Consider the following 104,610-nt stretch of genomic DNA (forward strand, 5'->3'; position numbering starts at 1 on the left):
GCTAAGACTTGGCATATTAGTTGAGAACGGTAGGGTATGATTGTTGTGCATTCCATCAGTTTCTGTAAGTACTATTTGCCTAAATATCTGCTATGTTGGTATAAATCTTTAAGTGCAGTCTCCTTTCTAACTCACCTCTTTGCTACTAGGTCCTGCCTTCAGCCTCCTGCCTTCTCACTGTCCTCCTGCCTGCTGATTGTCATTCTGACCTCCCTCTGCTTCCTTAATACAACAGCACATACATGTAAAACTCACCATCATCCATACTACCCTGCTCAGTATTAAGCCTGTATGACAACCACAAAAATACAGGCTGCATTACCATCTCTAAGTCCTAAAGGCCGATTTTTCACGGATACAGGGAACGCACTCTCCGACGTGGAACGCCCTCTCCGAGCCCCTCGGAGAGCTCTGCGTGCACCTCCTGATTTTCCTGACTATCCGTCCGTCATTTTACGGATACCCCTTGGCTGTGATTGGTCCGTATTAAGAACCGCTTGCGTCAGGGGCGGGGTTGCGTGACCAACAAGATTAATAGAATCCTGACCACCATTGCTGTAAGTTTTTACAATTCATATTTCAGCTTAACAGTACATGTAAATCAGCATCTGAATTCAAATGTGACGAGAAATGGGCATTGTAGTTGCTGAAAATGTGCTTATTTTATTGATGAAACGGCTAATTTGTAAATTTGCTCAGACTTTTCGATAACCTAGCTAGCATCGCAGTGCAGCGCCACCTACTCTTCTGGCGGTGAATTGTTTTCAGTGATCAAAATTACACGTACACCCCCCCTCTCCGGGACGCAATCAGGACGCGCGATATGCACCTGTTTCGACCATAAATGACCATTGCAAAGTCTTGCCCTCGCTCTAAATACAAAGTCCCTGAATTTTGGGAAATTGTATAGCATTTGCGGGCGTCCGGGAGCCGCTATTGAAATGCGGGAGACTCCCGGAACTTCCGTGAGACTTGGGATGTCTGTAATTAAACGCCGCCCTCGAATAAACGCTGCCCCTCGAATAAATACTGCCCTCGAATAAATGCTGATCTAAAAATTATCATTGTGTAAGAAACGCTGCAGCGCTTATTCGAAGAAATACGGTAATCTTTAAATTCAGTCCCGTCACATTGAGGACCGTGACCATTGCCTGAAACCTCTTCTGGACAAACGCCTGGTATCATAGTATGATACCACTAGGGTTTCCACCTTCAATACAGAAACATAAGGGACGCCTGCCGCAGCGGGGGCCACACTCCTCGGGGCCACACGATGACCACAGGCCTGATGACGTGCCAGTGGTGGTACATCACAATTAAAAAAATGTTTTCATAAAAATATTAAGATTGATACATGGACATTATAAAAAGATATCTGCTATTGAAATCAGTGTGAACAGATGCCCTCAGTCTATCTCTATATCACAACTCAAGTGGTCATTTTGTCAGCTATGACGATAATAAACATAGGCCAACAAAGTTTGACATTGAGACCACAAAAAATTGCCCTTTGGAGTAACTTGTGAGAACCATATTATATTAACTTATCTTAACAGAGCCATAACTTATTAACTTTAAATTAAACAAATGCTTTGATACTCTATTGGAAAAAATAGATATAGTGCAGGAGACTTGCAAATGATCTTCCATGAACATCACGAACATGATAACATCAGTGGACCAGAAGCAGTAGTGTGCAGTATTGGGGCATGTAGAGCCTACTTCCTTTTATAAGTGTACTGCTTATTACGTGGGGGGTATCTGGACCTGCCTCCGCCATTCTTTCAAATAGACTCTACGCTAAGAGACCCACCTTCCTCTGCCTCTGATTGGCCGTGAACCTGACCAAACCAACAATGGCAGCGAGTATTACCCAATCAGGGGCAGAATTGGACGAGTCTTCACAGAATGCGGGTGGGATGATTTGCATGGGATGCTACATTGAAGACAACTCGGAAAATACGGGACAAACCCCGTCTCGTATTGATTCAAAACGGGACGCGCTATTTTATTCTCAAATACGGGACTATTCTGTATTTTAACGGACGGGTGGCAACCCTAGATACCACACACATATACCGTATGTGTGTGACAAAAGGTCAATGAATTGACATTGAAAAGTTCAGGGGGAGAAGGCTCCAGAAGATCCAGGAAGACAACTTTGAATGGATCTTTAAAGTTTATGGAGCAATAACCCAAGTGGTTGGTATGGAGTCCTGCCAAGTTGATCTCAGTGATGCATACCTGGAGAAGTGTCAGAGAGGTTGAGAAGATGCACATGGCCTGTACTGAAAGGATTGAACCACTTGAGGTGTGTAGTTCAACATCAAAATCAAACCCTCTCAGGAAGAGAAGTCCACCATCCAACACTTTGTAAGTAATCAGTACGGAGACTGTACATATTCATTTATTCAGCTATTGTTTGATTCAAGGTATAGAATGGCACTATCCTGATTACGTTTGTTGATTATAATCCTAAAGAGCCATCGAAAGACCCCAGGGTCCACATGCCAAAAGGTTATGTCTTCAGTGATTCTTCCATGTAAGCATGTGTTCTGCTTTCAGGGTATCGCAATAAGTAGCTAAGGTTTGTCCATAATGTCGCTAGATTTGTCGCTAGGTGCTTTTTTGAATAAAAGTTGCTAAATAGGTCTGAAAATGTTTCTAAATCTAGCGACAAAGTCACTAGTACAAGCACTTAATTGCTACCATCCATAGATGCACCTTTACTTTAGGCTTTGTGTAAATATTAAATCCTCAAAACCACCATTGCTGTCTGAATACATATGTGAAACTGCTTAAAGTTTATTTAAATGTGTTGTTAAAATGTTATCACTATGCAGCCATTTATTTTCAGTCTATCTCTATGCTTTCAAATGTTTTCAGTATACTTCATTGGACAATTGGTTTATTTTAATCTAAGCAAGGAGTCACGTTAATAGCCCACTGGGAAAATCTTGAATCCTTCTATTTATTGGCAGTATGAAAGTACACAAAAAAATCTGCAACAAAACTGCTGAGCTTGAATTAAGCTATATGGATATAGGGCTCTCACAAAATGTCCCCACATTTTGGTGAGGGGCACAATTTTTTTTCTTTAACCGTTATTGATGACAAATCCAGTTAGAAACGAACCTTCGCTCTCCACGGTCACAGAACTGATATAGATGACCCAACTAATATGACAGCAGAACACTTGAGGAAGGTCTTCCTACATGGAATACAAAAATAACAAACACAAAATCAGTCACCTTAAGCTGTTAGAGGCTATGGCAAGTAATGTGAGGGGACTGATCTCTTAAAGATCCTGTAAAGTGGAATTAAAAACGAGTTTCAAGTTCACCACCACAGAATAATGTGTTATTAACTACCCATCCAAATTCGAATGAAAAAAAACACAGACAAGTATGTTAAATTAGGCTTTGAAATCGTAAGAAAATCAGCACTCTTCTCTGTTCGAGACTGGGGGGGGGGGGGGGGGGGGGCGTGTCGCTTGAAAGAGCTGAGAAGAAGCTCGGCCCCCTCGCTGGAAGGCGCCACCTCTTAAGTAAGCTACCTACGACCCAGATAATGGACGCTATGTCAAGCCGAACTAACATGCACTAACTCATAGCAGAGATACCTCTGGAGAAGTTATCTAGTATAATTATAACAAGCACACAGAACTGAGTGACGAACTGCTGGCGGTGGTGGATGGTCCAGGTGCAAACCGGAGGATGAACGGCCGGGGGGGCGATGCTCGGTACCGCTCCGTGCTGCAAGAGAAGCCATGTGTTGGTGAACCCCGTCTGTCTCTGGTCCATGTTAAAACTGTCCGCCGTGAAATGGTCAGTGCAGGCGGCTGTTATCCAAAGCTTTCCATGAGCGTGGCTCTTCACCAAATCTATCCACCTATTTTTCCTTTCATTATCAATAGGGAACTTAAATGGCGTTGCAGCGCAGCTGGAGTTCTTGCATCAGGGAAGATGCAGTTGCAGGTGGTGGGAGACATCCTGTAGCTAGCTAGCTAGCTGATGTAAGCTATAATAACAGTACAGCAGGAGGAGCCATTCAGTGATCTGACGTAGATAGGTTGAAATGACGTAGATAGGTAGTTTTTTTGCTCCGCCCATTCAAACCTGATCTGAAAACGGAAGAGAAACTTTTCTTTGGTCTAACTCCACATTTCAGTGCGACAAAGTTTTAGCACTTTGCACATGCTTTCAGGAAATCATTTCACACGTATATAATGTACTTAGAAGCAAAACATGGAATTTACTTTACAGGATCTTTAAGTAATCCCCAGGTCAGGTCAAACACAGCCGTTATAGCACACATCGGCTTTCTGTCTTTTCCGACCTGCCTTGGACTTTGTAGTGAGGCGAAAGTCATTATCAAACCAATCTTCACCAAGTTCATTGATCAATTCATCAAGCTCAGCCCTCATTTTCTTGACTGTCGACGGGTCACTTGGGCATATGTCTTCTTTAGCCTCGCTGTCAACCAGTGTTGATGGGACAGGGTGAATACTGTTGAATGTTTCTTCAAAGACTACCTGTACCTGCTTCATGTCCTCATCTCCCTCTAAACTCTCCTCCTCCACTGCCTTCTCCTTCTACTCTGACTCATTACTCTCCTCGCTGACATCCATCACCTCCTCTACCAGCACAGTCTCTTTCCTTTGCCTCTAACAGCTCTTCCAACACTGTGTCCTTCTCAAGTATCTCTTCTGGATAATCTGTTTTCTTCAGAAGTCCATATGACAGCAGAACACTTTGAGTGAGGTCTTGCTACATTAAATGTCACGAGGTCTTGCTACACGAGTGTCACAAGAACCCTCAAGAGTCCTCATCAGAATCCTCTGAGGTCTCCTCAGAGCTCTCTAACTGAGCTTCTCTCCCTTTGTCCTCCTGCGCAATTGCTTTGTTCTCTGCCTCGTCGTTCTCCACCTTAACAATCTCCTCCTCAATTTGCTTCTTTATCTCCTTCTCAATTTCTCCTCAATTTCTCCCTCCACTTCAGACTGAGCCCCCAACTCAACATTGGTGTTGTTCTCTTTCAGCTCACAGGGGCCTGGGACACCCTGCTCTGTCACATGGAACATCTCCTCATCTTTGGAGTGCCTCATGTTTGCCGGGGTCCCAATGCACGTCTTTATGATGGGATCGGGAAATGTGGTCTGGCTGGTAAGTGGGTCTGGTGGAGAGCTGGAGAGGCTGTAATATACAATTATATGGAATGTTAATTCTCCCAAATAACAGATTTATTTTCATAGTTTAAGTTATGTAGCACCCGTTAGTGCAGAATTTATATTAAACACATGATATCAACTTACTGTTTGTGTAGGAGTGATGGTGAGACTAGTGGAGTGATGCAGCTGGTGGAGCAATGGAGAGGCTGGTGGTGCTTGCCATTCCTGTAAGCGGCGGAGTGATGACGGAGCTGGTTAGTGGGGATATTGACGGTGAGGCTGTAAGATTAGGATAGAATGACGTCTGATATTAGTATGTAAATTGCCAGTTACCACAAACAAACATAACTTTGCATTTTCTGAAGTAGATGAAGCAGATATGTTGACCCTGGTCCTGGGGATCCACATACCTATAGAAGCTGAAGTCAATGTAGGTTGTGGGACATTTGTTGGTGCAAAAGTCAGACCGAGCACCTCCATGGCAACGATCAAAGTGTTTGATGGTGGCCTGGTTGTTGTAGGCCTAGATGTTGCTTGGCTTAGCTGGTTCTTCTTTGCTCTTTTTGTCTGGCTTTTACTTCCAAGATGCCCATCTTTTAAGAGCCCTTTTTTTCTTTAAGCCCTGGGGTGCTTTGCTGCGATTCTCAACCTCAGCTTGATGTATCTGTTGGTAAGTTTTTTTGTGTACATCATGACATGAGGGAAGCCTGCAGTCGATCACCAAAGCTTCTCTCCCCAGCACATCCATGGCATTTTGGAGATGCATGAGGGAGGCACTGGTCCTGGTTCGGAACAGCTCCTCGATTTGCTGGACTAAGTCAATGGCCTCTTGCGATGGCCGACAAAGCGCACCAGGCTTGAATTCCTTCAGCTTCAGTAAAGTACTGTGCTCTCCTTCAGGTTTGTAAGCAGTGTGGTTAATGGCATTTTTGCATTCATTACAAATGTTGTAGTGTTTGTTCACTTGATTTACAATGTATCCTGTCAGATGGTAGAGAGCGCAGGTCTCTGTTTTAGTGAGGTCAGGTGCAGGACTGCGCTCCATCAGCTCCTCCACACGCAGGGCAGGACTGGGTAAGGTCTCCTTTGCATCCAGAAAGTCAGACAAAAGGCTGTTCTCATCTTCTTGATAGTTTCTTGATTTCATTGTTGTTAAAAACTGCCCAACAGCGCCTGGAGGTGCCCGTTAGGGGGGGGGGGGGGTACTGTCCCTGGGTTGAACCTGTCCTTTTCGTTCTCTACCTGTCTGTTCTTTGTCTGTCGGTCCCTTTATTTTCAATTACAGCCTCCTGCATTCCTGTCCACATGCTCCATGTTAACGACGCACATCTGCGGATCATTTACTCATCACCATCTGCAGCCCGGGTGGGTGCGATGGAAGTCCCGGATGAGAGAGGGGTCAAATATACGGGAACGGGGCACCCAGCATCGCTCCTCTGGACCATAACCAGTGTTGCCACAGTTACTTTGAAAAACACGTTACGTTACAGATTACTTGATTTTAAAAGTAACTTAGTTACTTTACAAGTGACTTGATTTTAAAAGTAACTAACTTAGATTACAAGTTACTTTATTAGTTACATTCAGCAGCTGCCGACAACACCCCCGCCGCCGCAACATAAAAATAGGTGCGTTCGACTTCATGCAGCGCCGGCGTCGCCTGCAATATTACAATGCAATATTATATTACAATATTACAGTTATTTATAGTTATTTACAGAATTACAGTACATAATTCAAATACAGGAGTTTTCTTTTAGTACAGAATACTGTCTGATAGGTATGGTCCACTCTGACACCTTCTTTCCCAGCACATCTATGTTTATCTATATTTGTAGAAAATACAAATGTATTTATTATGTGTTCTTTATCAGGCCAGGACCTTGACTCTGCCTGTGTGTGTCTGGACCAATTTAATAAGACAACATTCGAAGACACAGTCTTATAGGAGTTAAACAAGTTGAATACTTTCATCATGAAAAATGTGCTTGTTGCCAATATCATATGTATGATTAGTAAACTTGTTGGCAATGAAAAATCACCTCCAGATCTCAGGGGAATTACTTTTGGTCCAGTGGTATGTATCCAGGTGGCTTAAATAACATATTAAACCCACCTTTTGCGTCAGTGCTCTAACTGAAGCGATTTAGTATACATATATAGCTTATATGGTATATAGCTCTACAGTAGGCTTGCCTAAGAAAGGTACACACGGAAGAGATCTATCGTTCTCACGACATGGAGGCCATGCCTTATCTCGGGGTCAACTAAGTTTAGCCCTGTGTCGTGCTGGCCAGCATGGTAAGTGAGACCGTGGAGCTGGTGATGGGGCGGGGGGGTGGTAGACGGACTCTGTTTTCCGTGACCAACCAACTGTCAAACAGATTATCTGTGCCTTTCTGCCCTCCCACCCCCAACACACCCACCCATGCACAACCCCACACAAACAAACCGACACACACACTCCATGTGGTGGAGGTGAGATCATGCTATGGAGCCAGCACCACCGGTCTCGGGTGCCTGCCAGGAAGTATCTCATTAACACATGAACACACTCAAACACACTCCGTTGGCAAATGTAAGCAGTTACACCATACAGTCCAGTTTGAACCTCTTACAGTGAATGGTAGCTGCACTACAGACCTATGGCCACAAGATGGAGGGCTCACCTTGTTTGGCCACAGTGCATTGGGTGCGCTTTTGTTGTTTATTAAACCTACGTAACGAAAAAGAAATGTCCTGATGTCTCCTATCTTCACCCCCTTAATCTTACAGCTGTCTGCACCTCCCTACCTCTCTCCCGTGACAATAGTAGTGTCCAGGACATGACCTCAGACCTTTGTGTTTGTTGATAACACCATGGTACTCTATTAGTGTGTGTGCATTTGTGTGTGTGTATGTTTACATTTGCATGTGTGCGTGTGTTTGTGTGCGTTTGCTTTTGTGTGTGTGCATGCGTGTCTGTTTGCATGTGAGCGTGTGCGCTTATGCGTGTGCCTTTGCGTGTGTTTGTGCATGCTTGTGCTTGTGTGTGTCTGTGCGGGTGTGTTTGTGTGACTGTGAAAGAGGCTCATTGGTGACATGAAAAATGTGATCTATCCAGGGCACAGCTGTCCCTTCGAGGCTGGGAGGCAAGGGCTGTACCCTCACCTAGCAGGGAGTTGGCAGAGAGGAGAAGAGGACGGGAGAGGTGGGAGGCATGAGAACTGAGGGGAGTAAAGGACAGAGCAGGGGGAGGGAGGGCTGAAGGGAGAGAGAGGTGACAAAACTTGTGAAGAGAAAAAAGGTGCATCAGAGCCAACAGACAACAATAGGCAGTCGGGGTGGTGGCATTGAAGCCTTCACAGGTCACAGAATGAAAGAGACCGGTACTTTTACTTGTCTCTTTCTCTCTCTTCCTCTCTCTCGTCCACCCCCCTTCTCTCTCCGACATCTTTATACAATGTCTCTCTCCCACTCCCACCGCCCTTCACTTCTCTCTCTGACACTCTCTCTTTGCTCCTGCCCCCACCCTCCTCCCCCCACCCCTCGGCCCCCACCCCTCTCCCAGGGAGGGTGTAAGCTGACCCCAGACCCCGGAGCCCTTCAAAGGGGTCGGAGCTCAGGCTGCTAATGCCACATGATCCAGACAGGACTCGCACTCGGCTGTCCTGCCCGTCTGAGGACGCCATACACACCGCTCGCCCTAATTGATTTGAGATGAAACTTTTGGCTCTCCAGATCTCGTGTTACTTTGACTGGATTTTGTGAGGATGTGACAAGAGATTCCATCAATGGCACTGTCACCAAGGTAAGCCAAGTCATTAAGTTGATCAAATTCTATTTTCTTTGTTTTACATAAGAGTTATTTCATGGTTATTGTATAACAATTTAATAGAATTAACTTAGTAACATGTATAAGGTGCTTATGTTATTGTAAATGTCGCCTCATTACAGTTGGTGATTGAATAGAGTAAGACAAACTGTAAAACAGCTGGGTTTCTGTGATTACACTTTAAATGCTTATGCTACATGGTAGCTACATGGTAACTACACAGTAATTACATAGTTGTAACAATGATGGTATTTAACATGTAATTCATCATTTAACATAACATGACATAATGAAGATCACAAGTTGTGATCGTTCAAAATCCATAAGAATTTTAGTTCCCCAACTTACAAACTACAACCTTCAGTCTACAGTCTGAATGTGTACCAGAATGGAGAGCTCAATGTTGCCGTTGGTGATGGATCTGGAGCTTCCGGAAGCCCTGGAGGATTCCGACAAGACCCTCAAAAAGCAGGAGCCCTGAGGGTGTCAGAGGTTCTCAGTCACTACAGGACGGTCTTCTCCAGACCTCTGACCCACCAGAACACCTCCACACCCCGAACCAACTTGCCAACTTGCCTGCTTGCACCATGGACATATCCCAAGTCTCAAACACTAAAAAAATGGCCGACATCAGTGGAGCTCACAACGGCCCCTCCAACATCCCCTCTAAACGGGCAAAAGTCGCCAACTTGGACCGGGTGGAAGCGGACCCCGGGACAAAGGAAGACACCCCCCCCCCTGATGCGGCCCTTCCGGTCTTCCTTCGTAAACTCCGCAAGGCAGCTGTAGGCACGGGATGTGACATCAGGCTGAGGGTGTCGGTGGGGGGACACCCGCGCCCCACCCTGTGTTGGTACCATAACGAGGAGGAGCTGCGAGCCCCCTCAGGCGAAGGGGATGCGGGGGGGCTGTGGATCAGGGACTGCAAGCCTGGCGACGCTGGCCTCTACACGTGCGTGGCCACCAACAGTCTGGGGGAGGCCAGGAGCAGTGCTCTGCTGGCCGTGATGGACCTGGGAGAAGGTGAGGGGGGGGGGGGGGTTGAGGATGAGGAAAGGGCCGTAATAGGTCAATGGAACGGCCGGAGATGTTGAAGGAATGACCGAATGAATGAACAAATGAAGCAATCTGTGAGAAGTTGCGTGGTATGTGGTTAATGGTGTCACTTCTGTGGTGGTGGAACGTGGCCTTGCAGCCTTCACTATGACCTTGCACCAGTAGGAGATTTACGTTTTGGTGATGTTGAGGAAGGTTATGGTCTCTCAAATTTGCGGTGGGTCTAAACAGAGATACTGCTTAGGGTGGGTTTACTCACACACACAGTGCACACACACAAACACACGCACAAACACACACATGCACACAGATGGAGAGCAGAGCCATAATTATCCTGCTGGTATAAAAAGCAGATATATATTTAGGATGGGTTCTCACTGTGACCCCCATCGTCTGTCTCTGCCTTCCTTTGGCCTGGCAGGTGAACCTCCCACTGCTCCTCAGGGCAGCAGGGGGGACAAGCTGCTGCTGATGATGTTCACTTAAAAGGGGAATGTTCAAAGGTCACCAGGAGTGAGGACTGGCACAACCATGCGTGCATGTTAGATAGAGAGAAGAGAGAGAGAGAAAGCGAGAGAGAGAGAGAAAGAAAGAGAAAGAGAGAGACACACAGAAAGCAAGTGTGTACACGGTCCTACACATAATCTCTGGCAGAATAGAGTGGATACAGAATAGCTGAGGTCAGATGAAGAACCACACACCCCTGCTGTACTTCTTAACTCCTTTCAGAAGCAGCCCACCACTCAGCCACAGCCATGAAGTGAAGCCTTTTGTCGCCTTGAATAAGCTGCAGGCCAAAAGTACTGGCCAGGCCAGTTTCATACCAGCCCTCTCTGTTATCAGCCAGGGAGAGAGTCTGGAGATGGGCTTCTGACAGCAGGAATCTGACAGACAGATAGCCTTAGGGTTCTTCTGAAAGGCCGGTCCTCTCCTCTCTGCCTCCAGTTAGACGTGATGATGTCAACCAAATGTCACGCTCACTGTACCCCCCACCACCTCTCTGTTGTAGCTTTCCCTCAACCCCCCTGTCCCCCTCGTTCTCCCTGACAACCTCCCTCCCAACTGCCTCTGACGTCTTTGGCTTCTGTCTGAGTCTCTCAGCTTATCACACGTCTCCCACACCATTCCTGACAATCTCTCTCTCTCTGTCCCTCACACACACACCATCTAGCTGGCTCTCCCTGCCTCCCCTTTCTCTCGGTGACGTGACAGTGACTGTGCCCCCCCCATTCCCCTCCTTGTGCCCACCCTCTCTGATGAAAGTGGAGTCCAAATGTCGCCTTCTCCTCCTCCCAGACCACGCAGGCAGGGCCCAGTTGTCCTATCACTCAGCACCTTCTCTCTCTCTCTCCTCCCCTCTTTCTCTCACTCTTGCTATCTCTTACTATCTCCTGGTCTCTCTCTCTCTCCTACTCCTCTCTTTCTCTCTCTCGCTCTTTCTCTGTCTCTCTCTCTTTCCCTCTCCCTGTCTACAGTATCTCTCTCTCCCCCCAGGGTGTATTTATAGTGTGGTATGTGCCAGCAGCCTGGTATGAGAGGGCTGTGTGAATGCATGTGGTGTGTCCTGTTACACAGGCACACGTTGCCGATAAGTATAGCCCCTGACACTGAAGGCTTGGGGGCATGCTAGCCACAGGCCAATGCTTGCTTCATCAGAGTGACGGAGTGTGTGTGTATATGTTTGCATTTGTTTGAGAGAGAAAGAGAGAGAGAGCGATACAGACAGTCAAGGAGAAATAAAGAGAGAGATAGGGAGATTGGGGGAAAAGAAGAGAGAGACAGATTGGATGAAAGTGTGATGACAGACAGGTTGACAAACAGGCAGGCAGAAAGACAGACAGACAGCTAGTAAGACAGATAGATAGAATGAGAGAGAGAGTCAGACACCTCTGTCCCTTTAAGATATCAGCAGCTGGGATCCTACCAATCACACGGCTGACTGGGTTTCAGGTCTATGATCTTAATGTCATCTATTGCTCAGGATTGCTGGCCTTACTGACTCACCTAGTGAGGCATTAGCATCTGGTGTTTACATGTCTGACCCAGCACAAGGATAGAGGATCCCTCCGACTTACTTGGACAGTGTGTGTCTTTATTTGTCAAGGGAGAGAGACCAAGAGATAGAGATGATGAGAAAGGGTGTAACAGAAGGGATATAAAAAATCAAATAGAGACTGAACCATTTTGAGTCGCTGCAACATAATACATTGGTTAGCCTTTGCTCAAAGTCACAGATCTAACCCGATAAAACTTGTCTATCTTGCTTTTTGGCGCTGTGTTTAAATGTCAGATACAATTCAAACATACAGTAATATTAGAATGAACTCGACCCCTTCCCTAGTACCAAAGTTGTGCCCCATCTCACCCCACCCTTCCCAGAACTTCCTCCTCAGTCTGCAGTTTCAAACATAGTAACTTATGACTTCATGTGAATCTGCTGTAGCTCAGTGATGCTACGTGTGGAGCACAGTCACATTCAGTTGGAGTCAGGAATCCACCCCTAAGAATACATTTACTGTAGTTTTATGTCTTGGATGTAAAATTAACTAGATAAACATGTCTAAAAATGTATTACAACTTAGAAATGTTTTTGTCCCTGAGGGTAAGATTTGATATCCTCATCAAACGGGTGTCCATTTTAGTCCCAGAGAATATAACCTCTCAAATTTAGATGAGTCGTAAATACTATAAAAAAATAAAAAAACTAACAGCTTTGGATGCCACAACAAAGTCAATGTCAACTTTTATAAAGGCTTTGTGAAGTTACAAGCTTGTTACGGTACTAGATTCATAGTAAAGTTTGTTTGGGTTTGAAGCCCATTGAAGCTTTTACTTTTAGGAAATCTGCAAGAAGCAAGTGTCTGTTTTCCTGTCAGTCAACTTCCTTCTTGCAAATGGATTCAAAGTGACTGGACACCATAGCTGACAGGACAGTGGAGGTCATCCTGCCTTAGTGTTTGTGTGTGTCTGTGTGTGTGTGTGTGTGTGAGTGAGTGAGTGAGTGAGTGAGAGAAAAAGACAGTATAGAATGTTTTTCTGTCTGTGTGTGTATGATAGAAATAGAGTTAGCGTGTCCTGTTTGTGTGTGTTCTCATATGTGTGTGTGTGTTTGTGCATGTAATCCCCGGCTCATGAGTACAGAGAGGGGGAGCAGGGTCTATCCTGTACACAGCTTTGGACTGGGAGGTGGGGTGAGGGGTTTGGGGTGGGGGGGGGGGGGGGGGGGGGGCGACAACCCCACTCAAAATAGAAGACTTGTCCTGTAGGGTGTCGGAGTAAGGGGGAGCAGTGTGGAGAGAAAGATGGGAACCGGAGAAAGAACCCTGGGAGAGAAGGTGAACCGAGGGACCTACTAAGAGCAGCGGCCATCTTAGGATCTTCGCCCTCATCCTGGCCACGACTTGTGCAGAAGCCATTTTATGGAGCACCAGTTCACCTTAGTAGGAGCTGGGAAATAACCTGCATTGCAACAGGGAGAGGGGGGCCATCTTGATGAGGTCAATCTTGCCCCCGTGGGTTTCCCCCTGAGTCAGCACTGGGAGAAGAGAGGAAAAGAGAATAGAAGAAAGGAGAAGAGAGGGATACTGTCCTCAAGGGGGATCTGAGAGTGGACTGTGACAAGGAAGAAAAGAAGAAAACATCCCTTTTTTAAGACAGCGTAGAGGAAGTAAGAAAGAAAAAGAAAGAAAGGAAGGAAGGAAGGCAGACAGGCAGGACATTGGATGCAACTGGAAAAATGATCAGAAAGGAGTTGCTTGATGCTCGGAAGGCCTTGAGAAGTGTGAAAGACAGTGTGAGTGGTCCCAGGAGGAAGAAACTGAAGGGTGAGTCTGAGTTGAGGTTGGACGTACACACACACGCATGCATGTGGCTGTGAATGTATTGTTTAAATGCACTGGGAAATTCAACGCACTGGACAAGTTTAACAGCCCTCTCTGTTGAATCTTCTCCTACAGAATTATATTGTGAAAGAGCACAACAATACCATCAAAGAGACTAGTCACTTCACTCTCTTCACCTATAATGGCTGCCACTGAAAGTAATGTAGCTTAGACCAGTGTTTCCCAACCTTTTTTCAGTCATGGCACCCTTAGAAAAGTTTCAAAATGTTGTGCCCCCCCCCCCCCCTTCACTCTACATATCCCGAATTCTCCTGATTGAGGAAGCGATGAGGGAGAGAATGTGACTAATATCTCCAATATTGGTTGGAGATATAGAAGGGGGCGCAACAAAAAACAGCCCAGCATTTCTTTTTTTTGCGCCCCCCTCTGAGTGGCGCCCTAGGCGACCGCCTATACCGCCTGTAGGAAAAAACGCCCCTGGTTTTGCGCTCTGACTCTGCTAATGAAGCCCTTCGTACTCCCCGTCATGGTAGCGGCCCCATCAGTACATAAACTGTGATAGTCCTTCCAATTCAACCCCCCTGTTCAAGATACTCTGTGGTCACACAATATATTTCTCCTCCCGTTGTTTTGTCAGACATTGATTTACAAAATAAAAGTTTCTCTAATGCTGTCGCCATCTACGAATCATTTGCCAGGAGCTGAGCGTGCGTGCCCACTAATGTCAGTCGACTCATCCAAGGAAAATTTGTTGAAGGCAGGGACGGACTGTGAGTAAAGGGTTAAAAGTCCCTGGCCTTTTATCCAGACTGGCCCACCAGAACCGGCCCCCGTATACGCCACTACAGCTACCCTGCCAATGCATCCACATTCTGTGTTTGATGTAATGCAAACTAGGGAGTTTCACAGTTCATGCGAGCGAAATTTTTGGGAGTTTATTTGAGCGCAAAATAGTTTTTTGAGCTTTATGTAAAATAAACATAACCGTTTTTCAATTGGTAAAACGTTGTCTAGTGAAGATTATGTCTTTTTTTCTCTTATTTTTCAGCCCCTTACGTTTCTTAGCCTGGTTTTCGATAGTTATATAGTCTCTACTAGCTAGCTTTCGATCTCAGTGTCACTGTTGAGTGTAAGCGACACAAGGGGGGCGGTGTAATGGCTGCACAGACGTTCATTTGGAATAGACCAACCGGCCTTGGGGAAATGGGGGACGGACAACCGTGTCGCTCAATCTTCTGCCGACATTTTATTAGTAGTTATAAGGCAAGCGGCCCTCCGGCCCAGACGTGTCTCGGCCCACCGGGAATTCTCCCGGCCAGTGGATGGCCAGTCCGCTACTGGTTGAAGGACTTTTACACGGCACCCCTGCTATCATCAGACGGCACCCCGGTTGGGAAACACTGGCTTAGACGACTACTTCCTAGAAAGCCCACTATCGCTCTCCCAGACCCTGTGTGGCGCAGGGTGGGAGTCAACAGGTGTCTGGCTAACTTAAGTTCTCTGGTACCCACCTTATGAGCTACTCAAAGTAGCCTGCCTGTCTGTTTTGAAGGTTCTAACGTTTTTAGCTTTTGTCTGTTTCTCTTTGTTTGTCTGTTAGCCTGTTTGTCTGCCTGCCTGTCTGATAAGCCTGACTATCTGTCAGTCAATCAGTCTGTCAGTCAGTCTGTCTGTTTCTTTCCATCGTGCTTTTATCCCCCCCAAAAAAACCTGGGACCTCTTATCTATCAAATGCTTTACCACTTTTATCACAGTAATATTCCACTTTACCATTGAGCTATACCCATCTGTCTGTCTGTCCATCCACTTGTCTGTGTTAATACAGTGCTTTATCAATATTTCTATGTGCCCATCAAGACAACATTGTTTTGTGTACGTGTGTTTGTGTGATGTGTTGGGGTGTGTGTGTGTGTGTAGGGGTTTTCCCTTTTTTACTGGTGCACAGTCAGACAGCACACACACACACACACAAACATTGGTATGGTCAGTCATGTGTCGAGGATTAAGTGGTAAGATCAGGTTGCAGACTGGCACTGCCAACTACGCCACTACAGCTGTTATGTGTCTGATAAACATATCTACCCACTGACACACACTTTCTCTCCATGTCAGGTTCCATTTAGAGAAACAGACAATGGTTTTAAGGAAGAGTTGTAGAGTTGGTAGGACTGTGCTCTCGCTTCCATAGTAACTTCAGTTTCTCACCCTTGCTGGACTGGACTGAGCTGGGCTAGACTGGGCTGGGCTAAGCTAGATTGGGCTGGGCAAGATCTGGGATTGATTGGGCTAGCTTGGACTGTGCTGAGATTGATTAGGCTGGACTGAATTGGACTACAATGGAATTGTCAGAGTCTATCTAGAACGTCTAGTAGCAGATAAATGCTGCTGAGAGAGTTGTATGCTTCCCAGAATTCACCAGGGTTACACTGCCGAGAGCTGTCCCAAAATCAATGTTGCCCCATGAAGTCAGCTGTCTTTCTCATTGTTTCAGAATAATTAAAGCAGATAGTGCAGCTCCAGCAGTCGTATTAATCGTTGTTGTTATCTGAATGACAAAGCTGTTTTGTCTGGCGCTGTTTGTGCTTATGCTTGAATGTATGATTAAATTAATGAACAAAATATTGTACTTGTGGTGTTCCGTGGCCTTGCTCTGCTATGTAAGAAAGAAACCAACTGGGGTTTGTACATTTTAGATTACATTCAATGCACTTTACAGCAATGTCAAATTACTTTCCTAAGGATGTCTGAATTAGCCTGGTCCTAACTATGGAGGACCAAACCTGCCATATTTACAATATTTGCATTTAGACAGAAATAAACAAATATATGTATTAATTAATGCACAATTGTCAATCAATAGTTACATATATTTTACATTTATGTATGTATTTATTTTTGTATTCATTTATTGATTGATTTATTGATTGATTCATTTATTTATATATTCATTCATTTATTCATTCATTCATTCATTGTTCCCAATATGATAATGAGAGGAGGCCAGTAGGCATGGAAACTGACGTTCAGACATTGCAAACATTTAAAATATTAAAAAATCCTGATTGTTGATTGTCAAATTGTCAAACCAACAAAAGCCAAACGTTGCCACGTTATGTTGGGAATGGGATGCTGTTGCGACAGTTGTTGGAGCAACAAGTTGCCTAATTAGCCTGTAGCCTATGCCATGTTTATGTACCATGTCAGCTTTACATGTATAAAAGGAAAGCTCAGAGAAGGTGAAAGGCTTGGTGACCGGCGTGGAGAAATGCGCGTCTAGTGTAAACAGCATCGCGTCATTCGTAGCAGATTGTGGCGCTTCAGGGCGCTTCGCAGCCAGTGTGTCCCAGCTAGCTAGATTGAATCTATGGCTCTGGATTGATTGCAATGTCTGAACGTCAGTTTCCACGCCTACTATACTGGCCTCCTCCCATTATCATATTGGGAACAATGAACGAATGAATAAATAAATGAATAAATCAATCAATAAATGAATAAATAAATAAATGAATACAAAAATAAATACATACATAAAAGTAAAATATATGTAACTATTGATTGACAATTGTGCATTAATTAATACATATATTCGTTTATTTCTGTCTAAATGCATGGATGTGGACATTTATTTATTCATTCATTCATTTGTAAATATGGCACATACCTAACTGGACGCTCGTACATTGCATTTGTACAGAGTCTGGGCTCGCTACATTGACAAGCGTTAACTTCCTTGAAGGCGGGTACTCTGTTGAAGTTTAAAACTATTGGGTCTACACAGAGCAACTCTGGATCTGCCATAACCAATTGCTAACGTTCGCCTTAGCCAACTCCTTCACCACTAACAGAGCTAGCTGGAAAATCAAATGATCCCCATGGGGATCAAAGATTGTTCTTACTCCGGCTTTAACTTCTGGATATTCGGCAGCGTTACCACAACGGACCGAATGGCTTCGCTCGCATCTTTCTCCGCCGCCATTACGGAACTACAACTCAAACTAGCGCACAACATCAACGTCATCGTTCTCAGCCACTCCCTCTGTTCTCTGATTGGACCGGTAAAACGTTTACCGGAGACATCTGACCAATATACCTCAAGCTCAGACGCAGTACAGAAGTAAAATGAAAATTGAGCGGAAGTACGTAGGAGGGCAGAGCCAGGCTATGTCTGAATCCCAATTGGTGTATTTGTTTAAAAACCATCCTTCGATTCCTGGGTTCTCATTGGATGTCAGTAATATGAGGCTGTGTCCTGATTGGCCTTCCAGCATATTGATCCCAGGGGGAGATGAGTGGACTGTGTCTGTAGTGGTGTGTATCTTCTGTCGGACAGAAAACGTTTTTATTGATCCCTCCTTCCTGGAGATGTGGGCCAGGAGGTTGGGCTGAGGTGGAGGAGAGGATGGAGTTGGGGTGGGGGGGAGAGAATAAAGTGAGATTGAGCGGTTGAAAAAAGAAAGGAATGTGGAGAGAAAGACAGAATGGAGACAGCAAAAGGGAACTTATTCAGCCTTGATCAGTGAGAAGCTACAAATGTGAGCCTGTCTATTTGATTTGACCCGTCTGTCTGTCGGGGTCCTGCCTGTCTGCCTGCCTGATTCTGTCTCAGTCTCCACAAGCAGTAGCAGGTCTTCCTAAGTAACGCAAAAAAGGATGTTGTTTACCAAAGCAATCAATGCCTTTCCCTGTGTATATGTAAGTGCATGTGTACGGACAGACTCTTGTACATGTGTACGTGTGTGCATGTACGTGTGTGTGGATGTGCAAACATGTGTGTGTGTCCCTGTGTGTGTGCATACATGTTAGAGTATGTGCATGTGTGTGAGCGTATGTGTTTGAGTATGTGTCTGCCTACTCAAATTCACTTAGGATGGTTGATTTCTCTTAAAAATATGGGTTGCTGACAGATTATATTTAGATGGCTGATGAATTGAGGTGTGGAGTACACAGACGTGCCCTGGTGTGTGTGTATGTGCAGGTGTTAAAAGACTAGTAAATAAGGCAGTCAAGTAATTACGTGTACGCGTATAATGTTTTGGGGTGTGCCTGTGTGTGTGTGTTTCACTTGATGACAGCCTATTAATTACAGAGGGGGTTGTGAGGTGTCAGGTGGGAACAAAGGAGGATGCTGTGCTCCTCTCATCCTTGTCTGCCCTTCAGCACACAAGCAAAACATACCTTCCAAGTTCAATATCTTTCTTATCTCTCTATTCAACTTTTTTATGTATCCATCCATCTCTCCTTTCATCCCTCTATTTGTTCAGCTCTCTTTTTGATCTTTTATCAATTTATTCTATATGTATCAGCTTCTTTTTACTACTGTTATAATAACTGTCCGTGTTAATATTCCCCCACGTACATAAAGAGACAATCAGCCTAGGTAAACAAACAAATAAATCGACAACATTGTCAACGTAAACAAGTAAATAATACAGATTTGTGGAAGAATCAATCTTCAAGCGATAATGATTCTGACCCAGTGACACACTGAACCTTACAGAGAAGCACAACAAAAATCTGCCTAATTACACACAGCACATCAACATTAACTGTACAATGTATTGATTAGGCTGTTTACTATACACTATGTCTAGATGTTGATCAGGGAAATGTTCCCAAAGATTTATTTATATCAGCACATCTTTCATTGTTCTGGGTTTACGTGTCGGGGGGAAGAGAGGCTGTTTATGTTGGTTCCCTGGTGCAAATGTCTGCCGGCTAAACGTCGTCGTAGCGACACGACCACAGACCCTCAGTTTAATTCACCGTCACAGACACACTGGCTCTGCATGTATAATAGATGATCTGCTGGAGGCTGCATTCTCCCCTTCTATTCCCCCCCCCCCCTCTCTCTCTCTCTCTCTCTCTCTCTGTCTCTCTCTCTCTCTCTCTGTGTGTTTTGCCTTGTGGAGAAGGCACTGGTGGGTGCTAGAAGGGAACAGTGCTAATGGAGGAAGAAAAGGAAAAGAAGGCGTTTTGGGTGAAGGATTTAGGGAGGGTGCAGTGGCGAGGAGGAGGAGGAAATCCCCCCCTCCACCCCCCAGAACAGGAGTGATTCTCCCTCTCTTGCTCTTTTACCCCTGGCTCTCCATCTCTCTTTTATTCAGCCATCATTCCTCTCTCATCCTGATACGCCTGCTATTTATTGAGTTCTTCTTCTCAAACTCATTCTCTTGGGCTTCTTTTCCTTTGTCTCTGTCTCTGTCCCTCTCTCCCCATCTCCACCCTCCTTCCCTCCTCGCCGTCTGTCTCTCCTCTCACTTGCTGTTGATGCTGCAGAGAGAGGAGGATGCTGTGTAGAGGCTGACTGTGTTGTTCTTCCCTCTTTCTCTCCTCCTCTTCTCGTCTCCACATCCCTCCATTCCTCCGTCCTTCCTTCCTTCCCCCGGTCTCTCCCCCGGCTGCCTGCTGTTAAGAGGGGCTTTAATAAAGGAGAAGGAGGGGGGGGGGGGGGGGGGCAGAGGTTTTAAGAGGCGGAGAATCGCCCCCTCCAGCAGAACACGTCAGAGAGGGGCTGCGGTGGCTAATCGCACAGAGGAAACACTCTCTGACACAAAGACACCTGCTCCTGCTTTCGCATCCTCCTCTCCTCTGCCTCTCCTCTTCTCTTCTCTCTCTGCTTCTCTTCGCGGCCAGGAGAATGTGCACACCCACACATCTTAAAGCTGAGTATCGCTGGGACAGATATTTTTTGGGCTGCCACACCCTAGTGGTTTGAAGGGAGGTTTCGGGGATGTTTTTGTGACCAACGCCACAGGTAAACTGCTACACAGAAGAACCTCAACACTACTTTCAAACATGAAGAAAATCTGGTCCAAGAAAAGATTTCAGGTGGGTTTTTTTCTTTTTGACACTTAATTAGCTCCATAGTAATGTATCCTTTGAAAGTCTCATCGTCAAGATATTATTTGGGCTTTGCATCTTGATTCATCTAAACAATTATCTAAATGCCACAGCATTAAAGTACAAATATCCATATTAAGGTTACTTGATATTTACTTCCTACCCTGTACATTCTAGTTATTGCTAGTAGAATGACTCTAGACTAGAAAGGGTCATGAAGGTTGTGAACACATGGAAAACATCTCACAGGGTGATGCTCCCCATATCCAGGGGCAAAGCTCCTCATCTCTGAGGACGACCCAGCTACCTGCTGTGACACGATGACAAAGAATCGCCCCTGGGTGGAGAAGGAAACATCAAAACAAATTTCAGGAAAACAGTCTTTTACAGACAAAGGCTTGCTAAGTGTTGTATTCCTCATCCTAGGGCAACAGACCAATATATTTAGCATGTGTAAAAAATTACAAAAATACTTTTAGCCCACTGCAAATCTGCGTGTGCAGTCTTGAAAGGATCATTGTTTTGCCTATGTCTTGGTCTGGGTAGCAATGTGTGTGTGTAGAGAGCAGGTAAGTGTGTCAGTGGGCCACAGCACAGATACCTGATACCTACCGTCAGAGAAGGAGGAGACAAGGATGCATATGGCTTTACTATCGCACTACTGTTGTTCTCTGTACCTCTACTGGCTCTCACTTTGTAAACGATCTGTGTAAAATTCCTCCACTTCTTGCAAGGGGAATCAATAGAGACGCAATTAAATTGTTTTCATTTCAAAACGGTTCGGTTTTAGCTCTTTATGAAGCTTTTGCGGGTTCTTTCAAAGCTCTTTGGCATCATTGCGCAGTAGCATCCAGTTGGACGTTGTTTGCGTGTCTGCTGTTTGCTGATATAATTGCCTGGAGATACTGTGTCATCAGAGTGAGGAGAGGACAATGGAAGATTTCAATGGCTGCTGTCACATCACAATAGACACCAGAAACACTCCATCCAACTGCTTGTGGCTGAGAGGGTACTTGGAGAGAGAGACAGAGTGAGGGGGGGGAGAGAGGGGAGAGAGAGAGAGAGAGGGGGGGAGAAAGAGAGCAGGAAAGAACTAGAAGAAGGAGAGGAGCAGAGGGTAAATGTATCCCAGGAATCATTACTTATAGGCCTTACAGCCACAAGGAAAACTTTATCACAGAAAAAGGCTGAAGGCTGAATCCACCATCCACCACTGGTCCTAGCACATCTACCAACAGCAGTTAGAATGCAGTAGAGTAATGTTTCTCATCTACAAGTTTCATATTATTCACACAAAGCCAAGGGGTGCTTAGCAAGCACAGGGACATCTATCAGATGAGTCATTACACTGCTGTTTCCCTCCAGCATTACTGACAGGCAGTCAGTTTTCCACAAAATATCCTGGTTTTGATATTGCTTTTAGGATTCTAGTGTATTTGTGTCTTATTCCGAGATTTTTTTGTTTTTGTGTTTCTAACAATGATCTTGTGTCTGTCTTGTTTCCAGAGGACTGGACACTCCACGAGGACCTTCGGCAGGTTAACTCATGGTGTGTGGTCAGGATGGCCTCTTATCTAAAACCCAGACAAACCCATATGCAGTCTTACTGTACCACAGGCAGACAGACTGCATGTCTGCTGTGCATGTGTAAACCCCCACTGTGTATACAAGTCAAGTTTAATCTGTTCCGATCATTTCATTCTTATATTAAAGTCCCAGTTGAAAATCTTTGGGTTGCTATCCATACATTTTTAATGCCTTAATCAGAGCTGGAGAAGATAGTGGGATTATTAAATATTCAGTGTGCGGAAGTAAGTCCAACCCCCACAAAGCAATTTTATTGTATTCCTATTGTTGCATCTCATCATGGCATAACATCCTCCAACAAAAAAAAATCAGAACCTCTTGGTTGATGGTGGTCATCTGTCTTCTCTACCAAAACAAATGTTTCCAAATCAGATTTCCTGTTTGCTGCAGATCAGATTCACTGGATTCATATACTTACACACAGTACACTGCAGCAAGACAAGGTGAACACACACAACCTCCTATACTCAACAATACTGTTGAGTTAATTTGTCGAACATGGTGTGTAAACTATTTAGCGTGCTGCTGTAGATTTGACACACTAGGGTGGTGGCTGCTGTACACACACACACACATCCACACACACAAACACATTCACATTGACACGCTTCCACAAACTCTGAAACACACACTTATGCACACAGAAAATGGTCTGTGAACATTCTCTTACAATTGTTATTGGTCCCTCCTCATTGACTACCCTCATTTTGTCGATTTAACCAACAAAATACGGTACAATACACTTCCTGTAGTCATCTAGCAGGAGAAGCTCATTTGACATTAGCTTAGTGCAATGAGGCGTAGCTTCATTTGCCTCTCTCTTTCCCTCTTTCTCTGTCTCTCTCTTCTCACTATCTCTCTTTCCCATCACCCCTCTCCCTCACTGTCTCTCTCTTTCTTTTTGTGGCCCATATGGGCTCTAACCAGTGATTGTATTTGTGTGTCAGGGGGGGTGTTTGGGTGGTTTTAGATTCTAATGGGCACGGACGAGAGGATTGGCCGTGTGGGTGAGAGAGAGGGTGGTTTCCATAGTAACGGTGCTCTCCTGTCTGCCCTCTCTTGCTGCCACTATGGAAGCGAAGTTTTCCGCTCCTGCCGAAAGCAAAGCTATGGTAAACCTGAATTATTGCTGTTGTTATCCTTCATATTCATCTCTATCTCTCTTTCTTAAACACTCTCCCTCCCTCTCTTTGTTATCTCTCTTTCTGTCCTTCACTCCCTTGTTTTCCATTAGTCAACCATCTATGATGTGACTTTTTGGTATGACTCAAGGCTACCAGTGTTTCATATTAAGCTATACTACCTTGGTCATTCATCAATGTATTGTATCTGTTTACCCCCCCCCCCCTAAAATAATTTAATTTAATCAAAAAAGCAGTTTCTGTACGTAAACACATGGGTGGAGTAAAAATACAAGTAGCCTTCTGCCTCCAATGAGAGCTGCCTATCCCAGCTAATGGCCTCAATTCTGTCTTCAACTAGACTGTCGTTGTCTACTTTTTCATGTCCTCGACACAAAAATCTTCCCTAGCCAGCTTCCTACATCCATATTGATCCCCATTAAAGGTCATGAAATCGAGTTTTCTGCTTTGAAACTCTTTGAATAAAGGCCTTGTATCAAAGGGCACAATTAAGTCATTATGTGAGCCAAGCCTCTAATATAACTAGAGTCTAGACATCATTACTGGGTCAAATTAAAGAGAAAAGCAGGAAACCATGTTGAGGGAGTGCCCTTTGACAGTCCTGCAAGCCATAAACTCAGAGAAGGTCAGATGGTAGATCTGATTCAGCACTTTCAGTTGCCAGCTCTACAGCCGTGCACTTTGAAAACCCATCAGCCCAGCCATCTAGACCTATAGGTGCTGTTAGGGTTGTCTAAGTCAGTCTAAAACAGTATTCACAATGGTTGACACAGGTACTGCCTTCTTAATGGTTGCTGTACCTGTCATATATTGGTAGCTATGCACTGCTGGTCTGATGGCATGATCGTGTAAGACTATTTCACTGGTAGACATATTTTATATCTTTGTCACAGATAACCTGTGGGAGTTTTAGGTGTGTGAGTGTATGTGCAAGAAAGAGAGAGCCCCAGCTGGCTGTGAGTCAGGGTTCAGTGGTGACCTCATTTACTCCTCCCCAGGAGGTTTCACACTGCTTCGCCGTATTACCCATCATCCTCTCTGCTGCTAAGTGAATTTGAAGTGTCATTTGTCTGTGTGACTCAGCTGTTGTTTTACGCCTCCTCTTCTCTTTGTCTCCCCCTCCTCCTTATTTCTTTGTCATCTTTCAATCGCCTGCTCTTCTCCTCCTCGTGACGTCTCCCTTTTCCCCTTCTCGCCTTCCCCTCCATCTCCTGTCTCGACCCTGTCTTTCTCACCGTCTACTCTCCTTCTCCTCTGCCTTTCCACTCCATCTGTTCATCTCCTCCTCTTCCTCCACTCATCCTCCTCTTCTTCTCACCCTCTAGACTCTGAGACAACTGAAGATGAAGCTACAGAGCCCCAGGTACCCATGGAAACCAAGGAAGGATCCGGGAGGCAGCATGATAAGTCTGGCCGGAGAGTGACTTCAGGTAAATCACAGCCTTCATTCCCAGCACGGTCTGGGACTCAAAAGTCCTTATCAATCAAGTCTGTTTTCCTTGGATTAGCAAAGCAACTCCTTCAAAGACTGTTCAATATGAACTGTTTCTTACTTATTTATTGGTGACGTATAAATAAATATAACTTATTCACTGTATTGACATTTGCGAGCGATATGGTTATCATTTTTGTGAAATTGTGTCAGTGCTAGCTTGCAAAAGCTGGCCTTGTGCTTGAGTTTGGTGCTATAATGAGATTTATCACTGGCCCTCTGCGAAGAGGCTTGTCGCTGTAAAGCAAACTGGCAGACAGCAGTTTAATGGGGTTGGATAGCAGGCAGGGCAGGCTGGCACGAGTCGCGAGGCACCGAGGTCAGGGTTGGCGACAACCAGGGGCCTTTTTTAATACCTTAAGTTGTGATGCAACCGTGTGACACACTGACCCAGTTTAGGCAGATAACCAGGCCTTCTCCATGCCTGTGGTGGGCCTGCATCTTCTGGCGGTGTGTCGTGCAAATGAATCAGACTGGGGCTGGATATGGTGACAGGCTATGGAGGTGTATATGTTGTTTCTTTTTTTGAAGATGTTGTGGCTTGGAAAAATAAAAACAATTTGAAAAGAAGAATGGCATCTTTAAATAAATGATCTGAAGATATGGCAGTGTTGTCCAATGTCATAGTCTTTTGATTTATTCAAACAGGCTCTTTAACCATGCATTTGCAAACTCCTTTGCAGCTCTTCTTTTGCTTGTTTTTGCTGTGGTGATAAATATGACATGCACAATGCGTCCTAGCATGGTCAGCAGGATTTCTAATTATAGACCACGGACATGGACACCCCCTTGTCGCTGTACAACTTAATTTGACATTCTGTCCCTTAAACAGTTTGTGCTCTTTCAGGTTTCACTCTGGCAGCCTGAGCGTTTCTGTCCACTGTGGTATGTGTAGAAAAAGAGTATTGAAGGAAGGGAGAGAGAAAAAGTAACATTTGACCAGGGGCTGGAGGAGTGAGTCCACGTCACCTTCATTATCAAACAAAATAAGGAAAAAAGAGTGCTGCCTTACTGGCCCTCGGAAGAGGACGCATCAAAACGAAACCTCTAAACTCAAACTCGAAAACTGAAACATGTCTGATTAAGATGTTTTCAAATGTATCTGGTTTCAATATTTTATTTTATTAAATGGTTCAAATGTTTACTTAAGTCATCGTTTAAATTGAAGTGAGTGTTGTTAAAATAACATTTACGTACCAGCAAAAAAAGTACAGAAAGTGACGAATATAGACTGTATATTCGTCACTTTCTGTACTTATTTTGCTAGTACGTACATGTGCAGTACTGTGGTAGAAAAAGGCAGAAAATATAGCAGCCAGTTTGAGTGTACCCAAGGCCCGTTAAATAAATGAAATTCTTTCCCACCCGGCGCTAACTTTCTTCCCACCAGTACGTCTTCAAATCTTAATTAGTCTGGTTCCAGTCCAACTGAGTCGTTTGTGATTGAAAAGGTGCATAAACCCAATTTGTGGTTGTCAGAATAGTGTTCCCCATTAACCACTAAACAAGTCTATAAAATTGAAATCCCCCTTTCACACCTGTGCCTACCCTCAGCCCCTCAGCAGAGAACAGGTGAGACAGTCAGAGGTTACTGCGTAGTGAAATTAAAAGCCTTTTAAGGATCAGAGCCACAAACATTTTGAAGGGTGTGATTTCTTTTCTCCCGTAATCTCTCTCTGCCAAGAATCCTCCTACTGGCTGGCTTGAGCTCCAGCTTCTGTGGAGCTGAGTCAGTTCTAGCTCCTCATGGCTGCTAGCTAGCAGTCTCCACACCCTCACCTCCCCCACTCCCTCCTCTCCCTAGGCAGATCCAGTAAATGGGTTTGGTCGTTAAGAGGAGATGCTGATGCTTCCAGTTCTTTTAGCTGCTAGTGCATTTCTGTCTTCCTTCTCTAATCACTCAAATGTCAATCATGGTGTGCTAAGTGTGGGAGGAGCCGTGGGAATGGAACTATGTTCATCCATTTCCCTTTTCCCCCATGAATCAATTTTCTGCTCAATCGTGATTCGCTCATGATGGGTCTACTTCTCTCTCTCTCTCCTTTCCATTTTACCTCCACTGACAATCTTTCATTTAAGAAACCTTCACATTTTCTCTGTCTTTCTTCCTTCCTCTCTCTCCGCCTCCCGCTCTCCCCCTTCTCTCCCTCTGTCCCCATCCTCAGGTGAGGGAGGCAGAGTGATGGACCTGGGCTCCGACGGTGTGGATCGCAGAGCTACCCTCCCAGGGGGACATGACCCCATCGTGGAGAGAGAGCTCATGGCTCTGGGCTCCAGGCCCCCGGGGCCCCATGACCCATCACACGCCGCCAGGCAAGCCTTTGGTGGGGTTCCCGCTGAAGGGGGCCCACCTGTCAGACACCTGGGTGTGGAGCCCTTGATACGGGCTTCCCATGCTAACCTGGCCAGACCTGTTCTGGGGTCAGAGGAAAGTGTGTCTGTGGGAAGCGACTACTATGGAAGCATGTTCAGTTTATACAGAGGGAGAACGTTTTCCATGCCTTTGTAGGAAAGGCTTCTCCATGACTCTACCAAGGAGCAAGATGGGCCACTAAACCAATTAGACCAAATTAAAAACTTTGACCTTACAACCGACTCATACATACATTATGTCCAGATAAACATATCTTTCAGAGCTTTCATGTTTTTCAAGCTCAGAATATCCTTTTTTTTATCTCGTGCTTTTTATACATTATCACATCATCTCTCATATACTCTTGGTTGGAGTTTTCAGATCATACTTTCCTCCTACTCTGCACTAATTAATTAACAGCTTTATAATCACCTGTCTTGATTGTATGTAGTGGGTTGGGACCCAAAGTACCCTGTGATGAGTTCTAACCTGAGAGTGGTTCTAATGTGTTCTAACGTTAGATCATCATGTCTGAAGTAGAGTCAAGAATTTCAGGATTGTAATTTTCATCCTTGCTTTGCATGTCATGGCCTTCTTGCACACTAATGTTTGCCTTGTGGATTAATGTTAGATAATCCCAGAAAGTCTCCATAGTCTTTCTGTGACAGGCATGCTGTGGATTGTTAGGTTGAGTCAAACACTGATAATGATGTGCTTGTAGCTAGAAGATGGTTTGAGACTAACTAAAATAGAATTTGTTTGTGTGCTTTTTAGAATATTTTTGGAAGTGTTTGGTTGTGTGCTTGATATTGATTCTTGAGGGGTCTGTCCTGGTTATAGTGGAAGAATTAGATTTAGAAGATGATAGGGAGCTACAAGAGCAGTTTTATTGACATTTTGTGTAATGACATGAAAGCAATTATTGATAAATCATGTTGTGGACACATAGATCATCTATCTTCTAAATTTCATTAAGTGTGAGTTGTGTAGGTAGCCAAATCACAAATCTGTGCTGAAACAAAATCTCTTTATTTCCAATCATTCCATCAGCTGTTTCCTGTAAATTTATTTATAAAACACACAGTCACACAAATGTATTGGAAACTAATTGCCAATGAACTCATTTTGCTTCCACAAACCTGGAACCCCCTTTGCCCTCGCCTCCTCTTCAGCCCAAGTTAAATTTCTGGTTTCCTAACCCTGCCCCTGCTGTTCCAGGACCCAAATTGCTGATTCCTCCCCATCTCCAGGCTGTATCTCCAGCCTTGCATCTCCCCAGTCCTCCTCCTTAGACCCCCCTCGCAAGAACGGGGTCGCCACACACACTAGCCAGGATCCAGCCCTAGCTGGAGCTGTCGCCAAAACCAGACTCCCAGGGACAACATTGGCGTCAGAAGACAGGAGCAACAAAAGGTCTTTAACCCAGACTAGTGGAGGAAGAGATCCATCTACCAGTGTAGAAAATGCTAGCAGTACTATCACCATGAAGCCTAAGCTTGCACGCACTGCTGGCACCAAGATCTTTGACAAGGTCCGGGTGTTTGAGGAGCGGCGAGGGAGCAGCGTGGAGCTCCCTGGTGGGCCGGGACCAGGGTCAGCATCGGGCCAGTCCTGGGCCAGGTTCGGCCGGAAGGCGTCCTGCGATTCAGACGACAGCGGCCAACAGATGGGGGGTTCGGTAAAGGAGGATGGGGCGCGACAGGAGGCTTCTCAGCGCCGCTCTGTGTTCAAGCAGCAGAGGGCATCATCTTTGGAGGACCAGAAATCCAGCTACGCCCAGAGGGTTCAGAGCTTCCAGAGCAAATTCACAGAGGAGCTCCAGAGGATCAAGAAGCTGGTGGGGAAACCCAACCTGAAGAAGGCCTTCTCCACAGAGCAACTGCCCCAAAAGGAGAGGCTTTCCATGGGCAAGCTGGAGCCTATCCCCCCCCAGGTGGTGAGGAAGCTGGAGGAGAGAGAGAGGGCCCTTGAGCAGAAGAGAGAAGGAAGGAGAGAGGACGAAAGAGTGTCTCCACAATCCAAAGAGAAGGTTCTAGATGATCAAATGGAATTTCCCAAACAGGAGAATGTACCAGAATCTCACAAAGAAACTGAGAGGGTGTCAGTGGTTAGTGGAACACCGCAAGCTGTGGGTAAAATCTCTGTTTCCATGGAGACTGCACCGGTTTACCAGTTGCCAGGGCAACCATCATTAGTAGAGGAGCAGAAAAGCCCAACCAGGTTGGTTTGGGAGATTCATTAACTGTGTGTGTGTCTCTCTTTCTCACTAGGTGTGTTAGTATTACATAATACTTGCAATGCTGTGTCTCCCACCTAGGGAAACCCTCCAGAGCTCATCAAGGGAGAGGACTCCTTTCACAGCCCAGAAGCCAGCATCTGTTACCCCGCTGCCCAGACCTCAGTCCCCTTCCAGTGACCTGGACCAAGCCCAAGCCAGAAGAGATCCCAGGATGGAGCACAGGTCCCCCAGCCCCACACCCCAGGGACGACCCCTCACCACTGTCAACCCCTCCAGGCCTCCAAGGCTCACCCCATCCCCTACCATTCCTGGCAGTCCTCTGGTGAAGCGGAGAAAGAGTGAGGCAGGCAGGGGCTCTCCTGCCCTGAAGCTGACCATCCCCACCATCCTGCTGGAAGACCAGCCGATGGAGGAGGAGGAAGAGGATGGAGGGAAGAAGGATGGATGGAGGAGGACGGAGACTGGGAAAAAGAAAAAGCGGTGCATCAAGAACAAAAGAAGGTCTCCAAGGTCTCCTGAAGAAGGTATGAGATGATAGACGGTTGAATTTATGAAAAAATGAATGAATGACTAGAAACCTTCTCTCTGTGTTCTAGGGGACTCAGACGACTCTTACATGTCAGCAGACGAGGGCCCCGTTGAAGCCCCAGAGTTTGAACGACCCCTGAAGGACATGACCGCCCAGGCAGGGTCAGAGGTCATCCTCAGATGTATCATCACTGGCAGCCCACTGCCCACAGGTATGGTATCTCCCAGATCCGACCGTCATTCCCCAAGAGCACATTCAAGCAGTAATAGAGATATCAGCACCGCTTCTGAATCATTTGGTGATTCGTTCCATATTTGTAAGCATGACGACATGTCAAGATTCTGTATGTGTGTGTGTCTCCAGTGACATGGAAGAAGAGCAACGTGGAGATAAGGAGCAGCATGTCGATGGTGGTGAGGGCAGAGGGGGAGGTCCACTCTCTGGTGATCAGGCAGATGCGTTCCGGCGATGCAGGGACCTATGGCGTCACAGCTGTCAACGCAGCTGGAAAGGCTTCCTGCAGCGCCACGCTATACATCAAATCAGGTAGGGTTTGGGAAAACCAACATGCTCATACACACACACACATGCTTCCACTGGGGTCCCAAATAATACTCTTCACACAGTTAGTTAGCCATTAAAATCAGCAACCCCCAAGATTGTTAAAGGCATTTGTATCACCATGCAACCCCCTCCCCACCCTCACAGACCAGACCACCATGAGGTCCATAGTCTTTTTTTGACCTTTCCAAGGGAAGAGTTCTATTATGATAGTCAGATGAGAGAAATCACTGAAGTCATGAAAATGGCTAAGCAGCGGGTTGACTACATATTTGAATAAATAGGTTCCTGTAACTCAGCAAAAAGGAAGGGTTGGTATTTTAGTTACATTACCCCAATTATTGTGTAGAGTTATTACTGTTGCTTCAGACTAGTATGCATACTTCACTGACAATCCAATTTAAAAATGCTTTTAAATAACCCTCCTCTCTGCCTTCTTCTCTCTCTTCCCTCTTTCTCTTTCTCTCTCCCCCCTCCTGTCTCTGTCTCTCTATTTCTCTCTCTCTTGAGACCAGTCCATTCCAGATAATTCGTGAAAGCTAAATTGTTAGCTGCAGCACCTGATAGAGTGCTCTCAGTGCTTTCAGAAAGTGGTGTTTGTGTGTGTGTTCGCCCTCCCTGTGCTAGCTAGCTCTGTGTTCCCATATTAGGACAGTGCAGACTAGCTCAGGTGGTATTTTTAGCCAGCTGTCTCTTGTACTGTTGTGGTAATTGCAGTCTGGCGTGTGTCTGAATGGACGAGATTAATGTTGCAATCTCAGGCAAAGATTCACTTTAGTCAGGCCAGGCGGGAAACAAGTCAAAGGTGGTCAGGGTCAGATTCTGGAAAGAGTATAACAGAGATGATGACTCAGTCTGGTTAGCTCTGAGCGAAATGTGTCACGTGTCTGCATGTGTTTGTATATGTGGAACTAAATCCAAGCTGTGATATGAGGTGTTGACATAGGCAAGAATAAATAAAAAAAAGGAGTCTATTCAAGTTTTCACAATTGTAAACAGGTACATTCCGCTATCACTACACAGTGACATAGCGAACTGTACATAGTACATAATTTGCACAGCAACTACAAGTAACCAATTGCTGTACCACAATATAGATTCCTGTGTAGTTAGTATGGTGTAAGAAACTTCTGATTCTTCTTTCACAGTGGACAGATAGAACCCGACAGAGACAGTTAGACCACCCACCACTTTAGCGAAGAGAAGCAAAGGTTAAATATTGGAAAAAATATAAAAAACTTGCACATAAACGGCATATACATGAACAAACACAGACATGGAATATTCAGAAATGTTTTAAAACATGCTGTGAAAGTTTTAATGCCACTGTGAAAGAAAAAAATCGACGTGAGGCAGCATGTGATATAAACATGCATGTGAGGAAAAAAGAAAGGAAGAGAAGGGAGAGATGGAAGCAGATTACTAATCTAGCTCGTTGGCTTCAAGCAGGCAGCATGAGAGGAAATGTTGGCAGGTTTACATAAGGGCTGGTCTCTGGTTTTGGAGCGAGGCAAGTTATCGGTACACAGACGCAGCACAGAGATGTGGCTCGGTATGTTACTCTGTTGAATACTAACACTTTTCCTCTGTAAGTGTTGAGACTTTTACGCTTTCATCTTTAAGAGACATCCGAACAGCTGTGAGTCAATTCTCACAATGTTTTTGTAGACACTTAAGATTTCTAAAATGATCATGCCTGCATATTTTTCCTTCTGGTCTCACAGAGTATGACCCTGCTAGGAGTAGCCTGTGTTGTGTCTGTCGCTGCATGTCTTTAAACACAAGTGTACACTTAAAGATGACAGTTCTGGGTTGTGCCTGTCCTCTGTTGGGTAATTTTCTGTCTCCTGAGAAAAATCTCTTCCTATTCTATTTACAGTTGCAATTTGTTCTTCTTTAATTGTTAGAACATTCTCTGCTTTCACTTTTGAATATAATTTCCAACCACACACCTGTAGCTCTAATATCAGTCCTTATTGTATTTATTTTGTAAATTAGTGGTGACTTTTGACAAGGTGGTATGTAAGCATGTCTAGGGCTGTGGTTTGGGACTGCTTTCTGCTCCGAGGTACGGTGTTCATTTTAGGACATCCTCAGAGCTCAGACTCAATTCTCATTCTCAAACGAAAAGGCGTCAGGTCTCAGACCAAAAGTCGTCAGACTCAGGCTGAATGACAGAGGTTTTTCTGACGCTGTGTGGTTTGACGTCGTTTTGACTGAGAATTACAGAGGTTTTTCTGATGCCCTTTGGTTTGACGGCGTTTTGTCTGAGAATGACAGAGGTTTTTCTGACGCTGTTTGGTTTGACGCCGTTTTGTCTGAGAATGACAAAGGTTTTTCTGAGACTGAAGCCGTTTCGCCTGAGTCTGACCACTTTTGGTCTGAGACCTGATGCCTTTTCGTTTGAGAATGAGAATTGAGTCTGAGCTCTGAGGATGTCCTAAAATGAACACCATAGAGAGGACATTTTCACGTATGTTACTCCAATTACACTCAGTGAATTAATGGTGGCTTTTGGGGCAGGCTTGGGGTTGGGGCTTGAAGGCTAGGACTGATTCTGCGGGGATAGAGGTAGGAGACAGTGTCTCTCTGGGAATAAGAGAATGATTGGGTCAGGGGCTCAGGGATTAATCCATTATCTGTCCAGCACTGGCCACCTCAAACTGCCTCTGCATGGCCACGGTATGTGTGTGTAGTCAGTGTTGGGTGTGTGCCTTTCTCTCTTCTCTAATCCACTCCTTACCCAGCTTGCCAACTATTCATCTCTGCAAACACATGTATCGCCCTGGTGACACAAGCATTGCAACACACTAGCAATGAGATTAACTTACAAGCAGCCATCTTTGTCCACACATGGAATGTTCCAGTCACAGGTGCTTAGTGTTATTCCTGCCATGTTACATCAATCTGGACCTCAAAAATTAGATTAGTTTATTTGTGTTAGTTGGTTTATACTTGTATTTACTTTGTTATTGTTCATAGTGTGTTTTATTATGAATGCATAAGGATCCCTACTTCTGTAGCAGTAATCATTATTATTATCCTCTTCTTTGGCCAAGACCAAGACCAACGACAAAACAAAAATAAACAAAAACATAACAATTTCAATAAATATACTCATTGTTTTAAGGTCACTGTTTGGAGGTTGTAGATGAATATGTGAAGTGAGTTTCCTCTTCATCTTCTTATTGCAGAGCCCACACAAGTGCAGTGTGGGAAACCAATCTCTCCTTTGGAGGTCAGCAGCCCCATCCAATCAGACGAGGAGTACCTGAGCCCCTTGGAAGAGGTGATGGAGGCGGGGCCTCCGAGTAAACATGTTACCTTCAGAGAACCACTCTCCTTCCAGGTAATCACCACATTTAATAAAAAAACAGGAGAACCTCGTTGTTGCTATGCAAGTTCACAAACCCCATCTCTCAAAATAGTAGTCCAAAATATATAAAGGAAAACGTTGTTGTCCGTCACATGTTGGTCTGTGATTGGCTAGGTGTCTCTGACCAACCAGGTGGTGACTGAGGGTCAGGAGGTCACCATGACGGTCAAAGTCAGAGGTCAACCCAAACCCGTCATCTACTGGTACGAATACACACATCCCACGGCATCTCTAATTCTCTTGCCCTTCTTTCGTCCTTGATGCTCACATCTCAAAAGTGATATTGTTTGTGTGCGCAGGTGTGTGCATTTGTAAACGTGTGTCTGTATACAGTGTATGCTGCTGTGTGCGTGTTGCAAACGTCTCGATGATGAATGTCCTGCTCCGTCCGGTGAAGGTTGAGGGACAAGGTCACTCTGAAGACGGCCGGACGCTTCGTCATTCAGGAGACGGAGGACAACGGCGATAGCTCCACCAGCGAGATGAAAATCACCTCGGCTCAGCGCTCAGACGCAGGGCCATACATCTGCAAGATCAGCAACGAGTACGGAACCAAGCAGTGCGAAGCGAGGCTGGAAGTCAAAGGTGAACAGCGAGAAATTGATTGTGCCTGATTTCAAATAGATTTACACACGGAAATATTTGATCTATATTTGAGCTTAGACATGTTCAGACTTTTATTTGTCAATTTAAATTGACAAATGTATTGAAGGGTACAGTGCAAGATATTTCTGCTGTTATAAATTCTAGTTCCAGGTTGATAAAATGATCTGGCATACTCATGATGACAATCGATTTTAGCGAGGCAGTACACTCCCTCAGACTGAGACTCTGACCAAAGAAACAGCTTCACTAAAGCCGAACAACAACAAAATAACGACAGTACATACCTAAGAATACTGTACATAAGTATCCTTAGACTTGAGTCTTTTTTATATGGAAGTTAATGTTTTTTTGTTTCAACTTAAATGTTCCCTATGAGGGCAATAACATACAAGGTGGCAGTACAACATCAGTTATACAGTACACTTATCCCCTCATCTCCACCCCCTAGTCTGGAGTCTTTTAAGTAATTGATCTGTTTGTCTGCCCTATCCCCCATCCCCCTCCCTCTCAGTCCACACGGTCCAGATGGTGTTAGCCATCACCCAGCAGGTCCGTGACGTGTCAGTGAAGGCGGGAGAGTCGGCCATGTTTGAGTGTCACATGACTGGGCCCCAGGATGTGGAGGTGGACTGGCTGGCCAATGGGAAGCTGATCCAGCCAGCGCTTCTCAACTGCAAGATGCACTTCGATGGGAAGAGGTGGGTTTACCTTTTGACATAGAGCATATCTCAATGTTTAAAGGTGTTGCCTTACCTTGGCATAAAACCACACACACTTAGAATAAGTAGAAATACAATTTTAAAAATGGATTAATCCATGGTGTTGTCATTGTCCGACAGGTGTCGACTGCTGCTTAACTCAGTACATGAGGATGATAGTGGGACCTACACGTGTAAACTGAGTACAGTTAAAGGTACAGTAAAAGTGACATCAACTGTGATTCTGAATTTGACATTTTGAGGTGGAACATAATGTTAATCATACCAACAATTTGTCGAAGTAATCTCTCTAGTCCGCCGTCCTGCTTAATTTGGAGTTCTTTGAGAGTCTGTCTGAATTATGTGCTCCTTGAAAAGGGGTTTCCCGTGGTGTGAAGGGGTTACCTGATGTTGATGCTCAGACTGCCTTTCTTTTCCATCCCAGAGGAGTTGACCTCCAGCGGCACCCTCAAGGTCACACCCTCCAGAGAGCCCATGTTCACCAGAAAGCTGGACATCCTAGAGGTCATCGAGGGTCGCACAGCTCGGTTTGACTGCAAGGTCAGCGGGATGCCACCACCCAAGGTCACCTGGAACCACTTTGGTGAGAGCAAAACACCTCAAACCTTTCACCTTACAGTTTTTTACAAATCGTTCTTGCTGTGGTTTCTTACACCAGAGTCCTCGAATAGTTGCCTCAAACTTTCTCTTTGATGATTCCGTTGTAATTCTGTGCATACTTCATTGATGCCTCTGAGACACCTTCCATTTTTGAACTCCTACTTTTCTACCTTGTCTTTGTGCTTTGTCTTTGTCCATTCTTCCATTACTCTTCATAACCTTTCCTTCATCCCTCATTCAGAGAACCTGGTGGAGGAGAGTGAGAACGTGCGCATCCTGCAGGAGGGTGGGCGTCACTCGCTGGTCATCGCTCACGTGACCAGTGACACCGAAGGTTTCTACACAGCCATCGCCCGGAACGTCCACGGGAAAGCGGACTGCGCTGCCGAACTCTACATGCAGGAGCCGAGACAGGCCATCTCCTTGCACATGTACGACATCTTCTCCCAGCTGACGATCCCCAATGCACCACCCCCTTCCTTTTGCTTCTGAACTAGACTGGTTGAGTGGTGAGCTTCAGTGAGCTCGGATAAAAACAGAGAAATGAAGAGAGCGAGGTTTTAGAGATAAGAGGCATTGCTCAGTTAGCCTCATACTATCAGGCACCCTGTTGAGCCGCCTGTGTAGCAGAATGACATCAAAGCATCATTGCTGCACATGCAAGGCTCGATTTTAACGGCTTTGATTACTGAAAAGGGATTTATGCAGTAGCAGGTGACAAAGTGACTTCCTCTTGTCCTTGTTCCTCCTCCTTCTTCCTTCCGGTCCTTCTCTCGTTCTCCTCTCTCCTCTCACGCCTTCGGTCCCCTCCCTCTGTCAGGGCCAAGCTGGAGAAGATGCCATCCATCCCAGAAGAGCCCGAGGTCCTGGAGAGCGAGGTGGAGAAGAGGACCATGCCAGACTTTGTCAAACCCCTGTCTGACCTGGAGGTGATTGAGGGGAAGGAGGCTGTTCTAAGGTGCAAGGTAGCGGGCCTGCCCTACCCTACCATCGCCTGGTACCACAACGGCAAACGCATCGACAGCACAGAGGAGCGCAAAATTACCCAGTGTAAGGGGAACCGCAACGTCCCTCCTTTCTGACCCTGCTCCTTCCTTCTCTCTATTTTAATGTCTCTCTCTCTCTCCAACTCATTCGATTTCACCATCTCCCTCTCTCTGCTGCATCCCTCACTCCCTCTCTTTTCATCCTCCAGACAGGGATGTCCACAGTCTGGTGATCAGGAGTGTGTGTCACGCCCACAGTGGCGTCTACAAGAGCGTCATTTCTAACAAACTGGGCAAGGCTGCGTGCTACGCACACCTGTACATAACAGGTACAGTGTTGTGAAAGACATTTTGGGCCTACGTACAATGATTGTGTTTTAGGAGAAGTTTACAGTTGGTTGAGAAGCTTGATACAATGATTGTTGATTCAACTCATTTGGTAGAGATGCCACCTGTAGTTTTATGACACCTAACTAGGAGACGTGAAGTCTAAGAGACGGGAAGTCTGGGTGACCTGGGAGAGTTCTTGACCTGGGGGGAAGAGACAGTTGGTCTGAAGACAATGTGGATTCAACTGTATTGTTCTAAGGATTTAACCAATGACAGAAGAGATTTGGTATAGTTGCATGTCTCTCAAAAACTTCCACGACAGTATATCACTTCCTGCTATCTTTCTTGTTTGCTATTAGAACAGGCTGCATATTTCGTTGGCCTCTATGGTGATTTTCATCTTAATATTTCTGTTGATTTTGTGGTGGTGTGATTTTGATGTCACAGTGACATCGCTATTCCCATTCTGTACCTAGACAAACTAGTTACTGCTTATAGCGCGTGTCAAATGGCTCAAACTTTTGTTCCTCATTTTCAGATATTGTTCCTGACCCCCCTGACGGGCCACCAGTGGTAGAGTCCATTACAGGGAAGACTATAACACTGAGCTGGAAGAGACCAAAGAGACTTGATCCGTCTATAGGTACATAGTAGGCTATATACTTCTGCTAATCAGATATTTACAGTGTTTACACAGGTGTCCTAATGTTGCTGAGAATTGCTTTGGCCCTCAGTCTTCCTCTACAGGGTTCCATCGTTGGTTTTCAGTCTTCCACCTGCTACTGACAACTTCTCATAAATCCCTCTTCAGTAATCTACCCCATCAAAAAACTAAGAATTTCATGGCGTTATTTATATTATGGATCGAGTCACTGTAAACTAATTGACTTTCTTAATGTTGCAGTACAAAGAGCACAACATCTATTATCATATTAACCTGGCTCTGAAAAGGCTAAATAAACAAATGACAGGATACAGATAGCAGACAATTTTATTCAGCCTAAATGGACATTATTGTCTCCTATTGATATGCTATAACTATAAACATAGTATTGATAACTGATTATGGAGCTATACCAACCTGTATGCTTCCAGACTCCAGTTCCCTGCTCTATGCTGTGCAGCAGCAGGCTCTGGGCTCTATCCAGTGGACCCTCATTGCCTCCAACCTGAGAGAGACCAGCTACACCGTCTCCTCGCTATCCAAGGGTGTCCGCTACGCCTTCCGGGTCCTGACCGCCACCTCCAAGGTCCTCAGCAAGCCCTCACCCTCCACAGACCTGGTTCAGCTCATGGACAGAGGTGTGTGGCACTATTGTATAGCATTATTGTTAATAAGATGTGGAATCCTAATTTACTGTCTCTTTATCTTAAATGGAAATCAATGTTTAACTGAAATAAAAACGATCGAATTAATGCAGGATAGAGGTAGTTGTGGTTTCGTGGGACTGTAGGTCTAGTTTCCATTCATTCCCGTCTCTCATTGGTCACCATCAGGTCCTTACCTGAGAAAATCGCCAATCATCATGGACAAACCAGATATAGTGTATGTGGTGGAGAACCAATCAGTGACCATCACCCTAACGCTGAACCATGTCCACGCAGTGGTCACCTGGAAAAGGTCAGTAATCTTGTGGACGGATTTTTCTTCCAGAAGATTCTTTTAAAAGTCCTTTACAAGCAAAGCCTTTGTTGAAATGTTATACAATTGCTAGATATAGTAGTAGATATAGTAGTTTAGACTATTTAGATCTTCCTCAGAAAGTTTCATAGGGGGTAGTACCGTATAGAAAATCCAGAAATATACTTTAAATCATAGAACTTTATTTATCTAGACAGTTAATTTTGAACAATCCATTCCAGTCTAATTAGGCTTATGACGTCTGTATCCTCTCCAGGCGTGGGGTGGTGTTGCTGAATAAGCCAGGGATGTATGAGATGAGCATGCCTGATGACGACCAGCACTCTCTCAAGATCCAACGGGTCAGGAGTGCAGACACCGGCCAGTTGGTCATCACGGCTGCCAACCAGTTTGGCAGCGACCTCTGCACCCTCCAGCTGGCTATGGCAGGTGAGCTCATAGGTCATAGGTCACAGGTCCTAGGTCATCGGCCATTGGTCAGTGTTCCAAGCCACACATCTTAGAATATGAACACATCTCACAAGTCATTGTTAGTTTACATTTACATTTAGTCATTTAGCAGACGCTCTTATCCAGAGCGACTTACAGTAAGTACAGGGACATTCCCCCCGAGGCAAGTAGGGTGAAGTGCCTTGCCCAAGGACACAACGTCATTTTGCACGGCCGGGAATCGAACTGGCAACCTTCAGATTACGATGTTGTAATTAATGAGTTTTATTGAAGAACTGGAAGTAGGATGGATGTAGTTGTTAAGCAAATACCGATCCATGACATTATCCAGTAGAATACTCTAAAAGTGTCCAGTTTGAGATGTAGTGACTGAAGAAAGAAAGATTGACTTTTTCCTTTGTCCTCCTAGTGCCTCCCAAGTTTGAAACCATCATGGAGGATCTGGACGTCCATGTGGGAGAAACGTCTCGCTTTGCAGTGGTGGTGGAGGGAAAGCCTGACCCTGACATCCTCTGGTACAAGGTAGGCTAGTACTTCCTTTTCACAATCTTGACTTCCTAGGGTTTCTGGACATATTACTTTAATCCACGTAGACCAAAATAAATTGTTTTAAACGATTGCCAGAAAAATCTAAAAGAAAAGTCACATTTCCCTTCAGAGGACCTGATTGGTTGATGGTTGTTTGTTTCCAGGACGATGTACTCCTATCAGAGAGCAGCCATTTCACCTTTGTGTACGACGATGCAGAGTGTTCCGTGGTGGTTCTGAACGCCAGACAAGAAGACTCTGGGGTGTACACGTGTACAGCTAAGAACCTGGCTGGATCCATATCCTGCAAGGCAGAACTCACAGTACACACAGGTCAGAGACCCACCCTTAAACACTGGTCCCTGCATTAATTATGTCAAATATGTTTGGCTTTTGTTTTTTGTTACCAGAAATTAGATATTGATAAATATATGTACATATATAATATTTATTTCATATGTATACATATTTAAGAACATTTATGAGATACTTAATCATTATTAAAAAATTTAATATTTTTTACTTGGACCTTCGTTCAGTCAGAAAAACTCTGACACACGTCCATAACTCTGTAACAACTACAGCAGTCCACGGTTCACTTTCTTGGTTTGAGATGTTGTCAAATGTCCCTGTACTTACTGTAAGTCGCTCTGGATAAGAGTTTCTGCTAAATGACTAAATGTCAAAACATGATGATTCAGTTTAAATCTCTGTGAAGCCTAACTGTTCATCATATTCTAATCACTGAATACTCAACTGTTTGCTGCCAGTAATAGGAGTTTGAGGTGGATTTGATGTGTTTGTCCTTGTATTATGTTGGCCTCATCTAGTTTTAATTGGAAATCACACATCCGAGTTTGCAGCATATGGGTGGGATCACACAGGGGGTCTGACACTGTGAAACCATCTGTTGATCTAGACACACACATGTACACACACACTTGTAAACACACACACACCAAACCTCTCTCTCCTCTCCTCAGAGAGGAAAAAAGTAGTGGAGCCAGTGGAGGACGAGGCGACCATCCTGAGGAAAATGAGGAGACTGACTGATTACTACAACATCCACAAGGAGATAGGCCGGTGAGTCACACGCACTGCAACACGGACAAATGGAGGCTTTTCAATCCAGTTTAACACTTTGTTACTTCGCTCCTGTGGATTTTGTCTGATGGTCAACACTGGGCAACGTACTCCAGTGAAACTAGTCCTGATGATGACATCAATATGCAACCAGCTCCTTTAAAACTAGTCATAATAATGTCATCACTATGCAACCTGGTTCTACTAATGAAACAATGAGACTGGATCATCACTGTGCGCCTGCCTGCATCCCAAGGGGGGCCTTCTCCTATGTGAAGAGGGTGGTCCAGAAGAAAGGAAAGTCCGAGTTTGCCGCCAAGTTCATCTCGGCTCGGGCCAAGCGGAAGGCGTCTGCCCTCGGGGAGCTGAGCTTGCTGTCAGACCTGGACCACCAGAGGATCCTCTACTTCCACGACGCCTTCGAGAAGAAGAACATGGTCATCATCATCACAGAGCTGTATCCTTACCTGGGTGTGTCATCCTCACTGGGGGTGTGGACATGGAGCGTGGACACTCGAAGTGGCTAGTGATATGCTTCCAGTACAGTTCCCTCTTGATAGAGACATAGCAGGGGCTTACACCCTCCATGTTGTCTCTCTGTGCGTGGTGAGTACAGAGCAGAAAGCCTAATGTCTATGCTGCTCCCCTCCAGGCATCAATGATCCGAAAGCCTGCTTCTCTCTCTGACTCATCCCAGAGTGACAGGATGAACAGAGAAGCTAGCGTGTGGGAGTTCTCCTAGTTTAGTATTCATCCCCTGTTCAGCCACCCACCTCTAGGACTGAGCTATAGGGTTTTCGTGCGTGTTCACATATCGCTGGCAGGGTCACTTTGATGTGTGCGAGTGTGTGTGCGTGGGGGCATGTGTGTGTGTGCGCACATGTGTTTGTGTGTGTTTTTTCACCTCCGTCTCTAATAAATACTCAATCGCCATGAAAGGTTACTCTTTATGATCCTTAACTGGTGTGTGAAGTTGCCAGGAGGAACTGCTGGAGAGGCTGAGCAAGAAAACCTCAGTAATGGAGTCTGAGGTGGGTTCATTTCAAACTATGATTAAGCGTTGGCATTATGGAATGGATTTTAGTGTCTGGATTTACAAATGATCACAGAAATCCATTTCAATCCACATTTAGTTAATAGCTTTTCTGAAAGTGTGCGTGTTTGTATGTGTGTGTGTGTGTGTGTGTCTGTTGCAGATCCGGTCCTGTATCCACCAGGTGCTGGACGGTCTCAGCTATCTCCATCAGAAAGACATTGCTCATCTGGACATCAAGGTACATCTGTGTTCTATCTGGCTCAGTCATGGTTAGGGTTATGGTCAGTTAGGCTAAACAGATTGTTTGTCGATTTATGTCTGTTTGATTTCTTCCCTCCTTTTTCTCTACCTGTCCCACCTCTCTCTCACTTCCTCCTTTCTCCAACTGCATCCCTCCATCTCCACCTCTCCAGCCTGAGAACATACTGATGGCAGAATCTGCCAGCGACCAGATCCGCCTGTGTGACTTTGGCAACGCCACAAGACTGGAGGCCAGCGAGACCCACTACTGCAAGTATGGCACGCCCGAATTCGTTGCCCCGGAGATTGTTAACCAAACGCCTGTCTCCAAGGCAACAGACATCTGGTGAGCCACCTGGTAACACAGAGGGATGGGGGGCTTGGAGGGGGATTGGAGGGAGGCGAGGGGGGGGGGAGGGCGGTTGGAGCCTTTGATCATTTTTGTGATGAATCATTGTGCCTCCTTCTCTCCTTCAGCTCTCTGAATCTAAAACAGTCTCTCTTCCCCCGGTCTCCTCTCTCTCCTCATTCTCTTTCTCTCTCCTCCTCAATCCCCTACGTTCTCTTTCTCCTTATTCTCTCTTTCGTACACCCTTTCTCTCTCTCTCTCTGTCCCTCTTTCTCTCTTTGTTTCTCCATCTCTTCTAGGCCTGTTGGGGTGATCACTTATCTCTGGTGAGTGTTATAACAACAATACAAAACCAAGTGAATTAAACATGAACATACATTTAAAATGACAGACATTTTACCAAACAGGTACCAACAACCATCCCCTGTGTGCCATACAGAAATATGTATCTCAGTATGAGAATAAAACCATAACTATGTACAGATAGTAGTATCCTGTAGTTCTGACACTGGGATCAGTGAATCCAACATTTTAAACAGAATCCATTCGTCTAGCAATGTTCTACGTGACAATGCCACAAAACACGCCAGGCACCTATCATTCACCATAGACCAAGCTTTGAAAAATGCCTGTCTTCCTGCAGCCTGACAGGCGTGTCTCCATTCGCTGGTGAGAATGACCGGAGCACAGTGCTGAACATCAGGAGCTTCAACGTGGCGTTTGAAGAGAGCATGTTCAGCGGCCTGTGCAGGGATGCCAAGGGCTTCGTCATCAAGCTGCTCGTGTCTGACAGCCTGTGAGTGGAAGACTGCTGCAGCTGGGCTCACAGGCTTTTAGCTAGCACTACTGGCTACAAATCTTTTTGACACAATCTAATGTAATGTAGGTTGGTTGTATAATTCATTGAATGATTGGTTGATACATTATTGACTGACTGACTTAATGGTTTCCTGATTGATTGGATTCCTGGTTGATTTTGTGAATATACATTTATTGTTTGAATTATAATTTTTTCTCAGGAGGCCTACTGCTACAGAATGCCTTCGACATCCCTGGTTCAAGGTTGGTAGAGGAAGTTTGAAACAAAATGAAGCCATGTCTGTTGGATTGTATTTGCACTTCAAGGAAGATGTAAATTGAAAAATGTTGGATCAATATGCTTCAATCTAGTCCTGTTTTTTTTTTTTACCCAGTCCACCAACAACAAGAGTATCCACACAGCCATGCTAAAGCAAGTACAGTGTCGTCGACGGTGGCAGGTACATTACGGAAAAAAAAGATGTATTATTTTTATATCAGTGGCTTCTTTTTTTGTACACTCATTCATCTGTTCTCGTTCTGTTGTCTTCCACTCCTTCTCCCCAGCGCTCTCTTATTAGCTACAAGTCAAAGATGGTAATGCGCACCATCCCAGAGTTGCTCAACGATTCGTCAAGCCACATCTCCATTGCCGTGCCCCGCCACCTCAAGGAGGGCTCGCCTCCGCCCTCCTCGTCCTCTGACTCCGATGAAGACGTGGACGAGCTGCCCTTCATCCCCATGCCCCTGTCCATGGTCTTCTCTGGCTCCCGCGTCTCCCTCAACGAGTTACCCGGGGACGATGACCTCTCCTCTGCCGGACGCTCCAACGGGACAATAGAGGGGGCAGGGTTAGCCCGGAAAAAAGACGAGGAGCCTATCCCGGCGGCCATAAATGATGGTGGCAGTGTGAGAGGCAGGACGAGGAAGAGGATCCCAACCAGGGAGGAAGAGGAGGAGGGGGCGTCTTCGGAAGAGGAGAAGATGGAGGCGAAGACGAGGAAAGTCCCCTTAAAGAAGGGATCGAGCGTGGAGACGGACAAGTCGGAAAGCAAGTCGAGGAGGCGGACGATGAGAAGAGGCAGCTCGGCAGACTCCGCCCTGCTGCTCCACATCGAGCCAGAGGAGGGCGCTGTGGAGGCGGACGCCAACCCAGCAGGCCAGAAGAATCTGAAGAAGGCCGTGTCCATGGAGCTGCCAGGCCGCAGCCCCAGCCCGGGGACAGCCAGGCTCAGCCAGGAGGACTACGCCTTGAAACTGGAGCTGATGAGGCAGAGGCTTCTGAGGGGAGGGAACGCCGACAAGAAGATGAGCGGACTCCGAGGGCCGCTGTTCGAAACGCTCGGGATGGACGATGAGAAGCAGACCAGCTCGCTCGACCGGAACCTGAGGAGATCCAGGTCGGGTCAAGCCGCGGGAGCGCCACTCACCAGGGCTGCGTCCTCCGACGGCACTCTGGAGGACACGCCAAAGACCAAAGTGTTCAGGAAAAGTACATCATTCACCCTGGGGGACTCAGAGCCCATGCCCCTGCACCGGCGCTTCGGACGCCCGTTAGAGATCCCCTCAGCAGGGCAGAGCAGTGGGACTACTGGGGCCGCTATGAAGCTCCAGGAGGCCACCTCCATGTCAGCCATGACAGAGCAAACCAAGCTGGAGTCCAGACCAGCATCTCCAAGAGGGCCCCCTCCCTCCACCCTGCCTGGCCCAGAGAGAAAAGACCAACAGGCAGGAGAGGAGACTAGACCGCAGGAGACGGACAGAAGCCAGGAGGACATCGCAGGAGATGAAAGCACTGAGAGAGGGACCAAAGTCACAGAGCAAAGAAGAGGAAGTGTTAGAGAACCGCAGAGGGCTCCTTCCCAAGAGAGGTCTCCCTCTGTGTTAGCTCCCATCGTCGTCATAGAGGAAGAGGACCATAAGGAAGACCATAACGACAAAAAGGAGATCAAAACGAGTCAAAATGATAAGAAAACGAGCAAGGGTTCCCCTTCCGGCTCGGCGAAAGAAAGGAAAACGTCAGCTTACGCTGACACCATGCAGGCCATCGTTGTGCCCTCCGGTAAACGATCTGACGTCCATGCTCCCTCCGGCATCCTCACACCCTCACCCTCCAAACCCTCTGACACCCCATTGTCCCATGAGCATCCTGCTGTCTTTGCCAAGGTGGCGATCATCAGCGAACGCAGCCCTAGTGTCTCCTCCAACGTTTCCTCCTCCTCCACCGCGGTGCCGGACCGCCCCACCACGCCCCGCCAGCCCCTCCTCAGGACCGACATCAAGGACATAGACTCAGAGGAGGTGTTCGAGGCCCGATTCAAGAAGCGCGAGTCGTCGCTAACCCGTGGCCTGCGCAGACTGACCAGGGCTAAGTCGGAGGAGAAGTCATCCCCAGTGCTGGGGCGGAAGGCCGGGGAAGGCGGAGAAGAGGTGTACCGTCCAGGGGCCCTGGGGGCCCCTCTGGAGATGGTGTCCGTTGGACTCCAAGAGAAGTCCAAGTCTGTGCAGGACTTGAGGGAGGTCGAGAAGGACCCGGGACTTGGCCTGATTGGACGGTTCTCCATGAGGGCCAAGAGGACGTCGTCTGTAGATAAAAAGGTCAGTTGATGACAGCCTGTTGTTCCGCTGGTCCTTGTAATAGTTACGATGAGGTCATGATGATGATGCTTGATGAGATTGATGCTTATTCATCAAAGATGTGACCCGCTCGCTGTATAAGCTAGGCCATGGCGAAACCTAACATCTCCAACTGAACTGATTTTACAGGAGGAGAAAACCAAAGAGGAGAAGATCAAGGAAGAGAAACTGAAGGAGGTTGTGGAGCCCTCTGCCAGCAAACGCAGAGTGACCTGGGCTATTGGGCGCAGCAAGTCTCTGGACACAAAGGACCTTGACAGTGGCCAGACAATCAGGCAACAGGAGGAGAGAGATTGCCGGAAGGTGGATGACTCGTCTGTCTCCGCCATGAGGCGAAAATTTGAGTCCAAGGTGGCGAGTATTTCCTCCAAGATCAGGACCCAGTCAGAAGAAAGGAAGGAGAGGAAAGAAGAAAAGGAGAAAGAGAAAAGGAAAGAACAGCTTGGGGCACGTTTAGAAGAAGACACCAGCAAAGAGCAGGTAGAGAAAGATCTTAAGAAGATCAGTGATTCGCCTGTCCTGGCCATGAGACGGAAGTTCGAGAACAAGATGGCTGTAATCTCGACCAAGATGAGGAGCCAGTCAGAGGAGAGGAAGGGTGGTGAGATGGAGGGAGGGAAAATGGAGGGGAAGAAAACTCCCCTGTTCTCGCGTCATCGCCATTCCCATTCCGAGGGTGGCGGTTTGAGGGGTATTGGCATCCCGGAGAATGAGCTGGCCAAACAGACGGGCATGGAGGCGTCCAGGGAATCCGTCAACTCCACGACAAGCAACCAGTCTGAGAAGGTCGCCTCCCACACCCCAGAGGTCGACCGGAGGTCACGCTGGGACAGGTGGGCAAAGGGATGGAGGGAAGGAGGAAGGAATAGGGATGATGAATGGAGAAAGGAATGGATGGAAAAACAGGGGTGGATGGAGGGATGGATAAACACATAGTTGAGTCAGTGGGAGGATGGTTTGGGTATACACGTTGATTGATGGTGGGAAGAGAAAAGGGATGGATGAATGGAAGGATTTGTTGGCTAATTCATCCGTTTTCCATTGTGTTCCTCAGGTGGGGTCTCAGTCGAAACAAGAAGGACAAGACCCCATCTCAGACTGACCTGCCCTCCTCCGCAACCACAGAGGAGGAGTCCTCACGCAGCCAATCGTCTTCTCGCTCGACCTCTGACTTCCCACCTGTTTTTCATATCAAGCTGAGGGACCACGTGCTATTGGAGGGAGACCCTGTCACTCTTAGCTGCCTCCCTGCTGGCAGTCCCCACCCACAGATCACCTGGTTGAAAGGTGAGTAGACACACTGTAGATCCACTAGATCTACAGTGTTTCACCATGATCTATGGTGAAAATGTATAGCCTGACGTTGTCATACTAATTCTAGTCAGAATATGAGTCTGATACCGCTCCGTTGGGCTGTGAGTATGGGGCGTGTTTCAACCGAACCCGGAAAAAAAATGCCTCTTCGCTCAATTGGATAGACCTACAACCAATCAGAGCAATGTATGTTGTTTGTTGAAAACGAATTCAACCTAAGCGCTCTTTGGTCGTGGTTGATTACTGTACTTTACTGTTGATCATCTGTCCATCATCATATAAAGCCCGCCCTAACAATTTGATTGGTCCGAACAGCTCTTGTTCGGACATAGTTTTTCCCCAACTGAGCGACCCCAGACCCAACTTCCCGACCAAAAAAAATTGTGGGCGGGGCTAAGTTCGGCTGGCACCCAGGCTATAAAATGTACTATCCACACAGGACAACTAGACAGTAGGCTTCTATGCACTAGGCTTGAGTGACATACGGTACCGTTTTTATTGCAACTTATTTATTTATCAAAAAATATCAAAGCAATAAAGTGTTTGATAAGCTGGATCGGCTTATTAACCGTCACGCTTTCCCCTTCGTTCTCTCCATCTGTCTCTCTCTCTATTTTCTCTGTTTCCTCGCCTCCCAGATAAGCGCCCCCTTGAGTTGGACGATCGTATGAACCTGATCTCGCACCCAGACGGCCGACAGCTGCTTACCATCATGAAGACGGGGAGGAGGGACGGCGGGCTGTATGAGTGTGTCGCCACCAACACCCTCGCCACCATCACCAGCTCCTGCACGCTATCCCTCGCCTGTGAGTCACACACTGCACACCGACACTGGGCTCAGATGCACTGAAGTTCAATTCATTTTGAAAGAAAACCAATTTGTTAGCCGTTATCTTCCATGGTCGTGTTGGCAGGTGGAGGTTGGAATGAGGAAACAAGATCAGTTTGGGTTTAGCAAATGCATCGTTCTCTCTTCCTGTGAACTTTTGAATGGCTTTCATGGGTACATTCTCTTAGACATGCTATACATATTTTCTGTGTAATGAACACAACACGTATGTTGTGTAGACACAAAACAATACATAGAACATGGGAAACTAAACTGAAGAAATGGGGTGCTCTAACAAGCAGCAGGTGAAAAATCATCAACCAAAATGAACAACCAAACAAAACATAGAAAATGGAGAACCCAGAATGTAACAATAATCTAAATCAGTAAAGGTGTATAATAAGGGGAGAAAATTAAGAAAACAAAGACCAAGAAAGAACAGAACCTTCCATTCAGAGAGAGCAGAGATAATTGGTCTTAATGGAGTCAAGTTGAATCTTATCATGGAAAAAAACTGTTTTGCCCTTTCAAATAAATAATAGTCTTCATAATGTGATGTAGAACTGCAGATTTTAGATAATTGGATTTTAATTAGAGTGTGGAAACATTAATATAAATAGGTATGAATATTAATGAGTTCACGGGAGATTACATTAACGTCTTATGGCCTCCATGTATTTGTGACATTCACATTATAGAATTATTGCTATGAGTCATAGAAGGATAGACCTCGATGTCGTGCTTACATTCGAATCAATTATTGTATACTAAGAAGCTGACATTCTTAACGTAAAATGTTATGTTCTTATGGAGTCTTAAATTATCATTAAGTATGAGCACATTTGAATTTTACATTATTGTCCATAAACTTAATTTTCTGTCCATCGAGCCTCTGTACACTCTATTTGACCATAAATAACGAAAGCACTCAGAGATTACAAACAGGACCTGAACGGCAGTGGCAAGGTGACTTTTGTCACTTTGACCACCAGTATACAACACGCCTGTCAGGTTCAATACCCTGCAATTCAGCCTAGTTACCAGGAAGAAGATTGAGTGTCTAGGAAAACCGGGAGTGGTACTAATCTCGTCTGCTCAAGCCGTGTGCCTCATCATTTAACTTGTCTGTCGCAGCTCATTGGCTGGATTGAGGATTCTCTAGACAGTTCATTGGCTACATTGTCCCCGTTTGTGTGCATGGTGGTCCAGGACAGCGCTTCATTAAACGGGGGAGAGAATGTTATTAGTGTCACATTTGGTTTGGTTGAACAAAACTGAAAGCAATCATATTCTCCGCCACACCCATCTACCTCACTTTCTCTATCCTCCCCTCATTTAACATTCCCACCTCTCCAATCCTCTCCTCCACCTCCCTTTTTCCGCACTTTCCTATGCAATCCTCTAATACACACTGTCATACCACCATTTCATCCCTTCCTTCTCATCGCCTGACCCCTATACCCTACTGCCACCCACCCCCCAACCCCCCCGCCCTAGGTGTTCCTAAGCGACCAGGGACCCCTGAGGTCCCCCAGACCTACAACAACACAGCCCTGGTGCTATGGAAGCCAGCTGACACCAAAGCCCCCTGCAGCTACATCCTGGAGAGGAAGACGGAGGGTAAGTTGTCTCTTTGCTGTCTGGGTCTCTCTGTCTCTCTCTCGCTTTCTATATCTCTGTTAGAGAGACAGAGGTCCTCTATCTCTGTTTATCAGTCCTCTTTCTGCCCTAACTCTTGCTGTCTCCCCTCTCATTTTTACTTTTAGCTACCCCTCTCGCTCTCTCTTTCTCTCTATCTCTCTCTCTCTCTCTCGCTCTCTCTCTCGCTCTCTCTCTCGCTCTCTCTCGCTCTCTCTCTCTTTCTCTTCATGAATCCTTTTCACGCAATCTTGCATTTGCTCTTGACAACATTACCATCTTGTGTCCAGTATAAGTAATGCAGCTGGTAACAGTGAGGGCCTCTTGTACGTGCATTCGCAAACGTAGCGTTATTAGCGCCATGGCCAACACGCAGATTGCGCACGCTGTGATACTTCAGTTTAACGTCATATTTACGAAACATGCAGGTCATCGGGTAATCAGTGCCTTTCTCCGCCCACTATACCCTACATTGCCAGCATTTAACCCTTGTGTTATCTTCGGGTCATTCTGACCCATCAGTCATTGTGACCCACCGTCGTATTGCGACAACTTTACTGCATACAAAAACAAAGTGAATCATTTTCTTTTAACTGTTGGGCTGTCTCAGACCCCCCACATTGCGAAGGTAAAAAGAAAATTATTTTTATTTGTTTTTTTATTGGGTAAAATTGTGTAAACACAACGATGGTTCATTATGAACCTTTGGGTCATGTGACCCGAAGGCAGCACAAGGGTTAAACACGCAATTGAATGGGCCTCCTTCTCTCTTTCTATCATGGATCAGCCACCAAAGTCGAAACAGCGATGACTGTTTGAAATGATCTTGATGCCAATATTTGTAATGTAGCGAGGAGTTTAACAACTGCTGGAATGGTGAACGCTGAGTCGGAGATTCGATGTCATCTTTGATTTCTTCCTAACTGTAATATTGCATGGCTGTTTAATCTGTAACGCGTAATGATTTCGTGTTCACTCAACTCAAAAAGTGTGATCCTTGTGGCAAAAATCCTGCTTTTAAAAAGAGAATTTTCACTTCAATCCACCACCCCTGCCTGACCTCCCCCTCTCCTCCCTACAGGAGATACTAACTGGTTGATCATCGCCACGGGTGTGGCTGACTGCTACTACAACGTCACAGACCTGCCTGCAGGGGGCGTGTTCAGGTTCAGGGTGGCTTGTGTCAACAAGGCAGGACAGGGGCCCTACAGCAACTGTTCTGACAAAGTCAGCCTGGATGACACAGGTGAGGCTCACAGATGATAGCTACACATAGGAAGCTAAGCGTTACACTGTATAGCTACAGTATTATTATGATTTAATCATTGGTCTAACAAAGTACAGTACAACTACTAACTAAAGTACAGTATTACAACTTATTTGTTTACTGCCTGACTGACAGACTGACTAAATCATTGATTTGTTGGTTGATTAATTGACTGATGGATTGATGGCCTTTTTCTATTTTTTGTAGTTGGAGTATCCTCACCAACAGTTGCCATAGTAAAGACTGTACCCGCCCCCTTTGCTCCAAATGTTTCCTCCTCAATCACCACCACCCCCCTTAAACCAATCCAAATGACACCCCATTATAAAACGGTGTCCTCCATCTCCTCCTCCCCGACTGCCTTCCCCCTTCCTCCCTCCACTCCTCCACCCTCTAACTCTTCCAGCACTTTAACTGAGACCTCCCCGGATACACCCACAAACGTCACCACCCCGACCCCCCCTTTGTCTCTCCCTTCTCCCCCCACGGTCAAACCCCCACCTCCCTTCGTCCTTCCCAAGCCCCAGAGCCCAGTCAATGTGGTGCCCCCCATGACCCAGACCCCCCCTACGTCCCCTCCTCCCCTGGTCAGCCCCCCTCCCACCCCCACCAAGCCCGTCCTGGCCTCCATCCCTTCCTACGTACCTGCCACCACCGCCAGAGTGACCCCCACCCCCTTGGCAGCCCCCTCCTTCTCTCCCCAGGTAACTGCCGATGCTCACATTCGGAAACAATATGTAAACACAAATACCAATATCGTTACTTCCTGGTTGACTCTTTCTCTAACACAGACTTCATACATCTACACCTGGTCAGAGGAGTATAGGGCTGAGGTGATTAGAGGGGTGGGGCGAAAGGAGATAAGGGGGTGAGAAGAAGGGGTGACAGTGTGGATAGGATAATTGGGTTGAAGAAGGGCTGAAAAGGGGGGAGAGAAAGGAGGGACAGATGATGGTGCAGTTTTGAGTATGCAAACTGCCACAGTGTACCTCAATCTCACAGTGTCTGCTTAAGCTTAAGTATACTGTAACTGTACTGTAACAGACAAAATGACGCATTTCTCTTTGTCAAGTTCTCAAGTTGACAGGTTGGCAGATTGTGTTCTGTGAAGATACGACTGACATTACTGTGAGGTAATCGGTAAAGATTTACTTAATCTCCAGGTGCTCCAAGTGTCCAGTCTCAGTCCCTTTGGGGAGGGGACCAGTACCCCGTCCAGAGGCACCCCATCTGGCCGTACTACCCCCTCCACCTCCCTCCGCCAGGGGGTCCCTCAGAAACCCTACACCTTCCTGGACGAGAAGGCCAGGTGAGAGAAATGGGATGCAATGATCCAAGTTGGACACCCCTGGTATAAATGCAATGATTTAATCTGTTTCCTGTCAGATAAAACACTATTTTTTTCTGTCAAAAAAGAAGCAAACAAGGACCTGGCTCCCCCTCTCCCCTCGGAATCTAATCATACATAAACACTGGTCCTTCATGTAGCTTTCAGTCAACACTATATGATAGTGTTCTGGTGGGATTGTTGGAGTCAGTCTCTCTGATTGGGTTGAATGCTGACTACATTCAAATGTTTTAGTGTTGTTTGTGTATTAGGGTACCACACCTGTTGTTGCTAAGAAATAGCTTCTATTCCTAAACTATAATTCCATAGCTGCTAATTCCTACAGATTTGACACAGAATACTATTAGGCTGAGAGACACACACAAAACAAGCACTACACTGTGCACCAATGCATTTGTGTCAATAATAGTAACTGTTCTGGGTACAGTTGGATTCAGGTTTTTTGCTCAATTGTTAAATCCATGACCTTTAAACAACTTCAAACTACTTCCCACCGAGAATGGGAATAGAGTACAAGGTAATCCTACTAGGTACCAGGATTCCAACCTTAGTCTATATGGGAGGATGAATATGTACACAGAGAACTGGCAGACATGCAACCTAGCACCACAGCCTCTAATATCCTGGTTCTTCTTTACAGGGGTCGGTTCGGGGTGGTCAGGGAGTGCAGAGAGAACTCTACTGGGAACATTTATATGGCAAAGATTGTCCCCTATGACCAGGAGACCAAGCCATTTGTGCTACGGGAGTACGACATCCTTAAGTCTCTGCACAACGACAAGATCATGGCTCTGCACGAGGCCTACGTCACTCCACGCTACCTGGTCCTGGTGGCAGAGTACTGCACAGGCAAGGAGCTGCTCTACTGCCTTATAGACAGGTAGGTGGGACAGAACACACACACACATGCATGCATACACACATGGGCATGCACTCATGCCATACACACGTACACACATGCACACACAGATACATTCAATGTATCTGTGTAATCTTCTTTACTCTCCACTACCTCTACCTCTTTACCATTCCTTACCCTGCTCTACCCATCTCCACTCTACTCCACTCTACTCATTTGTACTCTACACAACTTTATTCTACTCTAATCTACTATTCTCTTCCGTGCTCTACTCTACTCTACTGCACTCTACTCTACAAAACTTACTCTATACTCTGCTGTACTGTACTGTACTCTACTGTAGGTTGAGGTACTCTGAGGATGAAGTGGTGTGTTACCTGGTGCAGATCCTGCAGGGTCTGGAGTTTCTTCACAACAGGCGCATCCTGCACCTGGATCTGAAGCCTGACAACATCATGGTCACTCACCTCAACGTGATCAAGATCCTGGACTTTGGCAGCGCTCAAAACTTCAACCCGCTGTCTCTGAAGCAGTACAACCCAGGGCTGGGGACTCTGGAGTACATGGGTGAGATCCTAAACTACAATGTCCTCAGATTAATCAGCTGATGTTATGGAATTCCAAACAGATGGTCAAATAATTAGGGTGTACTTGATTTAGTTGATGCAATACCCCCAAATTCATACTGTGAAGTAAATCAAATTCCTCTGTACACACCCATGTGCTTTGTTTAACCCTCGTGCTGCCTTCGGGTCACATGACCCAAAGGTTCATAACGAACCATCGTTGTGTTTACCCAATTTTACCCAATACAAAAACTTTTTTTATTTTTTTATTTTTAACCATTCCAATGTGGGGGGTCTGAGACAGCCCGACAGTTAAAAGAAAATGCTTCACTTTGTTTTTGTATGAGGTAAATTTGTCGCAATACGAAGGTGGGTCACAATGACTGATGAAGATAACACAAGGGTTAATCTGAACCTCCTCTATTGTTTTCCCTGGGCTCCTCCTTCCCCTTGATGTCCCCCTACGTGGATCCCCAGCCCCTGAGATGGTGAGAGGAGAGGTTGTGGGTCCCACCGCAGATATCTGGAGCCTGGGGGTGCTTACTTACATAATGTGAGTTTCAGTGACCATTGCCAAATTTCCTGGTAACCCTATAAATTACCGATACAACATTGGATTTCAATATTATATTATAATATATACTTATTTAACATAAACAACATTAGAGGGAATTTGTTGTATAGTTGTTTCTTTCAAATACTGATTCATGACAGTTCTTGTCTGGATTCATTATCAGGATGAGTGGCAGACTACCTTTCCAGGATAAGGACCCCCAGCATACAGAAGCTAAGATCTTGGCAGCTAAGTTTGACCCAACCAAGCTGTACCCCAACATCTCCCAAAGTGCCTCCACCTTCATTAAGAAGATGCTGAGCAGCTATGCCTGGTAAATAAGGCCCCCTCAAAGAGGAATCCATCTCTCTTCTTTTCTTGCATATTGTGGTCCGTTGGTCATCCTCTTTTTGAGATGGTGTTAGGTGTAAAATGAGATGAACAGCAAGTGGTGCCTTTGTTTCAAACATTGCTGTACGGTGAAGATTACTCTATTTTAATTTAGTAATCATCATTGAGATCATAATGTGCAGGATATATTCTACTACATACAGTATAATGTAGTATTATACAATACCAGCCAAAGGTATTGCATCTGAAAAGAGATGGTTTTAACAGGGAATACAACAATATGATTATATAATTACAATATAATATTACTTTATTACAATGATGTATAGATTAACCTCACGTTACTGACATTTTGGTCCATGTTACCTCAATTCTTCTGTTCCAAAGGGCCCGTCCGACCACTAAGGACTGCTTCACCCATGCCTGGCTCCAGGACTCCTATCTGATGAAGCTGCGCAGACAGACTCTGACCTTCACCACCGCCCACCTCAAAGAGTTCCTGGGGGAGGACGAACGCCGCCGTGCAGAGTCCTCCACCAAACACAAGGTTCTACTGCGTTCCTACCAGACCTCGCCACAGCTGCCCACCTCGCCCACACCCTCTCCACAACTACCTGGCACACCAGGTGCCGAGTGAGCGTCTGCTAGGGGCAAAGAGGTGAGAGTAGTTAGGGTTCAGATATAGCTGGCTCCTGTTTGTCCCTGGACGTTATGAGGGAACCCACTTTGTGAGGCGAGGGGGAAATTATAAGGGCCCCAGCTTGGATAGGACCTGGACAAATCTGAATGGATGGGGTTAACATGGCCACTGCTGATCTGGAGATGGCTATGTCTGTGTGTCAGGGATGGAGGCTGTGTGTCTTGGAGTAACCTGGAGTTGGATGAGCATTTGATCATTACAGCGGTCCACTGATTCTGTTCCAGAGAAAGAGACATAAGTTTAAAGCTGGGAACAGTTGATGTACCCTAATGGGAGGAGATGATCCTGTGATATCATACTGATCTGTTTCTATCCAACAGGGTTCAATGGCATCAAGACCAAATCAATCTCAAAGTGAAACATCACTTCATCGAGTCATGGAAAAACAACACTGCTAATGGATAGTTGTCCATTTGTGATTTGTGATGTTTTTAAAGTTTGTTTTACATTTTCTGTTGACTTGATTGGCATGATTTGGTTGTTTGAGGACAACTGTCTATTACCCTGAGTATTCTCTGTGTATGTGTCTGCAATTTAGAACCACTCAGTTAACACAAAATATATTACAGTTTGACAGATTTGTTCAGCACAATTAAACTGGGACATTATATATCTGCTTTTAGAGCACAGACTTGTTTTGACAGTTTGTATATTTGGTAGTGACTATGTAAAAGTACCATAATGTATGCTAATTTATGCTGCTAATTTATGTTGCATTTATTTACAATTTTTTTTAAATGCAAAACCAAAAAGAATTGTACGTTTTCTCTCTTCCTGGAATTGTATGAGAAGTTTCCCTCTTTTTTATGTTAATTTATTTGCATGTGTGCATTTCTTTGGGTTTATGTTTCTGAATTACTCCTGGAAAACTAAGCAACTATACAAGAGCACCTTCATGATCAATGTTTATAGGATGATAATAATAAATATAACTGTGATTTAGAATTACTTAGGTCAGTCTGTGGTACAACATGAATGTCCTGTTAAAGTAAAGGTACTGAGGTTAAAGTTCTACTGCAATCTTATTTCACTATTGTAAAACGACTTCAACAATGTAGATAAATATCAATGAGGTGTCAGTTGGACCACAGTTCTCCCTGGTGGTGGGTTAAGTTACTCTAGACTTGGTCACTCTGTTAGTGCCTCTATCAGTTTCGATGACGTGAAAACACAAAACTTTTATTTTGTAAATCCGTCGTCATGGCTTATTCACAATAGGTGATTTGTGCGTTTGACTCGTTATTGACTTGTCATATCATAATTACTGATACCATCTCTTATGGACGAAAACACTTACTTATATACTCGTTTTTGTGGTCAAAGAAAAACTCTTGTGAATCTCTCTACACCATACAGTGTTTCTCTTTTGTACAAATTTGAATGGCTGAAGATTTGTAAATGTATCAAGTTGCTGTGTTTATAAAGTGGAAAAGGTTTGAAATGTTTTTATGAAACAGTCTCTAATAAAATTATTGACATGATTGCATATCTGGTATCCTATACATATCTGGTCTTTTCACTTATACATGTAACATTGCTCAAGTAAACATGAATGCAACATATTTGTCTATTCTAGGCTTTTGAATATTTAACATAGTTAAATTTGTATGTGATCTTTATTGACGCTCCCTGACATTTCGCCTGTTTGCAATCCGGTTTCAAGTGTACCCCAGTTGGGCGTTTCTTGCGATTTAAAAAGTTGTACTGAACACGGCCAAGTTCTTTAGACAACTCACAGGGCACGGAATATCGGCGGTTGGTAGTGATGCCAGTGGTAAAATACAGTAAAGAACGCGAAACAAAATAAAGCGTCTGTAGCCCGGCATATTTAACCTGAAATGTGAACATGCACGGCCAAGAGAACGATACATTGGTTGAAAGGTTTCGAATAAAAGTTGTCAACTTGAGTGTGAAACTTGGCCTACACATTAGGCGGGTTATGTTTAACGGAGATTTTTAAAACTCGGCCAAAATGTATCCAGGACCATTTTGAAAATTGATCTCATATCCTTGATAGTTACAATGTAGCTTCTGGGTTAAGGGACTGTCGTAATATTACGTGCAATTATCACGATGCACAAGCATCTCACTATAGACGAACTGGATGTGTTGCCACTTTAAGTAAAATGGGAGGCCTTGAAACGGCACAGTTCCATGTTTGTATCTTGAAATTGAGAGCGGAGTTGAACTCCATATTGAAACAAAGTAACTAACTTCTTTGTAAATGCATTGACCGTGTAATTTTTTTACTTTAAACCTATTCTCTACATGACTAATATCACAGAGATGCAATTGAACAGATCGTGCTTGTTTTTGTATTATGCTTTTATGCGGGTTAGATATTCTGAGGAAATAGAATTTTTAATGCAAGTTTATTGAATATCAGCAGACGAGACATAAAAAGTCCACTTGAACTTCTGGTGAAAGGACTCTAAGGACTTCCTAGGATTCTAGGTGTGATGGACAATCAGTCCTCAGTAATCACGCAAGTTAGTAGAGATGAAGAGGCAAACAACGCCGTTCGAGACAAGAGTAAGTTTTTCATTAAGTTTTCTAGACGTACGTCACAGTTGTTTTGCACCCCACATGTCAAACCCTTTTGCCGAATTAAGAGGCGATGCAAGCTATTCCGACAGTTCTAGCAACAAAAAAACTAACTTTTATGATCAAATAGTTGCTCCAACGGTTGCTCTCTCAGTAGTCTCCAATCATTTTTGTTCAGTTAATCATTATCAAACATGAGTTTATACTGATTGAATAGTTTGGAAAGTGGTCTTGGTGCATTACGCAACTTATGGTCACTGCACCGTCCACTGTATGCTCTTACCTCATCGGTATAAAAAATGCAGACACTCTCCAGGTCATATACAACCACGAGTGCAGTCCTGAATTACAAATACTTATAGCGAATTTAAAGAAAATGCATCAGTGGTGGTTATGGTGAAGCAATAGAGGAGATTATGGGTAAGCCTATAGCTACTGTGTGTTTATGACAAAATAAGTTGTAAGTAGGCTATATATATAGCCTACTCTATGGACACGTTTTGTATAAACCTTTCTTTACATTTACATTTAGTCATTTAAATAAAACCAAAGTTTTTTCTTCATAGACTTAGTTATTACATATTAAGTAGTTTGGACTCTGCCCACAGCAGCTGTTGGACATCACGATGTGCTGTATTACTTCTTTTACTCAAAAAAAGAAAGACTGTCTTATTCAAATTTAAGGTATCTTTAATAATATATTCTAGTGTGTAACATCATCTTTAATCTTCAGTCTAGACACATGTCCTCCAAGCTCTAAACAGGCCACACAGAATGTGCAAAGCAAGTCTGAATGTATGTAGTCACATTGTATTGTGTATGTGTGTGTGTGGGTGTTGTGTGGTGGTGTGTGTCCTAGGTTAGTACCCCTCATTGTGTAGAGTATGACGACAGTCCTGTCCATGGCGTGGGTGTGCTGTAAGAATCTGCCCTCATGTTTCCTCTTCCTGTTTGGGTTCCACCGGGATAGTGGGCAGCAAAGGGTCAGAGATCGAGAAGGAAAAAAAGGAAGAAAAGAAAGAAAGAAAGAAAGTGAGGAATTCAAGAAAAAGGACAGAATGAAAGCGAGGAGTGGTATGAAATGGACAACACAGAGTTGTGTGTTTTGTAACACAGTCACGTTTTTAGAGGAGGGGAAGGAGAGACTAGAAAGGACAGAATGAAATGTAGAGAAAAAGGAGAGAAACAGTACATTGTTTGCACCTTTTCAAAAGGCCAATCCCAAAACAGAGCAGTGAAAGAAAATCTCTTTTACAAAAATAAATATGATATCAAACATCTAAGCTTAATTGTTACGTTAATCCAAAACATATTACAGCATCATTAAATGCACCATTAGGATGATGTAGATGTAGGCCTAGATTATATAATGGAGTTGTGATTCCCTGTGTAATCTAGCAGGTTGTTTGCATGATGATATAAACTGTCTCTTAGCATTCATGTGCACCATCCTGTCACTGGCTCTAATGAACATTCCTTCCTACAGCCTGCTCATAACCATATTTATGTACACAGTAAAGTTGACCAAACATATGATATACATACATGCAATATAGGCCTATACTATATTTACAGTATGTACCTTTAATGTATATTATGTTGACCTACTAAATATTACTGAACCAAAAACCTTCATTGATTCATATTTTGTTTATTTTATTCAAAATTGTACTTAGATGATCTATTTGTGATACTGTATCAGGATCTGGTTGAATTACCCCATTTTAGTAAAAGAACATGTAGGCCAATATCATCATCACATACATAAACAGGATTGAATGGTCGTTTTCTGTTCTTTTTCTGAACCCTTAGGACATTCTTGAAAACAGATCCTAGCTTAGTTCACGTATGTGTGTGTCCATGAGGAATGTGAATGGATGCTTCAGCAGTTATGCAACCACAGTAGGTCATGTTGACTGGGAGGTGCATCTGATTAGGTTACTGTAAGTTTCCGGAACTTTGTGAAAAACGTTGAGTGAAGTGAACTTGTCTGAGTCCTCCATCACTGCTTCCTTCCCCCCTCCTCTACCAGAACATTCCGGATCTCTGATAGTACATGGGTTGAAATCAACATGTGTTTCCTCTACACATACAGCAGCCTATGTTACTTTTATGCTCTCTTCAGATCAGCGATTTCTGGATAGGTCAAAGGAGGGATGTGGTCTTAGGAGTATTTAAACAGCGTCTTAGCCAAGGTTAGCTAACTGGTTTGGAGTTATCTAACTTATCTTTGGTGGTGGACTAGTTTCCTCAGCCACATATTAAATATGTTTTTACTCGTTTCTGCTTCATTGGGACAGGAGGGTAAAGAGGGACAGGAAATGTAGGGGAGAGAGAGCCGGGAGGATGTGCCGGACGCAGGCCCCTGCCTCAGCCTTCGTGGCAGTGTGGCACACACACTTTGTGATGGCTCACTAATAAGGCCTCATCCCTTATTAGATCAGTGATATCAGTTGTTGACTGTTTCATCCTGACCGGCTGGTTTATTTACCTCTTGGTCCCTGTTCACCAGGCCCCCCGGGCTCTACCTCTAAGAAGCCCAGGAACAGAGGATTGTTTGGCAGCCTGTTTTGCTGCCTGTGTCATGACCAGGCTGAATCTCCGCCCGTCAACAACAATGCCCCGCTGCTGGTGGAGGAAAATGGAACTGTCTCCAAGGTAACTAAACACTGGCTGACTGACTAGGCAATTGGTTGGCTGAGTGGCTGGAAGGCATTTTTTTACCATAAATTGTCAGTAATTGTTTCTTGATCATTGCAGGTCCAGATGAAGCCACTGCTCCCTCAGGCCAAGTCAAAAGATGCTGGGAAGATCTGTGTGGTGATTGATCTGGACGAAACACTGGTCCATAGCTCCTTCAAGGTCAGTGTGTATGTAAGTGTGTGTGTGTGTGTGTTTAAAAAGGTTGTGACCAGGAAGACTAGTGTACCATCCTAGTAAGATTTAATTTATTCCATCTTCATCAGTTGATATCAAAGTGGTACCCCCTTATAAAGCCACATAATGCACTTTATATTATTTTCCAAGTAAATATACTTTTCAGTTTTTATGTCATTGTTGTATCCTTATAACGCCTGGGAGACACTGGCAGCGAAGCGCCGCGATTAGCTGCAAAGCGCCTGGAAGCGCAGCCTTTTTCCTTTCGGCGCTCATGTTATCAAATTGGACCGGCCACACAGACTTCGAAGCGCTGCGAAGTACCGCGGTTGGCTCGCGCTCTGCAGCGATCGTTTCGGCAGCTTGTCTAATTTTTCTGCGTGACGCTCGTGAATTTGTCTAGAAGATGATAAAACACACTGTTGTTTTATATATTTGACTAAACAAATATGTTAAGATTTTACTATGTTAGTTGTAGGGTATAGCGGCTATAGACGTACCATATTAATTAGGACCTAACTTCACCACACTTGTAACTAACGGCCAATCATGTTTACCGATTTCTATTGATTTGTTTTTTTAAACATAAAAAAATTATTGATGATGGCGTTGGCTGTCCAGCCAACAGTTGTTTCTAAACTGTAGACGTCTATTATCAAAGAGCGAGATAGACGAGCTGGCATACACTCAAGCAGAAGAGACATCAAAACCCTACATCACAAACCAGCTGAGAAATTTGGGATGGCTAATAATCAAAGTCAAGAAGTAGCCTGGGCCTACATGGAGTTGTATGACCCACAGCACGTATTTTACAAAGACGACGGCAAAAAAGACACATTTTGCCACATTACGTTGAGATGCTGTTGCGACGGCTGTTGGAGCAACAAGTAGCCTAGATATAGTCTATGCCATGTTGATGTGAAAAAGGAAAGCGCAGAGGAGGTGAAAGGCTTGGTGACCGTGGCAGAGAAATGTGCGTCGGGTGTGAACGGCCTCGCGCCATTCATGGCCGATCGTGGCGCTTCGGGGTACAAGCTGCCAGTGTGTCGCAGGTGTTACGAAAAGAGGCCAGGGTTGATGACGACACAAGACAAATGTGTTCTAATGAAACCGCTGGCAGTGTGGGGACAGTTTTTTTTGCTGGCCTTTTGCTGTTGTTTTAAACAACATTTACATTTAGTCATTTAGCAGACGCTCTCATCCAGAGCGACTTACAGTAAGTACAGGGACATCCCCCCCGAGGCAAGTAGGGTGAAGTGCCTTGCCCAAGGACACAACACAGGCAGGAATCGAACCGGCAACCCTCTGATTAACAGCCTGATTCCCTAACCGCTCAGCCATCTGACCTCCCTATTTAGACACATCCACCACCAAACATACTCACACAGTTACTCACTATATAGCTATGTGTATTCAAAGGTTGTGTGCAAGTGTGTTTCTAATGTACTTCTATTTTCCTTACAGCCTGTGAGCAATGCGGACTTCATCATCCCAGTTGAGATAGATGGTACTGTCCACCAGGTAAGGTCATCTTCATCATGGGCGTCCTTCAAAATCCTGCAGAACTGACAGGAATAACAACACACTGCTTGTCAGTTGAGATGTGAAGATGGACCGTACACCCACCAGAACCATACGCATCAGAACCAGGGAGTGAGCCTGGTTCAAGTAATCCAGGATAAGTTTGTTTTACCAGACAGAGCCTATTCTGGATGACTTGGTTCAGGAGCACGCCCTCTGTCATCAAATACCTCAGGCCACAACCAAAGGACACCTGGGAGAAGAGCTTCAATGTAGAGTGTTCACTCTGTAAATGTACTATACTTTTGAACTGATCTCCATAGGATTTTGATCTTAAATCAAAGACTCATTCAGTGTGACAGAGTAAGATCTTCTTGTTTGGTAGCTGCTCGGAAATGGCCTGTATTAACCGTTATACCAGCCCTTGTCCTTTGTGTTGTTCTCGGCTGGCCCCTGATATCTCTTCCTGTCTGTAGGTTTATGTGCTGAAGCGCCCCCATGTGGATGAGTTCCTGAAACGCATGGGGGAGCTGTTTGAATGTGTTCTTTTCACTGCTAGTCTTGCCAAGGTGAGAGAGACGAACTTCTGCACACAGTCTTTCTAACTGATAGACTATTGTTCTACTTACTTGTGTGTGTGTGTGTGTGCTCCAGTATGCAGACCCGGTGTCAGACCTGTTGGATAAGTGGGGAGCATTCCGTTGCCGCCTGTTTCGCGAGTCGTGCGTGTTCCATCGGGGTAACTATGTCAAAGACCTGAGCAGGCTGGGTCGTGATCTCAACAAAGTCATCATCATAGACAACTCTCCTGCCTCCTACGTCTTTCACCCTGGCAACGCCGTAAGAGACCTCTCCCTGTTTACCCCTGACAACAGATTTATTCTTTGGGTTGTTGTTCTTTCGCAGTTTTTTATGCTACTGGTTGACAAATCAATTTCCTGTATGGGATTTATAAAATAATTCTTATCGAATTTCTTATCTGTTTTTGTGGGCAAAACTGTCTAAACTCGAGGCTAGACCCAACACACACTGGAAAGTTGTGTAAATAGTTTTTCCACAACGTTATTAGTTTTGTCTCCATGTCTGCTCTGTGCTATTTTTTGCTTGCTGAAATACATACAATACCTCTACTTTGTGTGTGTGTGTGTGTGTGTGTCCAGGTGCCTGTGGCCTCATGGTTTGACGACATGTCTGACACTGAGCTCCTGGACCTCATCCCGTTTTTTGAGCAACTGAGTAAAGTTGACAATGTCTACACCATCCTCAAACAACAGAACTCCACTAGCTAGCGCCATCTCCATCAGCTAGCACAAACTGCTAGGACCACCCTACTAGCCCTACGACCAACAGCTAGCATTGTCAACCACTCCATCAGGTCCCTCTACTGCCATCTACAGGCTGCCAATGCCTTCCCTGGACACACACCTCTATGCTCCAACTGTAGTGTTCAGCCCGTTTTTTCCAACCTTTTCCCTCAGTATTTATCCCCAGACACAGCCTCTTACACCAGCCAATAAACCTCCAGTGCCCCAAGGACTGGAGAATATCACAGTGCTTTTACCGTGCTTGTGCTGTCACCAAATGGAGGAACAAAGAATTGCACAAAAGCAATCCCATCCCTCCCGTCCTCCATCATTAGGTTCCCAATACACCGTACCATGGACAGTGCAATAGATCATAATGTAAACTGTAGGTCTGGTCCTGAACTACTAGAATGTGTTAGGGAATTTCAAAACATGGATACAGCCAGAACATTGTGGTGCCAGTGGGTCACTCAAGGACAGCGGATGTCTGAAGGTCTAGAGATGTCATGATGAAAAAGAAAGATGGAGGTAAAAAAAACAGTGCCTTTTTTTAATGAAGTGTATGTCTCAATGGATGGGCCTACAGTGATGTTCCTGCGAGGACAAGTGTACCAGGCTGAGCTGCAACGTTAGAATACTGACAACGCTACTGGATACGATGGTGGAGACTGGACGTTGTGAAGAGTGGGAACTTTAAGTTACAGACTGAGCAGAATGATGGTTATCTTTTATAGAAAAACAATCAATGGACGGGTGGGAGTTTTTAACACTTGAATAACGTGTTATTGTTTTTGTATCTTTCATACTTCCTTCCCAACTTTTTTCCGTTGCAGAATCAACGGAAAGTAACATTTTTTTAATTTTGTGCATACTGTAAACTGCTGGCCAAACCACCTGAAAGCACACAATGGGTGAATATACATAGCACATCCCAGCCACCAACCAGTGTGATCAGTACTTTAAAGTATTGTAACCTGCTTACTGCATTTATGAAGACTTTCTTCTTTGCCAATGTTTTCATTGAAACCTTGGGGTTATGTGGGATCATAGAAGAATTCACTTGACGAATACCTGGAAAAAAAACGAGTTAACGACAAAGCAGCACTTTAAATGATTCCGATTCTAATCACTACAGACCACCCTGCATGGGTGGCTAGATTATGTGCCATTCTAGCTCTCTTGCCAATAGATATCATGGCATCAAGGATTACATGGATGTCAGAGAACATGTGACCTACCTATCTAATTTAGTTTAGAGTGATTGAGTCCCAGATTATGTTGTTATTATAGAGGGCTGAGTTAGACAAACCTGTTTGCTCTCATCAGGAAGAAATGTGCTTAGGCTCTGCTTGCCCAAAGTACTCATTCCTCACCATTTCACCACCAACAGTACTTGAATTTATTTCCCTATTTGTTGTAAAGGACTGCAAATGCTATGCTATCCATATAGTAGCGGTGATTGGGGTAGTTTATTTTTTTAAACTTCTGATGTGATGCAGCAAGAATAATCGGTACTTATCTGGGTTTGGAACAACCCAAGAATCTGTGTTGTATGTTTGAATGGAAAACATGTTTTAAACTGATACACGAAGGCATAGGAGAGAGGCATTGTTGTATTTGACTAAAAGCTTTGAAAAAAGGCTTGTAAAAATAATATGAATGGGAGCTTTAATTTACTAGTCACAAATAAAAGTCAGCATCAGTATTAAAAATAATCATACTATTTTTCTATGATTTTTAACGAGAATATAAAATCACATTCCATGATGAACACCCCCAGTGCCTGTGTCAATCAGTTTAGTTGCTGAAGACATTTTCTTTTAATTCACTGATTACATTACATTCAGTTTTTTGTTTTCAACTGTCCTCCCATTACTGTGATCTGATGAGAAATAATGTAGAAACAATTAATCTTATTGGTTCTCTCTGTTGTCCACAATGCCTTTAGAAGTATACTGTAGCTAAGAAGCACCAGCAGGTACCTGAGAGATGTCCAACAAGGACTCAATGTACCAGGCAGCATCAACGGGTATGGACCCTGGATTGCAATACTGAAAACGTACTGATAGTTTTAGCCATCTTCAGACTTGTACTTGTGTGTGTGTGCTTGTATTGCAAATCAAGATCTGCCAGTAAAATCTAACCTATGATGTATCTCCTTCAGTGGCTCAAAGTATCTTGTCCTAATCATTCTCTTAATGAATTGGAAATTAGCGTTCCATCGCCATTGGAAATCGTTTGCCTTTTAAACCTTTGTTTCATATTTATGCACATCCAGTAATATATGCATATATATACAGATATGTATATTTTGTTTTGCACAGTAATAAAGCAAACAAATTACTTTAATATATGGATCATTCATGTTACTTATCAATTGAAATAGCTGTAATTTAGTTTGTGGCAAGTCTTATCATACCAAATTGTGAACTTGTATGTAATAATGACATTTTCCATAAATGATACGTAATTAAATGACCAGTTGAAGTGGTCTTGTGTTTAACTTCCACTACACACAACCAATAAAAAAAATGAGACACTATGAAACTATACAATTCAATTTAATTATGAAAAGCCCCATGGTTTCAAGTGTCAGTTGCAAATTCACTGAAGGTGGGAATAACCCTCCATTCAAGCTAGTCAGTAATCGCTGCACCACGATTCCTGAAAACAAATATTACAAAAGGGCTCTATAGAAAAATCTTTTTATATGACATGATTGCATCATATTCAATAATTCAACACTCTCATTCATTTTGCATTATTGGTGATCATTTCTTTTTTTCTTGAACATATATTTCATTAATAAATATATGTAACCAAAAGTCGGTTTCTCTTCCCATACACACAGTCGTTCACTCTCCTTAATACAAACTTTTCCTACAGTCTTTCCTTCCTTCCCTCCCTGCTTACTCTCTACCTCCCCTGTTCTCCACTTGCACTAGTCTTGTTCATCAATCTCCTCAGAATGTCATCTTTCCTTCCTTCCCTCTTTCAAGTCATTTTAGATTTAACATGACAGGATAGTAGAAAAATATGTCCGATACATAAATGGCACCAATCCTGCCATGTTAGATCCGTGATTTCACCAAGAGAGAATAAGGAGGTATTATAAGAGCTTGGACATCATCCAGCATCCTCTAATTCACTGTGAGAGTGGCACAGCTTTTTGCCTTCCCTGTGGTAAACTTCACTGGCCCGTTCATGTCTACGCTGGTTTCCTTCAGGGTGAGTTTATGGACGGTTCCTAGGTTGTCCAGACGGACAGAGGGGCCTGGCTGGAGCGTGACACCGTTCAGGGTCCAAACGGGGGCCCTGCTGATAGCCACGGAGACCTCACACTGGAAACAGGCCGGGGCCGGGGCGGTCACACTCACATCCTCCAGGTCCCGCACCATCAACAGGGCCTGGGCTGTGAGGGGAGAGGAGAGGAGAGGAGGGAGGAAGGGATGAGGCGGAGGGATGGGGAGGTGGAGGGATGAAGAGGAGAGGGTAAAGGATAAAAAAAGAGGCAACCCAAATAAAGGTATAGAACAACCCCCCCAAAATGTAACAAAACGCCAAGTATCCCCTTTTCCTACCTTCCACCATCAGCTTGGCTTTACTCGTGTGTTCTCCCACCCTGATGCTGTACATGCCCTCGTCCTCTACCGCCACCTGTTGGATGACCAGCTTGTGATAGCAGTCTTCTGACACCAGTTCCAGCCTATCCGAGCCGCCCAGCTCCTCACCGCCCTTGTACCATGTGACCTCGCAGTGCGGCGTGGAGACGGTACATTCCAGAATGACCCGGTGCTTCTCCAGAGCCGTGCGGTCACGGAGGGGCTTTACGATCGAAACAGGGAGCTCTGGAAGAGACAAAACCCATCAGATTTGTATAAAGAAAGTAAAAAAAAAAAAAAAAAGGTTGAGGTTGGTATCAGGTCAACATAAGGTTGACCTTGGATGAGGCTGTAAGGATTTACATCCAGTTTAAAACAAGGTTGCCATCAGGTTGCCAAAAAGTGAAGAGGCCTGCCAGGTAGCCAAAAGTGCAAAGATGACACAAGACCAACTCACCTTCAACCTCCAGGTAGGCAATGGATTCAATCTGTTTGGCCACAAAGCGGATCTCCCCAGAATCCTCTGCTTTGACGTTACACATCAACAGGAAGTGCTTGGTGCCTATGGAGAGGGACACAATTGTGTCTTATTCTGAGTTGAGAACAGAAAAAAGCTTCCTGATTGAATGCATGAACAAGAGTAAAAATGACAGAACGACTGGTGGCAAACTGACGAACCGATTCACTTACGGGCCGACCGAGCCAATCAATCGCACAGACAGATGAGTATTTGCAGTGTTGTGCTCACCCTCTGTTCGTGTCTTGATGGAGCTGGAGGGTCGAATCTTGTGCCCGCCCTTGTACCAGTCGCCTGGGACGTCTTCCACGGAGACCTCACACATGAAGACGGCATTCTGGTCTTCCTGGACGTACAGATCCTCCAGATCCTGCAGGATCTCCAGCTGGCGCTCTGTGGAAGACGGGAGGTCAAAGGTCAAAGAGATCAGGGGAGGATGAGCCTTTTCGGGGGGTGTTTCAAGGAAGTCAAGCCCATTTGGTTGGGAGGGCTGTCGAACCTGAAGGTGAAGCCAATGTGAATATATCTTTAGTCATGAGACAGATGGTCATCCACATGAACCCATAGACGAAACGTGAAGTGCATGACGTGGGACGTGCGGAGGCAAAGGTCATACCATTCACCTCCAGGTTACAGGAAGTAGTCATGTCTCCTATGTCACACGTGTAGGTCCCCGCGTCGGCGCGGCAACACTGAAGAATCTGGCAGAAGCGCTTCCTGCCCATGGAGTAGATGCGATGGCTCTTGCCTGGCTTCAGCTCTGCCCCGTTCTGGAAGATGAACGGACGGACGAATGGATGGATGGACAGGAAGAGGCAGACAGACGTGAAAAGCACTCCCTCGATTCGTTTCATCTTTTACACAGAGATTATCGGGGAACTGATCACAGTCCGCTGATCAAGCACATGTCCATTCTCGGCTCATCATGGCTAACATGATTTAAATCTATGCCTGCGTGTATCATGTTGTGTGACGGAGCGAGTGGCACAGTTACCTTGAACCACTTGGCGTCTACGTTCTGTCTGGAGAACTCACACTCCAGAGTGGCAGGAGCCCCCTCCTCCAGACAGACGTCTGATAGCTTCTTCAGAAGCATCACTGGGGTCTCTGAGACATGGCAAACACACCCACACACACACAAACACAAACACACGAGTGAACAATCATTCAGTCATTCGCTGAGAACGTCAGCCCGTTGAACACACGCTCCCCTTTCAGCAGACACTTGGAACACAAAGTCTCACACCCGTACACATGCACACCAATGCTCACACCCACATACCGATACACACACACCCATACACGTACCTTTCACATTGAGTCTGGCGGAGGTTCGCAGGCCCTCTGCTGAGAAGACGATGGTGCCTGTGTCCTCCAGCGTCAGACCTGATAGGGTGAGCCCGTGGACACGCCCATTGGTGCTCACACGCCATTGGTTGTTGGGTTTGACCCGAATGCCGTCTTTTTGCCATACCCCCTCCACGTCAGTGTGGGAGAGCTCCACCTCAAAGGAGGCCGTCTCACGCTCAAACGTGTCTGTGTCACTCAGAGCCTTCCGGATACTGATCTTACGAGCTACAGGAAAGGAGGGAGAGAGGAGGGCCTGGTGAAAAGATGTGTGATGCGTGTGTGAGTGCGGGCAAAGGGTTGCTGTCAGTTTAGGTGTACGTGTGTGTTTGGTGTGTGTGTGTATCCGTCGCATCGAGTTCCACTCCGGCGGACCGCTTACGCTCCACGTTGAGTTTGACCTGCGTGCGGTCGTGCAGCGTCTCACAGCGGTAGGTGCCGCGGTCGGAGAGGGTGAGGTTGCGTATGGTCAGGCTCCGTCGGCATCCGCTCTGGCCCAGCGTGTGGCGGGGCCCTGCCTGGATGACCACGCCCTGCCTCATCCACTGGACCTCCCCGCTCTCCAGGCTGACCTCCGTCTCCATGGTGGCCTCTCCGTACTCCTCCGCCATTATGGCCTCCATCTTCCTGGTGAACACCACCTGGGCCTCTAGAGGGGCATATCACGGGAAAGAGAAGGGATGTGGAGGGGTGAGGAGGAAGGACGTGAGATCTCTCCGACACAACCTCTTACCCCTCTCTCATCACACCCCCCATTGCTAGGACACTACCTCCCCGGCTTCCCTCACCTCCCTCACTCTTATGCACCCCCCCACCCCCAGCCCCGCCCCCACCTCCTCTTACCCTGGACTTTAAGGGAGGCCTTGGACACCACTTGCTCAGCCTCTGCAGTTATCTTGGAGCAGTCCAGCATCTGGCACTTCTTTATCAGCAGCGTGTGGCACAGGCCATTACTGGAGGCCTGGAAACGTTCTCCCAGGACGATGGGCTCGTTGTCCATGTGCCAGACCAAGGCCACATCCTCGGGGGAGACCACGCACTTGAAGACGGCATCCTCCCCTTCCAGCACTGTGGTGTTGTGGAGCTCTGTGACAAACTCGACCACACGAGGCACTGGGGGGGGGGTGGGGGGGGGGGTTTGAGAAGGAGTTTGCGTTGCAATATAAATCTTGTCCCTTACTAAATCAGTAATTCTTCATGATATATCTTAATCCTTAACCCAGCAGCCACTCCAATCCGACCCTTTAACTCTAATCCCACCCTAAAGAACCCTTGTAATAACACCAGGAGTGCTTACTCTCCACTCGGAGTGCGCAGGCGGTGCGGTCATCTTTAGACTCGCAGGCAAACTCCCCAGTGTCCTCTCTGGTCAGCCGGTGGATGGTCAGGCTGCGCTCCACACCGTCGGCCCGGATGGTGAACCTGCGGCTGGGCACCACCTCCACACCATCCTTCAGCCACTGGACGTCGGCCTTAGGCTTGGTCACCTCGCAGCGCAGGGTGACCATGCTGTCTGCGTGAGCCAGTGTGTCCTTGAGGGGCTGGGCAAAGCGTACCCTCATCTCTGGGTGGGCAGATGGACAGAGAAGCAGGCAGGTCATGTGTTACAATAATGTTTTCAGATACTGTCTCAGGATAATATGTCAGGAAAATGTATCAGATAATGTGTCAGGATACTGTTTCAGGATAATGTGTCAGGATACTCTTAGAACATATGTGTCTAGACAATGCGTAAGGATAATACTGACCTTTGACCAGTAAGGTGAAGTGCATCTCATCTGTGTTGGCATCGCAGGTGTAGTCGCCAGCGTCAGATCGCCTGAGAGGCTCAATGGTCAGGAAGCGTTGGTGGTTGTCCACGCTGGTCTTGAACCGGTCGCCCACCACGGGCGACCAATCATGGAGCCAACGCACCACTGCTCTCTCCTTGGAGACCACGCCCATCAGAGTTATGCTCTCCGCCTCGTAGCCTGTGACTATGTTGACTTCCTCTTTGTTCAGAAAGGTGACAGGGGGTTCTGGGGTGTGGGGGCAAGGGAAGGGAGGAGAGAGTGGAGCATTGTGAGGGGGCGAGTGCAGAGAGAGGGAAGGACAATATCATTTCATCAACACCCACAGTGAGATATGTCTCACATCCAGTTTCCTCAACCGCTCATTGAAACTGGATCAACATCAGCAACACCGCCACATTCCTTACCTAGGACCTTAACGACGATCACCATCTTATCATCGATGGCGTCACACATGTACTTCCCAGAGTCCCCGGGCTGTATGTCAGACAGGATCAGTTTCCTCAGGGTGCCGTAGCTCTCGATGTAGGTCCGCTGGTCGCTGACAAGCAGGCGCTCGTTGCAGAACCACTGGACGGGAGCATTGGCGCGGGACACCTCGCATGCCAGGATGAGGTCGTCCCCGGCGACCATCTCCTGGTAATCCTGATCCCCCGAGTTCCCAAGGATCTCCACAGGAGGTTCTGGAGCAGGAAGACGAGGAGGAGGAGGAGGAGCATAGGAGGAGAAGCAAGAAGAGGAGAAGGAGAATGCAAGAGAGGAGAAAAAACGGAGTAGAAGAGGAGAAGGAGAAGGAGGAGACAAAAATCCAGTCAAATATCCAGTGTATTTGACAGTTTTATTGTGATTGGTCGATGTCTTCTTCCTTACCTTCTACGGTGACCTGGAAGCTGATACTGTCGTCTCCAGCATCCAGGAGGTACTCCCCAGAGTCACTGAGCTCTGCGTTGAGGATGACCAGCGATCGGAAAGCGCCTTCCTCCTCCTCGCAGAAACGCTCGTCGCCTTCCAGCCGACGGCCATCTTTGAACCAGCTGGCGTTAGCATTGGAACGGGAGAGCTCGCATTCCAGCACAATGTCGTCAGAGACCCGAGATCTCTGCTCCCTCTTCACCTCAGATTTCCTCAAAATTTTGACAGGAGCCTCTGGTGGAAGACGTTGGAAATAAAGTGTTACGAAACTTTATTATATGGCAACGACAGTACGAGCGTTCTGATTGGCTAATGGGTAGTCATGCCAGCCGCGTATTGACCTCCTCGCCGGTCTGCGGTCTGATACGGATACTTATTGCCCTCTGACGTCATCTGCGGTCTGATACGAATACTTATTGCCGTCTGACGTCATCTTCAAAATGAGCGATATCGAGGAGTTTTACTATCCAGATGACAATGAAGACATCAACAGCGACGCAAAAATGATTAACTTTCTAAAAGAGCAGAAAAGTGTGAACACAGAGAGAAAAACGACAAGCGCTAGGCAGATTGCTAGGTTTGGTTGCTCAGATTTAAGATTGGTTGCTAGGCAACATCTGAAACACACCGTGAGAAGACTTGAGAGCTGAACAAAACGACATGTTTTAATTGAAAAGATGTTTTAAATGAACAACTTACTAACCTCGACCGTTCGGTCATGCCGGGAAATATCAAACTTCGGCTTTGCCGTATCAAACATTGAAGCCTCAGTTTGATATTTCCCGGCATGACCTCACTCTCGGTTAGTAAGTAGTGAATAAATATGATAAACAGCTACAAAATCAATCACTCAATCGATTAATCAATCTGTTTCATCAAGTGACTATCACCCATAATTGGTTTCATGACCTCTCACCTGAGACGTTGACCTGGAAATCGATGGTGTCGTCCATGGCGTCACATGTGTATTTCCCAGAATCCCCTGGTGTGGGGTGTTGGATGGTGAGCCGGCGGAGGAGTCCGTCCTCACTGATGGTGACATGGCCGCTCTCATCCACCTCTCCTCCATTCTTTCTCCACATGACCTTGGCACTGGGGCGTGACACCTCTACCTCCAGGACCAGGGGGGCACCAGAGAAACATTCCATCACATCCGAAAGTCTCTCAGGTCTGGCCAGTTTCACTGGAGGCTCTGCAGAAGAAAGAAGAAGAATTCATGTATTTGTCCACACCTCAAAAGCCTTCCGTATATATACACATACCATAAGTTCTTATACTTGGCACACTTAAGCAATACAGCCCACACAATATGGTATGATTCCGATGTCTGTTCCTAACTATCATGTTTTCCTGTGATCGTCTTTATTAAATTCAATTAAATAGACTGTATGGTGTGTAACCTGTCTACATATAAAGATAGTGTATACTGTATATATTTTACTAACAGTATAAGAACAGGAAATCATTTATATATAAAATATTTGCAACATAGAGTACTATAAATACCTGTGATAGTCACCAGGAAGGTGACAGAATCATCCTCTGTATCACACACATACTCTCCTGTGTGGTCCACACTGGTTCTGGGAATGACCAGCTTCCTGCAAGCTCCCAGCACCTCCAGGACCAGCAGAGGGCTCTCCTCCACCTCCAGTCCATCACGGTACCACCGTACCTGGGCATCGGCCTGAGAGATCTCACAGCTCAGCTCCAGCCTCTCCGGAGCCCGATGTGTCAACTCCAACTCCGACTCACTGGGGTAGACAATCCGAACTAAAGGTTCTTTGAAGAGAGAGGGTGTCATTAGAATTTCTTGTAACAAAAAATAATTGGAAAACAGCTTCCAGAACCAAACATCCTTACCCATTCATAATTGAATCTGTCCCTTCATCCATTATATCCCATCCGTCAATCCATCCCTCCACACATCCATTCATCTGTCCTCCCTCCTTACCTCCTTCAATTCATCCCTCCATCCCTCCATCTATTCATCCCTCCTCCGTCCTTCCTCCCATCCCTTCGTTCCTACCTGAGACGGTGAGTTGGAAGAACACAGAGTCTCCATCCGTGTCACAGACGTACTCTCCGGAATCTTTTGCCACCGCGCTAGCTACGGTCAACCTCCGGTACGGCCCCTCGGACGTCAGCCTCACGTTGTCGTCCTCCACCACTATCAGGCCGTCCTTGAACCAGCGCACTTGGCCGTTGGATCGTGACAGCTCACACTGCAGAACGATCTCTTCAGAGAGGTGGCGCTCCATCACTACGTCCTCCTTGGGCTCCACGATCATCACCGGTGGTTCTGACAGAGTAGAGAAACAGTTATTAATCTCACAACATGCCACTGTGGATGATTAATGTCACAACATGTCACATCAAACACATAAAGATGAGAACAATGTATGGCATAAAGACCTCCCAATGACAAGGTATAAAAACAAATCATGGGGCGAAGGAATGAGTTGATGGTTAAAAACACTCGGAGGCGATCGTTTTTTAAGCAGCATCAATATTAAAAGAGAGGAGTGGGTTTTTCGAGAAAAGTGTCCGGTTTTGCTCAGAATTCCCCCCCAGCCCACACTACCTTTAACATGGACGGTAAAGGTCATGCTGCTGTCGCCAGCCTGGCAGGTGTAGCTGCCTGCATCTGAGGCCTCGGCAGAGCGGAGGATCAGCCTCCTCATGGTGCCCTCAGCCTGCAGGGTGACATTTTCACTGGGCTGCACCTCCCTGCCGTCCTTGTACCTGGGTGGGGTTAGCGAAGCACAAGGAGACTGATGAAACAGCAGTCAAGTCAGCTTTAGGTGCAACTGGATTTTAGTCATCCATAGTCGTGATAAAACCACTTAAGTAGCCCCAGGAGTCCAAACGCAGCATGTGTAAAGCACATGCAGTCCTGTAACAATTGTATTTTTTAGTTTGGGTGACTCCAAGAAGGAAAGACTTTAAGGTGATTCGTTGGTAGAGTAAATCAACACCCACCCACTAAATGCTTAAAAAAACCCTAGAAGCGCTTTATTTAGTCTTTATCACACCAGAGGGTCGTGGCATCTTCTCTGGAGACCTCACAGTGAAGCACCACAGGGTCCAGCTCCATGGCACTCTTATGGAGGTCATTCTCTGGGATGGCACTGAACGTGACTGGGGGCCCTGTGAAGGAGGGGGTGGGTTTCAGGAAAAGGGAGAATGGTAAAGGGAGGAAGGAAGTGAGAGGAGGAGAGAGATGAAGAGAGGGGGTCGAGAGAGAAGAGGGGAGGAAGAGAAGGTCAGGTACAGTAATAGTTAGACACTGGTTGGTTGAATAGTCTATGGTGGGTTATGCTGTTGTTAGGAGAAATAAGAATGAGCATTAAACAGATGAAATGAAATGCTACATGCTTTTAGAGACACAGTATAATAACGAAATCAGTACAGTAGAATCGGATTTAAAGCAGTACAGTATATTCATCAACCATAAGAAGAAGGTAAGTGAGGACCAACAAAAAGGAGAGAGAGAGAAAATAAGAGTTATGTTATTCATTTAGAGAAGCATTAAGAGTAAATTGTGACATTCCCAACAACATTAAATCCAGCTAAATTAGTGAACCATGAAACGATTAGACATTTGTTATCATCATTCTTCCTCCTCCGTCAAGCAATCACCTTGGACCTCCACCTGAAACGCAGTAACATCATCAATGCTCTGACACGTGTACACGCCAGAATGAGAGAAGTCAGCTGATTGGATGATCAGTGTCCTCCTGAGGCCTTCCTCCAGTAAGTCGATCCCTGGTTGGTTGAAGATCTGCTCTCCGTCCTTGTACCAGTACACCTGAGCGCTGGGATCGGATAGGTCAGAGTGCAGCTCCACCGCCTCACCTGTCCTCATGCTCCGCCTCCTCTCCTCTTCAGGGACGACACAGAATCTGACTGGCGCCACTACAGCCGTTTTGGATTGGTTAATGTGAGAGATGGTGTGAGATGACTTGTTAGCTGGTGATAGGTAGGGTCTGTTGACTGTGAGGGCTACATTCATACAATATGTTGGCAGCTACATGTATGCAGTTACACACCCTGTAACTCACCATCCACTTTGACGTTGAATTTGACGACATCACCCATGGTCTCACAGGTATAGACTCCAGAGTCGGTAGACTCGGCCGATTGGATGACAATCCTCCTCATGTTGCCCTCTGATTGGATGGACAAACCGTCCATCATCTGAAGCTCCACCCCGTCCTTGTACCAGCAGACCCTGGCAGAGGGATGGGACACCTCGCAGTACAGTACCACAGGGTCTCCTGTCTCCATGCGCTTGTTGCTGTCCATCTCTGACAGGGGATTAAACTTGACCACAGCAGCTACAAGTGAACAGACAGAGGGAAGATTGTATCCGAATTTGAGTACTTTTTTGTTTAACAAAAGTTCAAGACAACATGTGCTTGTGGCTGTGTGTATGTATGTGTGTGCATGTGCTGGTGTGTATGTGTGTGTGTATTCCACCTACCTTGGACCTTGAGGACTGCAGAGTCTCGAACTCCGTTGGCGATGAAGGTGACCTCGGCAGTGTGGTCACTGATCCTGGCTCCGTGGATAACCAGTGAGTGCTGAGTCTGGTTCTGGCAAATGGAGAACCGCTCGCTTTTGTGCAGCTGGGTGGAGTTGAGGAACCAGGTGCCTGTCATGGAGGCAGACAGCTCCAGGGAGAAAGACGCGTCACCCCCCTCCAGCACGTCACACTCCTGCAGAGGGGAGCGGATCTTGGGTCCTGGGACTGAAGGAGGAGTTAACAGAATGACACGCGCCAATCAGGGAATTAAACGGGTGTTCTCTTCTACGGCGCGGACAACTATAAGGCTTTAAAAGAAAACAAACAAACGCTCACCCAGATGGACGAACTTGGGGAACTCGACATGTCCGCTGCGGCCATACTTGTTGACGCAGCAGACCCGGAAGCGGAAGTCGCCCTCGTAGGGCACGCTGTCTCCCATGATCTCCACCGAGGTGTCTACGTCCGTGGTCACACCCTTCTGCCACTCCTGGGAACCCACCTCCTGCCTCTCCACCACGTAGATGGAGCGCGTGGTGGCCTGGGAGGAAGTGGAGGCGGGGGCCCAGGACAGGAAAGCACAGTTGGGACGGTCCACGTCCATCTGGGCCCCCACAGGACAGGCGGGGGGGCTGTGTTTGGCAGCTTGCGGAGGTAGAAGAGGAGGAGCGGAAGATCAGGGAATGTAGCCAGAGGAAGGAATGGAGGAATGAAAGAAAGGTTTCGGGATGATAGACAAGGAGGAGAGATTGGAATGGATTGAAAGGGAGGGAAGAGGATGGATAAGGAGTGGAAGATGGGGAAGGAAAAGAGGGCAAGATGGACGGGAAGGAGGTGAAGTGAAAGAAAAGAAGAAAAGAGGGATAAAGTTGACATTGACATGTAGTCATTTAGCAGACGCTCTACACATTTACAGTTCTGTAAAGAATATGTCGATATAGTGATGATTATTGGTCATCTCAACAACAAAAGGCAGCACACATTATCTCAATAATAAAGTCCACCAGACTAGCCAGTAGTGCTAGTTGAGTTCCCACCTTTGACCTTCAGCCTGCACATGGTCTTCGACCTTCCCGCCACAAAGGTCACCACCCCTGTGTCCTGATAGGCCACGTTGACAAAGACCAGGATGTGGGTTTTGCCAAAAGACTTGAGGATGATCTGTTGGGATTCTCGCAGCTGCAGCCCATCTTTGTACCAGTAGACCTCCATTTCCTCTTCCTGTACCTCCACGCAGAAGACAGCGTTCTCCCCCTCCAGGACCTCCAGCTTACGGGGGAGCTTACGCACTATCGTGCCTGGAGGAGGAGAAGACGGAGAAGGAGGAAAGGGAGAAAAATAAGGTTGAGTAGAAAGGAGAGAGATTATGTACCAGAAAAAAACGGTATGTATGTCATTCAAAAATGAATATTTGTGAAGCGCAAAAGGTTTTGAGAGAAAAAAACTGTATTTGAATGCAACGTTCTAGTCCCTTTGCTCAAGCTGTGGCTATATTTTGTGTTACTTGTGTGGACCGTGCTTCTGCCTCCTGGACAGGTCATCATTGTAAATGAGAATTGGTTCTCAATTGATTTTACCTGGATAAATAAAGGTCAAATAAATATTTCTGTCATAATTTCCGCATGACAACATGTAGTGTGCAGTCACAGATTATGTTGTGACACCTGCTGTGTAATGCAAAAACTACAAAGCAGATGTGTATAATTTTTTTATTTATAGAGTGAGTTTACGTGTCAATGATCTTTGGAATATGTTGTGATACTGCTGAAATATTTGGGGATTTTGAATGGATGTGCTCAGCTGCGGCTGGGAGTATGCTTATTGACATGCAAGCGAATAAAACAAGGTCCCTGCCAAGTCTATGTTTAGTCATTGGAAGAAGATTCATGACAATAACATCCAGAGCACCCACCTTTGACAGTCAGCTCTGCAATGCTTTTGCCCCCATCGGGCATCTCACAAAGGTAGACCCCGTCGTCATCCGCTCCCACGTCGCTGATAGTGAGCCAGCGTTTGGTTCCCCTCTGCTCCATCCCGTACTTGCTGCTGGGCTGCAGACGTTGATCCTCCAGGTACCAGGCCGCAGGGATGGACTCTTCCGGAACTTCGCACTCCAGGACCGCCACGTCCCTCTCGACCACCTCCACGTCTTTCAGCGGGCGTTTGAACCGCACCGGAGGGCCTAGGTCGCAAAGGAAGTAACGGGAGGAAGTTGCGATGACATGAGCTTTACAAGCACATCGAGAGGGCATGCTGCGTGTTCTCATCCATCAAGACAGCGCCGTGGTATTCAGGAAGGTGTAATTTTTTGGGAACTCAAGGTAGTACCAGTGGGCAGGGGTTACTCAGTTATAAATGAACAGAAACTTTCACACACAGAAGCCTCATACCTTTGTGTTGGTTCAAGTGCTAAATATAGAGACTCATGCAAGCATGGAAGAAGGAGATTGGCCGGGGGATTCGCGTGGGGAGTCTGGAAAGGCTAGGGAAGGCCGGGGGGAGGTGGGGAGGCAGGGTAAGGCTGAGGAAAGAGGGGTGGGGGGCGGCAGGGGAAGGGGCGCGGGGGCCCGGGGATTCTAGAGGAATAGGAGAACGTTTAACACTACAGGATGATGGAGGTTGTAAACAAGTGACATCATAGATCATCCGTCACCCCATTAACAGATGGTAAGAAGAGACATGTAACCATTGGACCTGTCACTCCTGTTTCTCCCAGGATGCATTTCATAGTGATGCATTTCATCACTGTATGGATCACTATAGCAACTGTTCTGTTGTGGAGAGTCCCCATTAGATGTGCACATACAAACTTACACCACAGAGGACATGTAATAGACAGGGACAGCTGAATAACTGTAGGATTATGTGTGTATTGTGATAGGATCAGCACAAAATGATTACCCATTATGAGGATAATACAGCTTATTTACAAAATGTATAAAGTGCAATTAACCAGGATATTAACAGCTGATCATATAAGGCTGCTTCTCATGGAAGAAGAAAGAGAGGTGGAGGGAGAGAGTAAAAGGAGTTACAGTAGAAAGAGATGTGAAGAGAGATGGGCAGGGTGTAGGGGAAAGAAAGATAGATGGAGCACTGGAGAGACAGATGAGGGATGAGAGAAGGGAGAATGGAGAAAGAGAGACGGGCTGAAATAAACCAGTTCCATACTGTCGTGCCAAGGCACTGGCCTACCTTTAACAGTGAGGTGAACAGCGCTCAGTGTGTTTCCCAGGGCATTGGAGGCAGCGCACACATACAGTCCTGTGTCCTGCTGCTTGCAGTACAGAACCTTCAGAGTGTAGTAGCCCTCTCTGTCCTCGAAGATGAGATGCCGCCTCCCAGCCTCTAGGGGCAGCCCATCCTTCTTCCACACAATCTCAGGCTTGGGCTTCCCTGTCACCAAGCACCGGAACTTGGCGTGCTTCCCTTCGGATACCGCAAACTTTTTCACTTTGGACGAGTTCAGGTGGGGCTGTTCCTCGGGGTAGCAGCGTGACGATCCGTGCCGTCCGCTCCGCTGCCTCCCTTCTCCGCTGGCGCGTGGTGAGGGATGTCCATTGGAGTAGCCGTTCGACGGTAATGGCGTCGCCCCACCTTCCTCTCGTTCCGGGATGGGCTGGACGAGCAGGACGGCTCCCGCGAGTGCCTCCCCGTGGCGGTTCATTGCCCTGCAGGTGTAAACGCCGCCGTCGGGCATGCGAGTGCGGTAGATCTTCAGCTGGCACCAGCCGCCCTCCTGGCATCCGGTCGCGCTGAAGTGGGAGCTCTCGAAGATGTCGCCGAGCTTCTTGCCGTCCTTCTCCCAGAAGACCTCGGGGGACGGCGTGCCCCAGAGCTTGCAGGAGAAGGCAGCGTCCTCACCGCGGTCCACGCGGAGAGACAGGGGCTTTATCAGGAAGCGAGGTTTGTCCTCCGACGGTTCAACCGTCTCTTCCTGTTGTTCCCTCGCCTCTCCGTCTCTGTCTCGCCTCTCTACCTCCCCATTCTGTTGCCCCTCGAATGTGCCGTTTGGCTGTGACACCTGCCCATTCTGTTGCCCCCCATGTTCCCTGTCCTCTAATCTAGCCTGCTGCAGCCCGTTGACCTCCATGCTGACCTCCCCTTCCACCTTCAGGGTAGCGGCAGCATACGTCTCCCCTACGCAGTTCCTCGCCTTGCAGATGTACTGGCCTGCATCCTGGAGGGTCACGCCACAGATGGTGAGGATGTAGGCCTTGCCCTCTTCCGAGATCCTGTAACGTCCCTCCGGAACAATGGCCTCTGTTTTTCTCTCCCACACCACCTCTGGACGAGGGTCACCACCAATCTGGCACTTCAAGGTGGCATCGGTGCCAGGCCTCGCAATCACAGGACGTGGGTAGCCCAGCACGCGAGGGGCGCCGCCAAAGATGTCCATGATGGACGGGGTGGATTTGATTGGTTCTCTGTGGAATTTAGCTGACTGTAAATGGTTGGTGGCGTGCAGAACGAGGACCAAATGACTCTCTTTACCTCATGAAGCACTGATGAAGAAAGAAAACAGATTTAGCTATAGAATTTGTAACATTTTTGTTGTTGTTGTTTATTTCAGTTGTATCAGTTCATCAGTTATTATGATTTTAGTATATCAGTGCACGAATGGAAATATTACATTTGAACACAGTATAGGTCAATTAACCTTATTATAACACCCTGCTCAGCCTAGATGTGATGTGTATCATTCCTATGGCCTTTGAAAACACTTGTTCTTTTGTCAGGATAAAGAACGGACTTTGGAACACACAGGCGCCTTACTCTGTTAACCTTAACTCTCAGCTGGTGCTGTTGCTCACTAGGGCTATGTTGTTAAAATAGTCTGTCCAAAAATGGCAGAGGCTTTGAGGCCTCTGTGTCAGAGCACTGGGAATCAACATATGAACACATGTACCTGTACTTTTAGTAACTAAATACTATCTGTACTAAATACAGTACATACTGTGAAGTATGGGTGCACTTGCTTTCCCCAGTATAATGGAACTGTGGAAGAACTCCCTAAAGTGCAAAGTGTGAGTTCAATCAAACTTTCTAATACTCTCAAATAGATCTGGAGCAGGTCCAGCCTATATAAAATGTGCCGACCGATACAGAAAACATTACATAGCCCCACATTTAGACACAGTACATTTAGAAACCGGATTTTGAAAACTAGCGTATTCATTTTGTCTGAGTGCATATGTCCATAGTTAGACCTGTCAGAAACCAAGTGAGCTCTTGACATTCCCGTTGCATTGCTTATCAGCTGTGAAAGCAGTGCATGTCTGTGTGGTTGAGGCTTGTAAAGGTGCATGTTCATTGTATGGTTGCTAAGATCTCAGCTAGAGGGAGTCAGGTAGCTGAGCGGTGAGGGAATCGGGCTAGTAATCTGAATGTTGCCAGTTCGATTCCCGGTCATGCCAACTGACGTTGTGTCCTTGGGCAAGGCACTTCACCCTACTTGCCTCGGGGGAATGTCCCTGTATTCACTGTAAGTCGCTCTGGATAAGAGCGTCTGCTAAATGTAAATGTAAATGTAGCTGAAGAAGGGGTGACCCAGTAACTAGTGGCGGGGGCTTTCCCCTTTAAGACAAGACCGTTCCGATTTCATCACACATGTGAGGTGATACTGAAGACTTGCACATAGATTCTCCCTTCAGAGTAGTAATGAAATGTGTTCATTTAGAAGACGCTTTCGTCCAAAGTGACTGAGAGTACAGGGGATAGTTGAACCTGCAACCACTTGATCTGCAGTCAAATGCTTTACCAATCAACCTTTCCCACCCCCAAAGCCACGTGCTTCTGATTAAATGTCACAGACAATTGCATTGGTTGGATTGTGTTTAGGTTAATAACTCTACCTCAAGCATTTGACAACACTAGTGGTTTGACTACAATGTTCTCTCCCAGTAATATTTACAAAGCACAAAGGATCGTAAATGCACAAGGTAATAACAAACATAGTAAACTTACCATTAATAGTTATATTTAAGTATTTATCTAGTCTAATCAGCAATGGCTTATTTGCCAGTTTGCTAATCACTGCTCTTTACAGCTTCCGCCCTGGGTTCAAGAGGATATTATCCCTGTGTCCGCAGCTCTGATTTGATCGCAATGAACTTTGACCCTGCCAGAGTAAGTGTTTCTGAGAGTCCTTAAAAATGGCTGACGTCTGTGTGGTCTGGATTCAGCTCCGATACCTCCAATCCTGGCTTGTATGATCCGTGTCGTCTCTTTGAGTCGTGTCCCACAGTTGAACTGAGTCCAGGGTTCTTGTTCTTATTTTCTGAACTCTCAGGTCCAGTTCTCCTAAATCTTTTTCCAACCTGGAGGCTCTGAAGTCTCAAGATGACGGCTGAGGTGAAAAACGGGGAATCCGCAATCTCCTTGTCTTCTTTGGTTCAGTGTGTGTGTGCAGGGCAGCGCGTGGGAGAAGTCTGGAGGTATGGAGACTCACTGTGACCACGTTGACTCCTTCTTCTCTGACGGGCTACCACCTCAAGTCATGGAGAGAGCAAGAGAGGGTGAGAGAGAGAGGGAGAGAGAGAAGTCTGGACATACCATAGAGCTTGAGATAAAGGGAGAGACAGAAAAAGTATGACTAAGAGAGTGGCAGAGGACTGACTAAGAAAGAGAGAGAGCATTAAATGGTTTTGCAGCTGCTGCAGCCATCCCCTAAAAATACCCCCAGCTCTGCTGATGGATGGGGGGGGGGGGGGGGGCAAGTGGGGAGGGGGGCAGGGAGATAGAGTCGGGCCCTCCATTCACCAGCCCCTCCATGATGGCTATAGATAGTCCGGTGAGCAGCTCTGTGACGGATCACTCAGCTTACCAGGGGATCTGGAGGCTGAAGAGCAGGAGACCACACCTGCTCAAACACAGGGTGACTCCTGGAGCCGGGAACACCAGCTGATCTCTAGCATACATATGTGTGGTGTATATCAGACCTGGGGTCAGTCCTGTAGACTGACAAATACTTGGGATACACTTGACTTGTCAGTTAAAGCAATGGATACCTGCCCCTTTAGGCATTGTCATTAATATGTATCATGAGTCATTTGATGTTATCTGAAAGTCAGAGTTTCCCTTCTTCAGAGTTTACAGTCTATCTACAGATGTGAGACAATTGTACTGATAAATTACTTTAAAGTTACAAAATAATGTTGCGAAATGAGAGGAGACAAAAGCAAGGCTACCTCAATTTGTTGTACTTGTGCAATGACAAATAAAGATATTCTATTCTATTCAAAGTATAACTGTGGACTTGGAAAGAACCATCTCATGGAACCATGCTATTGTGTGTGTGTTTCCTGATACACAGCCAGGGAGATAAGGATATCTCGTTCTCACTGCTGTATCTCTCACTCACTCACTCACTCACTCACTCGCTCACTTTCTCTCTCTCTCTCTCTCTCTCTCTCTCTCTCTCTCTCTCTCTCTCTACAGGGGACTGAGATATGAGAGTGTTGTCTGCATCTGAGCCTATAAAGTTCTGGCACATTCCGTGTGTGCGTGTGTCTGTGTTGTGGCGTCTGGATATCATGTCCTGTGTTTGATGGAAATGGTGGCTGCAGGGCTGACGTCACTATTGAAAGCCTCTGGAGGGTTTGTGAGTTAGCTAGGACCCCTAAATACCCACACAGGCTTCATCATATCTCTGAACACTAGCTGATGTTACAATACTTTGCTGGCCTAAAACCAAGAGAAAGCTCTACAGGGGTAACAATAGAACTGTACTTGGTATAGGAACATTCAGTTGAATGGTAAACATGTTCTGTGATCGTCTCCTGGTGACACATTTGAATCCGGTGTTGTCACTCACTCACACACACGCGCGCGCACACACACAGACACACACACACTGGACCACTCAATCAGAGGATAGCTGGGACAGCTGTCACAGACGGATGCCGGTCTTAGGTTCTACAGGATCCTGAGTTCTATTAGGATGATGATATTTCTGTTAATCTGAATGTTTTGTTTGTATTACTGTAAGAATATGTTGTTATTTGTTTGTTATTTAGTCGGTTATTGGGTGTGCTTTGCCTTCGGCAAGGGCACAACCTTTGTTCTCTCACATATATATTATTGGGTGTGCTCAAGCCTTCGGCGAGAGCACAACCTTTGTTCTCTCACATATATATTTATTTATTTATTATTATTTATTTTCGCCCCCCTAAGGATCAGTCAATATTTGGACTACATACACAACGGCGGTGTCAAAAGGTTCGTCTTGGTAGCGATTGCGTTGGTTGTATTTTGATTTACGTTCCATTGCATGGTTTAAGTAGAAATTGCGTTTTTGTGGTGAAAAGTGAAGCTAACGGTGGCTAATTTGCTAGCCACAGTCACTGACGTTACTAACATCACTACGTCACTAATATCACGAAAACACGCGTGACTACCTGTAGCAGAACATTCGTTTCACATCTGTTAACTTGGGGGATAGCTAGGCTAACTATAGCTTTACTGCAAGGCAGCTGCAGGAACGCCACAAGCAAAGAGGCCAGGGTGATAACTATTTACTCATTTTACTTTGTGATGTGAAACACAATTATGAAATGTAATGTACAATATTAGCTGATATTATTAAGGAAGTAGGCCCACATCTACTTTTGGAAACGGTAGTCTACTATTTCACTGAAGCATTAGCATCATGACATTAGCCTCTGTTGCCCGGGCAACACATACTACAGTGGTCTATGATGCATCTGTTTTCAATCTTTAAAATAAACATTCCTCACAAATACATTTTCGTTGTAGGATTTATTATGACATTACAAGTAAACGATTTGTGGGTGAAATTATCATTACCTGTGGTTTCAAACCAGTGTTGCTCACTGCAACGCTGTAGCCTACGCGAGACACTACAAAAACATCTACACAGCTGTAGGAAGTCAAACGGCGACAGAACATGTTCGGCACTCCCCTTACTTAAATCAAAAGTCTATCTAAATACTAACCTGAACTTCATTGCCACAGCCTAAACGTTGTCAATCTGTTCATGAAAATAATTAATTTCAGCCTAAACCGTACAACGGAACGTTAAATCCAATTCAAACAACGCAATCGCTACCAAGACGAACACAGCAGTAGTCTACTAGTACTGTACCGTAGTAGTACAATTTACCGGGGCAGCTTCTCCACACAGGGCTATATCGCATTTTGCGTTGTTCCTGACAATGATCGCTAGTGAGCTTTTTATGAATGAGCGATTTTCCACTAAATAAATGTCAAGCTTATTTACGTTTTGGGGGGCATATTTTCAGTTAGCAGATGGGACTGTCTGAATCGCGATTCCATCTTCTACTGCCGGGTAACGTCGTAGAATAATCTTAAAAGGGGGTTCTTTATTAATGAATGAATGCAATGAGTAGGCTACATGCCTGAAAATACCACAAGAAGGGAAAAACTTAAAATGACGTTTAAGTCATAGAGATTAGGTCCATTTTTACACCGGTCTGCCAAATTTATTCGTTTTGATTCAACGATGAGGCTGCCTCTTGCAGGGGAAATGAGAAGACATCTATTTCATTCTACACTTCACTCGTATTTTCAGTTGTAAATGAGCAGCAAAAAAAAATGCTTTTAAATCTATTTAATCTTTATAAATAATAAGTATGCATTTTTATATAAAATATATAGAAATATCAGTTGTAAAAATGTCATCCAAAAATGGACCCCTGTGCAACCGACGCAAGCAAGCACACCCTACAATTTCCCCAGATATTGTACCCTCTCTAGTTTAGGCTTACAGTATTACGGTGCTAGATGACCAAATTAATAGTCGGCTATAGTTTATTAGGCTGGCAACCATCAAAAAGCAATACCAAATGAAACACAAAATGATAACTTTATTGAGAACAACATTTAGTCAAGCATCTGTGATTTGAGAGAGAGAGAGAGAGAGAGAGAGAGAGAGAGAGAGAGAGAGAGAGAGAGAGAGAGAGAGAGAGAGAGAGAGAGAGAGAGAGAGAGAGAGAGAGAGAAAGAGAGAGAGAGAGAGAAAGAGAGAGAGAGAGAGAATGTGTGTGTATGTGTGTGTAAGGGTGGACTGTAACTGATGATGTCATATGTGTGTATGTCTACATGATCTCTGTGTAGTGAAAGACAGAGAGAGAGAAAGAGCATGAGTATGCATGCATGATGTTTGTTAAACATCTGAACAACAGCCGCATATCAGTTTGCTCGACAGCCACTGGAGAAACCTGTCAATCATAAGAAAAAACATAAAATGTAATCTGCCATACCAGTACGCATTCTCACATCCTTACAATGACTGTCTTGATGTCTTTACCCACATTCAACCACCCCCTCCATTTAGCCTTTCTGCTATCTGTCCTCACCTCTTTCCCACATTCTTCCTTTTCTTTTTCTCCTCCTTCACATCGTTTTCAGAGTATTCCTCTGGCTGTTTGTTACTGACTTCCAACACAAGCAGTGGTTTGACATACAACTGTGTTTTGGCCGTCTTCTCCCCTTTGCCGGTGTTCTTCCTCTCCCCTTTGCCAGGCTTCTTCTCTTCCGTCACATCCTGAAAGCAGAACACAAGCTTACATGGATGAATCACTGAGCTGAGAAAAAAATGGAACCAATGAAATCATGGTTCTTTTCCAGCCTCATTAGTCCGCAATGTATTTAATTAATTTAAATGTATTTATGCTTTAACAGTGAATATCATCATATATTTGCCCATGATGATAATGACCTACCTGTTGGAGCCCTTCCAGTCCTCCTTGGAGCAGCCTCTTTACATCAGCGCTCAAGTGGGTGATTGGTGTCAGACGAGGGGGGGGTAAATACCCCACAGCAGGCGGAGTCTCAGGCCTGCTAGGAGTCACAACTCCAACGGTGACACGGTTGAGGGGAGTCAAAGCCCGGGGAACCTGCTGGTCGAAGAGGAGGGCCTCGGGAGTAGGAGGAGTCAGAGGGGGGGATTCCATGGCGTCGTCCTCAATGGTGAAGGGGACCACAGGAGTGGTCTCTGTCTCAGATAGATCCTGGGGAGACAGAGTCACAAGAGAAGACATCACCTTTTGGCATGTGGGACCTGGGATCTTTCCATGGCTCTTTAGGATGATAATCAACAAACAGTGCCATGCCATACCTTGAATCAAACAATAGCTGAATAAACGAATACGTACAGTACGTCTGTACTGATTACTTACAAAGCGTTGGATGGAGGGCTTTTCTTCCTGAGAGGGTTGGACCTGTGGTGGGGAACTACACACCTCGGGTGGTTGGATCCTCTCAGTGCAGGCCCTGCAGGCCATGCGTAGCTTCTTAACCTCTTTCTGCCAGTTCTTCAGGCCCGTCAGATTGAAGTCATCTCTGCAGTCCTTCATCACCTCTTGGATCAGCGCATCGAAATCTTGGCTGACCCGTATATATTTCTGCGCCTGAATCCTCTGGAGCCTTCTCCCTCTGACGTTATAAACCAGTCTTCTCAGAGACGCACCCATCAGGCCTTTTCCCTGGCTCTTCACACGAGACATCTCTTTGAAGTACTCGTTGGTGTTCAGGATCTCCTCCTTGGTTGTCATAAGGTCCTGTTCCAGGGCAACCAGGGATTTTTGGAACCTTTTCATGACCTTTTCTCTTGTGACACGGGACTGCCTGTCGCGCCTCTTCTGATCGTGTAGCATGGTGGGGTGCACGTCATTAGTGATGCAAGGCTTGGTCACGGCTCTCACAGAGGAAGGAAGAAGGCCCTGGGCTTCGTAATCCATAACAGGATTCTAGGGAGACCAAGAGTAAAGTACAATGTGCAGGAACAGGGCAGACAGGAAAATGTGAAAATATGAAGATCCATATGGTGAGGGAGGAGGTCAGGTGGGTCAGATGGCTGAGCAGTTAGGGAATTGGGCTATTAATCAGGAGGTTGCCAGTTTGATTCCCGGCCCTGCCAAATGAAGTTGTGTCCTTGGGCAAGGCACTTCACCCTACTTTCCTCGGGGGAATGTCCCTGTACTTACTGTAAGTCGCTCTGGATAAGAGCGTCTGCTAAATGACTAAATGTAAATGAGGGAAAAGCTGATTCAGCACTAAGAGAAAAAGACAATTCATTGACCTTTTGCCACACACATACACATACCAGGCTTCTATCCGGAAGTGGATTCTGCTGGCGGTCACGGTCCTCATCAGACTGTGAGTCAGATGGAAACATATTGTTCACACAGTCTATCTTCAAAATGTAATGTACCTTGATGCTTTTGATGCACAAACTGACCAGAAAATCTCTCTCGCTGACTGAACGGAGAGAGAGGTCATCGTAATCTTCGGTCTGACGGATAGTGTTCCCACCACGTTCCACTTCCTATATTAGAGACACAGTCACTCAGAGGTATTTGACCATGTTTGCTATTTAACCATTTAAGTGTATGTAAAATAAGGATCTTACCAATTCGGTGTCATCCCTTTCACCTATCGCTATGCATAAACAACTGACCAGAAAATCTGCCTCATCGAGTGAATGGAGAGACAGATCATCCCGATTTTTCCAATCCGTTTCCACCTCTTCAATAGTTGTCCCATCATGGTCAACTTTCTACATTAGAGACACAGTCACTCAGAGAGGTTTATGTTTGCTGTTTAAACATTTACATTTAAGTTGATATAAGGCTCTTACCATTTCTGCGCCGTCCATTTGTCGAACCAGTATCCGTTTGGATCTCTTTCCACTGTCCCCACGACGGTGATCAAGATCATCAAACTGTGTCAGATAGATCGTTAGTTTTCATAAATAAATTCTCTAAAAAACCACTGCATTAGGCTATGGCCAATAACAGTGATTATGGGAACGTGTTATTTGAGAGGAGCTAACCTGACTGGAAGAGTTTGGTATCGGCATGTTCGGCTCACAATGATTGGCTGTGAAGCAATTGAGAGAGAAAACTTGTAACTTTTGTAACTACAATGCTGTTGAGGTTTGATTTACAGGCCATTTGTGGACTGAGTCTTGAGTCTCTTTTTATTGCTGTGGTCAGTTATAACAAAACACAAAAAGAAAACCATGTATCAAAACTTGCTTTAAATGTATTTGATGCGATGATATTGACGGTAACTGCATAACGAAAGTGTGTATTAAATTGAGAATGAAACTATGTTTTACGTTTAAGATTACAATAAGTAGGGGAAACATTAATGTGTAAATAAGAATTACTCACCAAAAAGCACAAAATTGTCTGAATAGCCTGAGAAAACCTTCTGAGAAAGCTTACAATACAAGTCTTCAAGTTGCTATTCACCTGCCTGTTCAGAAGAAATGTGATGTAGCTGTGTAATGTTTAATTTAAGTATGAATATACACCATTATGACGTTTTTGTACGTAATCATGTGGAGCATTCAAACATACTTTTTATACAGAACGTATGTCCGTAAAATAAATGTGCGATAATTGTTACTTGGCCCATCTGCATTACACGTTCCGTCATGTAGGACAGATTTGATTTTGAAATCCATACAGCCCAGCAGTCCTTTAAATTGGCAACATCTTTCTTGTCTGTATAGGTACCGACCAGAGCCATTAAATTATTAAGCTTTATTGATTGATTTATTATCAAAACTTGCTTTAAATGTATTAGAATTTTTTATCTGAGACACATTTTCTTAGTTGTACAGCCATGATATTTACGGTAACTGCATAACGAAAGTGTGAATTAAATGTAGCATAAAATTATGTTTTGTGTAAGATTACAATAAATAGGGGAAACATTAATGTGTAAATAAGAATTACTCACCAACAAGCACAACATTGTCTGAAGAGCCTGAGAAAATCTTCTGAGAAAGCTTAAAATCGTCTTCAAGTTACTATTCGCCTGCCTGTTCAGAAGAAATGTGATGTAGCTCTGTAATGTTTCATTGAAGTATGAATATACACCATTGTGACGTTTACGCCACATCATGTGTAGCATTCGGACATACTTTTATACAGATAGAACGCATCAAATAACTAGAGAGTATACAATTTCTGGGGAAATTGTAGGGTGTGCTTGCTTGCGTCGGTTGCACAGGGGTCTGTATATTTTATATAAAAATGCATCGGGCTATACTATTTATAAAGATTACATAGATTTAAAAGCATCTTTTTTTTGCTGCTCATTTACAACTCAAAATACGAGTGAAGTGTAGAATGAAATATGACGTCTTCTCATTGCAAGAGGCAGCTGACAGGCTGAATCAAAACGAATACATTTGGCAGACCGGTGTAAAAATGGACCTAATCTCTATGACTTAAACGTCCTTTTAAGTTGTCCCTTCTAGTGATATTTTCAGGCATTTAGCCTACTCCTATTGCATTCATTCATTAATAAAGAACCCCCTTTGAAGATTATTCTACGACTTTACCGGCAGAAGATAGAATCGCGATTCAAACAGTACCATCTGCTAACTGAAAATATGCCCCCAAAGACGTAAATAAGCTTGACATTTATTTAGTGGAAAATCGCTCATTCATAAAAAGCTCACTGGTAGCGATCATTGTCAGTAACAACGCAAAATGCGATATAGCCGTGTGTGGAGAAGCTGCCCCGGTAAATTCTACTACTACAGTACAGTACTAGACTACTGCTGTGTTCGTCTTGGTAGCGATTGCGTTGGTTGAATTCGATTTAACGTTCCGTTGTACGGTTTAGGCTGAAATTAATTATTTTCATGAACAGATTGACAAAGTTTAGGCTGTGGCAATGAAGTTCAGGTTAGTAGTCAGATTGTTTCAACTATTGAAAGACTTTTGAGTAAGGGGAGTGCCGAACATGTTCTGTAGCCGTTTGACTTGAACAGCTGAGGAGTTTTTGTTAGCTACTCACACTATTGTCTCGGGTAGGCTACAGCGTTGCAGTGAGCTACACTGGTTTGAAACCACAGGTAATGGTAATTTCACCAACAAATCGTTTACTAATGTCAGAATAAATCATACAACGAAAATGTATATGTGAGGAATGTTTATTTTAACGATTGAAAACAGATACATCATAGACCACTGTAGTATGTGTTGCCCGGGCAACACAGGCTAATGTCATGATGCTAATACTTCAGTGAAATAGTAGACTACTGTTTCCGAAAGTAGATGTACTTCCTTAATAATATCAGCTTATATTGTACATTACACATCACAATTGTGTGTCATATCACAAAGTAAAATGAGTAAATAGTTATCACCCTGGCCTCTTTTCTTGTGGCGTTTCTGCAGCTGCCTTGCAGTAAAGCTATAGTTAGCCTAGCTATCCCCCAAGTTAACAGATGTGAAACGAATGTTCTGCTACAGGTAGTCACGCGGGTTTTCGTGACGTTAGTGACGTAGTGACGTTAGTAACGTCAGTGACTGTGGCTAGCAAATTAGCCACCGTTAGCTTCACTTTTCACCACAAAAACGCAATTTCTACTGAAACCATGCAACGGAACGTAAATAAAAATACAACCAACGCAATCGCTACCAAGACGAACCTTTTGACACCGCCGTTGTGTATGTAGTCCAAATATTGACTGATCCTTAGGGGGGCGAAAATAAATAAATAAATATATATGTGAGAGAACAAAGGTTGGGCTCTCGCCGAAGGCTTGAGCACACCCAAATATGTCAATATTCCTCATTAGAAATGTGTAGTAGCCTACACACAACCATGTAGCTCAGATGACTCCAATAAATAATACGCAAACCAATGCCCACTACATACTACAACAGTATGCTATAATTGTTACTTGGCCCATCTGCACTACACGTTCCGTCATGTTGGACAGATTTTATTTTGAAATCCATACACAGCCAGCAGTCCTTAAATTGGCAAAATCTTTCCTGTCTGTATAGGTACGCCCAGAGCCATTTAATTATTATTACTAGGCTTTTCTTTTCTTTATTTTTAAAGAAAAGTAGTACGACTGCCCACGTTTCCCTCGAAAACATTTTAGATAGCTACTTTGCATGACACCATCTCTCGCTAGCTGGCCCCGCCAGCTGCGCCATGGATTGGCAAACTGTTCCTGCTGGAGAAGAGGTTCAGTGCAGGAGAGGAACTGTATCAAGTCGTCATTTTAAAGGGAGTTATTGTAGCTTCCCAATAAGGGCCGACAATTTTGAGCAAGAAACAGAAGGGTACTGCACATGTTTACCCTTCTGTTCCTTACTCAAAATGTCAAATAATTGTCCTAAACCTTTTTGAAAGTGAAAGAAAAAAGTGCAGTGGTCTCTCAATTTCTTCCAGAGCTTATGTCAAATGTCTTACCTTCAAGGTAAAAATATTTACTGAACAGATAGGTGACCATGTCAATACAGGACATGCTAGGACTTTTGCTTATAATGAAACCATGCCCAATCTCAACACCGATCTGTCACAAGGATGATACCAAGCGTTTTATTGGAAACACTGATAGACTCCATGTTTTCTACCCATACCCACCCAGAGACATACATTGTTGATTGATAGGGCTGGGATGTTTTGGTACATTGAAGTACATAGTGGAAATTGTGTTACATGGTTGTATAGGGAGACTGGAGGTAAAAAATATCACACTCAATCTCTCATGTTCTCCCTCTCTTTGTACCTGTCTCACACTTACACAAACTACATCTCCATCTATCAGAGGTATGGGAATGCTGATCATTCTGTAAAAAAATTCATTCCCAATTACCTTAATCACTTTTGCTTTCAATTTATCACAGAGAAGAAAACAGTAAATCATTTGAAAATAGAAAAGTATTTCTAAAAATGGTTGAAATTTATGTAATTTCATATTACGACAACTGAAAAAATCTGTACATTCTCAATAATTGAAAGAGAGCAGTCCATCTGTGACACTGATATTTTCAACTTGATTGATATAATGTGGCTTTGAACCCCAGAAATGTCTTTCGATGTGATATTTCACCTGAGCAAATAGATGACAAGGTGAAGACAGGAATGGAATACGAAACAGTTTCTGACACGTTGACAGGTAATACAGACTGAGATACAAAGTTCAGCTTTAGGGGCCATAAACCATATACATGGAAGAAGGGACAGGCTTCACAGTCTTTTGTCCTCAGTATTTCCATCTAGATTGTTTAAATATTTCATATTTCACCTCTAAATAAATGTGACTAATGCCAGCATACTCCCACACATCCAACACAAACACACTTGATATGCTCTCCAAGAATCCAAAGACTATAAGGCAAAAAACACACACACACATTATTACCAGAAGCAGTGTACTCGATTTTTGCTGAAGGCATTACTGGCACCACACACACAGCTGTGTAACCCACAAAACAATGAGAAACATTTCCTCTTCCTCAGAAATGGTCGAATGTACTTATATCAACACTCCGGGTCTTCATCTCAGAGCCAAATTTGACAAGTGGCTGGGATGATAATCTCTCCGTTACAGCCCCTGGAATAAGGCAGTCGTGCCATTGAAGACATAGGCTTTTCATACACACGGATGTTGTGGAATTTGGAATGTTTCATCGATATCTAGAGCATGTATGTGTGAAACCTGTTAGAATTGTGTTTGTGAACTCAGAGAAAGAGTAGTTCAGTCAAGACAATCACGTATTAGATTTGAGCATTTATTGTTACATGACATGGACATGTAGATTTAACTTTGGCGGAGTGGATGATCTAAGGGAAGCACTCCCTGCCTCCTCGATGCAACACATACATACATGACATATGAGGCAGGGAGCAATAGAGATATAATCCCCCGGAGGGATCGAACAGACAGACAGCACGGGGGAGAAAGGGGATGGTGGAGGGCGGCAGCAGCACTGATCATACAACAACCGGGGTGAGTGTGGGCATATCCACGCGTCTTTTAAAGACGCCTTATCGGACGTGGCCCAATGGATATGCGCTGCTAACATGGGTGTGGTAGTGGGCAGAGGAAGGAAGGTGGAGTAAGACGCCTTACGTCCCCGATGACTGACGCGCGCTGCCCGATTGCCCTGCCTGAACGAGCTGCGCTTATTTCTGTTAGATGCCAACAATGAGGCTTGCAGAAGGGAGAATGGATGAGTCTGTTGCAGGGTGCTGGGCCTCCTGATAAACACAAGGCCACAAGGATGCTTTGGGAAATCCTCTACGCAGCATTTTCCCTCGGCATTGTTTCTGTTGAAGCACACACTCCAGGGGTCAGGTGGCTGAGCGGTTAGGGAATTGGGCTAGTAATCATAAGGTTGCCAGTTCGATTCCCGGCCGTGCAAAATGATGTTGTGTCCTTGGGTAAGGCACTTCACCTTACTTGCCTCGGGGGGAATGTCCCTGTACTTACTGTAAGTCGCTCTGGATAAGAGCGTCTGCTAAATGAATAAATGTAAATGTTAGCAGTCTGAACTGAGTGAAGATCACACAGAGAGAAAGTCGGAGACCGATAAAGCTCTCTCCCCACACAACGTTGTTCTCAATTCCTCATTCAAGAAACACAAACCCAGGATTCGAAGCAACGTCCCTACACATCACGATCTATTATGCACACACATTACATTTACATTTAGTCATTTAGCAGGCGCTCTTATCCAGAGCGACTTACAGTAAGTACAGGGACATTCCCCCGAGGCAAGTTGGGTGAAGTGTCTTGCCCAAGGACAAAACGTCATTTTGCACGGCCGGGAATCAAACTGGCAACCTTCAGATTACTAGCCCGATTCCCTAACCGCTCAGCCATCTGACCCCACACACAGAGACAAATGACTTCCAGTTTTACCTGAGGTTGAAATCTTGGTGTTCGTTGCTGGTTTTGGATTCAGCGTTTCTTATGGCTCCAGTCAGAACTGTGGTCAAGAGTTTGTGGTTCCAGTTGGTGCTGAAGTGTTCTGCTTGGGTTCAACTAGACGTGGGGAGCAAGTGGGTCTGGACTGAGGTCTGGTTCTAGGCCACAGCGGGTACAGCTGGCACATCCAGAACTGGCATGGAGCTGGCAGTGCCCACAGTCTTCCCCCAGGATGACCACAGCATGCTGGTCTTCCTCCTGTTCCTTCTCAACCTCGTCTCCAACAACTTCCTGGTCATATTAGTGCCGCCCCGGAACAGAAACACACCCTCATCACCCCTCTGAACATCCTCATCCTCAGACTTATTTACTTTCCCGTCACCCTCCTCGCCACAGTCACCAACTCGTATGGCTACTATGTCCTCGGAGAAGGATTCTGCATCATACAGGGCTTGGCGATCAATTACTTTGGTAAGTCGGTTTAAAAGGTTTACATGTTCCATCTTCCACATGCACTCCATGCTGTGCATATTCATGTGTTTTTAAAGTATGGTTCTGGTCAATAAAAACAACTGAAAAACGTGTTCCATGCACCACAATGTGTAATGGAGGAGGAAGACCAGCTGTGTTCACATTCTAACATAACGGGTGGTAACAAGTAGTCTCTGTTTTACAGATAAAGTGCACCAAAGGGTTATTTTCTTAAATAGGCTGCCATGCAAAGTAATTGGGTGTGCTCAAGCCTTCGGCGAGAGCACAACCTTTGTTCTCTCACATATATATTATTATTATTATTATTTTTATTTTTATTTCTTTTTGCCCCCCTAAAACTCAGTAAATACTTGGCCTACATAGACAACGTAGGTGTCAAAAGTTTCGTCTTGGTAGCGATTGAGTTGCTTCTATTGGAATTTACGTTCCGTTGCATGGTTTAGGCTGAAGTTAAGTTTTTGTGGCGAAAAGTGAAGCTAACGGTGGCTAATTTGCTAGCCACAGTCACTGACGTTACTAACGTCACTACGTCACTAACGTCACGAAAACACGCGTGACTACCTTTGGCAGAACATTCGTTTCGCATCTGTTAACTTGGGGGATAGCTAGGCTAACTATAGCTTTACTGCAAGGCAGCTGCAGAAACGCCACAAGAAAAGAGGCCAGGGTGATAACTATTTACTCATTTTACTTTGTGATATGACACACAATTGTGATGTGTAATGTACAATATAAGCTGATATTATTAAGGAAGTACATCTACTTTCGGAAACAGTAGTCTACTATTTCACTGAAGTATTAGCATCATGACATTAGCCTGTGTTGCCCGGGCAACACATACTACAGTGGTCTATGATGTAGCGTTATCTGTTTTCAATCGTTAAAATAAACATTCCTCACATATACATTTTCGTTGTAGGATTTATTATGACATTAGAAAACGATTTGTTGGTGAAATTACCATTACCTGTGGTTTCAAACCAGTGTAGCTCACTGCAACGCTGTAGCTTACGCGAGACACACTACAAAAACATCTAGCTACAGTACACAGCTGTTTAGGAAGTCAAACGGCGACAGAAAATGTTCGGCACTCCCCTTACTTAAATCAAAAGTCTATCTAACTACTAACCTGAACTTCATTGCCACAGCCTAAACGTTGTCAATCTGTTCATGAAAATAATTAATTTCAGCCTAAACCGTACAACGGAACGTTAAATCCAATTCAACCAACGCAATCGCTACCAAGACGAACACAGCAGTAGTCTAGTACTGTACCGTAGTAGTACAATTTACCGGGGCAGCTTCTCAACACAGGGCTATATCGCATTTTGCGTTGTTACTGACAATGATCGCTACCAGTGAGCTTTTTATGAATGAGCAATTTTCCACTAAATAAATGTCAAGCTTATTTACGTTTTGGGGGGCATATTTTCAGTTAGCAGATGGTACCGTTTGAATTGCGATTCCATCTTCTACTGCCGGGTAACGTCGTAGAATAATCTTCAAAGGGGTTGTTTATTCATGAATGAATGCAATATGAGTAGGCTAAATGCCTGAAAATATCATGAGAAGAGAAAAACTTAAAATGACGTTTAAATCATAGAGATTAGGTCAATTTTTACACCGGTCTGCAATAATGTCACGAAAACACGCGTGACTACCTTTGGCAGAACATTCGTTTCGCATCTGTTAACTTGGGGGATAGCTAGGCTAACTATAGCTTTACTGCAAGGCAGCTGCAGAAACGCCACAAGCAAAGAGGCCAGGGTGATAAATATTTACTCATTTTACTTTGTGATATGACACACAATTGTGATGTGTAATGTACAATATAAGCTGATATTATTAAGGAAGTACATCTACTTTCGGAAACAGTAGTCTACTATTTCACTGACATATTAGCATCATGACATTAGCCTGTGTTGCCCGGGCAACACATACTACAGTGGTCTATGATGTATCTGTTTTCAATCGTTAAAATAAACATTCCTCACATATACATTTTCGTTGTAGGATTTATTCTGACATTAGTAAACGATTTGTTGGTGAAATTACCATTACCTGTGGTTTCAAACCAGTGTAGCTCACTGCAACGCTGTAGCCTACTGTACCCGAGACACTAGTGTGAGTAGCTAACAACAACTCCTCAGCTGTTTAAGTCAAACGGCAACAGAACATGTTCGGCACTCCCCTTACTCAAAAGTCTTTCAGTAGGGAAACTATCTGACTACTAACCTGAACTTCATTGCCACAGCCTAAACTTTGTCAATCTGTTCATGAAAATAATTAATTTCAGCCTAAACCGTACAACGGAACGTTTAATCGAATTCAACCAACGCAATCGCTATCAAGACGAACACAGCAGTAGTCTAGTACTGTACTGTAGTAGTAGAATTTACCGGGGCAGCTTCTCCACACAGGGCTATATCGCATTTTGAGTTGTTACTGACAATGATCGCTACCAGTGAGCTTTTTATGAATGAGCTATTTTCCACTAAATAAATGTCAAGCTTATTTACGTTTTTGGGGGCATATTTTCAGTTAGCAGATGGTACTGTTTGAATCGCGATTCTATCTTCTGCCGGTAAAGTCGTAGAATAATCTTAAAAGGGGGTTCTTTATTAATGAATGAATGCAATATGAGTAGTCTAAATGCCTGAAAATATCACGAGAAGGGACAACTTAAAAGGACGTTTAAGTCATAGAGATTAGGTCCATTTGTACACCGGTCTGCCAAATGTATTCGTTTTGATTCAGCCTGTCAGCTGCCTCTTGCAGGGGAAATGAGAAGACATCATATTTCATTCTACACTTCACTCATATTTTGAGTTGTAAATGAGCAGCAAAAAAAAGATGCTTTTAAATCTATGTAATCTTTATAAATAATAAGTAGGCCCGATGCATTTTTATATAAAATATACAGACCCCTGTGCAACCGACGCAAGCAAGCACACCCTACAATTTCCCCAGAAATTGGATCCTCTCTAGTTGGGTGTGCTTTGCCTTCAGCAAGGGCACAACCTTTGTTCTCTCACAATGATATATTATTGGGTGTGCTTTGCCTTCGGCAATGGCACAACCTTTGTTCTCTCACATATATATTATTGGGTGTGCTTTGCCATCGGCAAGGGCACAACCTTTGTTCTCATATATATATTATTATTATTATTCTTTTTGCCCCCCTAAAACTCAGTCAATATTTGGCCTACATAGACAAAGTAGGTGTCAAAAGTTTCGTCTTGGTAGCGATTGAGTTGCTTCTATTGGAATTTACGTTCCGTTGCATGGTTTAGGCTGAAGTTAAGTTTTTGTGGCGAAAAGTGAAGCTAACGGTGGCTAATTTGCTAGCCACAGTCACTGACGTTACTAACGTCACTACGTCACTAACGTCACGAAAACACGCGTGACTACCTTTGGCAGAACATTCGTTTCGCATCTGTTAACTTGGGGGATAGCTAGGCTAACTATAGCTTTACTGCAAGGCAGCTGCAGAAACGCCACAAGAAAAGAGGCCAGGGTGATAACTATTTACTCATTTTACTTTGTGATATGACACACAATTGTGATGTGTAATGTACAATATAAGCTGATATTATTAAGGAAGTACATCTACTTTCGGAAACAGTAGTCTACTATTTCACTGAAGTATTAGCATCATGACATTAGCCTGTGTTGCCCGGGCAACACATACTACAGTGGTCTATGATGTAGCGTTATCTGTTTTCAATCGTTAAAATAAACATTCCTCACATATACATTTTCGTTGTAGGATTTATTATGACATTAGAAAACGATTTGTTGGTGAAATTACCATTACCTGTGGTTTCAAACCAGTGTAGCTCACTGCAACGCTGTAGCTTACGCGAGACACACTACAAAAACATCTAGCTACAGTACACAGCTGTTTAGGAAGTCAAACGGCGACAGAAAATGTTCGGCACTCCCCTTACTTAAATCAAAAGTCTATCTAACTACTAACCTGAACTTCATTGCCACAGCCTAAACGTTGTCAATCTGTTCATGAAAATAATTAATTTCAGCCTAAACCGTACAACGGAACGTTAAATCCAATTCAACCAACGCAATCGCTACCAAGACCAACACAGCAGTAGTCTAGTACTGTACCGTAGTAGTACAATTTACCGGGGCAGCTTCTCAACACAGGGCTATATCGCATTTTGCGTTGTTACTGACAATGATCGCTACCAGTGAGCTTTTTATGAATGAGCAATTTTCCACTAAATAAATGTCAAGCTTATTTACGTTTTGGGGGGCATATTTTCAGTTAGCAGATGGTACCGTTTGAATTGCGATTCCATCTTCTACTGCCGGGTAACGTCGTAGAATAATCTTCAAAGGGGTTGTTTATTCATGAATGAATGCAATATGAGTAGGCTAAATGCCTGAAAATATCATGAGAAGAGAAAAACTTAAAATGACGTTTAAATCATAGAGATTAGGTCAATTTTTACACCGGTCTGCAATAATGTCACGAAAACACGCGTGACTACCTTTGGCAGAACATTCGTTTCGCATCTGTTAACTTGGGGGATAGCTAGGCTAACTATAGCTTTACTGCAAGGCAGCTGCAGAAACGCCACAAGCAAAGAGGCCAGGGTGATAAATATTTACTCATTTTACTTTGTGATATGACACACAATTGTGATGTGTAATGTACAATATAAGCTGATATTATTAAGGAAGTACATCTACTTTCGGAAACAGTAGTCTACTATTTCACTGACATATTAGCATCATGACATTAGCCTGTGTTGCCCGGGCAACACATACTACAGTGGTCTATGATGTATCTGTTTTCAATCGTTAAAATAAACATTCCTCACATATACATTTTCGTTGTAGGATTTATTCTGACATTAGTAAACGATTTGTTGGTGAAATTACCATTACCTGTGGTTTCAAACCAGTGTAGCTCACTGCAACGCTGTAGCCTACTGTACCCGAGACACTAGTGTGAGTAGCTAACAACAACTCCTCAGCTGTTTAAGTCAAACGGCAACAGAACATGTTCGGCACTCCCCTTACTCAAAAGTCTTTCAGTAGGGAAACTATCTGACTACTAACCTGAACTTCATTGCCACAGCCTAAACTTTGTCAATCTGTTCATGAAAATAATTAATTTCAGCCTAAACCGTACAACGGAACGTTTAATCGAATTCAACCAACGCAATCGCTATCAAGACGAACACAGCAGTAGTCTAGTACTGTACTGTAGTAGTAGAATTTACCGGGGCAGCTTCTCCACACAGGGCTATATCGCATTTTGAGTTGTTACTGACAATGATCGCTACCAGTGAGCTTTTTATGAATGAGCTATTTTCCACTAAATAAATGTCAAGCTTATTTACGTTTTTGGGGGCATATTTTCAGTTAGCAGATGGTACTGTTTGAATCGCGATTCTATCTTCTGCCGGTAAAGTCGTAGAATAATCTTAAAAGGGGGTTCTTTATTAATGAATGAATGCAATATGAGTAGTCTAAATGCCTGAAAATATCACGAGAAGGGACAACTTAAAAGGACGTTTAAGTCATAGAGATTAGGTCCATTTGTACACCGGTCTGCCAAATGTATTCGTTTTGATTCAGCCTGTCAGCTGCCTCTTGCAGGGGAAATGAGAAGACATCATATTTCATTCTACACTTCACTCATATTTTGAGTTGTAAATGAGCAGCAAAAAAAAGATGCTTTTAAATCTATGTAATCTTTATAAATAATAAGTAGGCCCGATGCATTTTTATATAAAATATACAGACCCCTGTGCAACCGACGCAAGCAAGCACACCCTACAATTTCCCCAGAAATTGGATCCTCTCTAGTTTTTATTATTATTATTTTTATTCTTTTTGCCCCCCTAAAACTCAGTCAATATTTGGCCTACATAGACAACGTAGGTGTCAAAAGTTTCGTCTTGGTAGTGATTGAGTTGCTTCTATTGGAATTTACGTTCCTTTGCATGGTTTGGGTGTAGGTTAAGTTTTTGTGGCGAAAAGTGAAGCTAACGGTGGCTAATTTGCTAGCCACAGTCACTGACGTTACTAACGTCACTACGTCACGAAAACACGCGTGACTACCTTTGGCAGAACATTCGTTTCGCATCTGTTAACTTGGGGGATAGCTAGGCTAACTATAGCTTTACTGCAAGGCAGCTGCAGGAACGCCACAAGCAAAGAGGCCAGGGTGATAAATATTTACTCATTTTACTTTGTGATATGACACACAATTGTGATGTGTAATGTACAATATAAGCTGATATTATTAAGGAAGTACATCTACTTTCGGAAACAGTAGTCTACTATTTCACTGAAGTATTAGCATCATGACATTAGCCTGTGTTGCCCGGGCAACACATACTACAGTGGTCTATGATGTATCTGTTTTCAATCGTTAAAATAAACATTCCTCACATATACATTTTCGTTGTAGGATTTATTATGACATTAGATTACAAGTAAACGATTTGTGGGTGAAATTATCATTACCTGTGGTTTCAATCCAGTGTATCACTGCAACGCTGTAGCCTACGCGAGACACTACAAAAACATCTACACAGCTGTAGGAAGTCAAACGGCGACAGAACATGTTCGGCACTCCCCTTATATCGCATTTTGCGTTGTTACTGACAATGATCGCTACCAGTGAGCTTTTTATGAATGAGCGATTTTCCACTAAATAAATGTCAAGCTTATTTACGTTTTGGGGGGCATATTTTCAGTTAGCAGATGGTACTGTTTGAATCGCGATTCTATCTTCTGCCGGTAACGTCGTAGAATAATCTTCAAAGGGGGTTCTTTATTAATGAATGAATGCAATATGAGTAGGCTAAATTCCTGAAAATATCATGAGAAGGGAAAAACTTAAAATTACGTTTAAGTCATAGAGATTAGGTCAATTTTTACACCGGTCTGCCAAATTTATTCGTTTTGATTCAATGATGAGGCTGCCTCTTGCAGGGGAAATGAGAAGACATCTATTTCATTCTACACTTCACTCGTATTTTCAGTTGTAAATGAGCAGCAAAAAAAAATGCTTTAAAATCTATGTAATCTTTATAAATAATAAGTATTCATTTTTATATAAAATATACAGAAATATCAGTTGTAAAAATGTCATTCAAAAACGGACCCCTGTGCAACCGACGCAAGCAAGCACACCCTACAATTTCCCCAGAAATTGTACCCTCTCTAATTTTGGTTTCATTTACATTTTCTTTGACCTTCCCCAGAGAATAGGAGGGTTGGCAAGGTGAATAGGTACTCCTGGCATTCTCCTGCCTCACCAGCTGCTGGGGTTGATGACAGTTATAGAACTCAAAAGCAGAGTGTTAGATTCTCTCTTCAGATTGTGTTTCAATATCAAACATCCATATCAAGGTCACACTCACAGGATAATCACCATTAGCCTGGTCCTAACCAGACCCTCGTACATTTCATTTATACAGAGGGTCTGGGATCGCTCCATTGACAAGCGTTAACTTTCTTGAAGGCGGGTACTCTGTTGAAGTTTAAAACTATTGCATCTGCCCAGAGCTGTTCTAATCTGCCATAACCAATCGCTAGCGTTCGCCTTAGCCAACTCCTTCACCACTACTGTAACAGAGCTAGCTGCCATAGCTGGAAAATCAAACTCTAACCCCGTGGGGAGGAGGGCCACAACAAATATTGTTCTTGCTCCGACTTTAACTTTTGGATATTCAGCAGCGTTGCCACAACGGGCCGAATACATTTACATTTAGCAGACGCTCTTATCCAGAGCGACTTACAGTAAGTACAGGGACATTCCCCCGAGGCAAGTATGGTGAAGTGCCTTGCCCAAGGACACAACATCATTTGACACGGCTGGGAATCGAACCAAAAATCTTCTGATTAATAGCCCAATTCCCTAACCGCTCAGCCATCTGACCCCAAATAACTTCGCTCGCCTCTTTCTCCGCCGCCATTACTGAACTACAACTCAAACTAGCGCACGACATCAACGTCATCGTTCTCAGCCAATCCCTCTGTTCGCTGATTGGCCCTACAAAAAATTTCTTTGAGAAAACCGACTTAGGTGCCGAATTCCCAGACCTAGTTCAGAAGCAAAATCAAAATTGAGCGGAAGTACATAGGAGGGCACAGCCAGGCTAAATCACCATGCCCTCCGCACTAAATCAAGACCTCCTCACTGTGTATGTCTCTGTCTGTTTGTGGGTGGGTGTCTGTTTGTATTAGTGTGTCCATGTAGTTGTGTTTGGGACGTATGTCTTTATAGAGAGTAACAACTGGCATTAATTGACCGTATCTTACAGCTCTGCTTTTTCCAGCATCGTTTCAACCATTGAAAACAACGTTTTTCTCCTGCCATAATCAATAACAATAATTTGACTGTAGACCTTGACGACCAGAGAGGCAACTTCCACACAGGTGTTCCCTCCAGTGTGTACATTGTACACTCCCACGAGTAAGTGGCACCTTCAAAATTGCCTTCCTGTGCTCATGACAGCGAGGAGATCGATGGAATCTGGATGTTGGGGGAAGGCTCTGGAAGCACAGGGCCCTAGTTAAGCCTGGAGAACACAGCCCGGGGAAGCGCGGTGGCAGGTACAGTAAAGCTCAGTGAGAGATGGACTTATCTTACATGTGCAGACAAGACTGACGTCGAGAAAAGAAGAGACGGGGATGAGGATTCCTGAGTGACGGCTGTGCGCTTCAACCGCCACAGCCTAGCTCTGTCAGGGGGATTCTTCATTTAGTTTGTAAGGTTCACATGTCTAAGGAGACGTGTCTTGACAAAAACCCACTGCTGCCAGACACGCATATTTAGTTTGACTCGGCTGAGTTTCTTTTACTCTAGGGCCAGGAGACAAGCTTTGGCAGAGTTCCCTATTCTTGACTCTGTAAACCGATGACATTAACAGATCCTTCTAAATCAGAATTACCTGTAATACTGGATCTCATTGTGTGTTCTGTTTGTAGACTTGTTCTGGTCCTGTCCGGTTTGTGACTTTGTATGTGTTTCTTATCATTTTGTACTGGGTCCAACTGTGTATGCTGTTTGTCTACTGTGTTT

General features: G+C 45.0%; 4 protein-coding genes across 7 annotated transcripts; 2 read left to right on the forward strand and 2 right to left on the reverse strand.

The window, feature by feature from the left end:
* The first annotated feature begins 8,828 nt into the window (after window positions 1-8,828).
* On the forward strand, window positions 8,829-56,916 carry spega (striated muscle enriched protein kinase a). 4 transcript variants are annotated; one of them, XM_067260491.1, is made up of 47 exons: window positions 20,404-20,710; window positions 22,229-22,271; window positions 23,392-23,421; window positions 24,777-24,881; window positions 27,109-27,256; window positions 28,515-29,516; window positions 29,614-30,059; window positions 30,132-30,275; window positions 30,428-30,610; window positions 33,820-33,974; window positions 34,116-34,204; window positions 34,399-34,586; window positions 35,119-35,305; window positions 35,447-35,520; window positions 35,751-35,909; window positions 36,168-36,357; window positions 36,747-36,976; window positions 37,122-37,241; window positions 37,781-37,885; window positions 38,338-38,544; window positions 38,740-38,863; window positions 39,141-39,313; window positions 39,744-39,856; window positions 40,027-40,195; window positions 40,846-40,945; window positions 41,202-41,402; window positions 41,919-41,976; window positions 42,142-42,219; window positions 42,395-42,567; window positions 42,870-42,896; window positions 43,214-43,366; window positions 43,590-43,632; window positions 43,764-43,829; window positions 43,936-45,966; window positions 46,135-46,838; window positions 47,060-47,292; window positions 47,958-48,125; window positions 49,646-49,768; window positions 50,868-51,032; window positions 51,261-51,757; window positions 52,217-52,362; window positions 53,042-53,281; window positions 53,604-53,827; window positions 54,304-54,379; window positions 54,564-54,713; window positions 55,118-55,388; window positions 55,751-55,811. In XM_067260491.1, the coding sequence occupies exons 1-46, from the start codon at window positions 20,678-20,680 to the stop codon at window positions 55,365-55,367; spliced, it is 10,323 nt and encodes a 3,440-aa protein (XP_067116592.1). In that variant the 5' UTR covers window positions 20,404-20,677; the 3' UTR covers window positions 55,368-55,388; window positions 55,751-55,811. The 4 variants fall into 4 exon arrangements, with proteins under 4 accessions (XP_067116591.1, XP_067116590.1, XP_067116593.1 ...); XM_067260490.1 differs by lacking the exons at window positions 20,404-20,710; window positions 22,229-22,271; window positions 23,392-23,421 and adding exons at window positions 8,829-8,960; window positions 9,349-10,007 and having other exon boundaries at window positions 55,118-55,277; window positions 55,751-56,916; XM_067260489.1 differs by lacking the exons at window positions 20,404-20,710; window positions 22,229-22,271; window positions 23,392-23,421 and adding exons at window positions 8,829-8,960; window positions 9,349-10,007.
* A 733-nt stretch (window positions 56,917-57,649) lies between these two features.
* On the forward strand, window positions 57,650-65,830 carry LOC136966107 (carboxy-terminal domain RNA polymerase II polypeptide A small phosphatase 1-like). The gene is made up of 7 exons (XM_067260495.1): window positions 57,650-57,962; window positions 60,487-60,632; window positions 60,735-60,836; window positions 62,316-62,372; window positions 62,849-62,941; window positions 63,027-63,212; window positions 63,533-65,830. Exons 1-7 carry the CDS (start codon window positions 57,890-57,892, stop codon window positions 63,659-63,661), a joined length of 786 nt encoding a protein of 261 aa, XP_067116596.1. The 5' UTR covers window positions 57,650-57,889; the 3' UTR covers window positions 63,662-65,830.
* A 388-nt stretch (window positions 65,831-66,218) lies between these two features.
* Window positions 66,219-82,937, reverse strand: obsl1a (obscurin like cytoskeletal adaptor 1a). Its single transcript, XM_067260494.1, has 25 exons — window positions 82,340-82,937; window positions 79,568-80,877; window positions 78,285-78,554; window positions 77,410-77,670; window positions 76,709-77,017; window positions 76,331-76,597; window positions 75,909-76,184; window positions 74,880-74,994; window positions 74,429-74,589; window positions 73,874-74,146; window positions 73,351-73,626; window positions 72,761-73,036; window positions 71,803-72,078; window positions 71,340-71,615; window positions 70,891-71,160; window positions 70,440-70,706; window positions 69,986-70,255; window positions 69,525-69,791; window positions 69,104-69,370; window positions 68,790-68,902; window positions 68,412-68,565; window positions 68,027-68,188; window positions 67,736-67,840; window positions 67,258-67,524; window positions 66,219-67,088 (listed from the first exon to the last, which is right to left on the reverse strand). Exons 2-25 carry the CDS (start codon window positions 80,769-80,771, stop codon window positions 66,817-66,819), a joined length of 6,654 nt encoding a protein of 2,217 aa, XP_067116595.1. The 5' UTR covers window positions 80,772-80,877; window positions 82,340-82,937; the 3' UTR covers window positions 66,219-66,816.
* A 3,474-nt stretch (window positions 82,938-86,411) lies between these two features.
* LOC136966321 (uncharacterized) lies at window positions 86,412-89,074 on the reverse strand. Its single transcript, XM_067260799.1, has 7 exons — window positions 88,995-89,074; window positions 88,596-88,913; window positions 88,461-88,511; window positions 87,535-88,104; window positions 87,079-87,366; window positions 86,713-86,900; window positions 86,412-86,574 (listed from the first exon to the last, which is right to left on the reverse strand). The coding sequence occupies exons 4-7, from the start codon at window positions 88,093-88,095 to the stop codon at window positions 86,520-86,522; spliced, it is 1,092 nt and encodes a 363-aa protein (XP_067116900.1). The 5' UTR covers window positions 88,096-88,104; window positions 88,461-88,511; window positions 88,596-88,913; window positions 88,995-89,074; the 3' UTR covers window positions 86,412-86,519.
* Window positions 89,075-104,610: the final 15,536 nt, after the last annotated feature.

This window comes from Osmerus mordax, chromosome 22 (genome assembly GCF_038355195.1).
Source record: "Osmerus mordax isolate fOsmMor3 chromosome 22, fOsmMor3.pri, whole genome shotgun sequence".
Taxonomy (NCBI): Eukaryota; Metazoa; Chordata; class Actinopteri; order Osmeriformes; family Osmeridae; genus Osmerus; species Osmerus mordax.

What these genes read in the sequence shown, in the direction of transcription:
- LOC136966107 (XM_067260495.1), top strand. Translation starts at nt 57,890, where the DNA reads ATGGACAATCAGTCCTCAGTAATCACGCAAGTTAGTAGAGATGAAGAG. An exon ending in CAACGCCGTTCGAGACAAGA is followed by an intron (nt 57,963 to 60,486) that starts GTAAGTTTTTCA and finishes CCTGTTCACCAG; the next exon opens with GCCCCCCGGGCTCTACCTCT. An exon ending in TAGATGGTACTGTCCACCAG is followed by an intron (nt 62,373 to 62,848) that starts GTAAGGTCATCT and finishes TCCTGTCTGTAG; the next exon opens with GTTTATGTGCTGAAGCGCCC.
- spega (XM_067260489.1), top strand. Translation starts at nt 9,572, where the DNA reads ATGGACATATCCCAAGTCTCAAACACTAAAAAAATGGCCGACATCAGT. An exon ending in TGGCAGCCCACTGCCCACAG is followed by an intron (nt 30,276 to 30,427) that starts GTATGGTATCTC and finishes GTGTGTCTCCAG; the next exon opens with TGACATGGAAGAAGAGCAAC. An exon ending in ACAGATCACCTGGTTGAAAG is followed by an intron (nt 47,293 to 47,957) that starts GTGAGTAGACAC and finishes CTCGCCTCCCAG; the next exon opens with ATAAGCGCCCCCTTGAGTTG.
- LOC136966321 (XM_067260799.1), bottom strand. Translation starts at nt 88,095, where the DNA reads ATGGATTACGAAGCCCAGGGCCTTCTTCCTTCCTCTGTGAGAGCCGTG. An exon ending in AGCCCTCCATCCAACGCTTT is followed by an intron (nt 87,367 to 87,534) that starts GTAAGTAATCAG and finishes CTGTCTCCCCAG; the next exon opens with GATCTATCTGAGACAGAGAC. An exon ending in GACTGGAAGGGCTCCAACAG is followed by an intron (nt 86,901 to 87,078) that starts GTAGGTCATTAT and finishes TTCTGCTTTCAG; the next exon opens with GATGTGACGGAAGAGAAGAA.
- obsl1a (XM_067260494.1), bottom strand. Translation starts at nt 80,771, where the DNA reads ATGGACATCTTTGGCGGCGCCCCTCGCGTGCTGGGCTACCCACGTCCT. An exon ending in GTGCAGGCTGAAGGTCAAAG is followed by an intron (nt 77,018 to 77,409) that starts GTGGGAACTCAA and finishes TACCTCCGCAAG; the next exon opens with CTGCCAAACACAGCCCCCCC. An exon ending in CTTCACCTTACTGGTCAAAG is followed by an intron (nt 70,707 to 70,890) that starts GTCAGTATTATC and finishes CTGCCCACCCAG; the next exon opens with AGATGAGGGTACGCTTTGCC.